The sequence below is a fragment of the Blennius ocellaris genome (assembly GCF_963422515.1).
Source record: "Blennius ocellaris genome assembly, chromosome: 15".
Classification (NCBI taxonomy): domain Eukaryota; kingdom Metazoa; phylum Chordata; class Actinopteri; order Blenniiformes; family Blenniidae; genus Blennius; species Blennius ocellaris.
Window position 1 is genome coordinate 10179969 of NC_137664.1, and position 108590 is coordinate 10288558.

Below are 108590 nucleotides of genomic sequence, written 5' to 3' on the forward strand. Positions count from 1 at the left end.
CCTTATAAACACCTTTCTGAATGAGCAGAACAAATACCTGATTTCATCAGAATTCAGCCAAACCTCGTTTATTTTCAGTGTTTTTGTTTGCGCCCTGGCAGCCTGCCAATTTATTGTGACTCTCACAAGTGTGTGTGCAAGTGTGTGTGTGTGTGTGTGTGTGTGTGTGTGTGTGTGTGTGTGTGTGTGTGTGTGTGTGTGTGTGTGTGTGTGTGTGTGTGTGCGGAGGCAGAGTGCTGCACATGTGTCGAGCATGTGTCTGTGTGGCTCGAGGAAGAGGCAGACAGGTGAAGAGAGAGAGAGAGATGGAGGAAGAGCGAGACGTGTCGCAGCACCCTCAGGACGTCTCCTCTTTCTGAGCAGCTGTTGTCTGAGAGCTGGAGGCAGCACTGCGGCGTCCTGTCAGCTCCTTCCCTCACAGAGGGCCCCGTGCATGCAAAACAGGCTGAGGCTGCCCTCTCTCCTTGGCCACGCTTTTCCGCCCCTTTTTGTCTCCGTGTATAACAGACACCTCCTTATTTTCTACCCCCACCGCCCCCTCCTCCTTGCCCCTCCTTGGTCTTTATTCAAATCAATTTCAAGCCATCAGACGTAGTGCTCTCAGTATTATTTGGAACAGACACAAACACAAAGACACAGCAACTGAGACAATTTTATGGGAAAGAACATTTCAAGGACGGAGACTGATAAAGAAAAGATTTTTTTTTTCTCCGTCAGAGCAGATTGATTATATACTACTATGCATCAATTTCCCATGCAGAGGGAAAATAAATAAACTGATTCTGAATCAGTTGACCGAAAACGTCAGATTTTACTTTACTGTCATTGACAGCCACTTGTGTGTAGAAAATTAAACCATCTTCTATTTACTTGGAAACGATTACTGTTGTTTTACACTTACAGACAAGAACAAGAAGTTATGTAAGAGATGGCTCTTTATTTACCATTTTGCTTTTATGTGCTGGCAACCAACAGAAGAACCAGGAAAATAATGTTGGGTTCAAGATGATGCCTTTCCTGCCAGCATGATTTAATTATTTCCTTTTGACAAACAATCATGGTTTTTAAAAAAGAAGTTTCATTGCAAACCACAAATGTAGCAGTATAATAGTTGCAGATCTGAATGGTCATGACGAAGTTGAAGGTTTGATGATTAATCTCACTATGTCCATAAAGGTCTATATTATAATATCTTATAATGCAAAAAAGAAGAAAAAAAAACTTTAAATGAAAAACAACAAGTGAGAGAAAAGGAGGGCAATATGGTTTGAAGTTTAAAGTGTGTGGGCGGTTTCATATTTCCCCACTGTGAGAGTCCCTGGTATATAGCATTCTCATGACCCTGCCGTACTACAACCTGACAAAGTGGCCAACTGGAGACACAAAAGCTCCTAATGGCTAAAGGTAGAGCTTGAATTGGTTCAGAATAAAGTTGCTGATAAGAGCATTTGACTTCTCAGTGCAGCAAATAGGTGTTTGTCTTCATTTTGAAAGAGTAGGTACCAATGAGGAGACATAAAAAAAAGCAAAATGCTGCCTTGTACAGGATGAACGACAAATAATATTTCAACCAGGGGAAAGAAAGTCTCTTTAAAGTCTGTAAAGCAGTAAGAGACCTGATCACACTATAAATCTCTGTGCCGTCAACCACTGAGCCAACCTTGAGTGATTAAAAACTCAGCATGTACTTAAAATTAAATGTCAGAGTCATGAAAGAGACAGCAGTATTTCCTGAGATGGTTTCAGGTTCTGTGCTGATGAGACAGTGGCGTCATACACAAGTTAAAAACACACACAGGAACTTCAGGAAAGTTAACAAGGCTACCTGGTGTCAAGTGACTACTGCAAAGACGTCGACAATTCTTGTCCCTCCCTTGACTTTGCTGTTTATGATACCTGTCTGCATCATTTTGGGAAAAATTCACATAAACACACACGTTGCCAGAAAAATGTGAAACTTCTTACTTTTTCAAAATGTGAGAACAAAGCTTTAATCCTTCGACATTCACCTTAGAACGGAAAATTCAATGAATTAAATCGATCAAATGACACGAGTGTAACAATCTAATCTCAGGATTCAGGGTAACAAAGATCACAGTCTTAACCCCCAGCAGCCGCTTCCATTTTTCACTTTTCTATTGAATCAATATGTAATGACAATGAACATGACAAGACAACTATGCCTTTTGAAGGAAGTTTAAAAGTGCTGAGAGACATGAGGCAAAAGCAGTGATTGACAGGCTTGACAGACATGATGAAAATAAATAAATAAATAAATAAAATCGTCAATAAACCCTCGGATTGAGCAATAAATAACACATGACTCAAAGGACTGCCCTGATGTTCATGGTATTAGTTCTCATGGACGGATTGAGGAGAGTTACATAGTAAAGGAGGAAGCACTATCCAATATATACAATATCTCTGAGAATTTTTTGTATTATCTGGAACATACTAATCAAATGTTACTGCGATGGACTCTACATTTCAAACAATTTTGACATCTGTATTTTTTTTTTTCTTAAATCACACACTTGGTTAAAAGCGACTGCATTGTTAGATCACTGTCCTGAAAGTGAACTGACTCCATCTATCTTGCATCCACAGACAATAACAGTGATTCTAATTGCAGAACATTGGAGTTGTTAGTTGTGGTGTCGCTGTGGCCCCAAGCAAACATTTGTCTGTTTGTGTCGCTTTTATTGATTGGCACAAAATGCTTCAGTCTGCCCATGTTTGACATGTCGTTTGGAAACGAGCGCGCACGCACACGAAAGAGATGTGGTAGAATAACTAACATTCTTCTTTTTCAATACACGTCCGTATTGCCTTTTGAGTGCCTGTTGATAAATGATCACCACTGAAGGACATAACAAGTCCTGGTATGTTCAGAATGAGGTTCAGATCAATGCTAACCCAATATTGAGAGGTTATTGGTCTATTAAGAAGCGGTTGTACAGACAAACAATACACACCAATCGCATGTTTGAAATTATGTGACAAAAACAGTTTTTAGAACAAACTATTTTTTCTGTCACTCACACAGATTTATATATATATATATATATATATTTTTTTTTTTTTTTTAACCCCAAAAAAAGATAAAAGAAGACAAACTTGGAGTCCATGACAGATGATATTCCTTTCCAAAGGTCACAACTGATTTCATTGCTGTTAAAATACGCCACCATGTGGTGTCCGATGGCACTGCATGGCTTTGTTGAATTAGATCAAGTGGCGTTTGTTTGAGTCATGTTGTCACACGAACATTTGATCAAAAGTCAACAAGGGAAGTTATTACCAGACTAATTTGCCACATTTGCAGTTACATACTTTGATCATAAACTGGAATACAAACGAACAAAATCTCACAAAAGTGAGTTTCACGTGAAATCAAAACATTTCATACGTTAAACATTAACTGACTGAGAGCTCTTTAAAGATCACACAGATTATCTGTATGGCTGGAGGGTGGCGATTAATTACACTTCCATGTAATGCATGGAAAGATAATCACCGCCCCCACCCGCTGCGTTGTAGTTTCAAGTGTTTAAGCTGTGTCAGCCCATGCAGAAGCCTGTTGTTGACTGCAGCCTGGTGTGTGGTTAACGCCATTCAAAGAGGCCACACCACAAACAGAGAAGTCGCTGCAGCTTGATGAGCCAGTGAGCTGAAACCGGAGCAGCAGGAATTCCTGCTTCAGGCTTTGATCGGTGATAAAAGCAACCTTGTTTCTTTCGTGCGGGGCGTTGCCTCTATACATGTTAGAGCAGTTTGGACCTATTGGGGGGTGATATTCCCATTTTCTAGAACACAGTTTTCATCTTCTTCAGTATTCAAGAATTGAACAGGATGCAGTGCTCGACCTGTTGTTTACCGACGTTTCAAGTTTTCTCTGGACTGAAATATTGTCGCTGTTTCAGCTTCATTGGACTTCTAGAGTTAATTAATACCAAGCTCAAACAAACGTGAAGGCTTGACTTTTAATCTCACACAGCAACTAAAGTTTTTACATAAGCTTGGCTGAAGAATGGTTTCTAAATAGACTTGAAAAAAAGCCCATTCTTCCTCCATTCCTCTATTCCTCCATTATTTACACCACTTTATCCAAGTAAAGATTACCGGGGGCTCAAGCTGATACCAGCCGAGTAATGGCAGGGGTAGGTAGGGTACATCCCGGAGAGGCTGCTTGCACTTTAGGCCACGCTGAATGCTTTTGGTGCAGGAAAGTAGCTGCGGCTTAGGTGGGACAGCAGGTTGCACCAAATTGCTCCCAATAGATGGATTGATCTCTTTGCCTGACAGTTGTCTCCATTGGAGTTTGTGTGTTTGTATTGGTGAATGTGATTAATAATGGAACACTGTTCTGCTGTTAAAGCACAAAAAGCATTATATAAGTGAAATCCTTTTGGACTCCAGTAGGTATCTTTAGAAAAGGTTGGGCCAGTTTTTTTTATATATATTTAACCCACAACAGTCACACTGTGAGAGCTAACCACTGGTAACTGTTGTGTACTCACATTTATTAAGAATTAAATCACTTTTTTTTTCTATTTTATTTTATTTAGGCTTCAGTACTGCAGTGAAGGGCCACACTACATTCACACTGACAGACAATTTACAGTCGCCAAATAACTCAAAGTTGTGTTTTTGGACAGTCCCGGAGTCCCTATAGAAATCCCACACAAACACAGAGAGAACATGCAAACTCCACAAAGGCCCTGCACTCGTCTGAATTCACAACATTATGGCAACGATGCAAGAGTACTTAAACCCGTTGTGGCTCTTCCATAAATATCCTAATCCATGTTATCTAGTGCAGGGTTGCAGGGAACCAATCTGAAGACACATCAGTCAGTCCATCAAGAGGTTAAAAACACACAAAAACAACAACACACACTCCCATTAATACCTATGGGGAATTTAGGGTCACCACTTATTTTCAGTTGCATGTTTTAACAAGCTGGAGAAGAAAATCCACACAACTGCAAAAACAATCCACCTTGTAACGATGTCAACATTTCAAAACAAAAGAAGCGTATTTTAAATTAATGTACAATTTAAAATGGGTTTTATGTGCGCGTGCAGTCTTCTCTAATGCAACAGGTGAGTGTGCACAGGTGGGGCTACCTGTAGGGCAACATGAGTTCAAATGGATTACAGCAATGAATTCATTGAAAACCTTGTTGTCTCAGCGAGGGAGCGCGACTTGTTTGTGTTATAAGATCCTGCGTTTTGATACCTGAGAGCTCCTTGTGGCACGTGGCTGTTGAGTTTGCGCATGGTCTTCCGGGGCATGCAGGGTGTCAGTCTCAGATCGCAGCCTGAGCACAGACCTGGGATCAATACGTGAATTATTGAGGCTGCAGCCTCGTGTTGAGACTCGTGTCGTCATCAGGACGCTGGGTGCGGAAGTGGCCTGCGCGCTTTGCGGAGGATGAGACCTGCTCAGTGACTGGGGAGAGGAGGTGGAAAGTAACACACAATCTGCACCTCATACACTCAGTAAGACGAGAGCATAACTAGGAAGACGAAGAAGAAGGAAAAAAAAAAAGATCGCATGACATCCACTCTGGGTTGATTTGCGCTCGGATCTTTGGTCCCTCTGGTCAGGACGCAGCAGGAGCGATGGGCGCACTACAGTCCGCACCTGCTCAACCACATTATGTTGATCTTGCGGAGAAGACTGGCTGTGAGTAGTCGTTATTACTATTTGGCAGTTCCTCTCCCGTCAGACATGTCGGATGTGTGTGCCGCTTCCTCGCAGCGCACATGTAATTTAAATTCACCCTCATTTTAATTCAGTCTCTTCTTAAAGGGGAAACCCGGGTGTTGCAGCTTCACCCCTGAAGTGATACGCATAAGAAATGATGAATGCTTCCTATAATGGGTGATTACACATGTCCTGAATGTCTGTGCGTAAATGCGTAAAGTAAACCAGGCTGACTGGTGCAGCAGTTATGAATAATTTAAAGCGCAAGCGAATGTAAGTGAAACTTTACCCAGTTTACCACAGGAGGGGCGCTCAATAATAGATCAAAGTTTTACTAAAGCAATGGCCTTCTGTGTGTGTGTGTGTGTGTGTGTGTGTGTGTGTGTGTGTGTGTGGGTGTGGGTGGGTGGGTGGGGGTGTGTGTGTGTGTGTGTGTGTGTGTGTTGAAAGTGATAAAATCTTCAATTTGAAAGAAAAGTGTGATTAATTAAATTATCTATCTATCTATCTATCTATCTATCTATCTATCTATCTATCTATCTATCTATCTATCTATCTATCTATCTAGCCATTCCAACAGCAGAGCACACAGTCAAAGGGTGCCAGTCTAATACACAGTTAATCCATCAACATAATATGCCACACACACATTGACATTAACAGTTCACAGTTTAAGTCACCATCCATCCATACATCCATCTATCCATACATCATACATATTTTATACCGCTTTATACAACTCGGGGTCATGGGTACATTCTGTAGTGAAGAATGGCATTACAGACAGACAGTTTAACACACTTAAATGTACACATATCGGTGATTCTACAATCAAACATGTAACTTAAATGACACTCAGAGCCTGAGAGTAGTTTAACTACTTTGGTTGAGAACATGCAAACTCCACACAGAATGTCACCCTTTTTTTCTGAAGCACCATCGATAAGCATTGTGTCATCACAGTAGTTATACACATGTAGCATTTAAATATCCAAATGTGCTTTTTCAGTTTTACATTTTTAACAGAGCATGGCAGAGCTTGTTTTTTTCAACAAGAAGCCAAATGTTAGTCCATAAATGAACCGTTTCTTGTTTTTGTTTTTAGTTTCCTTAGAGCAGATTGGAGTCCTACATAAGAGATTCAAGCAGCTGAGCCACGATGAACAAACTCTACGGTATGCTGACCTTCATGACTTTAATGTGCTGCGCTGTGCTGTGAGCATTGTTTAAAGGTGACTGTTTTCTTAGGTCAGGATTATTTTTCCAAGGTAATGGCTTATCTTCAGACAACAGCATGTGTTTCTTGGGAAATATAAAACCTGCTCGACAGGCTGCATGTAACTTAACAACACAAGTCATACGGTACTCACTGGAAACCTTTTTTTTTTTTTTCCCCTTATCCAGGAGAGATCACTTCAACGAAATCCCAGATCTGGCATGCAATCCCATCCGTGCACAGATCATAGCGGCTTTCTTTGACCAAAGGTACACTGATAACACCCGACTGCCATTTTGAACAATTAGAAACAGCCTTTTGAGTTTGAGTTTGGATTTCACACTGATTTGGGGATTCTTTTTCAGTTGGTTTTTCCGTGCTTCTCCTCAGAAACTTTCACCAGGACGTCGATGGAACGGTAGAGGAGATCAGCTTCGAGGAGTTCCTCGTGGTCATGTCTCACTTCAGACCCCCGTCTCTCCACATTACGGACGAGCAGCGCGAGACTGTCAGGAAAGAGAAACTGAGATGTGTGTGTTTTAAATCGGCCTCGTGATCACATGCCTGGCGTTATCTGTGGCTTGACACACAGCCGTTAATTTGATAGCTCTCTCTCTCCCCCTCCCTCTCTCTCTCTCTCTCTCTGTCTCTCTTTCTCTCTCTCTCTCTCTCTCTCTCTCTCTCTCTCTCTCTCTCTCTCTCTCTCTCTCTCTCTCTCTCTCTCTCTCTCTCTCTCTCTCGCTGCAGTTTTATTCAACATGCATGATACTGACAACGATGGGACGATAACCCTCGAGGAATACAGACATGTAAGCCTCCTATCACTTGATCACGTGCAGTTTTCAACAATTTGGTGAATTTATCACAATTTCTCTCATGCATACACACTATTAGTTTATAGCTCGTTTATAATGCTGGACTTCTGGCTTCTGTGTTCGTGTTGAAATAGTGTCATATGGTCACGCTCACATGAATTTCGAGGATGATTAAAGTTGCAGATTGTCTGCACGAGGAGGAAGTTGTGTCACCCCGCAGTTGGTCAGTGTCTGTCTTCACTCCACCATTAGTCTCAGCTGCCTGCCTTCCTGCAACAAACTTAATTGGCAGCTAATGAGGGCAAAGAGGAAGCATATTATTTCCTGAAGCCGTGGAGCCGTCGCAGTAACAATGTTTGATTTCGACTGCTGTACACGTCTGCCCAGGTGGTGGAGGAGCTGCTGTCTCGCAGCGGCGCACTGGAGAAAGAAACCGCCAAAAGCATTGCTGATGCCGCCATGTTGGAGGTGGCCAGTATTTCAATGGGTCACATGGTATGTACGTTACTACAATTGAAAATGCCGGTTTTCTTAGTCACTGGAGTGGACAAGCCTAACAACTCCATCATGTTCAGGAGCCTGATGAATTCTATGAGGGGATCACATTTGAACATTTCCTCAAGGTTGGTTGACGGCTTTTACAAACAACAATGAAAATACACCAAAATATGTCATTATACTTGATATCCGCCATATGAAAAGAGGTGGTGAAGTAAAAGCAAAAACTCTGTTGCAGTTGCTGAATGGCTTCGAGATTGAATCAAGAATGAGCATTCGCTTCTTGAATATGGACGCAACTACCCTGTGCAAGTGAGGTTGGTACATGAAAATATGCAGTGAAAAAACTGAGAATGAAGAATTGTAGTTTCTACTGTAGCATTAACTGGGGATGCACGAGATTGGATATATGCCGATATCCGATATGCAGATATTCTGATGCAATACTTAATACTGACAACATTAAATCACGGTTAAGTTATGGTGCTTTTTAGCTGATGGGACTGCTGCCAGCTCCCAGGCCACAGTGTGAAAACGAATACAACTTATATGAAAACATAATATTTTTTGTCAAGACAAAACTGTAAACTCTTTCATATTCTCAGAACATTTCGTCAATCACTAAGGCATGAAATGCCTTTAATTGTTAACCATTTCTGGTTGGACTGGGCTGCAGGTGATTCACACATTCTCATATTAACTTAATGAAAGTAATTTGTTTCTACAACACGAGCACATGTGGTTCTACAAAGCTTTAAAACATAAATATAGACTCATAAATTGAGCTCAGCCAATTGTTCACACTTATCTGAGCTCGAACCAGTGACAATCATCTTGATGATGCGTAAACAAACTGAACATGGACCAGAACCAGGAAGCAAGCCTGGTTGGATTTCAAGTTCTCAAAAGGAGAAGCGGGTTTTAACTCGTCACACAACTGACATTGAGCGCTCGTTGCAAATGGCGACTTTATCAGTTTCTCAAACTTCACAAAAAATATCTCCACATAGCAGACGTGTTTGATTTCTCCCTTGTCTATGTTCATCAATGGAATGACGAGAAAGAAAAGAGAAAAACATTGGCATACGATCATCTGCATTTCATGCCAATGCCGATGTTTAATTTTTTTTTGCGTGTTTACCGGCAGACACCGATGTTGTCCAGATATCATCGTGCATCCCCGGCATTAACTCTGCTATACCTGTTGCTTCCTGCTTGCACTAAATATATGCCTTACCCATGTTTGACTACTATGCAAATCCAAAGACTTTATGTATATTGCAGTTGTTTTAGAAGTAATTGATCTATTTGTAAGAAATACTGTGAGATTACTAGATGGGAGGACGGGTACTTTATACGCCTATGAAACACTGGACGAAGCAATAATAATCATATATCTGTGACTGGAGAGCAGGTACCACAAACTATGCATGCAAATATAAATGCTTGAAGAGCCTTTAAAGATGTCATTGCTGTAAATCAATAACTTAATTATCAGGGATATAACAGCCTGTCTGTAAATGTGTCTACATGTATTTAATGGTGGCGAGATAATAACTATGAAATGCATTTCATTAATCACAAATGTGGCACCTGGTGCATGTTCTGCACTCTATATTTGCACAATAAAAGACTTCCATGAAACAGATCTGACTTCAGTTCATGATGTGTACTTCTGGTAAATGGGAAACAGGAGTGCTGCCCTGCAAAAATAAATGCTTGAAGGACATTTCTAATACAAGAATAGGTTATGTATATTTTGTTTTTGCTTAATTATACATTTAACCTCCTTTCTGTTCCACCATTCAAATATAAACCTCCCCTTTTTAAAGTTTCACTTGAAAATTAGTTGCAAAATTTAAATTGTAAGCGAAAATTTGTGCAAATCATAATGTTTTCCCAGAAACCGTCAACGTACTGTGACAATAAATGGCTCGTAGGAATAACCTTCATTGCTGGTTCATCGATGTGTATCCTTTCTTTCCCAAAATTCATTGACAACTTCTCAGGACTTCATGTTATAAGATGAATAGGTTTTAGGGAGTTTTGTGAGAGTGAGAGAAACCTGAGCGTTTTCTTCCTGACCACAGATCCAACACAAAAATCGTTTTCCTTCATAACATCAGAAGTGAAAGAATTTTTAAAAATCAGAAGCTCAAGTGTGTTGACAGTTTTCAGCTCTCAGTCTGTTTACGACTTATTATTAGTCATTTCAGTCTGCTTCTGAGACGTGAAGCCATTTACTGTTGGAACATGCCAGTTTCCAACCTCATATCTACTTGACTGATCCTTTTTTAACACAGCAAAACTTGCACCAGAGACAAGCTTTAACCCTGAACTACATGTTTAAAAAAATGGAAGAAAAAACTTAATATGTTTGAAATGTAGAGAACCTAAACAAATGCATGAAAACGATGAATGGGAAGAAAGTGGCTGCAATATACAACAAAAGTAGCAATCAGAATATTTCCAGTTTGTTAGAGGCCTTGGACTCTTTCTTGAGATTTAATGTCACAAATAATACACTTGGTTAGAAGAAAAATACAAAAATCAACTGTCGACCTTAGTGAAAAGTAAAAGCAGAAACTAATTTGCCCGTTTGATCTTCATCATCCTCAGAAAGCAAATCAAATCAAACCAGTGGTTGGTATATACCGCCCTCTTCAGGTTGAAGGTAGTATCACATGTTAAAGGATAAACTTCTGCTTATTATGATAGCATATGAAATGTAAGCTGTATATTTGGGGTAATATTTTCCATGAATTTCAGAGTTTTTGTTTAATTTCTTAGAGAAATTATGTTGTAATCCATTGGGACATGCGCAAGGAATCCGTTTCGATTGTTAATTAAACCTATTTAGCAGTTGTCACATCAAATAATGAAAAGAAGAGTCTTTTAAGAGTTACAAGAGTGCAAACAACCCGACACAAGTTGTATCATATGTCCAAAAATTGGTTGTATTTGCTGTCTCATCTCTAAGTAATCTGATTAACAACTGGAGTGTTATATTGTATTCTCGACGACATTTTGGCAGTTCCTTACAATAAACACAAATAACATAGTGATGAGTCAGGTGTATTGGAGTTTCACGGTGATGATTTGTGAGAAATGAATCTGCTAGAAAGGACTTCATCACTTCTTAAGTCTTGTGAAGTATTAAGGAGGTAGTGAAAATGACTGCATTATGTAGACTGAAGAGTGGCTGTTGCCCTGAGGTACCCTTTGTGTTTGTGCTTTAAATAAGACCAAGTTATAACAGGGAACTTGATTCATGACCCAGAGTGAATCCCCCATCTACTTCCATTTTCCTAAGAACTTGTGACTTGAGGAAAGTTTAGCCAACAATTGCTTCATGTCAATAAAAATATGTATGTTTATGTAGATGACAAGTTCGGATTGGAGGACGTGTTAATGATCTATTAAAAAAAAAAAGCAGTAGGAACAGGGGGGCTGTTCCTACTGGATTTTCCCACCCATCACACACTTGCATCTCCATCAACACAGGAACGCAGGGACGAAGCACGAAAACAAAGCCGTGTGGGCACATACAGTTATCTGACCCCCGCACATCCACACCCACACCTTGTGACTGACCAGACGGCCCGCCAGTTTCATGAAATCTTTCCTATCTGATGCAGCCATGTGTTGAACACATGCGTCATTCTGGGTTGATATCACACAGTCAGCGTCTCAGCAGCTTCCTGATTTTTTATTTAAACTCGTCTTGATGGACTGATTCTAAGCCGAAAACAGCACATGATGCCTCACAACTAACAGTGTTTTTCTAACTTTGACACAATTTTTTTTTTTTTACGACTTATAATGGGAGCACTTTTTTTTTTTAAATGGGTCCCACCAATAAGAAGATCTGTGATGCAAAACCTGTTTACTTTTCAGATGTTTATTAATACACTGACCCTGCTGCATCCAAATGGAAAATCAAAGATGACAAAGAAGTACAGCCGCAGATTATTTTAATAACTACGTGCACAGCAAATTAATTTACATCAGCCAGCAATGCAGAATTTCAGATAACACAATAAAGAAATTAAATATACATGACTTGCATGATGATGTATTTAACATAATTCCACTGCCAATAGATACACGAAAAAATAAATATTAAATACCATAAATATGCTCTATTACAGTGATGTACCGGCCACCTTCATACTCACTTAAATTTTCTAGTCTTTATCAGCCCAGTGAGTAAAAGCGCTGACCATCAAAATCCAGCTTGGGGTCATACTTCAGAAGAGTTTGTTTTTTTGTATCCTTCTTCTGCACACCTTGCTTTTCAGGGTCCTCAGTTCTCGGGAAACATTTGAGAGGAACTCTTTGTAGGTCCTCAGCACCGCGCAGCCGTAGACCTTCTGCTGGAAGACGTTCTGAGATGGAGGTAGTGTCGTCGGCCCCCCCGCTGGGTCCGGCACGGGCAGGTTTGGGAAGAGGCTCTGGTAAAAAGTTTTTATGGAGGCAGCCAGGTACCTGCTGCGTAGCCTGACGCCGGCCAGCTCCGACAGCAGCGGGCTGGCTGGTGACTGTAAGTCCGTCTGCTGCTCGTACACGCGTTTGAAATGTGGGAAGAAGGCTTGGAGCTGAGTGTAGATGCTGGAGATCCTCTCTGAGGGCTCCAGCCCGGAGATGCTGGGGTCGGGGATGTTGTTGACTGTCACCTTGCATAAAAGCTCTGACATTTCTCCTTGAGAAGCTTTCTGCAACAAATAAAGAGTGAACAACACACGGTGATGTTGGTTTACTTGCACGCCGCCAAGTGAATTACTTGAAATCTGTGTGGTCACTGTCCAAGCAGCAATAAGTTAGCAGCCAGCTTTCTATCTATACTCACGTATGTTTTGATGAGGTCCACAGATTCCTTCTGTACAAGCCTTGTGAGCTTTAAAGTCTGCTGCAGAGCATTCCCACACTGCTGGCTTCTGCCTGCCGCCACAATTTTTGTTGAATCAACAGCCATAAGCAGCAGGAGAGAGAGTAATGCTGAGGAGAAAGGAACTGGTCAGTTATGGTTAACCTACATCTCATTGGTGTGGGGAACTTCAATTCCCAAACCACAAGCACACAGCAAGAGAGGTAAAAATACAACATCCTCCTGCGAATCTTCAACCAGAGACAAAAGCTGCTTCTAAAGATTTTGAGCTGCATTGTTGTGATTTCAGTTACAGTACGTTTAAATGTCACCGCACATCATCAGTCACTTTAAATGTTGAACAGATTCGTCAGACAGCTCAAAAATCATTTTACATCTGCAGAAAACAGCAAACTTCAATTACTTTCTCAACAATGCAACGGTGTTTAATCCTCCTGTGGGTATCCAATCAAACAGTGAATACAGTAAAACTTACTGGTTGCTGTTTCCATAAACTGTTGAAAATGCATATTCTTTACATGGCCATTCATTCTCCTCCCAAGAAGCACAGGCGAGCAGTGCGGGCTTGTCATAATCACACTGCTTTAAAACTTTTTAAAAAGTCAGAAACCACACGTTTGTCATAGGAGGAAATGACGTGCTCTTTGTGAGGCAACCAAATTTCCCAGAATTTCCTCCTCTCTCTCTCTCTGTCTCTCTCTCTGTCTCTCTCTCTCTCTCTCTCTCTCTCTCTCTCTCTCTCTCTCTCTCTCTCTCTCTCTCTCTCTCTCTCTCTCTCTCTCTCTCTCTCTCTGATATGCTCTTTTTCATCTTTCCTCCATATTGCACCAGCAGACAACGTCCCTACATGTCTGCTGAGTGGACAGGCATGTATGGACGTTGTCCCCCAACGAGATGATTATCATTAGTAATGTTTCATTGTATTCATTTTTCTTCCTTTTTATCCTGCTTAAAAATAGACCCCTATTATATTTGAATCACTTGAGGAACATTATTCTTCTGAATTTAGAAATGGGCTACATTTAAAGATGAGCTGATGGCTGAGGTCAGCTCCCCTTTGACACAGTTCTCTAACATGCTTTCTATCCCCCTCTAGAGCTCGTCGGTGAGACGGTAAGAAGTGGATGAAGGGGGAAAGTGAGCTCACCTCTCTGCACAAAGCATAATCTCTCTCTCTCTCTCTCTCTCTCTCTCTCTCTCTCTCTCTCTCTCTCTCTCTCTCTCTTTAGATTTTTTTTACTTTTAAAACAGAAAATGTATGAGCCTTACCTCAATTTACACTTTCAATAGATTTTTTTTTTGGGGGGGTGGGGGGGCTTCACTGGCATAAATGTGATCTTATAACTCATTATTCCAACCACACAACTGCACTTATTAGTGTTGAGATGTTTACACAGACATAACCAAAAGTGTTGAGTAAATTCAAGTGAACTGCAATGTGTTAAACCTTATTTTTCTTTTAATGCTGACTGTTAATTCCTTTATCTGATTAACCGGAAATAATTGTCTCTGTGTGACAGTATTATCATGTGGGCATTGCTGGAGGGAACTGGCAGGGTCACAGGAAGTGTTTCTCAATCACAAAGTGCGTAGAGGGCTGGGTCTACTTCACTTTAGCAGGCGATCCGTTGGTGTCTCACTGATGCCGCTCATGTTATCTTGGAAATTATTTTCCTGTGACATGTTGTGATGAGGCATCTTCCAGGGGTTTAGTTGAAGCAGAATTGCAAGGTGGAACCGGGGAGTACGTAAAAATGCGAAAGTGATTTTGCAAATATGTTGTCTAATACGTCACCACCACCGCAAACCTCGAGGATTAATGGTCACTTCTGCTTGGAGTTTTGATGCGTCGGTGGGTTAACTGAAGTTCAAGCTGCAGGATGGAGACGCACTGTGGTTGACAGAGGCAACAGGTGAACGTTGCCCTGAAAGCGAAACAGCTCATCATGAAGCTGGCATAAAAGTTCCAACTTCTTGTCAACCCTGCAGATGCTCGTAAAACCACCGACGACTCGTGGGAAAACAGGGGTAACTCGGCACACCACAATTCTCCCTTATCGGCAACGTGCCTGTGTCTCACAGGCCTCCTTATGTTATGAGAGGATGATTTCATATTATGATGAATAATCCAATGGTTTGTTTGGGTAGTATGGGATGAGGAACCAGCCCAGATTACGTAAAGAAGATGTTTTGCTTGCTTATGTGATGTCTCATCCCAACGTCACCGCCATCACATATTTCTTGGATGAACGTCATATATCTGCATGCGGTCAATCCTACGCAAGTAATTAGAGTTTAGATTGCGAGATATAGAAGCCCATCTACCTTCCATCTTCTACTGTTTTAACCAACAGTTATAGAATTATAGGGGTGTTAAAAGGCAATCCCAGCTGATAATCAATGAGAGACAGCCTACACCTTGCACACCATCCATCGCAGCTCAAGTCACACACTTGTCATTCACATTTACAGTCATTTCAAGTGACGTGTTCTTGGACTGTGGGAGGAAACTCAAGTACCCCAAGCCCTGAATCAAACCTGGGATCTTCAGAAGTGTTGCAGGCAATTCAAGCAGCATGTTAACACAAAGCAACTCATTATGAATTTGATGTGAAATCTCATCTGATTTGGTGGCATTCGCGTTCTGGTTCCAACCCAGCGGATGCTTGTCAAACCACAGACTACTCAAGAAAATACAGGGGGAACTCGGTGCACCACAACCCTGTCAGCGCTTCTTCGGGTGAAGGGTTAACCACTCTTCTGCCACCCTTGGGGCTTTCCAGTGGCCCCAAGGAATAACAGAGGGGTTGTGGTAAGTCTGTAAAAGCAGGTGGTGCTGTAGACTTTGACAGCTTGAAGGAAATTAGTCGAATTCCTGCCAGTACCGACACACTGAGAGAAAAAAAGTCAAAAAGCAACACCTGAATCAAGCAGGTTGAGACTAAAATATATATATATATATTAGATTTATATATACATATATTTTCCACTCAGCAGTGTGGCCTCCTTCTCACCTCATACTTCCGATTCACATTGATGGTTTTTCACAAGTTAACTTTGCCTGTATGCTTGTTAGTGACCTACAGAGATTGACAGTTAACAGCAACTGAAACACGGTAGTTTGCAGGCGGTCGCATCACATCAAAGAAAAGCAAGGTTGAGAAGTCCCACACCACAAAAGAAAGCACAAGAAGCAAATTCAGCCACATACATGAAGAAAAGCGCTGCCATAAAATGCAGGATGTTGCTCGAGACTGCGTTTCTTTGAACAGAATCTCTTTTATTTTGTCTTTGAACTGCACAGGAAATGGTGAATAAAGTTCTTTAGGAAAGTCCCCTTTTAGTTCTAACTAAATACATCTTTCTATTAACGTAAAATCCACACAAATTGTAAGGTTCATATTTGTTCTGAAGCTCTCGGGCAAACTTATTCAAGCACGCCAACAGCACTTTTGTTTTTCAGTGAAACCATTTGTCCACAAGGCTTCAATTTTACGTGACCATAGACAAAAGGCCTTACTGCATGTGAGAAACCCTTTTTTTCCCCCCCTTCATCAAATTTCAGAAAAGTTCGTGTAAATGTAAAAGGCTGAAAAATCTAAGTGGAACCACTCAACTTCAGAACACACTCTAGTTAAATGCAGCAAATCCCAAATTTAGTCTTCGACATGTAAAACAAGAGCATTAAAGTTCTATTGCCATCAGAAACTGAATGTCATTATATTCCTCCATTAAAAATACTTTGTGAATTCAGGGGACGTCTTCCACCTTTCAGCCCTGTGAGGAATATGATCCAACATTAAAACAGGTTGTAGCAAAGAAAAAAGAAAAAACAGGCAAAGAAATACCTGTCATGACATGAAAGGGTTGCATTCAAGACCACCACATTAAACAGTGTTTCAAAATCTGACCCATGATAAAATAGTATTTATTATTTTTTTTTTATACATATACTTCATTTTTAGAGGGTTTCACTGCATGGGGCACTCTACATATGTCATGGAAAACTTAGAAGTGTTTTACATCCGGAAGGGGACGGGAGGGTCTCAAAATGCTTCATGTTTACATTTTTTAAAAAATCAATCGTCTCTCCAAGACAAAAAACTACAAGGCTAAAGGTGGTATTAGAAATTAAGCACCAAACAATTATCTTTCCATTCAGTATAAATGGAATAATTGTGCAACCTGTTCAATGACCATAATGAACATGGTGAAAAATATGTAAATCTTATCATTAGACACTAATTACTGAAATGCAATTGGACCCACACATTGTTTCATTTGCTTTTGCAGAGCCGCCGACCTGTAAAAGATCTCCGTTGTTGATATACTAAGAAGTCTGTGGTTCCATTCACCAGCATTTATACAATCCGAAAGTCTTTGACTGAGCAATATACTGAGCGATTGTATGACCCTTTCTCTATTAGAAAACAAATAAAACAAAGCAAAATCTTTATCATTAACCTCTGTTATCAGTAATAGACCAGTGCCTCTGTATATTCTAGTTATATTCTCATGTACAAATATATCAAAAATTATACAGCACAATTCTCACCATTTTCCTTTACAAGAACTTTGATTAGTGAACATTAAATGATTCACAAGTTTCGATGAACCCCCAAAATAAACAAAAATGGTGCCGGCCTCAGTAAGTAAAATATAGATACAGCAAACACACAACTAAAATCTGCTTCAGGCACAACTTAAATAAAGGCATTTGTGAAATTATCATATCAAATATGGCGCTTATGTTCAGTATCCATAGGCCTAAGATGAACTGAAGAAAAATTAAATAAATAAAACGCTATGAGCACTTTTATTTACAAACAGCTAAAAATCTCTGACAGATTCATGCTTCACTTCACAACCTGAATTTGTCCTTAAAGTGCATGCAATAATAAGCAGTTTTACCAAGTGGGATCTTGATTTGTGATAAGATGAACGGGTTGATCAAGCTAATGCCAATTGATTCTACATATTTGAGAAAAGAAACGATAAGAGCTGTTGTCTAGAAAAGTGAGGGACCACAGTATACTGTATGCATAAGCACAATATGGAAGAATGACCAAATTGAAAAAAAAAAAACCTTCAAAAAAGAATAAACTCTGACTATCCAGTGACCCCATACAGTAATATTAACATTCAGAGATTCAAATTGACTGAAATAAGATCGAAAACCAATGAAATAAAAAGACAAAGCAGCTTAACACCACGGGGGAGTCCGCAGCTCACATTCCACAATGTCCCTCCATGTAAAACACACACACACACGCATACACGCACACACACACGCATACACGCACACACACACACACACACACACACACACACACACACACACACACACACACACACACACACACACACACACACACACACACACACACACGAAGCATCATATGAACATGATGGGTTTCTACTTAAACATATCAAAGTGCCCATTTTACTAAAATTTCCTGATTTATTCAATTCATACCAAAAGGAGGAAATGGCATGGAGGAAAGAGTCTGTTATTCTGCACATAGGTTTTGAGTTACACTGACTAGGTTTGACTTTTATTGACATGTTGTTGTAGATTATGTTGTTTTACTTTCCCCCCTCCAAGATTGACAAAAGAAGCTCTCATTCCACGTGACACCTCGATTCAAAGATGCAATATCTAAGAGAGAAGAAAAAGTAAATAGAGAAAGTCATCGAGTTTCGTCACAGTGGACGTGACAAACGGTCAAGCGGACGTGAAAAGGGCACGGATATGTTGTCCTCAAGAGATAAATCCACTTTCATCTGTTGTCTTCTTTGGGGAAGTCCATAGATCCCAGGCTTCCAAAGCCCAGGCTTCTACTTTCTGTGTCGAAAGTGTTCATTTCTCTGTCCTGGCGCTCCAACAGGTGCTTGATCCGTTCGGTACGTTCCTTCTGAAGTGCGGCCAGTTCCTCTTCAATCTGGAAAAACATCCAGCTTGTTATTTTGTTTCAGGGACGCTTGATTTCAGCTTGTGTTGGACCTGGTCGCGGTCTGTGTTCCTGAGTTAGTCGCATCAACATTATTGCTCAATCTTTGCCGACAGTCAGAACTCTGCCACACTTCAAGCTGGACGACCATTAAGAGTCAACATAAAATGTTCATTCAGCTTTTTTTTTATTATTACTAATTCAAGGTGATTTTAGAATACATTTGCCAGATGTGAAAAAAAAAAATTCTTATCTAAAGTGAAGATGTGTTTGTTTTCTGAACTCCTGTTAAGCAGTCATGAGTTTATGCTTGAAAAATGAGTCCAATGACTGAATACATTGAGCTCCCAAGCAAAGGTACCATTTCCCCTTTCTCTTCTCCTTGTACACGCGATACATGGTGCTTTCATTTCAAATAGTTTTTCAACTGAACAAAAGTTATTGTGTATATGTGAATGTGTTTTTTTCCTATGCTGTCTCCATACAATATCCTTCGATACTTGTTCTATCCAGGCCGGGGCCACATTGAGCTGGAGGCTAATCCACCAGACAAACTGCAAGACGCATCATGGACTCGCAGCCTCGTATCAGACCTGCTGGATTTAGACCGACACACACCCATTATATAGTGAAAATGGCTTCAAAATATCAATCCCACTTAAACTTGGAACAACAGAGATACAAAAGCACATTTAATGTTAGGAAGCTGAAGCCTTAGAACCAGCTTACTCTTTGAATAATGGGGATAATATTGAGCTGTACACAGATACAGGACAAAATGTACTAAATATTTTGAGTGTTGTTCTTATTTATTGATTTTCCTTCCACACAAATTGTGTTAGTTGTTTGGAGGATAAGTTTCGGGGGGGGGGGGGGGTTACAACCCACACAAAGGGGGATGTAAACTCCACACAATAAGGCCCAGAGTGCAGAATCGAGTGCTTGTCATAAATTAAGAGAACCGAGCACTTCAGCACTGTGCTGCCCCCGTGTGACACATGAGGCGATGAGTACATCCTTGACAAGTAAAATGTTTACATTCTATTTGTTGTAGAATAACTATTAAAAACTCCTAATAATTGTGTTTACATGATGAAAAAGAAAATAAATGCTGTATGTCGGCCAAGCGGTTCGGTTCGTAGCATGATGGCGTTTCAGTTGGGTTGTTGCAGGTTTGACTCCTTATCTCACCTCTGCCCTGGAGCATGCTCACATCATCAACCTCACACTGCTGTGGTGATCGGCAGGTCAAATGTTCCACGCCTTAGCTGAGCACCTGCTCATACTTATTAATTGGCACTAAAGTGAAACTCAGTCCCCGATGAGGGCCTCAAAATTCCAAAGAGTGAATAAATGCCCATATTCCTATTCTGCAAAGTCAAATTTTAATTTTGCAGTGGACTCTTTGGGAGGTGAAGAACCCCAGTTTTCTGTATGACCCACCAACAGAAGTGATACAATAATAATGTGACCAATACACAAATTTCACCTCTATCTCCTTATCTGTTTGAGGTTATTTCTTTTATATAGTTTCATGCTTCACACTTAATTCCAGTATTTAAAAATGGCTTTGATCTTAAACTTACACCTACCTTCTGTTCAAGGTGCGCTCTCCGTATGGAGACCTTCTGCTCAAGTTTCTGCTGCTCTCGCTCATGTTGGGTCTCCATCTGTGACTTGGTTTTTCTCTGGTAGGCGTCCAGAAGCTCCATCTCCTGCTTCAGCTGCTGCTTCAGAGCCTGGCACTCAGTCTCCTGCTCTGCTTCTAATCGCATCTACAAACCCAGGAACACCGAGTGAGAAGCGTTGACGAGGGTGCGGGAGATTAGAGGCCTTTAAGGTTTAACCCACACAAGTTTTTAAACAACTTTCTGTCATTCAGTAGTATAAGGAAACCAATGTAGTTGTGAATGCAATTGTAAACTCTTGATCCTTGATGAACAACATTTCACATAAAAGGAAAAGACAAAAAAAAAAAAATAAAGTCATACCGCCTGTGACGCCATCATCTCATTGATGCTCTGTTCGTACTGCTCAGCCAGTATGGCCAGCTTGCGTGTCTGCTCCTCTTTCAGGCCCTTCAGGATGGTCTTGTGGTCACCTTTGGGAGACACTTCCAGCTGATGGTTTCTGAGCGCTTTGTACTGTTTGTTCTGCACCTTGCAAGTATCCTGGAACTGCTTTTTGATCTGCATCTCCAGCATCTACAGGGGGTCAGAAGTAGATGCAGGTGAGTATGAGTATTGATGAAAGCTGGTCCGGTCATGTTTGGTTTAAATTCTTAAAAATGAATCGTTTCATTTTCAGTCTACCTTTATATCCAGTAAATCATTGTACTTTGCAGACATACATATTATACATTTCATTTATTTGCAATGGCTTTGAACATCTGAGCTCACATCACATCGAACCCTAACCCTAACACTATCATTAAAAAAAGAAAAAAAGTAAAGCTTTAAATTTGCAAAGACTGCAACACACATGTTTTGGAAGAAGTGGTTCTCATGGCAACATGATTATTACTTTTTTACAAGTTTCTATTGAGCCATCTGGCATTAAAATACAAGGTGAAATCCAGTCAATTCAAGCATTTGTCTCTTTTACGAAAAAGAAACTGATGTGCATTACCGGCAGAGCTTAAACTAAAATCTGCAGATAATCTTCACACCATGAAACCTGTAATGGTCCTTTTAATAAGAAACTTCCTAAACTTTTCCAGCTTTTGGCAAACTGAGACATTTTTTTTTCTGGCACCTTGAGGTTTCGTGGCTGCTGCCGGCACTCTAGAGTGTGTTTCCTGTGCAGTTCTCTTTGTCGCCGGCCGTTGTACTCCTCCTGGTTTTCGAGCTCTGTTTGATGCTGCAGCCGCATGAGCTCAACGCGCAGCTTCTGCAGCATTTGCAGCTGCCTGCGCTCCAAGTCCTGGGTGGACTCGTCCTGCCGGATCATCAGGGCGTGCTCCATCTCTTTCTGCGTCCGCTTCTTGTTGAGTTCCTGAAACGTGAGCATCGTATGGATGTCATTTTTGGAGAAGTTTGAAAAGTCTGTTTTATCTTCGTTCATCCGTTTGCTGCACTGCATGTGACTAGAAAGTCATATAACTTGACAGGTTCCGTTATGTAATTTGAATGTCACACAGTATTTATTCCTCCTGTTTTTTTTTTTTTTTACTTCACGTGCTTCTTTTTTGCTGAAATACATAGGTCAGCTTTTTGGCCTTTTTAATGCACATTCAGAGATGAAACAAAAAGTCCCCTAGATTATTTTGCATAGTCCTCTTCAAACCCTTTCAACTTCTAATGATAAAGTGGGACATATTCTGATTTCAGGGTTAAAGGGTTCAATCCTGCTTTTTGAAATGTCAATGTGCCATTGGAGAGACACTGAATCCCAGGTTTCCCCCAGTGGTCTGGGAACACTTTGCATGGTGGAATTTGCTGAGTGTGTGTGTGTATGTGAGCGTTTCAGTGAAGGGGGGGACATGTGACTAATCCTGTAAAGCACATTGATACTGCTGAAGCGGTATAATTGTCTATGTAAGTTAAAAAAAAGTCCAGTGGAAAGTTTGTGTCTCGTCAATAGTATAGTGTATAATGCTGATGACCATTACTCATTTCCTGGGCTTGACAACCATATTTTCATTGACTTTTGAAGCAAATCATCATCAAATATTTTGCAAACGGCTAATCTGTTACGCAATATTAGAAATCCACATTACCTCTCTCAGTTGCTCCTGTTCAAACTCATGTCTTTTGACCAGACTCCGACGTTTGAGGGCCCTGCAGCTCCGATCGTAGACCATCCTCTGCTGGGCCAGCAGGTGAGCTTCCTCCTCAGCTTGAGAGCGCTGTATTGTTTCTTTGTGCCTGGACAGACGCTCCTGCTTCTCCTCCTTGGGTGTACAAGGGTCTTCACCCATCTCCTAAAATATAAAACATAGAGGAACTGGAGCCTTTATGATGCAATGAAATATGTAATATCTGCTTCATGCTCAATGAATTTATCGTATAATTTCATAAAGGTAATTACTTCCTTGATCTTTTCTTTGCAATGCCTGTATTCCTTTTTCTGGTTGTCTAAAAAAGAGGTCAACTCTCTCTTTTGCTGAGCAACAATCTGGTGCTGGATCCTTCTCTCTTCTGCTGCAACTGACTTCATCTGTGAAGAAATGCATAGAAGCGACCTTTAATGATTGGCTGCCCTATAAAACAAGCACTGGCGTGTCATAAAGCGAACTTAATAAAACTTCAGTTTCAAACTCATGCGTGAATAAGACCTGTTGTCAAGGCTTTACCTCTTTGTCTGTTTGAGCTGCATGGCGTTTTGCCAATCTTTCCAGTTCAATGTAAGTGTTATTTGCATGTGTCTCTAATTCCTTCTGCAGCCGGAGCCTATGCTCATCCATCTCGGCCTTTAGCCTGTTCTCCAGGGCGATCAGCTGCTTCTGGTGCTGTCGCCGCATGCGCTTATACCCAGACATCTGCTCCCGCAGCTCAAAGTCCTGCTCATGCTCCTGGATCTACCTGATGCCCTACCCAAAAGAATGAAGGAAGCAGGAAGTGAGAAAGAACAGCAGGCTACACAGCGAGGAGAAAAAAAGTCAGAATTAGTTCAAAGTCAAAATATTGCCCAAGTGCTGTATAATTGAAGGCTGGCCTGATGCACCACCAGAAAACAGCATATCAACACCAAAACATCTCTTCTGCTCTATGCTGGTTGGATACTGGTCTTATATTGGTCAGCTGGTGCACCATCAACACATCATCATTGCAGTAACACAAACAAACGCTTGCTGATCGTATGAAGATCTTCAATTTGCTGGTCCGACGCTGGTCCTGTCCTGACCTTATGCTATTCTGATTGTGATATGATACTAGTTTCGCCAGTGTGCCACCAACAAAACAACACATCAGCACCAAAGATCAGCACGGACTCATTCTATTTCTTCCTATGCGGGTCTGTTGTCGATCTGACGCTGATTTAGATGGTGTACCATCAACACACCACCATGCCAGCACCACAACACAATACCTGCTGGCCTTACCACCATACTTGTGTCCAGGGTGGTCCTATTTTGGTCTATGCTGGTCTGACACTGGTGTAGCTCACATACCCTAAGCATATCGCCATACCAGCACCAAAACCAACATATGCTACTGACATGCTTATCTGGTGTTGGTCTGCGGACATTTTAGCAGGTGAACCGTCTTCTTTAGGTTTAGGTAGTGTGCTCTCACCAAACCACCACAAAAGCACCAAAACACAACATACACTGGTCGTATAGGACCAGACCTTGTCTTATACTGGCCTGATGCCGGTTTGATGCTAGTTTAGCTGGTGTGCCACCCGCATAACAACTCAACAGCATCACAACACAATATATGCTGGTCTTCTGTTGGTCTGGCGCTGGCTGATTCTAGTTTATCGAGCGTGCTATAAGCATACATCCATACCAACACTAGAATACTACAGTTGATGCTGGTCTGATTCTGGTTTAGCTGGTGCATCAGCAGCATGCAGCCATACAAGCCCCAAAATACAACACATGCTGGTCCAATCCTGATCTCAGGCTAGTTTGATGACAGTTTGATACTGGTTTAATGCTCGGTAAGCTGATGTACCACCAGCATATCACCATACAACCAAAACACAACACAGGGTCTTATTTTGGTGTAATCTGGTCTAATTCTTTTTTACTGGTATATCCTCAGCATACCAAAACCCCAAATATACTGGCCATTTGCTGGTCTGATGCTTCTTTAGCTGGTGCACCATCAGGAAAACGCCATACCAGCACAAGACCACAATGTTTTCTGGCTCTTTGCTGATCAAATGCTGGTTTATCTGGTCAATCATGTTGTGGAACAGTACAGACACAGATAAAGAAGCATAGATCAGCATGGAGAAGGACGATACCAACATTAGACCAGCATGGACAGACATAGATGAGCATTAAACAAGACAGCAGTATGGACCAGTCAGGAAACTATGTGTTAATGCAGGATTTGAGGTTCTTCATGAGGTTACTGGAGATGTATTAATTTGGTAATAATCAGAGGACTTATAGCCAAAGTGCTCTGAGATCTATCCATTTGGTTATAATAATTAATCAATAACACAAGGCAAAAGTAATGAATGAATGCATCAATGAATCAATAAATCACCCAGCAGCATTTCAATGAAAAACTATTTGATAATGCCACTAGTCATCCGGACGCAAACACTTTGGGATGCCCACTGGTGGGGTGAAAGACGTGTAAATGCGGCTTTTTAACAAATCCGGGATAACAGTTTTCACAGGTAAAACAAAAAAACGCCAGGCGGAGATTTTACATAGAATAAAGATAAATGCATCGCGCGCACACATACACATAAAAGCAGAGGCAGAGAGGGGAGCTGAGAATGGAAAAAATGACATCCATTAACAGGATCCCGTTGCCATGACTACAGATGTACAGCTGAGAACACAGACACCCCTCTCCTCCCTCCTCATCCCCGCGCCGCAAGCACGCGCGTACACACAAACGCACGCGCACACACGCACTGCCCCCCCCCTCTCTCTCTCACGCGCGCACACACGTATCTTTTATGCAAACTGTGGAGAGAGAGAGAGAGAGAGAGAGAGAGGGAGGGAGGGGGGGGGGGGTGCGTACCAAAGATGCTGATTTGATGGTGGCAATGTGTTCACGGATCTTGCAGTCGAGAGACCGGCTCTTGTGAGAAGTAGGCCGCAGCTCTGGCCTGGTGTCCCTGTGCACAGCCTCATCCCTCACGCAAGCATGGTCCTGCAGGGGGGGAGGAAAAGGAGGAGATAGTGGGGCTGGGTGCTTCCCAGGCCCTCCGCACTCGCTGGTTCTGCTCGAGCCGCTGTTTCTGCCGAATCTCCCTGAACGCAGCACACATCCAGCGTTAAATGCATCCTTCCCCCGCTGGTCCCCCCCCGCTACTGTCTACAAGTCCTTCCTGACAGAGAAAAGGGCATAGCCAAACAATTGCAGACAGCTGGATGTACTCAGGTTTTTTTGTTTTTTTTTAAATTATTATTATGATGATTTTTTTTTTTTTTTTTTTTTTTAATCTTCTTTTTCTTCTGGCGTCCCCCTCTTCCCAAAGAGGAGGAACCGAGCGGCTCCGCTGGATACGGCTGAATTACGCAATGCCTACCATTGATAATTGCAGAAAGGTGCCACAGGGACGTATTTTCCTGCCACTCGTCTTTTCCGTTTCAGAATGCACGAAATATTTGGGAGGAAAAATAGTTTTCCAGCGCTCCCGTGATCGCGTGCGGTGCCATATTCAAAATGATTGGAATCAGGTAAGGCACATCCAAACATGGTTTCCCCCCCGAAAATGTCGCTCGACGGTCCGTTTGTATTCCACTCGAATTTCTGTCCTACATTTACAGCGCACTTGGTCATGGTAGGTGGTTCTGGTGCCTTCTATTCATCTCTTTCCTCTCTGTCCCTCTTCTACACTCCCCCTTCCTTTAAAGAGACACCACATTACTACAGGCACATCTCGACAAGGCTGAAGTAATTCAACTACGGATCACATCTTTAAAAAAAAAAAAAAAATGACATCATTGATAAGAGGATAAGAATCGTGTGCACTTGTAGAGAGAAAGAAAAACTGTATAGGTGCATTTATCTTCCAAACTTTAGTGAAAGTCACCTTTTTGGGACAACCAGCGTTAACAAAAGAAAATGGAGCAACATTATGATAAAATGTGTTATTTTTGACTAATAATCATTATTATTTTTTTGTATTATTAAATAGAAATGAGCGGCACAGTAGTGTAGTGGATAGCACACTCACCTTACAGCGAGGTAATCCCCTGCTTGAATTGACTTGAACATGCATGTTCTCCTTATGCATGCACATGTTTATTTCTCTGAACATGCTTTATTTGCCCTGCAATGGACCAGTGACCTGTCCAGTCAGCTGAGATTGACCCGTGGGCCCCTCAACCCTATTATGGCTAAAGTGGAATAGAAAATGGAAACAAATTTTGATAATAACATCAAACCTTTTACATGTCTGTATACACCGCTGCATTAATCCCACAAAGAAAAGATTAAAGTGAAACATTTTGATTGCTTTATTAAGACACAGTGCATCATAACACTAGGAAAATGTCTCAGGGCAGCACACATGATGAAAACATGAGAATGTCAATATTGCATCTCACATTGTCATTAACACTAACACTAATGTTAATGCTAATTCCACCGCAGAACCTACTAGACATCTTTGCCACAGTAAATCATTGTAACTTGAGTTGGAAAGTTTTTTGTTGTTGTTTTTTTTACACACGATGCCCTTACTGCTGCAACTGGGATTCAAACCAGGGTCCCCTAAACCACGCCAATGCACCAGCCAGGGGGTTTACATTGATTATAAAGTCAATATTGTTATAAAGGTTTGCTGTGGGATTACTGAGTCTTTTGGCTAACTATGAATCCAAGGCTGATGAAAACTGGTTCTTTTCACTTTAGTTGTAATATGTCTGTTTATGAAACAGTGCATTATAGATGAATACTATTTCTCATGATTAAAATCCTAAATTCAGGACTGACATCACATCAGTTTCTCACATCAGATCTGAAACTATGGAAAGTTTCCAATTTAGCCAAGTTCTGATGTATGTGTCCCATTTCGAAGCGGGAGCTCCCATTACACATGAGCGCTATATCTGCTCTTTTGAGACCCTTAAGCAATTTTCTGTTTTAAAAACAACTGAAGGAGCTGATTTGATGTATTTCCTTTGATTGATGTCAGTTGGAGGAAGTTTAGGTACCTGAACATCAGTAACACAGAAAGAGTTGACTCAATACAGCGGGACTGCAGACTCCACTTACTTTATTTTGAAAAAATCCAACTTTATTTTCTGATAGTTTCTGATTTTAAGATAGTTACAGTAATTCTCTCTTTCTCTTTTAATCTGATTTATCATTAATTGAGGACATTGTATTGGGTCCTGAAAGGAAGGATAAAATAAATATGAAAGGATAATAATGAATACAAAAAAGAAAGATGCGTTGGTTTTTGTCCCCCCGAAAATGATGGCTGTTCAACAGGCAAGCTTAAATCTTTAATAATGGAAAAGCGTAATAAATTAAATGTTGTTTTGAAGTGTGTTAGTGTACTGGAAACAATCTCAAGCCATTGCTAGTTTTCAATCTCATACGAAATGAATTAAAATGGAAAGAAAATTGTTTTATAAGAGCGTCATTGATCAATCAAATAGCAATGATACTTTTGTCGCTGCTTCAGATTTTTTGAGGAAGTCGATGTGGAGTTTATCTTTGGACTTAGGTTTTGATTGACTTCAATCTCTCCATGTAATTTCATGAGGAGGAGATTAGTATGAAACCCTATAACATATTCGGAGCCATAACAAACCTATCTTCAGTCACAAATACAAAAGTGAGACCGGATCTCTTCCTCATGAATTAAATGTGCTTTAAAAAGTAATGTATACTTTTATTCGTTTTGGGGGGTTTTGTGTTTGTTTTTTTAAGAAGCATTTTGTTCACCTGTGTGAAATATCAGAATACACAGGTCGTTCTTCAAACAAACACGAAATTCAACACAATTGAGTCAGTGATAAACAAATGTACTGTTAAAGCAGGAATTTTCTTTGTTGAAATGAAAAACATTTCGGCAGCAAAAATACAAACAAAAGGTTTTAACTCTATTTGAAATTGTGGCTTGTGATTTTATTAGTGACATAGATTACGCGGTGTGAATTTTTTTGGTAAAAAAAAATACTAATAAAATAAGTAGGAAAAAAGGCTTCTCTATAAAACTCAAATGTAGCGTGCATTTGTTCCCCTGGTGGTGTATCTGGTCAAGTCTTGAACCTGATTGTCGGCGACGTGGGTTCGAATCCCAGGTGCATCTGGAAGGGAAACGAACACACAACCAAGCCGTGACTTTATTTACAAAGATATATAGATATATATAAAAAATCAATAAAAAGGTGACACTTTGGGAGCAGCCGAATAGAGACAACGATTACAGTGTATGTGAGTATTTGTAATATTATTTCGGGGGGGTGGGGTTGCAGTGTTTTACCGACAGTCTGTTAACAGTAGTTTTTCAAACGTACTACTTCTCTTTCAACACTAGATGTCTCTATTGACCTTCTTAGTAAAGCGGTCTTCTTGTTTCTCCTTATGCTCAACTTTTCTTAACCCTCTGCCTTCCTCCACGTGTTGTGGCTGCTTCATATTTATAAATAATCAGCATACATGTCATTTCTCTCCTTCCACTTACCTGATTGCATTTTTATGCTTTTTTGCGGAATTTATGTTTTCATATGGTTTGCAGTAGGTACTGCAGAGACCGTTTGAAGTTGACTGTTTATAGCAATATTTTGTATGCTACTCATAACATGTGATGATATATAACTTTTGCTGTGTAACCTCAAGTCATAAACCGCCTGTAATTATCCGGCCTGGATGGTAGTTTAAGACAGTCGATCCCAACCTGTGACTTTCTGCTCTCAAGTTATCGTAATTAGAGTTGCACATGTAATCCAGAACAAGGCCACTTTTCAAACCTGAAACCTAGGAACTACTAATCTAAGATCATTTTAAATGATCCCCCTAGAACCTTTAACATACATATACAGCACGTTTTATAAACCAAGGAAATTTTGAAATGGAATAACGGATAATCTAATAATCTGAAATCTAGTTGCATATAATAGAGTGAGTAATAGTGATGTTGTTTTAATGACACCTCCCAGGCTGCTGGATACATTTGCTGGTGTCAGCACAACTTCATTATTGCTACTTAAGTTAAAAAATATATATGATAAAGAAAGGTTCTATGCAACATTCATAAATCTACTTTGCAAAAACAGGTGCATTCCAGGATTGTTAATAAATGGTCTCTTGATGTAATAGTTTCTGATGAACTCCTCATGCGTCAGTGTTACAAATGTCGTTACACAACTCAGGTTATGTCTGACTGTAGTTTTCTGGCAGCTGGCTTCACTGTTCCTCTTCCTGTTTCTGTCTGATCTGAACTGGGATGACTATCTCCCTGCCCGGGTTGCTGAGGGTCGTCCCTGGAACAGGGGCCTCCACGGACAAGACGCCTTCACCAGACAAGGATGAGCTGATGTGCTGTAAGTCCACACCCTGGGGCAACCTAAAAAAAAAAAATTTTAAAAGAAGAAGAAGAAAAGAACTCACATAGAAATATTTTTAAGGTGTTATACTCCCAGTGGGTTGTATGTGAGCACAGTCAGTTTTATATAATTGGAACAAAATGCACCGATACTTTAAATACCAAACAAATCAAAAAGGATATTTCATATTTTGTCCGACCTACTTGTATTTACGAGTGAAGCACCTTGAAACCATTCCGTGCTCATCCTGCCTCTCCTTGTGATTTCCTTCAAAAAGAAAATATCGCAAACAAGTAAAATGGATCAAATCTGAAGGTTCATTTCCAGCTTTTCATTCTTCAACCGTCTGATATAATACGCTCCAACGAAGAAGAAAAGTTCACTACCTGATATTTGCAGATAGCCCTCCTTGGTTGTGATGGTGATCTCCTCAGGTGAGAAGTGATTGACGTCCAGGTTAATTTTCCAGCTGTCCTGCCCCGTGCGGATTTCCGACACTCCACTCGTCAGTCGTTTCAGATCCTTCTGGCTCTGCGCCGCAGGGCGCTGACCGGCGAATGGAGGCAAATAAGGGGTTTGCGTGAACTCCGGCCAGGAGAAAGTCGCCAGCCTCCTCTTCGCCCAGTCGAGCCAGTCGAGATCGCCGGGCTCCAGGAAAGGGGGGAGGCCAAAATCCTGTGCAAAGATACGGCTTGGCTGTGTCCAGTTTGGGAAAGGTTCCCAGTTGACGTCTCGTCGGAAGATGGGACGAGATATTATGTTGTTTTTTTCACCCATATTTCTAGAAAATCAGCTCGGAGTGAAGAGAAGGAGATGTTGAAGCTGCAAAGTCCGTTGCTCCACCCTGACAAACAAGTCCAGATTGATGACCAGCACATGAAACAACAGCAGAGTCGCAGAGCTGTGTTTTTATTTGCAAGCTGTAACAAAGTGCGCCGGAGGTCCAGGTTAGAGGCTGCTTTTGGCAACTGCTCTGCTCCACAGACACACACACACTTTTTATACCCAGCTGATCATGTCAACACTTGCGCATGCACTAAGCGTGAGCTATGGAATGAGAGCGACTTGATATTTGATGAGCTAGCGTTGTCATTCCTCTGTTGCCCCGGGGACTTGGAAAGGATAAAGCTAATTATTTGTATTTATATCTCTGGAGTGTCTGTGTCAAGTTGTTGGCCAATGACTCCTGGAGCAGCAACAGCAGACACTTTATTCAGCTGTGGCCTTTGCAGTCTTGTCACATACTGGTGCTCTTTGTCCACAGAAATCACAGGTCTGTGCTATGCCAGGGAACGGCACGTACATCCAGAGTCACGCGGTAAACAACAGTGTTACTTCCAGTTTCTGAACCTGGGATCAAAAACAAGAAAGGAGCAAATGCACAAGGTGAGTGTGGTGGACAAACAACTCTTTATCAAAAAGGAAAAGGCATCCCGGATGAAGTGATGCTGGAGAAAGACTGACGCTGTCGGACGGTGGTGAGGAATTTTACAGGGGCAACCATACTGTCATGGTTGATATGTTGGACAAATAATGAACTTGCAATGGAGGGGAACAAATAATCAATGATTCATCACAGGGACCTGTATTTCATTTTTCATAAATCATTTGCTTTATTATTTTCCTCTTGGTATTTAGTATTTAATTTTTCTAGAGAACACAAATGGTCTGGGAGTTATGTTTATAGGAGGTACGAATGCCAGATCCGGTCAGCGAAGATAGGATGAGAGTAAAAGTGTTCAATAATGGGAGATGCATGATGGATGCAGTCACTACACAACGATGTCAGTCAATAGTGACGACACCAAGGGGCAACCATGTGGATTAGGCCATTACCAAAACAAGGAATTACATCATATTGCAATTTTGAAGTTTATTTTTACATTATTGGAAACTTTTCTTCCTTTTCTTTTCACATTATTGGTTAACATCACAACTGGTCATTCATCGGTTCATTTTGATCACAGCAGACAAAATAATTACAAAATACAGACAACAGTATCATCCATAGTAAACCCTAATTGCACACCAACCCCCACCCCCTTTTTTTTAATCGTTACATTTTAAGTAAACTCTAAAGTGCAGGTAATGTTCGTGGTACTTAGTTTGGTTGATGCAAACAGATGAACACATTTGGAAGTCACAGAATATGCTGTATATCTTTATTGTTCAAAGACATTTGTTCAAATAAGCAGCGTGTATCTGGTCACATTCAAGCAATACATCAACAACATTCACTGTACATTCGATTCAGCCCATTTCATTTTATGGACTTCTATGTAATTGGAGTGTTTGCACAAAACAAAAAGGTTTTCACTGCTCATTAAGCACAGAGTTCATACTGTCATTCCATAGACATAAGTGCATTGATAATGTTTATCGTTGGTGCTGTTTTGTTGTTGTTGTTTTTTTATCTCCTCAGGTAGTTTCAAACCTCTTCATCCAAACAGATTGTTACTGCACGTGTGTGGGTTCTGGTAACTGAAAAACTAAATTGCGGGTGTAAAATGATTTCAGTTTGGTTTTCGCTCCTTGTTTGAGGTAAGTTGGTTATTTATCGACGTGTTTATTTTCTGACCAATCGTAATCTGTACATGGAGGATATATTGAATAATAAACTCTTAAGTATGACAACAGGAGTCATGGTTAAAGGGATTCAGCTCTGTACACATTGTCTTGACGTGCAGCTTTTCTGAAACAGAAATAGAACAAAAAAATATTTTATTTGTTGGAAACTACAGGTCACTTTTATTCATTTGTTATAAGGAGTTCATATCATATTGATATAATATTATCATTTCATCTTAAACAGTCAATGAACTGATATCAACATAAGGTCTTGTACTTTACCTTTTTTTCTTTCTGAAGTAGAGCGCGAGTGTTGTGATGATCACAATCAGTGCCAGCGCTCCGATGACTGAACCGGCCACAATTCCTGCAATATTATCTGAAGTATTATCACCTGAAATAAAGCAGAAAAGACTTGTAAGCACAATTTATGGAGCGACACCTTAAAATCAAGATTCAAAGTTGTGTGAAATAATCAATCTGTGTATGTTTTCTTGCTAATCAGAAAAAAAATTAAATAGTGGCAAATAGTTGGACCAACTTAAGTAAATTGCTTCAATTGGTAAAATCTGAATGAATCACGTTCTTTGAACTTAAGTTAAAGGTATACAGGAGGATTTTCAGGAATTTTAGGAAAGAACCGCCCTCTCCACCGTTTGAAAAAAATGCGCATGCGCAACGCTGTACCTGCTCCCGAGACGGAACGCCTACTAAAACGCGTGCGAGGGACATGCACGAGCCCAGTTCTCCTCGTGCACGCTCTGTTTACAAGTCACAAGTCGGCATCGCTCACATAAGCTCACTTTACAAGAAGATTTGCACCAGAGGGGGTGAAACTGTGTAAAAATGTCCGAGAATAATGCGTCGGGTCGGCCAACGGCTTGATGAGGACCGTGTGGAGTGAGCTGCGCGCAAGGACGAGCACGTACGACGGGCTTACGTCATATATCACCAGAATGATTGACAATTGGGAGGACCAGTTATTTTGATGATCCACCCGGAAGAAGAAAATCCTCTACTATACCTTTAAATGAATTTTCGAGGAACTTGATTCATTTAGTAATTGAGGCAATTGTTGGTCCAACTATTTTCTTTTTCCAGTGTGAATGAAAATCAAAGATAACTCTTGAAAATCACCCCGAATAAACAACAACCTTTCAAAATGGAAAGCAATGCTCAAAAAGGACTTTGAGCAGCATCTGCTGTGAACTGAAAAAAGTGTCAGTGTGTCCAAACACTACATCAAAACATGCCTCACTACTGTTGCATCAACCTTCCCTTTCACTCTTTCTGCTCCCAACTGTCCTCCATCATGACAATCATCAACTTCTTCCTCCCTGCACCCTCTTCTTCACCTCTTTTGTGCACTGTCCATTGCTCCGGAGCATTGCTCTCATTGATGCCGGGTCCTTGAACTCGTCCTCCTTCATTTCCTCTACTCCTTGCATCCTTACGTGTCTTCTCTCTACTGACCTTCGTTGGTTTTCTCTCAAGTGCAGATCTCCATCTCTCAAGGTTATTTTCCACCTGCTCTCCACTCTCACCACCGATTACAATGTCACTTGCAAATATCATGTTCCATGGAGCCTCCTGCCGCACCTCATCTGTCATCCTGTCCATCACTACTGGATACAAGAATGGGGCTCAAAGCTTGCAGCTTGTCACTCCGACTGCACGCAAGCATTCACTCACGCACACACACACACACACATACACACACACACACACACACACAGGCACACACGTACACACACTGTCCTCATACATGGTCTGCATCCTCCTCACATGCTTTTCTTCAACATCTGACATCCACAGGTATAGAAGCCAGTGCCTCTTTTCCTTTGTTTGGCTTTCTCCAGATCCGCAGACACAGTGCGGCTCCTTCTGACTTTCTATGTGCAATGTCAAAGCAAAATTTCCATCTGTAGTGAACTCCACCCTGCTAAATCTTCTTAGTTTTGACATTGAAAAGTGCTCCACCTTTACTCAGTGAACTGAAAATACAAAGTGTATAACAATAATGTTTGCTTCCACATAGATACAAATGAATGGATTTTAAAGTCAAAAACATTGACACATAAAATCCAAAGGAGGCAATGATTTCTGTGGAAGAGGGATGATTGACCTGCGGTTGAGGCCACTAGTCCCTCTTCCACAATTTCATGTTTTTTGGGGGTTTTTCGTAGAAATATGGTCATGCACAGATCTCTGTGTGGTTGAAGGCACTCTCTTCATGGTAATTACTGGTCAGTAGAGTTGTTACTATGAATTGAGCGCTCACAAACCTCGAATAACACAAATATTAGTCTGAAGCACCGTATTTGTTGGTTGCATTTGCATTCCGGGACTGCAGTACTGATTTCAGTGGTCGTACAAGACACGCGCACATACACATTTGCCATCGCTGATTTGTTGATTCGTGAAAATTCAAGATTTGGGCTTTATTGATTGCAGCATTTACTCAAACTTGGATCCACGCAGCGTGTCTCCTCTCCAGACCACAGTCCAGTTGCATTGCATATCCGCTCTGCCGATCCTTTCAGGGTGAAGCCCTCGTCACAGGAAAACCGCACCGTGGCTCCTTCTAAATAGGAGGTCCCCTCTTTTTTCCCATTAGTTGGCGGTGAAAGCCATCCACAAGATATCACTGCAAATTATGACAACAGCAAACAATGTAATAGAAAGTTCTACATTATAATCACTAGAAATACATGGATGTTTGCATGTTCCTTTTTCACCTGGCTTTAGATCCTCCACAAGTGAGATGTGACTCTGGTAAGATGCTCTGGTGAGATTTCCCAGTGTTGGATTGCGACCTACTAGAATGTCGAACCTATGTGCAGGAGTGAAGAAAAAAAAAGGAGATGGGTAAACATACTCAGAACATGAGGTTTCATAAGTTTTTGTCACCTTATGAGGTACGTTTGGTTTGAGTCCTTGTATTTCTTCTTTTTTTGGGTTGTTGTTTGACTGTCACGTTTCAACCATCCACCTTTATCAACACAGTGATTCCTAACATTATTGTCAGTACAGTCCGAGCAGATTGGAGCTAATAAATGCTGCGGACCCCCTCTCCTGTCTGATTGGCAAAAATATTTCAGTGAAGCCTGAATGACACGTCTAATATCAAAATGAAGAACCTTTAAAATCCACATGAACACGGATTTCATTTGGCCTGCTCTATGTTGTATTCAGCGTCAGATTATGGTTTTCTTCAACATGTGCAAACCTATTTTTTAAAACGTTAGAGACGGCAAAGCTTATGCTCCCCGACCCCCACCTGTGCAGTCTTGTGCTTCTCCATAATGCTGATTAACATAATTTCCTTGGCTAAGTATGTTGTCCGAGTCTGTCCCAGTGTCTGTTTTTCCATCTCTTTTAATACCTGTTTTTCCCTTCTGTTGTGTTGTTTTGGATACCTTTCCCCCCATTATAAAACTTGTTCTTTCTTGTGAATGTCTGTTTGCCTTTGTGAGAACCTCCCTGCTTCACTTTCTTACTTTGATCACTGATAAAGTCTTTTGTCATACAAATGTTTTCCTCCTCACAATCTCAATTTGACTTTTGCTTGTGCTTGAATCCTCCCTTTTTCACTATTAGCCCATGTCTGACAATCATTTGTCCCCTTTTTATTAGTGTCACCTCAACTATATCTGATATCATCAACATTTATAGGCTAGAAAATAAAAATAGAATGAATTTATAATAATCAAAACAAAGTTGTTGTTTCTCTCACACCTGCAGAATTGAGAACCCTCTCCTGTGCAGATCTCAGCTGTTTGATTGTAGAGTGGATCATCTGGATTCTCAGGGACTGAAAACACTGGAATGAAGCTGACGTCATGTCTGGGTGCAAAGTAGTATGTGTCCAGAAGGTATTGGGAATCGTAAGTAAACAAGGTAGATTCGTTGGGAAAAATCCCTGCAGGACAGAAACACATTTAGCATTAGACATTTCTTTTTTTTTTTAACTGAAAGTATGTGCTCTTTACATAAAAAACAAAAACAAAAAAACATCTGTTTTGGACTAAATCATTCATATTCAAAAATACCCTGCAGGTCAGAGGATGTTTGTTTCCTCAGTGACTTACATTGTATTGTTGATGTTGGGAGCTTGTTTTATTTGCTTCTTTAGTCACAACTTATTTCTTAAAGCAAAATGGTGAATGTTTGTTTTGTTGAGGAAGTTACGAATCACGAAAAGCATGTGCTCTGTACTTTCTTACAGTTTATTCCAAAGCTGAACACCTCCTCTGGATTGCTGACGTTGCGTACGAATTGACCGTTGTTGAACTTGAGGTCGTCTGTGGGGTCCCCGTTCATGAATCCAAACAGTCCGGTAGTGAATGTTTCAAACTCCTGTGGCAGCAGCACCGTGGTTGTCATGCTTCCCTCTTGCAGTCTGACCTCCACCCCGGCTCCCGAGGGGAACATCACCGTCACAGCCGAAGAGGTCGGAGAAAACACAAACACACCTACAACAAAGTTGGTTGGTGGAGAGATAATTGTAGGAGCTTGTATGTCGGTATAAATGTGAAATGTATTTAAAGACATTTGTGAGGAATAACAATAATAAGAGACATTAGAAGCGTCGTACCAGGCAAGTCCATCCAGCTCTGCTCCTCAAAGGACAGACTTGTTTGATTTTGCAGCACTTCAAGCCAATGGTTGCCGCTGGCCAACCGCACCTCGATGATATCAGAATACGCTTCTCTCATGGCCACAGACGTCAGCATTGTTGCATTGATTGTATCTGAAAGGGACACAATTGAATATCCGATTTGTGCACACTACCATATGTCATAGCTCCTGTAAAGAAAGAAAAAACCTGGTCAGGTTTTCCTCACCATTGACAGGCTGTGTTCTTCCCTGGATGTTCAGCTTTTGCTTATGTGCTTCCACCAGCGTGTACTCCCCTTTGCCATTGAAGGAGTAGCTGACGCCATCAAATGTTATGAAGTGAGGATCGCCAAAGACCACAGCTGGTGGGACACAGAATTCAGACATATACTCAACAATAATCATAAATAACACACAGTGTACAATCAGTGTTGACAAACCTGAGCTGGGTGACTGGTAATGCCTGCAGTCACTGGAGGGCCGATGTTTGAAGTAGTAGTGGCAGTTGTCAGACCAAAGGCAGCAGTAGTAGAAGCTGAGGACGTCGTAGACCCAGTGAGACAGCCCAGGGATTCGAGGGGGCTTTTTATAAGGAGGTGAACCCCAGTCGTGAGCCCGATCTGGTGTGCTTCCGCCAATGGAGTCTTTTGTCAGGACCTGAGCGCCAGTGCTGTCGTAACAACACTGTTGTCCTGCTCCGTACATAGGACTGACCCCAGGAGGAGTCATAAATCATGAACACACCCAAACTATTGTGATTTTATGCATCATTTGTTGATTATTGGGTGAGTGCTGTCACCCACAATTTGCTCACAATCAACTCATCGCAGCAGCTTACTGTTTGTACTTACCTGGCTTGTATAGCCCTCACACAATGAACACTGCCGGGATGGTAGGTGCACACACTTCCTTTCTCTATATCACAGCCATAGTCAGTCTGGAGAGAGGAAGAGAGGTGCAGTGATGGTAATCAGGTGGAGGAATGTGAATTTAACTGGGTTCATGTGTTCACTGCAAATCCAGAGTGACATACATCAGCTGTTACCTTCATGTCAGTTAAGTGATTAATACAAAAAATTATTTACATACAGTTATGTTTCTAAATATCATTTAGCAGTAAAGATACAAGATACAAAAAAGCTGGTACTCACTCATTTCACAAATGATGAAGTCCAAACTCAATGATAAAAGATAGTGACGTGTTTAAAGCATTTAGGAAGATCTTAGATAAAGAATACCCACCCAATTTCAGTGTTGTATTCCACAAGGCCAGACAGCTTTAAACCTTATCAACTTTAGTGGCTCAACCAGGAATAGATAACAGCCATAAACGGAATAACACACAATATAAAACGCCAATCTATGATGACCTTTCTGTACAGTTCGTTTCAGATGTAAATTTTTTTTTTTTTGCTGATTGTTCTTTTGTTGTCTTTGCTGATCTATGAAGTATCAGTCAATGTCAGGCGCTGTGCCAATACTTAACTAATGATTATGAACATCATATGGGACAGTTTCTCATGATGCTTTAGTCATTAGCAAGTCTATTACGTAATGACGATGTTTTGAGCCATTTAGAATATCCCCAGTAAAAAAAAATGGCATTGGTAAATACATAAAGTTAAATAACTCTTTTCTACGTTGTTGTACAAAACGACCACAGCCAGATTGATTATGTTCATCTGTCATACGTACATGAAACCTCCCTGTGTCTGCTCTCGCCTGAGCCAGAGTGCAAGGACAGTCTATGATTTCATTTAGGAAGTTGGGCAGCTGATTTTCCAGCTTGTCCCAGGCAACACATTTATCCAGGGCCCAAGCTGCTGAGTCCTCTCTGAACTTCTGCTCCAGATGCCAGGCCAGAGCATGATCCTCAGTCCACACAGCTTGGACATCCCTTGATGGACAAAAAAAAACAAAAAACCATGAAGATACAGGAGCTTGTGGTCGTACACTGCCAATAGAGTCAAATACTAGCACATAGGTTTTGTATTTATTTATATATTTTTTTTAATGTTAGGTAATGAAATCCCTTTCTTATGGACATCTTTGGACGTGTTCACAACGCTAAGATATGTCATGTATGTACCTCGTGCCATCGGAGTAGTTGCTGGCACTGATACGCACAGAGCCGAGCTCCCAGCTTGAAAAACCGTCCTCTGCTGGTTTGGGCAAAAAGCTAAAGGAGCCATTGTTGGGTTGACCCTTTGCCAGTGAGTACAGATACTGCCAGTCACCACTCCATTGCTCTGAATAGGGTGCTCCTACAGGGAAACATTGTTGTTGTTTTTTTTTTTAAACGTCATCTTTTCCAATTAAAAGAGTTATGAGACCTGAAATGTGTATATTGTTACCTGTCTCCCTGTATCCCCACAGCTCAATGTTGACCCAGTCCGCACTGACTAACGAGGAGTTCCATGTCATCTCAAGGTTCCCGTCAACACCCGGTGTGCCATAATACTGCCATTTAGTGGAGTTGACCAGAACTGCCTTGAACTTTGCATCTAACTTGCCGGTATGAACTGCAGCACCAGAGCAGAATCAAGCAAAATGTGGATTAGTGTTAACATGTCAAGTTGAAATGAAAACCTGTGAACTCAAGCAATATATGGTGCTATACTGCCACGCAGTCACTGTACCTGACAGCCAGGAGCCATCTCGGTTGAATGTAGTGCCATTGTCTGAGGAGATTTTGAAGGAAATCCATCCTATTTCATATAACAGTGGCGAGATGCAATGACCTCGGCCGTCGTTGTCCACATATCCCAGAGTCTCGGTTCTATTGTCGAACCTACCATTGTAAAACATATATGCACATGAACTGACTGATATTGCCACATAACTCAACGTAAAAGTCATAGCTTCAGACACAGGATTTCAATTACAAAAATATAATTATAGTCACAAGCAAGTTAAAATGTCTTACTTGCATATGATCTCAGATGTTTCGTTAAATGTTGCATCGAGGACGAGAAAATCTGTCCCACCCAGCATGGACCCAGAATATGGAAATATGTCCACACAGTACTCTTTGTAATCTGGACAACAGGTCGCCAGAGATGTGCATGTTGTGTGGCATGAACACAAGGGGAGTTTGGTCCCACAGTTTCCTTCACATGTCTGTCCTGTCGTAAACATAGAGACAGGGTTGTTTAAGTTAACCATTTTAAAGCTGTTTTTTTATTACATTCAAAGTTCACTGTTTATTTATGTATGGAAACATTTAGTTGATTTTCACTTCAGATCAACCACGTCATAGTTCAAATTTTTTTTCTTTATATACTAAAATGGATTCACACATGTGATTTCAACGGTGGTGGTAGCCCAAAGGTTACAGAAACAGACTTGAGATCGGAGGTTTTCAGGTTCATATTGTCGACACCGCAAACAACCCTTGACCCTCCTCAGGTACTGCAAAGTGGTGTCCTACTATACCTACAATACATTGGTAATGTTAACTAAGATTAATATAAGGTAATTCTCCTAAGATGTATCAATAAAGTGTGCTTTCCTTACAAGATCAATATAGTTGTGTATCCTTATATATTGTTTCCCATTGAGATTCAGCAATTTAGATTTAGTTAAACAATACTGTCCATACCCTAACAACTACGTTTCCTGATATAGTGAATTCCTGTTATTACAGAGTATAATCAGAAATGCAGGAGCTTACTTACCTAATGTGTTGCATATGCATGAAGCCAGAAGGACCAGGACAAATATCACTCCCGTCTCTGTTTTCATCTTGACAACCATCTGAGACTGATGTGACTCTATTTTTACTACGACTACTATTTTAACCACATGCATACGCACATTTTCCTAAACCTTGGACCTTCGATTTACAAACATCTGTTTAATCATCAGCCAGGTGCTCTCCTGATAACATTTTCAGGTGTACCGTCATGTTGCTGCCTTCTCTTAGATAACTCTCATCATTTATAAAGGTTTATGATCTATTTATTATATTATTGGAGCAGCAGAAAGAAGATTAGGTCCATTTATCTGCTGAAATAAATGAAATTACAACAAATATAGGCGGGACCTCCTATGCCTCAAGCCATTAACCCTCTGTAGTCTGTAGCAGTGTTAAAAGCTATGACTCTCCCCTCCTCTGTGTGATTCTATTCATTTCTCCTAAAAAGGACATCCTGGGCTGTACTTGAATCATGGTCCCTGAAGGAGAAAAAAAATCTCTTTAATGAGAGAAATTGAATTTCACCTTTGTGCAAGGAGGATAGAGATAAGTCAAATATGCTCGTAGCAAATTATACACAGATGGTATTATTCTCATTTCACAGAGCAGTCTGTTTTCAAACAAAGCAAATGTTTTGACATTGCTTGTTCTCTATTAGTAGAGTAACTACTGTAATATAAAAGCAGTTGTATGTGTAGAATAGTAATCCAGGGTCATGCAGTGGTGAGCATTCTCACCTCAGAGCGACAGAATCACTGGTTGGAGTTCGGGCTTGGGGGTTTTTCCTCTCTGGAATTTTTGCATTTTTGTGTTTTTCTCTGAGCAGCCTCATTTCCCACAGTTCAAAAAACATGCGTTTGAGGTCTAAATTGTTGTAAGTGTGTATGGGCGTGTACGTGTGTGTGTGTGTGTGTGTGTGTGTGTGTGTGTGTGTGTGTGTGTGTGTGTGTGTGTGTGTGTGTGTGTGTGTGTGTGTGTGTGTGTGTGTGTGTGTGTGTGTGTGTGTGTGTGTCACTGTTTGACTTGTGATTCACCTTACTGTAAACAGCTTCAGCCAGCCCACGTAGGAAGCAGTTTAGAGGTTTAGACAGATGAATAAAAATGCAATGAATCAATGGCCAAGGGGAAGAGAGAGTTATTTTGATTTACGACAAGAATAGAAAAAAATAATAACATTTGTTTCATATATGTGTAAAATGTTCATTCTCAATGATTCTTTATTAACTCCTTTCATAGATAGATAGATAGATAGATAGATAGATAGATAGATAGATAGATAGATAGATAGATAGATAGATAGATAGATAGATAGATAGATAGATAGGTAGATAGATAGATAGATAGATAGATAGATAGATAGATAGATAGATAGATAGATAGTTTCAGGGTTCACCACATCGTTCTTTTAATATAAAGGTACAGCATTGTTGAGGTATAAATTCCACATTCATTTCTCTCCACACATATTTTCTATTCTTTACTTATTTTATCTATTAGGCATCCAATACGAAGAACAAAAACATGTTTTTTTTCTTCCCTATGCTTAATCAATGTGCTGACATGGAGATGATTTCATCGACAAACATTTAGAAGAAGCAGAACTGCTGATACTCTGGCTCGGCTCTGCTCTCAGTCAGTCTGTGTCACATTGTCTACAACTAATGAATTGGCAGTGCTTCTGGGATAATAGCATATAGTCACAAAGTAGGAATTGTCTGACATTAGATATATTGGAGACAGCAACGGAGAAGGATTACAAAGTAAGCGGTTGGCTATTAGTTTGCGGTCTGCGACTCTTGACGAGCATCGTTGTACTACATCAGTGGAGTCTTCATCTTGACTTTGTCCTCGTTGATTCCTACAAAACGCAAATACCCTGTTGACTCGCCTGTAATGTGAACTTCGGTTTATTGTTTGAAAGTCAGACTCACCACCGTCAAGTGGCCATTCTTGGCCCTGTAAACCGTGGACTCCTGGCCACTCTTGAAGTCAACAAACCCCTCTCTGCCAGGCTGGATATCAAACCGCACACTAAAAGCACACACACACACACACACACACACATAACAGAAACCATTATATCAAACTGTGACTCCTACCAGTTCTTTAGCAAATTAAACATGTGAGCTCCAGACTGTCTGTACCTGCCCTGGACCACATTGATGGAGTTTTGCTTGTTTGCAATGACGCTCAGCTTGGTCAAGGCTTCAAACAGGTACTCACACTGCAGCACCAGGTCCCCCTGAATGAGTAGATATTATCAGGCTTTCAATTCCCTGATATTGTACAATACCTTAGAGATGCATAGAGGCATGGGGCAATATCTGTGTCATGAACCATCATCAATTACACCTGGGAGTATACAATAGCTGGCATATAAAGTGCTTTGAATAAGTCCCTCACCTAACACTGTTGTTTAATGGACACAAGAGACTTAGAAATTAAACAGACAATGGCAGTATTGTCATATTTCTATATGAACAGACACCTATTTCTTAGCATATCTACCTTTTGCTTGATGTCATCGCACAGAACGTGAAAGATCAGAAAGTTGTCACTTAGGTTGCTGACAGATATGCCTAAAAAAAAAAAGCAAGAGTAATCATTGCAACAAATGCGATAAAATATGTCAAAACAACTTAATTTTAAATGTGACGCTACCTTTCAGTGAGCTATAATCTATCCGCTGCTTGATTTTGGCTTCTTCAATCAGGTAGGCGGCTTTCTGGGTGAAGACGAGCTGCCGGACACGCGGCCTGAAACCATTCCGGTCGTACTTCACCACCGGCACACTGTACTGTGGAGGATGGATACAAAGATCACGTGTCAGAAAAATAGATTGAAATTATTTAAAGTAACTTTTTTTTTTTTTTTTAATGGCGATGAGAGTTAACCTTAATGTGCTCATGTTGAAGGATCTGCAGGATCTTGATGTTGATGTCCCCAGGACCTTTATAAAAAGCCAGAAATGTGAACAAGCATGACCACTCTCCCATATGAGGATTATTATAGCTGCTTGTAGATGCAAAATGAAACATACTTTAAACAATTAGGATTTAGGCGCAGATTAATTATTAAATGTTGCTATAATAAGGAAAATAAAATCACCCCCCAAAAAAGTTATATCACCTATTACATAAGCATCAGTACACAAAGGGTCAAGGAAATAATGCTGTCGTCTTACTGATCCTTGTGTCCACAAAAGGTCTGCACACGCTGAAGGGATAGTTCTCTTTTTTTCCTTTAAACATCGAGCTCGTCTGTACTTTGAGCAGGAGCTGGAAACACAAAAATATTATGGAACAAAAAGTGAAATGAAAACAATAGATTTCCTGAATTGCAGTACACAAAAATACCCCGAAGCCAGTGCGAACTTAAAATGTGTTCATTCTCCACGTAGACATTTTACCTGTGCTTTCTTTTGGGGAGTGATTCCTCTGACGTACTTCCGCACCATGTGGCGAATGTAGATCTTCTTTAAGATCTGGGATACCTACAAAAAAAAATCCATAAGTTTTGCCTGTTGCTGGCCTGCGCCCTGCTGCAACCAAGCCTTCAGGAACAAGTTTGAAGAACGAGTTCATCACAGACCTCGCGCATTATAGGAGGCGGCGTGAGCCAACGATCTTTCTCCAAGACCGTTTTGGGAAGGTTGTCCTTCAGCCGTGTCAGGTAGTTTTGCCTCACATAGGCCAGATACTCGCTGTTATCGACACAGGCAGGCTCATGTCGAGTCATGAAACCTTTGATGAACCTGGGGGGAAAAAAAAAAAAAAAAAGAGCAGTTCATCACGTACATCTCATTCAAACGATGAAGCGTTGTCTCTTTGCTTTAACTTACTTCTTGATGACCTTGACAGCCCATGCCCTCCTCTCACGCTCCTTCCTTGCCATCAAACCTCTCCAGCAGTTCTCAATCTTTGTGGCTAATAAAAACAACAGTGAAAAAAATGCAATAATGAATGCATTTAGGCAGACGATTTACACAGAGGATTCAAAAAGATGTCACCATGTCATCACTCACCGGCCTCTCTCTGCTTCAGGTAGTCTTCTTTCACTCTGTAGCCTTTATACTTGGCCTGAATCCTTGTTGCTACAACAAAGTAGAAAAAAAAAAAGGAAAAAAAAAAAGTGGAAAAATTACTCAAAATACTAAAAATTACTCACTTCAAATTACTATCATGATCAGCAGCCATTTTTTTTCTACTAAATTCTGGATTTATTTTACTTGCATTATTAACATTTATTCAAAGTCAAAGATCTGACCGAAGTCAACATAAACTGACAAAAACTGACTGAAATATATATAGCTGACAGAAACCAACTGAAGAAATGTCAGATTTTACACACAAAAAAAAAAAAACCCACCAAGAGCATTTAAATGTACCAAAAAGATGTTTGTCTATTAGAAAGGCTGTGTAGCTGTTTCAAAACAAGTATTTCACCTTCATATTTCAAGATTTATTTTTAAAAGATGATACTAAATTTGATGGTTGCATCACAAGCTGAAAGTTTCTCCTCATATATGTAGCTATCTTTTGTGAAGTCAACATACTTGTCAAAGTTTATCCAAACACTGTAAGATAATTTTCTGCCATAACTCACCAAGCTGATGTTTGCAGACCTGCAATGTATCTTCTGTTGCAAACAAAGTTCTGGGGTGACGGATGAAAATTTTGGTTCTGGAATTTTTTTTTTTTTAAGGACGAAAAACAAATGAATGGATAAATGGAATTTCCATCCATGAGAACATCACTCCAGAAACATCTGTTCACATCGGACTTACCTGCCCATCTTGTACTCGTCAGATTTATAGCCCAGGTGTTTGACCAGGCATCGAACGCCTTCTGCTGCGGTGCCCTTCCAGTTGGGCCAGGTGTCCGGACACAGAGGTTTATACCTGAACCCGGGAAAAAGTCCAATCAAAGCTCTGCTAAATTTAGCATCGTGAAATAGAACAAAGGGTGAAAGGTAGCAGTGCACAGCCACCTCTGGAGGAAGATCTCATATTTGCGGCGGTAAGCAAAACCGGCACGTCGGACCCTCAGGTGCTCCATGAGTCCCAGGTACTTCACCTGATGTCTCACCAGCACGTCGTCAAAGTGGGCTGTAGGAGGCACCGTGAGGTCAGGGCTCAGACCGTGATGTAATGAATAAACATAAGAGGATACAGCACGAACTCTGAAACTGGCAGCCTTCGGGGGGGGGTCTTACCGGAATGTTTGGCTTCATTGGGTTTAATGCAGCGGACGTACCACGGCTCTTTGGACATCAGGATCTCTGTCAAACCCACCAGGCTGCTCTTAAACTGAGTGACCACCTGACAATCAGGGAAATGGCAGTTATAGATGTAGTGTATGGTGGGTAATCTGGGATTAATATGACTTTTTAACTGTTTCTTACGGTTTCAGGTCTCTTCTTGGTATCCGGTTCACTGTAAGGGAAACAATGTTTGATGATGGCGTTCTTGGATTGCCGCATGACCTTAAGGAAAGGATAAAGACAATGAGCAACAGACGTGGGAAAATGTAGGATATGCATTCATTCAATTCCTTTCCAAAGAACCTAATTGCATTATTAAGTTGAGTGGACAAATTTACCTCTTTCCCATATCGATACAGGAGATCATTGTTTTTATCCAAAAATCCTAAAAGTGAAAAGGACGATTAAGAAGCTTCAGGGATTAGATTGTAGTCTACTAGAAAACAGCATTTCCCAAGTAATAAAGCACACTCTTGCTCAGGTTAGTTTTAACTATTAAAGTTATATAAAGGGTAATTAGAAAGTGTATGACTTTTTGCATTTGGCTGATGTTCACTTGGCTTAATGACAAAGTAGTGTTTTATGTTACCAACAACGCAGTAGGTGACCTCTCCAGCGTAGTGCAGGAGCCGAAAGTCTCCTCGTTCCAGTGTTTTCCTTGTCTTTTGGTTTGCAAGTTTATGTCTGCAGAAAAAGGCACATTAGCATTAATTATTTTTGCTTGTTACCATCAAAGGATAAGATGCTCCGATTGCTGTAATTCATTCTTTTGAGCAGCTAATATAAATAATAGTTTCCTGTCAAGTCAAAGTGAAAACATACGAGACAAAATGAGGGTGACCACCAATCTTTTCTTCCATCTTTTCCAAGAAAGTGAGGTCTGTGGCCTCTCCAGGACGTAGACATTCTTCATCCTATCCGCAAAGAGAATAAAATATACAGGCATATTTTAGTTTTGCCATCGAGCTGCATCGCAATGGTCCCTCATTTTCATCTTTACCAGGAGAGAGATGATTCCTTTGAATTTCACCTCCACAAGGTCACAGATTATCTTGTTGTTGAAATATGGCACGGGTTCCCACTGTGTAAAAAATATGTCAACAAATTCCATAGGGGTTTTTTTTGCACACTTTAAATCCATGTTGTTGTTTTTTCATTAATTTCTATGCAAGCTCCAGGTTTCTAGATATGTTGACGACTCGTATTCTTACTTCGATTCCTTCCACCTCGTACTCCTCCTGCTCTGATTTGAGGGTCAGCTGGATGAAAAGCTGCTGCAGTTTCTCATTGCAGTAGTTGATACAAAACTGTTCAAAGCTTTAAAAGAAAAAGGTTTCGTTATATAACTCTTGATTTCAAACTTTTACTGCTGTTTATTCAGTCCATCTGTGCACACTCACCTGTTCACATTGAAAACCTCAAACCCGTAGATGTCCAAAAGACCAATCACTGTTTTCCTTGAGGAATCCTACACATGACACGCACAGTTCTAAGTCATTTCTATTGTGTACTAATTTCTTGGAGAAATTTGCAGTAAGCGTTAACCCCGAGCACCATTTAGAAAATGACATTGCTGAGCTGCTTACCTTTTTCTCTAACGACTCGTTGACCTTGTTGACAAGCCAGTCGAAGGTTCGGCCATAGATGGCTTTGGCAAGGGCATCCCTGGCGTATACTGCATGGTCCACAGAGAAGGGACTGAAAACCTTTGACGTGAGAGCGATAGCAAAATTCTCATTGCAAATCATGATTACGAACAACTTAAGCTGATTTTCAAACTTTGAAAATGAAATCACCTCCTCCGTTTTGGCTTCAATCTTCCTGTGGGTTAAGCCATGTTGTAGCACCTGATTGGGAATTCCCAACAACTGCAATGTGAAGGCAAAGGAACAGATGTGACATGAATAAAAGGTAGCCTGCCGAGAGACAAAAGGTTTGTATTTGCGTATTTACCTTTGACACCCAATGCATCTCCTGGTTATGGTTGAGAGTGGCGTATCCTCGAGCATCTGCATCAAACTTGATATTTCCCATGTGGACGACACTGGCAATAATTCCAAACAGGTGCTGCAGAGAGAAAAAAAAGATAATAAATTACCAGAAAAGACATGCACAATTCTAAGTAAATTATGTTTGTAGAGATGTACAGTGCGACTTCACCTCAATATCACTCTCACTGAACTCTATGACAGAAAGGGCTCTCCGCACAGTCTTCCAGTCACTTTTATCATTGATGGAGCTAACTTTGGCACAATCTCCCTGCAAAAACATCCCCAAACACATCAAATCTGAGATTTGGAAGGTTTTTTCATACACCAGATAAATGGGATATCTTTTCCACCTGACCTGCACCAGGTAACTGTAGTGCTTGCAGTTTCTCTCTAAGCCGAGCCACCGGAGCAGATCCTCCTCTCCTCCTTCCACCAGCTGGTAGAAAATATGAAAGTTTCTCTCCCCGTGGTTCTGGTGGACCACTCGGGATTTTTCCAGCAAGTAACTGAGAATGTGGCCACCGACAGCACCGCCCTGGAATAAAAAGGTGGTTCTTTACATTCTACATATGCCATGTTTTCTTTTCCACTTCCCTGTGAAGTGAAAAGGTAATTCTACTGTGATAGTCTACCTGGTGGTCAAACTGGATATCCATGTATTTCCCAAACCGGCTGGAGTTGTCATTCCTCAGGGTTTTGGCATTTCCAAACGCCTGGAAAGTATAAAGGGCAGAAACATGCCTGATTGTCAATAGATTGTCTTTCGTGCTTTACACCGCAGAAACGTTGAAAAAACGTGTTTGTGTCACTGACTTCAAGCACTGGGTTAGAGAGAAGCAATCTGTCTCGAACGTTGTTCAGGAGTTTTGTACTTGGACAGCTGACGGCATAAAACTGGAGGATTTTCTTGGAAGCTTCCGTCTTTCCAGACCCGCTCTCGCCTGAGATCAGGATGAAGTGGTTGTTGAACTCAGACTGCATGGTTCGAAAGACATTGTCAGCCAACGCATAACTGAAAGTAGAGTGACAGAATAAAATAAGATCAATATTTGTGGTGTTTTTTAATGTGATGAGGTTTCATTTCATTCAAACTTGAATATCGCCACAAAATCTACCCATTATTAGCTAAATGCAACAAGTTATTACGTCATTGAAAAGGAAAGTGTCTTTTGCAGGTTTTGTGCAGTTTGCTTATCATAAATAGATATAGTGGCTGAGATAGTCATCATATTAATTTTTTCCAATCATGGTTGTAAAATATGCATTCCATTATTAGCAAGTTGTTTAGTTATTGGTCATTAATGATCTGTTTTATTCAACAACTGACACAGTGGGTTTGCTTTAATAAAAATGACTGTCTGCACACACGCTTTCAAAACTACAGAAAGAAAATCTTACATGTGAGGTGGCAGCTCAAAGAAGTTAACGCCCATGTAGGTATCCATTTGCTTCTTACTGTAGATGTCTAAGTCTTTATATGGGTTGACTGACACCAAGAGAGTCCCAATGTAGGTCTGTGGAAAAAGACAAGCAAAGAAACAAATAGTCTTCAACTCTTGCACATTCAATAATGCTAATGTCATTCTGATATCCAGCAATGTGCTTTCCCTGTGTTATTGTACTGATGAATTATTGTGTTCCATATCAAAAGTGATAAGTTGAGATAATGACCTGTCATAACCGGATGAACAGCAGGGACTTTTAAAGTGCTCCCTCTGCAAATAATAAGTCTCGTAGTTGCTGGTTCAGCAACACAAGGTGCCAGATTCAGCAGAAGGCCGTGCAGTGTTGGGACAGTATCGAGGTGAAGGTTGAGGACATAGCGTTTAATTAGAGCAAGCGAAAGAGTTAGGCTATCCAAAATGACACCACTCAGGAAAGACTCACATAAATGAGATTCTCGTGGAAGCGTTTCCTAAGGTTGTCCAGGAAGGCGCTCTCGCTTGTGTAGGCGTCCAGGAGAACAAAGTCCTGGATGCCCACGCGGTCCCTCGCTGTCAGTGAGGCCTCCATGTTCCTCAGGATCCGGTTACACCTCTCCTCCAGACTCTGTGTCCAAGCAGGAACACATGAGCGATATTACACAAAAACAACAGACCTTATCTGCAGATAACACGTTATTTTAAGCTCAGGTTTTATTCATTGTGTCACTTGTTGTTTCCTTTGCGTTTCCACAAAAAAAAAAAAAAGTTATCTTTTTGTGCAGGCTGTCAATATCACTGTAAACACATACATGGAGCTGCACACAATCCGGAGCAACCTCGGGTGTATTCTATATTTCAATGTACATTTCCTCCCTCATTATCATTTTATCTGTGACTTCCAGTCAGAGCTGTTTGTGACCTTGGCTTCATCCTCACCAGTATCTAAAATTTCTGACATTCGTCAAAAAAGCATCAGCATTGTTCAGGACAAAATGAAATACTTTTTTGCCCCCCCAAAAAGTCGTTCACAACTCACTCAATCAGTTTGAAAAATACCCGGTACAAACATAAACTTCAGAGGTAGCCGTATACAGTTAATGAATATGCCTTAAATGTTATCACGCTTTATTCTAATTTGCCTTAAAATCTGCATTTTATCCATTACATTTTGTCTATTGAAATTTGCACAATCTCGCTTTAACTATTGTATTCTTAAGTAACTTAAGTTAATCGTGTCAAACCATTTTTTTTATGTTTTAAATCTAATGATGTGATGTGTGCTGCAGACCTCTTGCCCAGCTCACCTTTGTAAAAAAAAAAAAAAGCTCATGATCTCAATAGGTTTTATTTTCGTGGTTAAATAAAGGAGAGGGGGAAAAAATGATATGCATAACCAAAGCACATGTTGTGAAATTTGACACACAACTAAACGTGTGCAGGTAAAATATTCAGCAATGCCATGCACTTTAATTATAGCACCATGAAAGAGCCATGCCATATTACACTTCAGTAGTTTGGCTCTCGTCACTGCCAAGCTGACCTGTCAGCAAGTCACAGTAAATGACACTGACAGCTCATTCTCCAGCGAAACAGGCAGTTGATCTACTGACCCAGAGAAAGTCCACAGCAGAGTGAAAGTAATAATATTTACAGTAACACAAATTGTGGAAATCAAATCCGGACAAATAAAGATATATACACCGAGTAGAATCTATAAGAAGTCACATACCCCCGAAAAGTCCTTGGCGTGTGAGTGTGTCCCAGTATCTTTTCTGCAGGGAACTGAACATCTGGTTTTATTGAAGGGAACAGAGGAAACGCTGATGGATTACAGCCTCTGTTTCCTTCAATAGGAAACCATTAATAATGTAGTGAGTGTGCAACAAAAGAAACAAATCTGTTTCTAAATATGTATCTGTGTGTGCTTGCATGCATGCGCGCACGTGTTTGAGGAGTGATTTTATTTCCAATGATCGGATCTGTAAAGTAAGTGTTTGACACAAGCAAAGCCAAACAGTTGTTGGAACTGTCGCGTCTCTTATTGAATCCTCTAAATGCTCTTAAGCTCATTTGATTGACTTTGCATCTTCAGCAGTCACAGTGGCAAACACTCGGGGGTCTGAAACCGGGTTTGTAGCTTCTCCCTGTTTTTGCGTGAAAAAGAAACAACAGAGGAGGTCAGGAGCTCCACCGGTGCGACGGACACCTGTTGAAGGTCGGGTTTCTCTAGACACCTGGAGGCCCTTAAATGTGTGTTGCCCTGGGTGATGTGTGGTGTCAGTCAGTGGCCCACGAGGAGTGCTATCTCTTTCAGGAGCCTAACTGCCACTTTGTGGCTGCGTAACAAGATCCTGCACCGTACTGGAAAGCCAGGTACAATGAAGCGCCCTCTCAGGTGATGGTCTCCAGCTCAAATGAACTTTCCTGTTTAAATTTGGAGTTTACTGTACTGGCTCATTCATATTCATACGCATCTGTGTTTTTGGTAACACTGGTGCAGAGGATTGTTTTACGATTTTGAAACAGATAAACCTCTCCCATTACCTTGTGTTTCTTTTGATTTCACACAATAGTTGTTCCTGTTTTTTTGTGATGTAATTGTTTGGTAGAGGCAAACTTCTTTTTTGATTGCACAAAATGTCTTTGTTGTGCATCAGACTAAATATCAAAGCAAATTCCTTGCAGGTAAATGTATGTTGTTTAAAACTTTTGTGAGGTGACCTTGAGTGATGTGAAATAAAATGTATTATTATTATGATTATTCAATTAAAAATCATCAGCATTTACCACACCAGGAGGTTTTATTGAAAGCTTTTGATGACATTTTATTTTTCAGATCATGTCCCTGCTCAAAACATTTAAAGTAATACATATTTATTCATAATTTAGTTTATGAAAGGAACTGTTGTTCGAGAGCCGAGACAGTTGTTTGAGGAGTAGAAAGACATTTCTTTTTTACGTCTTCTCTGCTTATTAAGTTTAATCATAACATATGATCAGAAAATAAACTTTATTGGCGGAATTTTCTATGACACAGTCACACAGTACAGAAAGTAATAATGTTATGGTTAACAGGGATATGTTGTGTAATATACAGCCTTTAATCAATTTTCCATTTTCGCCAGCCATTTAACCAACACATGAGTCATCTGTAACCATAAAAACACTCCTGTGAACTCTAACTTAGAGTTCACCGGAGTAAGGATTTCCACACGTAATGCATTCCCTAATTATCACAGTTAACTTTTTAACTCTGACCCTGACTTTGTACCCAATCATTACCTAAACCCATGCATACATGTGTTGCTTTTATGCCTTACTGGGACTATCCGTTAGCTCTATTCATTCAAGGAGACTTACTCTAAACCAAATCCTTAACACAGTCTGAGCCCAAATCATGATTTCTCATAAACATGTATTGATTTCCTCATGGGACCTTCATTTTGTCACCACTGTTACGTTAGTCCTCTTGGTGTGTTGAAGTGCAGTCAAGTGTAGATAGAGGGAAATGCATGCAGCCATGTGTGCACACTGATATCTTCCACTTCCTTGGCCCTGACCTTAGCCTAAACACTAGTCATCTTGAATGCCTGTTACTAACCCTAACCTTTGCCACATCTAGAGTTGACAAGTGTGCTGTTTTCAACGCTCGTTTTGAAGTGTGATAAAGAGGAAAATACAAGACCTCTCACAGTCTCACACACACACACACAGTGTCATTTCAGTGTCACTTGTCTTACTGTGGCACTTTTTGGAGATTTGCCCTAACCACTTCCACTTCTTGTCTAAACAAGGGCTACACTAACCTCAAAGATGCTCCTCACCCTTCAAGGTAATAATTTATGTTCTCACAACATGAATAATACAGAAACAACACTCACTCTCCCAAGACAACGTTAATGAGAGGTGATAGATTGAAACAAAATGGAATACAGTGATGGACTTTTGTGGTTCCATCACAATAAACAGCATTGTGACAACACAGTTGTAAGATACACATATTGTAGCTGTTGATCACTGATGCTTTAGAAGTCCTGCTTTACAAGCAATGTTACATAAGTGTGCAATACTTTACACCAAACCACTTTCTTGTAGTGAAACTGACAGCAAATTTTACTAAAATATTGATGAAGATGCTACAAAATGTATTGTAGCTGAAGCAAAGCTGCTGATGAGTCCACATTCAGCCTCTTTGTTCATGGGATTTACCTCCTTCACCTCCAAGACCATGTGTGTCATGGTTGAGTCCGTCTTTTGTGATGGACCTGATGAATCCGAGTCAGTCTGAACTTCAGTCCACAGACGCCAAAACTCTGGCAGACGCAGCCTCGAGACAGTAGCTTTAGTAACCGAGGAGTTTTTCCATTGTGGATCCTTTTCAAGTCAACATTAATGTATTTGCCCCTCTGATGCCCATCGGTCCTGGATTCAGATATTGGCTTTGAACAGGTTTCGGAGCTACAGTGTGGGACGGTGAGGCTTAAGAGAAGGAGGAGGAGGAGGAGGAGGAGGAGGAGGACGGAGGAGGGTGGTGGTGGCACAGCCGCTTCCTGTCGGGCAGGCGTTCTTGCATCGTAGGTAATGAGGCAGATACCTGGCCATGGAAGCAGCAAGCTGCTTAAACATTCATGGAGCCCCGAGTGTTGAACGGCAACACTGTGTGTTTAAGGAAGTATGTGTGTGTGTGTGTGTGTGTGTGTGTGTGTGTGTGTGTGTGTGTGTGTGTGTGTGTGTGTGTGTGTGTGTGTGTGTGTCTGTGTGTGTGTGTGTGTGTGTGTGTGTGTGTGTGTGTGTGTGTGTGTGTGTGTGTGTGTGTGTGTGTGTGTGTAATACAAGGATGTGGTAACTCTATCTATGCAGAGACCTCCTTGTCACCCTCCTCCCCACAAAATTACAGCACAGGTATTCGATTACTGATCTTTGATTAGGCAGATGCATTTCAAACTAATTACCTGCTGCTTATGAGGCCCACAAATGATCAGACCAGTTTGGTATTGAACTGTTGAAGCGTCTGTCACATACAGCTGTCAAATTTGTGAATGATTTTTACAGCTTGAAGCCATATTCATGACAGAGAAGATTTTTTTTTTAGATCCAAATGTAAAAGTGTGGATGAGATTCAAAATTACTTCTCTGAGACTCTGTGTGGCAAATCCAGCATGTAAGTCCATGAATGTTTTTCATTCATGGGATTACATTCAAATCATGTTATAACACAGCAGGGTTTATTTAACAGTTATTGTCATTTCTAGCAGCTGCTAATTGATTATGTTAACTGCCCCAACTTTTATAGATTATGATCTTACGTAGTTTAATTGCAAGTCAATGTGACAGAAACAAATGATGGGATTAACTGATGAAAAAAAAAAAAAAAATCTGATAACAGTGTCCAGTGTCACTGAAATAGACTGTGTCAATCACTCCATTTGCTTTGTCTTTGAGTTGGTTGAGTTGTGACAGGCCTGCAGGAAACGAAATGTTGCCCTCTCATTCCATCTGTTTAAAGTTTAACATTGCTTCCTGTCAGCATCAACAAGGGCATCTTACATTACTTCCTTGAGACTGGCCAAAACAAGGACTGACACAAGAGAGCATGTTGGAAAAATGGTCATTAACATAATGTAATCCATTATGCAGATCAGGAAGGATTCCCAGAATCCAAATTGGAATTTGAAGAGATGCATTAACTCAGAATAAGCATCCAATAAACACACAAACATACAATGCCAGCTTGTCCACTGGATTTGGCTGATGGCATATTTAAAGAATTTCCTCAATAGATGGATGATGTTGTATCTCTTCCAACTTTCACATATATTTGGATAACCTGTTGTACTCTGATGACTAATGCATGATGTTCTGGAAAATTTAAAGATTAAACCTGCTCAATATATGATAGGACACAATAAACTCCTAATTCTAACAATAGCAGAGGAGTTTACAGTTTGAATTTTGTTTTGTCCATATCTATATCCATACATCTATCATGGACATAATATAAACACAAACATGCAAACTCACCACTCCAGGCTTAAAAGCACAGATTCCACACAAAAGATATTCTCACAGTAAAGTAAGAACGCAAACCAGTACAGCACTATGTCCACATATCTCTATCAACCACCAAAAATGTTTTTCACTCAGACGTCTATCACTTCTCAAATGCAAAAGGCTTTGAAATAAATTACAAAGTAATATTGCTTGTAAATAATGATCATTTCATTTAATATAGAGCGATGAGTTGAATTCACAGTACATAACGATAACAAATAACAACATCGCAAACTGTCTCATTTCAATTTTGCATTCATTTTATGTACCTCTCCAACAATAAGGGTTGAGATTCGTGTCTCAAGTACATTATTGCATCTAAACCCTGATGAATAGACTATGTCACCCGATGTCCTCGATCCACTGTTTGTTCAAATAAATATTCACAAGCTCAATTAGTCCCAAACAACTAAACCTTCAACTAATTCCTTATTCATGTGAGCAAACAGATTGCTGTCAGCAGCAGAAGACTCTGAAGGATAAAATGAACTGTGAGGATTGGAAAGTACACAGTAACTGAAATAACAGCACCAGGAGCTGTTTTAGAGATTTTAACAAGCAATCAATCCAGTATACAAGTTGTATCTTACCGCTTTCACTGAAAGCACGGCAGCAGGATTAAACAAACCTCCTCCAAATTGCAATATTTTCTCACACAGATATCAAATCTTACCTTTGAGTCCATGTTGGGTTTGTTTATGCTAAAGCTCTGCTGACGGTCTGTTCTGAAGGAGCCTGTCCAAGCAATGAATGCCGGGACAGGGGGATGCACTATATATTCTAAGTTCATTATATTTATGACTGTCTCACAATGCAGCAGCCTCAGCATGTCCTCACAACGTCCTACTTCTATGCACCTATAATTTATTATTTTTTTAATCATACTTTATTAATTTCTTCACACTGACCCAACCTATTTCTGGGATGCAGAGGTGAGGCCTGATGGGGGTCAAGGGTGTTTGCTTAGAGAACAATAGAGGTGTCGACCTCCAGGCCACCACTGCCCCAAACCAGGTTTCAGGTTGGCCTTTTTCACTTTGAGGGCCAGAGACAACCGAATGAGTCAAACACTCCCAGCAAATTAATGTGAGAATACGTCCTTACTCTCAACTGAATCATTATTCAAGTGTAGTCAATGTAATTCTTCTGGTGTAAAGTCTCATAAACTCACTATGAACTTGAACGATAGAGCACTTTGTGGAGTAAATGCATTTTTTTTTTTTTTTTAGATTGTTCATTCTTAGGGCTTTATTCATGATTTTAAAAAAAACACTACTTTTAGGTCATTAATACAAAGAATGTATGAAATCACCAACATCATTTCCCCCTTTTGACTGAGTGGCACCAGAAATAGCAAGAGGATGAGAGCACAACCTGCTGTCAGCCACAGGTTATGACAGATACTTCTTCTGCTAATTGTAGGTCCAGAATCATCGTATAACATTTAACAAAATATTTTTTTTAAATGAAAGGGGGGGAACACAAACAACATATGTTTTACATACGCAATCTGTACAAGAATAGTTATCAAAGTTATCAGAATCTGTTTATATCTGAATAGCTTATTTGTAAACAATGATTAAAAAGTGTCCTTTAAAAAAAAAACAATGTTTCTTCATGTTCACTCCTCAAACGTTGTGACTTTGAAGATGACATGACTGAGTTACTATTTTTCTGAAATATTATCTATATATTTGTAGATGTGACATAATCTACCGAGGACTCAGTGAATAAAACCAGCAGACAATAAATGAAATGCTTTCAGTTGTTACTGAAGTTAAACACTAATAATATGTTTATAATATAATAAACAACTAGGCACATTTGTCATTGTAAATAAGTAACTCTTTAGAGCTAATATACTCAAATCAGCAGCATCAATGAAGGTAAAGTTCAACATGTTGAGTGGGAGGATGAGACCAGAAGCCAAACAACTATTTTTTGTGATGTAGTTGATTCTCAAAGACTTGTAGTGGAAAAGAAATTGTATTGCGAGGATCATCCGATTTCTCCAGCTTGTCGTTGACAATTGTTTGACACACGCTAGGGGAGACCCGACTGTTAGAAATGAGTAATAATCACTCCACAACTGTGTGACTCTCATCCTAATTGTGATAAATACTGACTTGTACTGTGCATCTCAGCCAGAGCTCTCAGAGTGTATGTACATTAGCAAATTTGAAAAGGAAAAGAACATGATGAGAAAGAACAAGGAGGAGAACAAAAGCAAACACACACAAAGTCAAACACTTTTTGAACCTCGGGGCCCATATATTGTGATTTTTTTTTTTTTTTACAGGTGTTTGACCTTGGTGTGTCACAATTCTCCTAAAAGCATGCTGCTGGCCCATAATGGTTGCTTACCTTAGAAAAATAAAATGACACAACCACCTCCTCCCATCGTTAGCTTTAGCCCTCCCCTCCCATCAAAACAGGTATGTTCACTTCCTGATTTACAGTTACCGTCAAACCTGTGAATGTGGCTATGACCGCACTCTATCTATGAAATGTACAAGTGGGTTGGATCGGCTAAAGCCTCCTTCAGGCGATGGAAGAGCGCTGAAAAATGGTAAGACAACAAGTCTACTACTTTTCACATTGACCAGACCTCATATGAAATGCTATAAGAGAGCCACATTGAATCAGCGGTGGATGCATGTCTGTGTTCTGTATGTTGGCATTCAGGAGCGAGCAAGAATTTGTGAGTCATGCTGATGAAGATCAGCATACCGACTACGAGATCTGTGCAGTAACTGCAGCCAGAGTGGAGTCAGGTGGTGTCCAGGCTTCACTCAGCTCTGGATCTGATAAGGCTGAAGGTTTGTTCACATGTTTAACCGATCACTTCATGTACATTATTCAACAGGTTTTTCTTAGTCTGCCTTATTAGGATGAAGATACAGGTGGGGGAAAAAAGAGCCAGCCTGAGCTTTATATCAATGTCAGCATCTGTTGATTTCTTGTGATTTGAGGGCCTGTCCTTGAGAGGTTTGCATGTTCTACCTGTGCATCTGTGCTTTCTTACTCCAAAGCATGAATGTGAGCATGTGTGACTCTGTCTCTCTGACCTGTTCAGAATGTATTCCTATGCTGTGCCTACCAATGATGTCATACTGGTCAATGATTTTATCATTTTAAATGGAATGAAGCCAATAACATGATAACCTGTCCAAAATGTTATAAAATCGTATCCATTAGTCCATAGTATACAGCCGTGATGTTCAATCAAGTGTCTGGATTTTTACTAGAAATACAGAAAGGATAAATATCTACTGGCAGGACATTTTGTCAACAATTACTAAATCTTCAAGTGGATTAAAAAGCTACTTTCATAATGTAATAATGTGTTAAATGATTGTGTGCCAAGTATTGAGAGCATGGAAATAAATTGTTTTCAGAAGCCTGACATTTGTGCTTAAAATATCCCTTTTTAATTGGTCTTATGTGGTATTCTGATGTTCTGAGACACTGACTTTCATAACATAGCCTACAATAAATCATATCTGATTCACTTTTTCAACGTAATCAATATTACATTTTAAAGTACGGCCATTCAAGTCAGTCCCATTATTACCTGATAAGTGACGTTGATGTTTCGCTGACGTGTTTTATAGAAACCTTCACCGTGGATGATGCCGTGGAAGCCTTTGGTTTTGGAAAGTTCCAGTTCAAAATGTATTTTTTCACTGGTCTCTCATTGGTAAGGATCCTAACACAAAGAGAAACAGTGTCTCTGCAATACTCTGATGCTGACCATCTGGCCCATCTCAGACTGCAGATTCCATGGTATTGATGATGCTCAGCATCCTTGGCCCTCAGCTGCACTGTGAATGGAAACTCAACGGCTCTCAGGTGGCACTCATTGCAACGGTAAATAAACTTATGGTTTGTTTGGGGTTTTTTGGCCTATATATTTTATGAGGTGCACTATTTCATCTGCTTTGAGACTTAACTTTTTTTTTCTTTGCCCATCAGGTGGCCTTCATTGGGATGATGATCGGTGCACCAGCATGGGGGTATATTTCTGACAAGTATGGCAGACGAGTGGTGAGTGCCTGACCTAGGTTCTTTAATAATAATAATAATTATTATTATTATTATTATTATTATTATTATTTTATTTTATTTTTATTCTTTTTTAAGGTGCCTTTCAAGACATTCAAGGACACCGTAAAATCATCTTTTAATGTATAATTTCATGATTGTATTTCATTACACTTCATGCTCTTTTTGTAAATGTTTCCATGGTGAATAGGGGCTGGTCATGTCTATGTTTTGGAGTTTCTACTTTAGCCTGCTGACTGCCTTCGCTCCAGTTTACCACTGGGTCTTATTGCTACTGGGCAATATTGGTTTTGGGCTGGGAGGAATTCATCTGTCGTAAGTTAAGTGCTTCTTTCAAGTTCAAGAAGCGACTGTAAATGACTTGCTGAGTGATATCAACAATGTTTTCCAATGCACATCCAACATTACGTCTCTGTTTAGGGTGGGTCTGTTATCGGAGTTCCTCCCATTGAAGTCGAGAGGCATCTGCTTGATGCTGAATGGGGTATTGCAATGACGTTGTCATTATGAAAGACTTTTACCTTTCACAGTTAAATCATCAACTGATTGAGTGCAACCAACACACACTCCTTGTATTTTTGTCCATCAGTTATTCTGGGCTGCTGGTGCTGTGTTGGAAGTCCTCCTGGCCATGTGGATTATGCCCACTCTGGGATGGAGGTGGCTGGTCGCTCTGTCCACAATGACAATGGCAATTTTTCTCATCCTCTGCTTTGTGAGTATGTTTTCATGTAACAAGAGTCCATGTAATGGAAAACAACAGCAGTTGAACTCAACTTGTCTCAACTGTGTGTTACGCAGTGGCTGCCCGAGAGTCCTCGGTTTGACGTGGTCATTGGAAAAAGACAAAGGGCCATTGCCACTTTGACGCGCGTCGCTGAAAACAATAGCAAAACTTTGCCTATGGGGAAACTCCTTGTTCACGATCAGGTGAGCTTGAAAATTAAGTAGAGGGGAAACCATACAAGTGTTTAAAGTATGCTTAAAAACAAACACACCCTTTGTTTTTCTGTTGGCTTGTTTTCACAGTGTACTCATGGACAATTCAAAGACCTTTTCACCCCTCACTACTGGAAGACAACTCTTTTGCTGTGGCTCATAATGTGAGCTGAGAAACACGTTTGACCTTGATCTTGTTTATCTCCTTTTCCTAATTATTCTGGGTTTTAACACAACTTAAGGATCACAGGGTGTCACTTACTTTCAGGTCAAATAAGCAATTGTAAATGTGTTTTTGAAGAACAATCACTCTTATTATATGACTTGTTGATTGACCACTAACTGACCAATTTATTGACTTAAGTTAGTGACTTATTTGTACCAGGTTATGGTCTTGTTTTCTCTAATATGTATATCACATGCAGGCAAACACACCTACATGCACACACGCACTGTGAGTAATTTGTGTTCAATTTGTTATCCAACATTTATATCAGTGTATTGTTATCAGGTATACAAAAAACTTCTGTTATTATGGGCTAATACTGATGACCATGGACCTATTCAAAGCTAGAGACTCATGTGGAGGTATGTATCTGCTTTCTTTAAATGAATCAGACTTTAATAATCAAATCTGTCATAAATTTGATCATTTATTTTAAATACTTTATATCTTACAGCTCACCAAGAGGCGGATGTCAAATTGCATTGTAGTCTTGAGTGTAAATATTTAACATCAGCTGATTATGAAAACCTCTTATGGACGACAATTGCTGAAGTTCCAGGTGAAAAAACATTATAACATTGTGGGTGTGGTGTATAATTGTATATATATGACACATTCACCAAACAATAGATTTAGGAGACTTAATAGAAACACACACACACACACATTCATTATCTATATGTATTTGTTAAGCAGAATATTTCCACCTGATATCAAGAAAAATGCAGTTTTTGATTATCTTAAGATTTTCTCTGAAACTATTTATTGATATAAATCTTTCATACGAATGTGTTAAACCTTTTATATGAGTACCTCAAATGTCATAAAAATGTGTGAAAACAGGTATAAATTACCTGCTGCAAATCTCAGGACCTCCTCGCCTATGCCTGTATTTTTGAAATATATTTGCAAATTCATATTTATTGATCTTCTTTAGAAGAACTACTGGTGCAGGAAAACCATTGGTGAAAATACACTTTTATTGTCGATATCATGCATTTATCTAAAGTCCACATAACAATATACAGTATATCAGTCTATAATAGGTTGCGATTTAAATTCAGTACTTTTATAGCTGTTGAATGCAACTGTTTGCTTTTTTTTTTTTTGTATTTCAGGAATTCTAGGTCTCATTGTGACAATTGACTATATTGGCAGGAAGAAAACCATGGCACTGTGTTTTGTCATGTTTTCATTATGCATTGTGCCGTTATGGACCTGTATTGGGAAGTAAGCCTGTTTTCCATTATTTACATTTGTAAAAAATACCAGTTTCGACAGGCTTGATTTTTACTTTTCTTTCTTTGTCACTCTGTTTGTTTAGGACGGCTGTAACCATCTGTCTCTTCTTTGCCAGAGCCTTCATCACCGGAGGATTTCAAGCTTATTATGTTTACATAGCAGAAGTATGTATGAAATTTCAATGAAATCTTTAAAATCCTCATGTGTCTGACAGAATACGTCCTGCATTTGTATTCAGGCATATCCTACAGAAAATAGATCTCTTGCAATGGGAGCAGCTAATGCAGCCGGGAAGGTGGGTGGCCTTACCACACCCTTTATCGCACAGGTATGCAGATTACTTTTACTCAAGAATATTAATGTTTAAACAAAAATATTTAAAGATAAATTAATGAATTGTAACAAGTTGCAATGTCTAATTCTTTTAATCTGAGACAATAACTGCTACGAAATACAACAAGTACTTGTTTGCATCACATAGTTATAACTTGTCATGATGCAATATAGTGTCTCCACATTAGTTTTCTTGATCCTCGGGTGTTGTTTTGCTTTTAGGTGCTCTTCGGGACTTCAATAAATCTGACCCTGGCAGTGTACTTTGGCTGTTCTCTTCTGGCTGCCCTTGCAAGCTTGATTCTTCCCATTGAGACTTCAGGCAAGCGTCTAGGGGAGACTAAACTCCACTAGGAGGCTGGAAGATGGACGTTCACCAGAACCATTAACTCAGATGTTACAACACGTTCAACCAGGGAGAGATTAACCAAGAATCTTTGAGGGAAAGTGAAGATAATCGACTACTTCCTGGATTATAGTTGCTGTGGCTGTATAAAGACAGATTTACACAGAAAGGAGAGAAACCACGTGGAGTCCGTTTATTACAGGCAGCATCTGTTAGTGGCCTATTTTGTTCAGCATGTTACAGCTGAAATCAGGGAAACTCACAAATGATGAGAAATGTTAAACCACAAAATGAATCAACTGAATACAAAAATAATTACTTTGAACATCATTTTTTGTGACAAAATTGGATTAGCTTAATATGCAAGTATTTTAGTGTATCTCTATCATAGTTCAATAGAATTAATATACTTTGTTTTGTTTGTGTTTCTTGGGAGGGTGTTTGCCCAACAAACCAAAAAGCAAATATTGAAAAATGTAAAGTTAACTTTTTTTCTTGAACAAATTTCTTAAGAATAGCAGAGACAACACGACACTGAAACCTGAGCTGAGATCTTGGTGATGCTGACATGAAAGCAATCAAACTAGCATTAGCTTTAAAACCATACTGTCAGGGTGAATTTGTAAAAACATGCATAATGCCATAGCTGTGGGTGAATAATTTGGGAGGGACATATATTTTGCACCAGAAATGTCGAGATTGTAGTTATTTTTGGCGGTAGTTGTTTGATTTTGTCAATTTTGCCAGTCAACTCAAGATGAAATTAGATTGCATGTGACTCCTGAAGTAAAATCTGTTTGACATCCCTGCATTATAGACTGAAAGCTGGAGAGAGGACTAATACACGTCCCATAAAAAATAAATAAAAACGACTGTTGAGATTGAAGTCTGAAATGGTTTATTATGAGAGTGATTTGTGTCAGTTTTGCGTTTCACGGCATGAACAGTGGACGATCCGATCAACATTTGGATTTGGGAGTTCCTAGTCTGGCCTGTCACCTTGACAACATTGGCCCAATGACAGCGCGCACACGAACTAGGCCAGCCAATCAGAGGCCGCCGCTCGGGCTGCATGTCATTCCTGCTCCGCGCTCAACCTGCGCCGGGGTTTGTTTGTCTGCGCTCCGGCTCCCGAAGCCTCCCGTTTCCGACTCCGCGGTCCGCTCGGCACTAACGGAGGAGCTCTGTCGCCACTTCCCGCTCATGAGGACTCCGGTAGCCGCAGAGGACGCACGGAGCAGGACCGAGAGGGAGCACGGCCGCGGCGGTGGAGTCAGGTGCTGCTGCTGGATGAGAGTCTGACTAGGCATTTTCTCCCCGGTGACAGCGGCAATCTCAGCGGCGCATCTCTCCCCCGGATAGGCGCGCCTCCTCTCCTCTCCTCTCCTCTCCTCCCCTCCCTTCTCCTCCTCCTCCTCTCCTGCCCCTCCGCGGCTGCAGCCCACCGACCATGGCCTTGGTGACACTGCAGCGCTCGCCCACCCCCAGTGCAGCATCCTCGGCGAGCACCACCAACAGCAGTGCGGGGGAGGTGAGTGGGGAAGCCGGGGCTGGGTCTTTGTGTGCACCGTGTGCGGAAACTGCACCTGCAGGAGAATCCTCTCCCCGGGCTGGGAGGTAGTGGTAGTGGTGGTGGTGGTGGAAACCCCACAAGGGTCAGAAATAATAACACTTCCCACGAAGCTGCGTGTCTTTTCAACCGGATCTGGGTGTTTTGGTCGACACTTGATTTGTTGTTGGCTTGTTGCAGCAGGGCGCTGTTTGTGGCTCCCGTGGCTTGAGGATTTGTAAACAAAATCCTGCAGAGGGGGGAGGGGGGCTGCTGGCTTTAAGCTGTCAAGACAAAGTGTTCATTCTGCTGCTGCACAAACATTTGCTGCGTTGCACTCAGGTCGATCTCCCTCTTTGTTATTCAGGTTGTATTAGCAGTCATGCAGCCAGAGTTTGTAAAGACTTCAAATAGGACTGCAGTGCTGTTTTGTTTTTGTTTTGTTTGTTTGTTTTTTTTACTCTATGAAGTCCAGTGTGTTATCCCAAACATGTTTATGAACTTCAATAAGTCCGGGGAGATAGCTTAAACAATAATCCATCACAAATACTCACAGTTTCTATAAGTAATGATGAATAAAATAGAAGCCATGTGACTATTTCTATGTCCTTTATGTATACGGAAGTAAGATTTTGAGCATGTCATCTTCTTTGATACTTTTAAAATCATTAGTGTACAACTGAGAATTATTCAAACTTCCAATCTACATCTGGTAAGCAGATAACTTTTATTCTTTTAAAAGACAAATGTTTTGCCTACAAATTACACTAGTGGCTGTCATTAACACAGTATTGTTTGCCTTAGAAATGTGTTTTGATGCTGACAATACAACCAAAAGCAGTTTAAAAACACTTTTACTATACTTTTACTTGTAATCAAGCACAATATAGGTAATGTTACACTATTTGCACTCAGGTACATTTTTGCTATAGTCCTTCCATCCCAGGTTTTGGAGAACCAGCTGCACATGGATGTCGTAGTTCGTCCTCATGCCTCACAGGGAGAATATCCCCGGGTCAAATTGTTAACCTGTCTTTGCAGAATTTGCATCTTCTCTCTGTGGGTTTTCTCTGGTTATTTACGTTTCCTCACACAGTACAAACACTGGGTTTTGGCGGCTAATCGGTGTGACTAAATTACCCATAGATGTAAATGTGTCTTTCTGGGATTGCTCCATCATGGACTGTCCCAGGCATAACCCACGTTCGCTCACAGTCATCTCCAGCTTTCCACCACCCTGAGTTGGATGAAGCAGTATGGAAGGATGGATTGATTGTTTGCAGGAATAAAGTTTGGCTCTTTGCCATAATATTAATCCCATTTATGCCACCACAAAGGAAAATCACTGTTCACTGTCTGTGCTGAAGTCTAATATTTTACAGGCTGGAAGAACTGAGACAAACTTTGAAGCTGAGAAGCAAAGTTAAATCCCACCTGCAATCGCAAATCTTAGCACACAGGAGCCATTCAGATAAGGAACAGTGTGATTTTACATCTTACATAAGTAATAACATAGGGGTTAGTGCTTCAGCTTGTTGTTTTAGGAAAGCGGATTATGTTGCTCTGAAGTGGGGTGAATGAACTGAGAAGCAAAAATAAGCAGAAGCTTTCTTCTTCGGAGGACGAGAGGGTTCCTCAGATCAGTTTCCTGCAAGAATTCTCAGAAACGGAGGGTGTGTGAGGCTCGGGTGTGTCTCTGCTGAAGGATGGAAGTGTTGGCTGTCAGCAGACGAGAGCGCAACATTGAACAGGGAGGACCAGCAGGGGGCGCTGGCATGTTTCCCAACTGGGATGAAACTAATTTCATGGACAGGCTATTCTCTTTTCTTCCAAGCTTGAATACACATCATCTACTTTTTGGTTGGGAACTGCGTCTCTGTCTCAGCTTTTATGGAAAGAACTCTCATGGACTCTATTCACACTACTGACTATTGTGATTTCAGATCATGCAGTTAGATCTCTATTTCGGTATAAATAGGGGGGGGGGGGGGGGGGAGCAGCCCCTGTGGAATTTTGGTGCACCACCTGTCTCTGACAAGAAGTTCTGTGCTAAATTATCTCAATCAATTCTACTCAATAATAAATCAAACTTTACTTCTTAAAAGTGGTCCTACACTGTCATATTATTTAATTAACTTTGTACAAAAACAACTATAACCTCACAGACTGTTTAAAAAATTGACGAGGAATATGCTGCTGACTCTGCCCCTCTTGACTTATCCCCCAAATTAAGAGTAATTCCAATGGATTTGTTTCTGACCCTCAAGTCATTAATAAAGTATTCTTTTACAAGTCTGAACCAACCTCTCACCCAAAACCTACGTATAATTAACTCAAGGGAGTTGGACAGACCTCTGTCACTGGACAAAATCAAAGAAGCCATACAATCCTTGTACAGTGGTAAGGCCCCAGGCGTGGATGGCTATAAGGCAGAATTTTTTTTCTTCATCTAAAGGCTCCTAGATATTATCTATACATCTGATCCAGGTCTACCTCCAGAGGTTGTTGTCTCTTTAGACGCCTCTCGCGGATCAGACTGCTCGGTTCACTCCTCATGTTATATCAATTAAACTCCATTCATTGACCCTTAAGTCCTCTCTCCTCAATTTCAAGACATGATTAGGTATATTGTGGAGCATAGAGTGTCTCTTTATGCAGATGACCTTTTTCTTTACAGAACACCGTTCAGTTGAAGCTCCTCATTCCATTTTCAGAATGTGATTTACCTGCAGCCAATCCTTTTGAATATAAATATTTTCTCCTCTGTTTTGTTTTTCCAGGATTTTGGAAGTGACGATGACAAGAAAAATAATCAAAGGTAAGAGCCTTCAAGTTTACTGAAGTTGCTTTCAAGTAAAAGAGCAAGGAGACAGAGAAAGTATTCCATTTTTATTGATAAATGTGTGTTTGCCCAGAGGAAGAGAAAATACGGAGATATTTTCTATTGGTGATAACAGTCAAAGTACAAGGATATTAAGCATGTACTCAGCCTGTAACATTGTTTACATGCTTTTAGTTTGCATAGTTTTAACAGCTAAAATTGCATCTTCTGTTGTAATGGCGTTTTTCTTTTTCACTTTTACTCTTTGTTTTGGAGATCTCGGCTTTAAAGTGCACTTGATGCTCTGAAACGCCTCTCTAACTCAGAGGTCATGGCACGCCTTCATTTCACCCTGTCAGGGCGACACACACTGCCCACAGTTGAACTCCACCCAGAGCGTGCAGAGTCCCACCGCGGCTATCACATTGGCTCGTCCATTCTCTGACGGTCGGTTAGAGTTAGTGATCAGTAATCTAAGACCGCTAACGGCGTATTAATTTGTCGATTTAAATGAATGTGGAGCTGCATTTACTCCTTTGTGTTCTCACAGCTTTGGATGGATTGTATAGAAACCATTTGCCTGTTCAAGAGCAGTTAGTTTTGATTTCTGTTTTAAAAGCTTGGCAGCTGATATTAATAAGTGCAATTCATTTCTCTATTGCTTTGTAATTGTTTTTTTTTTTTATATATACTGCTGATCAGGTCAAAAACATTCATAGTCAATGGTTGCTTTAACATGACTGCTCTCGAAATGTGTTTTGTTACATAATGGAGTACACACACACACACTGTTGTCTCTGTTCGGGGACAAAGCTTTTCTTTAGTCATCTTGATGTCACAAAAAAAAAAATCAAGATTTATGTCAGCAATAGCTTTGGCACAGACTATGTCTTTGTGCAGTGTGTGTGCGTGTGTGTGTTGAAACAGTCGCGTCATGCTTTTTGTCTCAGAGATTCATCAGAGCTGAGTCTTAATTTAGAAATTTGCTTGTCAAACTTGAGACTGACGCCAAGTAACATTTCCACCGCCCGCGCGCACCCTCGCATGAATGTTGGTATTGTAGCCGAGCGTCGCATAGGGAGAGCTGATGGCCGGATCACGTGCCGCGCTGGAGTGGAGATAGGGAGCCTGCGGCGCAGACATGGAGGCTTCGGGGCTGGGGAAGGAACAAAAAGCTGTGGGAGGAGGAGGAGGAGGAGGGGAAGGACCTTGATGGGACGGGTTCAAGCGCAGCAGGCTTCAGTGGGACGCAGCGTCCAGGTGTCGAGGAGGATGAGAATTTGAAAAGGGGGCTCTGCGACGAGGTAGCGTTTCGTTTCAAAGTGGCCGTAGATATAAAAACAAGAAGGATGCATCTGGTTGTGAAATCTTCCCATGGAGCCATGTTGACAGTTGTGCCTCACTTGGTGGAGAAAGCGGCTCTGACTGGGACGGAGATCTGTCGCATGTAAGTCCTCGCAGCCTCAGGAACACCGAGACTTTGTTGTCGGTTTGACATCGGCTGTTTGGCATGTGACGCGCAAGTGTCCGTTGTTACATCTGAAGGTTTTAATTTATATCTGAGCCTGGACTCAGTGACATTGTGAATTTGCTTGGAACAGTGCAGTTTACTCGTTACTGTACCCGATTTTGCTCAATAATCGCCATTTCATCTGTCTTCTACATACATTTCTAAAGAAACAATGAGACCCGCACAGCAGAGGAGCTGAAACAAAAGGGCTTGTGATGATCCCACTCAGTCATACCGGGCTCTCTGTGTTTTTTGGTGGAGGGAGAAATGAGACTGCAGCTAAACAAAGCAGCACTCTGTTCTGTGTGAGAGAAGACAGTGAAACTCTCCTACTTTTCACTGTGGCCTCCTTCGAAGCAGAAGTCAGGACCCGGGAGGGCGTCACAGGTGGGCCAGGAGAGAAAGAGCTTCATTCCCACCAGATGTAGTCACTTGTGTGACTCGTAAAAGGGTGAACAAATGCACTCAGGTGGAGTCTGTTCAACGCACAGTCAAATCTTAGAGCTGTGGAATGTGCTTGATCAGGACTCGGCTGACTTTCTAATACAGTTCACTTCTCCTGTCCTGCTCAGTGATCCAATGAAGGCTCAATAAGTATACAACCAGTAGCATCCTGACTGCAGCCTGGTTTTACAGTATTCAACAATATACATATAATTCTGTTAAGTTTCTTTATGACTTTTCATCACTTTTGTCTTCTATATCGGAGGGCAGGGGCACAATAAACTAAAGGACACAGCGTAGATCATATAACATGTGGAGATCTGGTCTGAATTGCTTGGGTGTGTTTTGAAGTGACTGGATATTCACTTGAATAGCATTGTGATTGTGCTCAAGGTGGTGAAACCTTCATCAGAAATATACCAACTTCCCGGGGGTTCAGGAGTTTACAGCTTCTTCATTATTTTAATTTGTCCCAAAGAAATTATTTTCATAGTTTCCTGCTTCACTTGGACTCTCAGATAAGTCCTGAGACGCTCCATCACTCTGTCTCCTCCTCCAGGGTGGCTCTCCTAATTTTCCTTTAAAAACAAACAAACAAAAAAAAACAAAGGTGATAGAGTAGTTTACTTGGTAAAACAAGTCTTAAACTCCAGGAGCGCTAAACTTCATATGGCTCTTCTGCTTTTTTTCTCCAGCCTCAGTGAGAGTTTCTTCATGGTCAAAGGAGCCGCCCTCTTCCTCCAGCAGGGCGGTAGCGCACAAGGACCAAAGACGCCGACACACCACAAGCATGCAGGTAGAATAAACATGGAGCTTCTTTCTTTCCTGTCCTTCAGCCCGGATTGTCTGCACAGTTGAGCCTTAGATATAAGAGGGAACATTTCTGTGGCTTTTTTCTTTTTGGGAGTTCTTGTATGTTTATTTTAAACTGTGTTAGGAAGCCAGTTTGGGTCTGACCTGCAGTGGAACACCAGCAACACATACAATCATTTTAAACAGTCAAGTCTCATGACATTTTCTTAGGGCTTTAGAAAAAAAAAAAAAAGTTAATGGAACTATTGTTGTTCCTGCGTTATAATCACAGTTAGTAAATATGCCAGTGGCAGCGACTGCGGGACCTGCGACTGATATGAATACTGCAGTCATGGCAATCTCTATAATTTGTTGGGGTTTTTTTTTTTTGATGACTCATCACAAGTAGATAAGAGCAGGGTTGTTTTTTTGACAGTCAAACTATGGCCTAACTCATTCTTTGACCAAAAGGTTTTTGTATGTTTGTTTTTTTGTTTGTTTTTTTCCCTGAGTCAGCTCTTGATGATGCTGTCACACGCTGATAAAATAGTCCACATACTGTAAAAGATGATGTATCCTTACCTCCACAGTGGAGCAGCTCTCAGGTCACTTTTACTCAGGTTAAATCGCCACACAATGATCATTTCAAACATTCGATATTCCAGACGTGATTTATTTTGTCTGTATTTTATTTATTTATTTCAAACCATTAGACTTAGCTGATGAGATCAAAATTTGGCCTTTTTTCTTGTGAAATAGCTTTAGCATGGAATTTAAGGACTCCCCTGTTATAACATGCATGCTAAAAGCTGCACAAAGCTTTCTATAAACATATACATACAGTAAATCTGTGCAAAAACAAAAAATTTATGTATATATTTCAGGACTTTTTTTGCAGTCACACATGACAATTTGGAGTCGTCGCTTTCCTGCTCTGACTCGAATAAAATCAAACATACGTCCTCTTAACTAAAATGAGGCAGACTAAATTAGTTTCTTTGTATTTGGTTCCCGTACATTGATTCTGCTTGTAATCAATCATTTTTGGTCTTAACCTTTCATTTCCAGGTGATTTACCTCAACACCTGCAGGTCATGTTTAAGATCCTCCGGTCTGAAGATCGCATTAAGCTGGTTAGTGACTCTTACCTTTTGTCCTACAGCATGAAGTTGGTGTGATTTTCATGTTACTTTCATGTATTTATTTCATCACAAAGAAGATCTAAATCCTCAATCCTGTAAACCACACTGGACATAAAATGATGCACCCTATTTTTGTGTCGGGAACTGTAATTTAAAGCCAAAGTAATTGAAGGAGTCGTCCCCTGTGGCCGAGTCTGTTTCATCTCTGCATGCAGGAGAAGCCACGGTTTCTACATGACATGACTTCAGGAAACTGTGACCTCACGGCAACATTAAATACGTGCAAACCTCTCCTTCTGCCGTGCAGGCCGTGCGTTTAGAGAGCAGCTGGTCAGATCGAGTGCGCTACATGGTCGTCATCTACACCAGCGGCCATCAAGACACAGAGGAAAATATCGTGTTAGGAATGGACTTTAATGACAAGGACAGGTAGAGAATCTCAAAGTGTTTCAATTGTTATTATTTTACTGAGATCGTCGCATTGTCTGCATTGACGTTCTTCTAATCCACAGTAAAAACTGCTCAATCGGGATGGTGCTCCCACTGTGGAGTGACACCAACATACATTTGGATGGAGACGGGTGAGTTTTCATTCTTTCTTATTGCAAAAATGAAATAATTACCACTTAAATGAGTTCAGATACAAAAACTGTTACTGGATAATTTCAAAAAATGCATCTATTAATTGGGTCTTTCTACATTGTAGGAAACTCTGCCTCCTAGTGGCAGAGGAGTGAATTATTCCCACTGTGTGAGCACAGTTCTTGCTGAGCTGTCAACATTGTTGCTGCCTGTGTATTGTATTCTGGTGGAATGTTCCACTGCTTGTTGCCCTGAACAGTCCCGTGAACGAGGCCCGTCCAGTCTGTGTTTACATTCTCCTCCGTCACTTCACTCTTGGCCGCTTCATCCCGACATCAACTGATCTCACGTCTCCCTCTCCATCTCTTCCTCCTCCCCAGAGGTTTCAGCGTGAACACAGCGGGGCGGTCACATGTCTTCAAGCCTGTATCTGTGCAGGCCATGTGGTGAGTCGTCATCTCTATTTGCCTGCACAATGGATGCCTTTAAAAAAATAATTATTCCAATGATTTATACATAATTTGAACTCAGCAAAATGCTACAACTACTTTATGTAATCATTTTTTTTCTGTTCTGTTTAAGCTGTCTGATCTTTAAGATGTCAGAGAATGTAGAAATGTCTAATTCACTCTCCGGTATCCAACTAAAATATCTTAGATACTCTCAACTAATCCAACATATCTGAGAAGTATTCCATTTATCATCATAGATGACTAATCACCTCGAACATACTGACAATTAAGGGACTGGAATCAGGATTTTTATCTAAAACTATTGTTTGAAGAGAATTCTATGCCCATAGTTGTCAGATGTGGACAACTTTTGAGTGTTGGATATCCACTTGATGACTTTATATATATTCTAGTATATATTGTGATTTGTTCTAAGAGTCGCAAACAATCTTTGCTATCAAACTTACTGAAGTGATTCAAACTGCATTTACACACACACAGACATGAAAAAGACATCAATACACATAACCCTAAAACTGTACCAAATACTACATGCCTCAAAGTATAGAAATAACATCGAAATTATAATTGAATGTCTTTAAACAAGGTTATAATAAAAAATAATCATTTAGAATGTTCAAAAACAAAGTAGGTAAAAGTGAATCTTATGTGTCATTACCTGGTTTTCACTTTACTACCATTCCACAGTTATCATAATAATATTAATATCCTTATTATTATAATTATTACCAATGTGATTGTTCTCCTAGTGATACTAACATTATTTGTGGAGTGAGACTGTGAGGAGAGCTACAGCCACCTTGCATTGTTTTTGTTTTTAAAAGGTTTATATTTCCCCTTCCCTGGTCCCTAACCTGCCCCTCAGATCCAATGCAATGAAATAAACAAACTTTTCTACAAATTTGAAATAACAAATATTCGATCATTAATGACGGTTGAGGTCTAAACGCTGCATTCTACCCCCACCCGGTGGTCAGTTTTAGGAATCATCTCACAAACAAACGTGTGTCAATAAAACAAACAATCCCGTGTCTTTGTGATGCAGGTCTGCCCTGCAGGTCCTCCAAAAGGCGTGCGAGGTGTCGCGCCGATTCAACTACTTTCCAGGAGGCATCGCCCTCACGTGGATGGCCTTCTACGAGAGCTGCATCACCTCCGAGCAAAGCTGCATCAACGAGTGGAACACCATGACCGACCTGGAGACCACCCGGCCCGACTCCCCCACCATGTTCGTCGACCGGTGAGAGACTGTTGGCTTCATGCCACGATCGCGTCAAAGACAAGAATACAGTCCCACAGAACTTAGAAGACAAACGGTCTCACGTGAACTCGCGATCGCATTTCCCAGCAACAGCCACTAATGTCATACGGCCATTTTCAGTGTAAGAAAAGATCATATTGATAATGCCATAGGATAGAAAACAACCTTCACATTAACTGGAGCTGAATCTGTGTGTGAGCTGATTTACTTGAGAAAATAATTCACAAACTGGCCGTGGAATTTTTTCAACTATGTAAAGAAAATCAATAACAAACATTCCCAGAACTTTGCTGTCAGTACTGTTGATTTCATATGAACAAAAATCCCGATATCCAACATTTGGAGGCATTCAACGCGTTTTATTATCTCATCTCATTTGTCTTTCCTCTGTTTTATTTAGTAATTACTGCGTTGTGGCTGTGCGAGACGTTCCATAAAGCCCTCCTGGGTTTCTCTGTCGTCCAGGCACAGCGCGTTTAATTGAAACGTCGAAATATGAAACTATGAAAATTAAAAGACAGAAGACACGTCACCCTGTTGTTTTTGCTCACACACGAGTTTGAATCCTGGCATCGCTTGCCGGTCATCCAGACCGGCTGAGTCGTGTCGTTGAATAGCAGCTGGTCTTTTGTCTCTGCTCTTTGTATTCCTCGCCGTTGTTTTTTTGTTGGTTTTTTTTTTCACTCACACGGCGTCACCGACGTTTTGACTCACTGTGCGCAGGCCGACCGAGCGAGAGAGGACAGAGTGTCTCATCAAAGCCAAACTACGCAACATCATGACGTTTCAAGACCTGGAGAACATCACCTCGAAGGAGGTTTGTGTCCGTCCGGCTTCCGTGAATCATCGCTGCAGATCTGTATTGAATGATCGGTTATAAATAAAGGCACAAGATGATGGCTGTAAAGGAAATGTGTCACGAGTGCGACAATACCAGAGGGAGTCACGTTTCCTGACTAAGGGGTGGGTGTAAAACGTTTCCCCAACGTGCTTTAGAGCTTTGACTTTTTTTTTTTTTTAGATGAAATTATGGATGAGAAGGAAGAACTGCAGTTTAAATGTGATAGTCGATTTATTAATGCACACATTTTACAGCTAAGTATAATGTAAACGTAAGGGAAGGACAAGTTAATTAATTATAGAATTAAACTCTCGGACAAAACCAGAAGTAGAACGGGTCAATCACAGTCAAATTGTTTTAGACTTCTCAGGATCCCCTGTTACCTCCTCTGCTCCATCCTGCCCTCTCCTCTCCATCTCTCACCGGACTGTGCGATATAAACCCTCCACAGGACGTCGGGTCTTTCTCTTTTTGTTTGTTTATTTAAGCTTTCTTTTCTATAAGTTTATCTCAGCCTATCAAACTTGTTAATGCTGCCATTTGGACTGGGATTCATTTAATCTAAAGCAACAGCCTGAAAACGTAAAGGTCAAATAAAAATAGATTATGTTAGATAAAAAAAAAAAGAGCTTTACTCACCATTGGGTTAGGGTTAGAGGTATATATTTGATCATTTTCTTTATTAAAATGATTTCACAGTTTAGTAATATTGTTGTCTGATAATTCCTGTTCACATCTGAAAAAGAAAATTCTATTAAAATATGCCTTTCAGTATAAAAGAGAAGCTGTCCTCTTTGATTGTTTAAAAGCACCGTGAACAAAGTTGGTATTTTCATGTTATTTCCTCAGATCCGTAACGAGCTGGAGCAACATATGAGCTGTAACCTCAAAGAGTACAAGGAGTTCATAGACAACGAGATGCTCCTGATCCTGGGTCAGATGGACAAGGCCACACTCATCTTTGACCACATTTATTTGGTGAGGTTTATTCAACACGCTGATATTTTCAAATTGACGTCGGCGTCGGCTTGCGCTTAGATCAAACTAGCCTTCCTGTTTCCCTGTTTCCGTCTGCAGGGCTCTGAATGGAACGCGTCCAACCTGGAAGAACTTCGGGACTGTGGGTGAGCCAACATCTAACACTCACTTATAACTCATGTCTCATTCTTATACATCGTCAGATAATCCCTTGAAATAGAATATATTTATGTTCCCAATGGGTGAACTGACAGCTTTATTAATTTGCTAATGAGATGTCGTCACACCGTTCAGGAAAACTAATCATGACTGAAGCCATTCTGCTTTGTTTCACATGTGTTAATAGTTAATAGTAAAACATTTCCACGTTGTTGTCTTGGTTGCAGAGTGGGTTACATCCTGAACGTCACCAGAGAGATTGACAACTTCTTCCCCGGGATGTTCTCTTATCACAACGTTCGCGTGTACGACGAGGACGCCACCGACCTTCTGGCGCACTGGAACGATACCTACAACTTCATCGTCAAAGCCAAGTGAGATTCTTTCGCATAAGCACACACTGGCGATTGGTTGGAGGTGGAGAAGGAATAGCGGCAGCACAGTCATCATGTTTGGATCGGCCAACTAAACTGGACTGTTTGTCACTGTGTGCATTTGTCATTGAAATCATATTTTTAGACACGCTATGACTTAAGTTAAATATTCAGCCCTCTTGATTTTAAGAGTTGCAAGATTTTTTTTTTAATGCGTTAAAAATAGGTGAGTCAGCATTTCATTAGTTTATGTCACAAAACTGCTCAGTTCAAGCATTTACATTAAGAGTGTAAGCAGCTTGAGAAAAGATGGCGGCGTGTCAGATTAAAGAGAAAGATGATTGGTTGAAAAGACCAAAAGACTGAGAAAGTTCGATAGAATATGGCTTCATGGAAGCTCTGGACACGATAGCACAACAAGATGATGGAGCTGTAGTCGGTTGTTGCACTATTTATGTATTCATCTATTTATTAAGTTGCGCTTGCCTCATTAATTAAATTTCCTAATTTTTAGGAAACACTGACCCCTGGTGGCAGAAGAGTGAATTACACTCATCGTTCAACGGAGTTGTGCTGTGCTGTGCTGTGAATATTGTTGCTGCCTCTGTTGCCCCCCAATAGATAGAGTCTATGATTGATTGATTGATTGATTGATTGGTTGATTGATTGATTGAAGCTCAGCGCTGGTGGTTTTGTGTTGAAAAACTGACGAATGAAAGTTTGAAGCTGAGCAAGCTGAAGCAGCTCCAGTCCACTAAACACCCCAAGAGTGTGTACAAACTCAAAGGGTTTATCCTGTGAGAAAAGGAATTTTGACTTTCCAGAATATAACAAAGAAACTGTAATTCACATACAGTGTGTTATGAGGTAATTGTACAGGTTGTGATGGTGGGGGATTTACAACAAGCTGATAGTTGCATTATATTGTCTGTCACCTCACACAGACAAGGTTCCTGGATTCAACCTGCATGCAGATGGAGTCTTTTAAAGCGTGCATATGTAATTACTGCACTGTCGGACTGACGTCACACTGAGATGAGATTGAATGAAGAGTTTAGGAGATTGTTGATTGAATAAATACAAACATAATACAAGAAGTCCTCAATAAGAGGTTGCACAGCAAGAGTATTGTGACAAAAGCTCGGGTAATGACTAATGAATTAAAAGTGGTTCACAAAGGCAAAATGATCACATGTGTTTATTCTCCTCCGACAGGAAGAATAATTCCAAGTGCCTGGTGCACTGCAAGATGGGGGTGAGCCGGTCTGCCTCTACCGTGATCGCCTATGCAATGAAGGAGTACGGCTGGTCCCTGGAGAAGGCGTACAACTTTGTCAAGCAGAAGCGGAGCATAGCTCAGCCAAACGCTGGCTTCATGAGGCAGCTGGCCGAATACGAGGGGATCCTGGACGCCAGGTGAGAAGCGCCACGCCTCCGCCGGGGTGTGCAGCCGCCACGGGTTCCGACGCACAGCGGCTTCGCAAAACCCGACGACACAAACACAAGGCTTGTGCGGCTCTCCTGCAAGTTGTTTTCTCGATTCTCTTTGGTCCGCAGTAAACAGCGTCACAACAAGCTTTGGAGGCCCGGGGCCAACGAGGAGGGATCCGACGATTTGCAGGCCTCCAGCCACTGCAGCGGGGGCGGGGAGACGCCGGTGCTCCGAGGGGAGGAGGCCTGGGGAGGCTGCGGGGCGTCTCCCTGCAGGGGCATGGGTCTGGAGATGGAGCCGCTGGACTCGCTCAACTACAATTACTACTTCAGACGTCTGTCCGACTCGGCGCTGGACAGCGAGCCCTCCACGCCGGTGCGGGGTCCCCCTCTGCTCGGCATGGAGAGGGTTTTCATTGAGATCGAGGACGTGGAGAGAGACGCCCTGCTCGAGGACGAGGGTTTCCCCATGGCGCACTTAGCCCTGCCCGGCGAGGGCACGGCGGCGCAGACCTGCGGGCGCCTCGATCCCCTGGAGGACATGAGGCTGAGGCTGGAGTTCAGCACGTTGGAGGAAGAGGACGAAGAAGAAGCCAAGAAGGAGGAAGCCGAAATGGCGGCCTTGGCTCAAGCGCCTGGGAATTCAGATGGGAAGAAGGTGGACGAGGAGCCGGCGAGGAGCGAAGAGAGCCGCTTGGGCCTCGCCAACCTGAACACCAACAACAGCAACCGCCTGGCTGCCAAACGCAGCTGCCCTGCAGCTTTCGATGTGAGTGAGAAACACCGATGTCCACGATGTACAGCTGTATTGTCGAGATGAATGTTCTTATCAAATGCCGCTCACACCACACTGTGTTTTCTCTTCTCCCCCATCCAGGACAGCGCGAGCACCGGGAACCCTTTAAAGGTGAAGCCCTCCTACCAGTCCTGCAAAGACTGCATGCGTCTACCGCAAGGGCGGCGCTGCGACCGTCCAGCAGGAGGCCGCTCCCACCGCCTTAATCCCTCCCGCCACTGCACCGTCCCCTCCATATGCATCGACCCGCCGGGGACACATTTTGCCTCCGCGCCGATCCTGCAGTCCCTTCCCAACCCGACAGTGAGCCTGGTGCAGCCCTGCACGCAGCTCTACCGCTGCGCCACCTGCACCCCGGGGGTCACCTGCGGGCCTCTGAGCAGCCACCCGAAACTGGTCTCGCCCATGAACTGCGAGGAGGAGACGGAGGGCACGGATGGACACGGGGCTCGGGTATTGAGGGGGACCGGCGCGATGAACCCTGGAGGTTTAAAGCTGCAGGCCGACGGCACGGTGGAGCTCCCGCCGCTGCAGATGCCGGCACTGGGGATAGACTTTGGACTGGAGCTGATGCGACAGAGGGTGGAGCAGCTGGAGAAGATGCCAAGTATCAGCATGGAGGGCCAGCTCCCGGTGGGGCCTCTGCCTTAACACAGCAAAGGAGGACGTGGCTTCTTCCCAGCTGAGCGAACCGCTACGAAGGACCGTGAGATGTCGGACGACCACTGCGGCGGCGCCAGAGACAAAAGCTCAAACGCCGACCCTCTACTGGAAGCATTCCTCTGCATTTTGCTCTGGCACTAATATCCAGTGAAGGCTGCTGGTTTGACTGATAAAGACCTTCCGGTCAAGTCGGGACAGAAACGAAACGAAAACAAAATACAAACAAACAAACAAAAAAAACTAAAAAAAACTCCCTCTCGTGTCCTTCACCTGTCCCTCAGATGTGACTTTTTAAAGACATGCAGGATCATCACACCTCCCCACACCCCAGTGGAGATGAGCCTTATGTTGCCATTTTTGCCCACAGGAGGCAGGTTTGGGGTTGCCGGACTGTGAGATCCAGTCGTTCCCTGCAGAACTCCAGAGAACGCTCAAGTCATGACAAGTGATGTGCTTCTGTCAACGTCTGCCGTTTTACCAAACCGTTCACAGTCTGAGCCGCTGCGTCGTCGCTTTTCTCCTCACCTGACTTTGCTTCAAGATTTCCTGCTTTCTGCTGCTTTTTGCAACACAAGAGGGCATTTGACCACAAGAGGAGGATTGCTTTTCTTTCTTTCTTTCTTTCTTTTTTTTTTACATGCGCACCTTTTTATGCGTTTTTGTAAAGCGCCGTACCTCGGAGCGTCTCAGACTGTCGCTGTTCCACTGAACTTAATGTAATCGTGTACTTAAAGCACTCAGTTTAGCCCATGCATGCATTTTTGACAGTAATGCGACACAAATCGTCTTTATTCTTCAGAAACGTCTCGGCATCAAATGATTTATTGTTTCCACTCAACAGTGATAAATGGATGCAGCTTCACCTTAACTTTTTTTTTTTTTTTTAAACACCTTGAAAGAAGGACAGAGGTAATACTTGGTCAGATCATTTCTGACACCAGTAGAGGTACATCTCAAAACACTATTGAAAAGTTGATTGTTTCATCAATTAGTTTCACAAATTTCAAAGCTTTTTTCAATTTTTATATATATATATATATATATATATATATATATATATATATATATATATATATATATATATATATATATATATATATATATATATATATATATATATATATATATATATATATATATATATGTATATATTTTTTTTAATTGTGCTAATTGTGACCCGGTAGAGATAAAACTGAGGAAATCTGATCTTCTGAAATATTTTGAGCGACTGTATTTGTGATGCTTTTAATGCCTTACTTGAGAAAAAACATGAAAAAGAGGCTTGAAATGATCGAAATATTTGCTCATTTTGACTTGATTTCAACTTTTCCGTTGTATCCTAATTTTTTGGGGGGAGATGGACTTGTAAAGCCATATCATGCCATCAGCATGCTTTTGTACTCGGATCTGTGTCCAGGTAGTGAATTATCTCAGAGGCTCCAGTGCAGTGATAAACACGGCTTACTACTTTTTTTAGTTATCAACTCACCTACAGGAAAATTAAAACACAAGCTACCTTTCTTTAAATGCACACAAATTATGTTTAGAACAAGCACATGAGCACAACTGTCGTACCTTTTCACTCGATGCACGCCACAGTTCAAAGTTCAAGGTCCCCGCATTGTCGTCTGCATGTCAACCGAGCAAATTAATCCATTAATCTTGGATTTCATGTGTATTTATTTGATGTACACATTTGCAGGGGGAAAACAAAAAAAGAAATCTGTTATTTTATTTAAAGTGCAGAAAGAGTCAAGACAAAATGTGCATCCAACAATCTGCAATATCAAAGCTTCACCTCATTTCTTATTCTGCCTTTTCATGTTATGTTTGTGCAGATGTGCAAATCGTGTTCCTCTTTGAAGGTTTTGAGTCTGACGGTTGTGCCGCCGATCCAAAGTTTGTTACTCTGGATGTTTGATTTAGTTTGTTTTTTTTGTTTTGGGAGTTTTTTTTTACTTGTTTTGGCACGCTGGATGTGCTGGACTGGTCCCGAACGACGCCTGTTTGTACGCAGGAAACCACATGCAAGTTAAGTAACTGTTTGGAAAGTCTGCAGGAGGAATGAAAACTGTGCAAAAGAACGAATGCGAATGATTCAGTAACCTTCCACTACAGGGTCATTGTGTATGTGTGTGTGTGTGTGTGTGTGTTGTTGGTTTTTTTGGGGGTTTTTTTGTGGATTTCAATTTCCGTTTGATTAGATCAGTAGAAACAACAAAACATCTTCTGTTCAGTCTCCTTCAACTCAACCCAAGGGAGCTGCAGGTTCGCTCCGCTCATTCGATCAGATGTTTTTGGTTTTCTCTTTAACCAGATCCCTCCTTCACACGGTCAGCTGAGCGTTATATGTAACACGTGGCACATACATTACACATTACAGTTACCACAGACATTGGAAACAGAACCAGTTCAAGGATGTAAATCAAAAAAAAAAATTGGGGGGGGGGGGGGGGGGGGACGTGGTGGCAGCTTTGCTGAGGTTGTGACATGAAGACTGGACAAATGGTTTTATGCATTCTGGGACTTTTTTTTTTTTTTTAAGAGTTTTTATTCATTTAAATGTTTATTTATTTTGCATTCTCGCCAAGTATAATTTGGGAAAATTTTAATTCATGCGTTATACATGCAGGTATGACATGTAACCGGTCAGCTTCACTTGAAGAGTGAATATAGCGCTCCTGTTTAACATGCATACATACACAGCTCATCGCTTGAATCCACACAAAATAGTTTCACCTTGAACTCCCAGAATAGCTATTCTTCTATTATATTTCAAAGTTTTGAGGGTTTGACAGGCTGCGTGACTTTCATGAGACCGATCCTCTCCAGGACAGAGCACCACGTTTGGTTGTTTGCATCACAATTTTGAATTGATTTTTGTATTAAAAGTGCCTTAACCTCAGCCTTAGCTCTGTCACGAAAGCATCGCAGGCTCCACAGAGGGTCCATGCGAGTGTGTGAAAGGTCCGGCTTTTTGTACATTACGCCCCCTCGCTCCCAATAATAACTGCGCTCCCTGCAATGTATACTTTAGCACATATTATAGTGTATGCAAAGACACACGAGCTCATCGACGGCCGCTTCCTCTCCCGCAGTACACTCATACTTGATGGACTTCCATTTATTAATAGCCTCTGATAATATAGTACTTGTTTGATATTGTAGAAATTTGTGGTACGTCGTATTGGTTCAATAGCTGGCTGAGGAACCTTAACTGCTGGAATGAGAAGAATTATTTCTATTGCGATATTGGATCAGATGGATTTCAGTTTGGAGAGTTTACCAGTCTGTACATATTGTTTTCTGTACAATTTGCTATTTGAGTACATCAGCTTGCAGACATGGTCAGTATTCAGAAACGTACCGATAAAGCTACTGTGTGTTGAGTGACACTCATAATTAAGTTCTGTTGTGTTTGTACCACGGCAAAACGTAACCAAAACATACCACTGAGGATCATCCACAATTTTGAGGAATAATTTTACAGGCTTTGATTACGAAACTGTATTAGAACCAAGCAGCAGGCATCAAAATGACAATCCTCCTCACGAGTCGGGGGACACTGGTGGACAGTAAGACATGCTGTAACTTAAAATGAAGGGTGGGGGGGGGGGGCTGTCCAGGTATTTATTGAGTGTATTTATAGAGCACAAGTCTGCCCCAAAGCATGTGAGCTTGGGAGGAGTGGAAAAACATGGAAACTGTAAAACCTCCCCGGGAGTCATTTTTAGTTCTCTTCTTTGTTTTTGTTTTTGTTTTTTTGTTTTTTTTTACCTCTTGTGTACCGTACTGTACATTGCCAATGTTCATGTGTTTGCACTTTTGTTTTTAAATATATTTTGTTAAAATGGTGTCCAGTTTCAAGTTTATAATGGAAATAAATAATTTCCTGTATGAACTCTACCTCGATTCACTTCAGTTTATTTTCACTCGTATATACCCACACAAAATACAACAAATACAGTTTGAAAAGGTTTCAAACGTTGTAGGGGGTAATTAATCTAATGGGTCTTAAAATTGTAGCTCTTTAAAGGGTTCTGTATTGAAATGTGCTGCATGTTGTCTTTGGCTTTTTTTTTGTTGAGTCAAATTGAAGCTGCATGAGTCGAATGAAGTCATTCTGACATCATGAGGCAGTTGACAGCCGACAAAGAAATCGCCCAGAAAGACCAAAGTCCTACTGGACGGACAGGCAAGCGAAACGTCAGCCTCAGTAAGTATCTACCTACACTTAAATATCTGCTTTGACATCAGAGGTTCTGTGCATTGGGGAAACTGCCTGTCGTTTGATTTGTTTTAGGGAAGTTCCTCTTTTTAACATCATTTTTAAATGCTATATAAACAGATCAGGAGGACTGCCTAAATGTCACGAGATAGATTAGGATTGTAGACACGTGTGGTTCTGCAGAGCTAGTTTTAACTTTAATGCATTTATCTGCTGCCAGTGAATTTTGCCAATTTTACAGATAGGAATTAAACATCCTGTCAAATCCAGGTAAAAAGCAAGAACCACATAAATGCTGTAAATAAACATTTAAAAAATTGATGTAGAATGTTTGAATGTAGGCTTCTTTTTAATTTTTTAATTTTTTAACTTTATGGCTAAAGAGGATATAAATAGTATTTTGTTGGAAGAAAAAATAATCATGTGGCCATGTGCTGATCATTTGGGTACTTTAAGTCACAAGTCTCTTATAAACTGCTTGCTTTACTATTGGAAGCATGAGAGAGAGAGAGAGCGAGAGAGGGAGGGGGGAGAGAACAGGGGAGGGGGTTTCACAGGCCAGTGTCACAGATGCCTCCCACTGCTGCCATTATAACACATCCATCCAAAAATAACACTCCAGATACACTAAAGTTGTAAGAGTACACGTCTGTCAAATGAATTGATTTTTCCCGGCTCCGTATCAGAAAACCAGAGAAATGTGACAGAGAAACTCCAAATAGCAAAAGAAATGAGGCAGTGCTGACATCAGATGAGCACAATTACCCCTCACAAGCTCATTTATGTAATCCAATGTTATGAGTAATTTAACTTTTTTGTTTTATCATCGTCTGTATAAAGATTCTGTTTTGAATTCGTCAAAACTCCTCCGTTGTTCAGAGATGTACAATTCTGGTCCCTCGGTGCTCGATTTAATGTCTCTTTCTTTTAACTTACCTGAATCTATTTCATGATGAACGTTTACAGAAAGTCTAATAATCAGCTACTCTTTACAACCACATTTTGAGGCAGTGACAAGTCACAGACAAAATGTTTTATCTCTCCAAGATCAAGACACAACATCTATGCAGTTTACTACCCCCATAAAATAAAGAAACTGAATTGAAAGATTAAATAACAGTATCTATAGGAGAGCATTCAAAGAAGGACTCTTTATATATATATATATACGTATCGGTTGTGTAAATCAGTTCGAAATGATTCAAGAGCTTGAGAAATCTGATTATTACAAACACAGGATCAGTCACTTTTCTGTCCATCCTAACTTTTCAACCAACACAGTCAGTAGTATCTTTTAGTCATATTTAAAAAAAACAACAACAAAAAACAGTTGGGGCTGGAATTAAGTAAATGTTATGTCCTGGACCAACATGTGCTCAGATACAAATTTAGAATTAAAATTCTAATAAATTAGCAAAAGCTTTACATCTTATGTAAGTTATATATACATGCATTAACACATTGGTACATATAGATTTGTATACATACATATATAAATAAACACATACATAACAAATGTCATGTATATGTGGATAATATTTGCAAAACTCAAACATTAAATCTGTATAAAACAGAGAGGTGAGTCTATTATTTTTGCAAAACAAACATCCAAGTGACACAATACTTTGGCACTGTGGTTGTTGGTCATCGGCCAGGAATGACCCGTCCACATGTCACCTGCAGCCAAAGCCTTGTTGAGCTCTTTGTAATCTTCACGCCATCAATCACAGACATTGTTAAACTCTGCCATCATTGAACACAGCAGCGAACAATTCAGTTCAGAAGTCCGAGCATCTGTGACTTAACTCACGTACTCCAGGTGACCTTTCCACAGCCGCCGTCACCAAAACAACCGTAAACATTTAGGCAGTCGGAGGGGAGGCGCGTGAAGCACAAATCCGCCCCGTCTCCAGAGCAGTAATTGACAGTACGTGGCGTCTCACAAAGGGACCCGCTTGTCCAAGGTGATGGCCTCACAAATCACACGAGGCAGTTTAGTCTCATGTCTGAAGATCATCCAAATGTTGTCGCCTGATTTACAGTTTATGTGTTTGTCAGCAGATATTAGGACATATTCGCCCTGACTCTTTTGTCTGACCTTGGCACCTGACAGCTGACCTCTTATCTAACTTGTCTTGTTTCTTTTTTGGCCTCCTGACTCACTGGCAGCAGTTGAACCTGCTTTAATTATAGCCACCACAGCATTCCTATCTGACAGAATAGGGAGAGACAGATAGAGGGGCCACGGGAGGACGAGTGTGAACCGTACAGAAGAATATACAAAAATAGAGGAAGATTTAAGATCGTGAAAGCGTGAGAGAGCGAAGCCTGTTGTGTGACTTCACTTAACTGGGATGAGGATGCAAGTCATCTTCTTATTACGTAACTGTAACTTGCTTATAAATTCCCTGCCGTGTGTTGACATTTGTGTCTCTCTTCTCCTAAGGCTAAGACGGAAAACAGCCATGGGTCAGAAGCTGGACAAAGCCTCAGAAAAAGACAAGGAGTCCATCGATGTTTCCGAGAGAACAGAACAGACTGAGGACATCCAGCGGTCAGAGGTATCAAATCAAGATGGGAGCAAAGATCAGGATGAAGGCAGCTTAATCTGCCAGAGAAACGATGGAATTAGTGGGATTGGCGTCAGAAGCCCGGCCACTGAGCACACTGGGGAGCTCACTGTCACTTCTGCACGTACAGACCCCCAAACTGGGCGACCAATCAGGCCTCAGCGTCAGCACGAGCACCCTGTGAACGCCAGGGTCGGGTGTGTGGGTGGAGACACAACGGCTGCCACTCCGACTGTGGAGGAGTCAAAAAGTGTCCAGAGTTCAAAGGAGTCAAGACAAATTTCAGACTTAAAACAAGGCTCTGAAAACAAGGCTGTGGCCTGCGCTGGGACTACAGCCATGGAGGACTGGGCAAATGAGACGATATCAGGAAATGGTCACAGAAAGTTCGGTCATGAGACTCAAAACAAGGATCATACAGCCTCATGGAATCCCACAAACGAGGAGGACTTTGTAGTACTGGAAAAGGATGAGGCTTGGATGTCACCTGACATGGAAAATAATGTTGATTTAAGTCCAGAGAGACCAAAGAAAAAACCTCAAGTATCCATTAGAAGAGTTGCTGGAGATTCAGGTGATTGCAATGATGACGATCAGTCAGAAAACTCAGGGAGTAGTCCTCATGAGACAGGCAACGCGGAGCGTGGCAGACAGTCTGACACATTTTCAGCCGACGCACGTGTTAAGAGTTCACTCGCAGCCAATATTGGGAGGGAAATGGCTCAAGTGACAGGCAGCAGGTGTCAGCTAAAAGGAGGTCGTCCCAAAGAAGCTGCCCACAGAGAGACAACTGGTCCAGGAAATGGAGAGCGGGAGCAACGCTTCAGTGACCAAAGCACCGGGCACGTCAAACGGGAGCAGCAGTCGGGATTAAACAAAACTAGAAGTCAGGATAAGGAAAGCCACCGGTCAGGGATCACGACACAGGAGACTCAAGGAGCGGATCAGCTTCGACAGAACAAGCTCCCCACTGCTATCTCTAAGAGGGTTAGAGCGGAGGTCAAAGACACTACCGAGAGAGATGACAGCCAAGTGTTCGCTGACGCTGCCAACCCTGACCCACTCGAGGGCCTAACCACCCGATCTGTGATAGCACAGCTGCAAGACAATCCCTCGTTTTCATTGGAACAATGTGATTTGATCCCTTGCCCTCCATTGCCAGAGAACGAAGACTGTCGCAGAAAGAAACAGATTGCAAGCTTGAAGAGGGAAAGTGAGCTCGTGTGCTTTTCTGCCGTCATCACGGCTCCACCTTTAACACACCTGTTATCTCGAAAAGACGAAACAATGGCTACACAAGTGGACTCAAATGTGGTGGACTCAAAAATGAGACCGGACGCCACACCTGGTTCCCGCAGTTCTCCAGGCGAGTCCGTGCCAACAGAGAAGCCCAGAGTCAAAGGCCCACCTCCACCTGTGCCCAAAAAACCTAAAAACCCTTTTATAAAGCTCAAAACCACACAGCTGATGTCTACTGATGTGCAGAGAAGAAGCAAAAATCATGCACGTTCGGAGGAAAAGGCCAAGAGGAGACACACCTTTCATTTTAACAAAGACGTTCTGGGGAACAGTCCCATTAACCAGGACATGTGCCAGCTGTGGGACGAGAGAGGTACCTACTTCCTGCCGACTAAAGACCGCCGGCTGTCAATGGAGCTTTGCCCTTGGGACCATCGTTCAGCTGAGTACCTGGACGACCAGTATGGAAATATGATTGACTATGATTATTGTATGCGGATGGAGAAACTGTCCCCGGATGAAGACCCAGAACACTTGGACATGTTACAGAGACGAGTATTCCTGGAGAGACGATCTAGATTTAAATGTTCACCTCCTCCCGCTGCAACAAAGCCCCCGAATTCTGTTTCCTCCGCAGAGCCTCCTCACAAACCGGAATTCACATCAGACAATGAAATCCAACAACAAGCTTGTTCCGAGAGAAGAGAAGAGAGAGTCTGTACGCAAGTCTGCAACGACAGATCTAAAAACTATAAAGACACATCTAATCTAAGCAGCTCCGAGGTGGACTCATATAAGCCGGTGGCTTTGATTATCAAAGAAGCGAACCAAAAGCAGACACATAAGAGCCGCGTCAACCCTGAAGGGCCCAAAGCGCCGGCCCGAGTGGCCGAGCAGAGTCCAAGTGTGAAAGTGTCCCAAATGAAAGACACTTTTGACGTTGCAAAGAAACCCAAAGAGAGACCGGCAGAAGTACAACAGCCTCCAAAAAAAGGTGAGTGTTTTGTGCTTAAAGATATCAATTTAGAATTTATTTACATTTTTTTTTTTTTTTTACACTTTTCAGAACAGGCATGCATGGGGAATGTGTGTATTGCATGAGGGTGAGTTTGCTTTTATTAAAATGTAGAAATCACGATATTTATATATTTGCTTACTCAACAAACTAGAAATAGAATTCAAAGCCTTTAAAATGTGTTTAGCTGAAATACAGAAAAGATTTTATATGATGAGTTGTGACTAAGCATAACAATATAAATCCATGGGGGTCACTTGTCATGACAAACCGTTTAAAGAGTATCTTAGCCATGTCAGTTCAGGTGGCTGAACAAGTTCAATTGTTAGAATAACCCAAATTCTACCTACAAAGAACCATTCATCCATTTCCTATGCTGCTTTGTTCAACTTAACGCCATGTGGAATTGGAACAGTTCCCAGCATGCATTAGGCGGCAGGGCACCAGTACAGCAGACACACACACGCACACACACACACACACACACACACACACACACACACACACACACACACACACCTTGTCATTCACACATATGGTACAAGTTTGAGACGTCAATATAACCTTATTCAGATGTCATTGAAAATCTATGCACACACAGGGAGAACATGCAAACACCGACGATTTCCCAAGCCTTGAACTGAATACGTGCTCACTGAGTTGGAGGCACTGTATTTATCAAGTGTTTCTGAAGAGGTGTAGTGTAGTTTTCCTTATATTGACACTAAGAACAACAAAACAAAAAGCTATTTTCACACCAAAATGCAAATGGGAACCAAACAACTGTCACAGTAGCTATAAAACATAGTCTTAGCTTTTTTTTTTTTTTTTTAATCCAGCTCGACTACAAGTCTTGAATTGGATGCTAATTGACTCTAATTGAGTGATAATGTGAGTGTGATTTGTTACCTTTATAATCCTTACGTATTGTTGGAAAGTGTCTATGGTGGGAATGGCATTGGGGCAGGAATAACCACACAACACTGAGAGCTGTGCCAGAGAGATGGTGAACAATGGAAATTCTAGTGAAGTATTGTTAACAAAGCCACACTCTGAGGTTACGTTTGTTACGACACGGATGCTGAAAGCTAAAGAAATCGTGCATCCTTAAAAGAATCAGGCACTGGTAACGTCAGTCTCCAGACAAAGCAGTTTAGCACAAACCTAAGAAACCAAACCAAACCCATTGACTTGTTTTTCAACAGGAGGTATTAATAAATAGCAGGGGTTTTTTTCTTCACTTGTTGAGGTTTTATTTAAAAATAATAGATCAAATTAAATAAATTGGTCCATAATTTCATTGTAAGTCTTTGCACTAAGATAAGAGGAAACTTTTGGAGTTCTTGCTACTTATGAATAATTGTGCCTTCATTTTATTTTTTATTTTGCTCTCCAGATCAAATTGAGTTGGGAGTGGGCCCCGGGAGTGGAAATGATTCAATACAAATACTGCTGTTGCAGTAATTAAGTAGTATTTTTGGTAGGTGTACTCTCACGAGTATGGAAATCACGTATAGAATATTTGCATTGTTGAGCATTATGAAGTCCAAATTACACAGTGTCATCTTTTTCACCACTATAAAAGTTAAAATGCATTGCTTAGTATGCCCACAATATGAAAAATATTAAAACTTTAAACTCTTCAAAAAGATTTTGGCATGTTGCGTTATTATTTTCATTGAGAAAATCTATGACATAGTTTATAACTACACTGGTTCATATCTCTTTTGTTTTTAACTTTTGTTTTTCCTAACAAATATTATTTGATGATCGACGTTATAATGAGTGACTGTGTCACTGTATTTGCTGTTCGGGCTGGAACGCGGAACCCTTGCGCTGTTGTGTGTGTTGCACCCCGAAACTGTTATGTGGGGAGCAGATACAAGTGAACTGCTGTGCGCTGAGCTGAATTAAAGTATGAATGTTACTAAACGTTATCCCCAACGTTACCGAGTGTGAGTTCATCCTTGCTCCGATGTTATAACAATCGATGATGCACCTAAAATTTGTCAAATATCTGTTTTAACATCATAACTGGTAGCTTCAAAGTAACCAGTACTTTTTGAGTTGAGAAACTTTGTATTAACTATAATGGAAATAGTTTACTAATCCAAGGTGGAAATTGCTCATAGCTTTGTTGAACACATAGTGGGGCTGTTCATTGTTTTTTGACTGGGCAGATTGGGATGGGAGAGAAGGGGGAGGGACCCTCACACAAAAATATGGTATTTGCTTCCAAATGCACTTTTATTTTGTCATCTGAATAATCTGAACTAATCTTTATATAGCATAAATAAGGGAAGATAAGGAGCAGGAAAAAAAGCGAGATGCCCTGTTTGCCCCCCCCCCTTCTCCATTCACAGCTTTTGGTGTTGAGAAAGAAAAAAGAAAAACAAACGCGGTTTCTGCGTATTGCGCATGCGCCGCGGTCGCCAGTCAACGTTAACGCGATGAGGAGGACAGGACGAGACCGCTGCTAAAAAAAAAAAAGTCCGGCGCAGGTGAGGAGCGGTGAAGAGGGTGGGGAGATGCTCTGCATGTCCGTCCTGGAACACCAGCACGCCTTTAAACCCTGCCAGTGAAGAAAGAGGGGCGAACAAGCACACCGCGGCGGGGTTTTTCTCTGGAGGAGACCGGGGGAGAGACTCGAGCACCGTCCTGCAGGATAAGGGCGCGCCTGAACCACCACATTCATGTGTTGTGATTGATCCCCCCTCTCCCTCCCTCCCTCCTCTGAGCTCGTGCAAACCAAAATCTTGCATAGATTTAGGAGGTAAGAACGAACTGGAGAGAGTCTCGTGCGTTTTACGGGGATGTGCAGCATCCGTTCGGATGGATGGATGGATGGTTGCATGGATGGATGGATGGAGGAGGTTTTTTTGAGAATGAGAGCAGCCCAAATAAAATGGGTGGAAATATCTGCACTTGCGTCAGCTGGCGGTTGGCTAATGGTTAGCTGCTAGTTTTGAGACTGATGCAAAACACGTTAGAACCAATCCGTGATGATAACGTTTTTTTTTGTTTTTTTTAATTCAGCAGCTCGCGTCTCCGGTGGAGACTGGATCAGCCCCCGGCCGGCTGCACACACACATACACACACAGCTGCCCTTGCTCTCTAACCTCCTCCAACATCTGATTATGTTGGGTTTTTTTTACCCTTCCATGAATCGTCTTGAACAAACTTAGATATAAGGATTTATTTTATTTTTTTATATATATATATATATATATTTTAGCATGGTTCACATCTGGCTACTCCGCACAACACCTCCTCTCCTCCAGTAACCGTTAGCACGCAGGGCTAACCCCCCCCCCCCCCCAAAAAAAAAAGCTTTCCCACCCAGCCGTGATTTTTTATTTTTTTTTTAAATCCCTGTTGGTGGGGTGGTAACACGTGATTTTTTTTTTTTCAAGTGGGCTTTTGTATTTTCCCGGTTCGGTGTGCGGATGTTTGACGAAGAGGAGGAGATCGACTCGGGCTTTGTGTTAAATGCTAACGTTAGCCTTGAACTATTGTTTCCCGTTAGCAGCCCCGGTCCAATGGAGTCTGATGCTTTTTACCCCCCCCCCCCGTTAGAATCTGCACCGGCCGGGTAAAATAACAGACTGGGACCGAGCACGGGTGGCTGTGGCTGCATGCTTGGTGGCATTGCACACACCCTTTTTTTTTTTTTAGTCCCACACTCCTGCAGAGCTGCATTGTGTTGACATGACAGATGAGATGCTCTCCCAGCATCAGTGTGTGTACCTGCTCCCATCATGCTGATGAAGATGAGGAGGGTGATGATGATGATGCTGATGCTGATGATGCTCAGCACTATGTCTGTTATGGCATCAGTGAGAGGATGCAGGGTTTTGATGAAGCAGCTCCTCCTCATCACTATGAATATGTGGAGGTAGTTTTTGCTGGTGGATGGAGCACCGGCATTGGCTGAGGGAACACGCTGTTCTGTGCTCGGTTTACGCTGTTCACTGTCCTCCTGCAGCCCTGCAGCAACGTATTCTGTGTTTACAGCTCTGGCGAATTGTCTCGGGCAAGAATTTGACTTAAGAAGGGTCATGTCTGGTAGACCATCTTGGGAAGGTTTATTCTTCTCATGGTATCGCGTGATCAAATTAAAGAGATTTTTCAGGTTAGTCTCTATCTACAATATTTTATTGTGGACTGTCATCTTAAACCAAGTAGGCTTTTCTTTTCTTTTTTTTGTTACATCCATTCATTTAAAAATAGGGTCTTATGTTCCAACCCCAACATTCAAACTTCCATGCTTCATTTCTAAGTTGTATTTTCAGTTTTAAATCTTAACCTTATCCAGTAGACAATTATCACAGTTATATTTTTGGTATGATGTTCATTTGATCATTTTAGTAATTTTTTTTGCCTAATTTTATATTTAAAATGTATTTGAATGAAAACAGTTTGAAAACTGGTGTTTTTGTATTTCATCTCAAACAATAAAAGCAAGAAATCACCCTGGGAAAAGGCATTCCCTTAACTTTTTTAGTGCTTTCTCTCAATTTACACTTGCGTAATATCTCATAATGTGAGTTACATAGTTAGCATGAGCGATAGCATGCGTGGAGTTAAAACTACCCGAAAAAAGCAACCACAAAACATGTTTTTTGGGGGGGGGGATTTAAATGATCATTGATTAAGAACATGATTTTTAATCAAAATTATGTCTTGACTGTGCTACAGCTGCAGGCTTTGTTCCATTTCTGTACAAAACAGTAAAATCAAGGTTTCTGAGGTAATATTTTAGAAAGTTCCTGTGTTACATCCAAAGAGGTCAGTGATTCAGCTTTTCCAGTTTTTTTAGTTTTTTTTTCTTAACATCCGTGCCTGGATGTGTAGAAGCAGGTGGCTTGGTGTGAAGATAGTCGTGTGGATAATTGGAGAGAAAACTGCAGCTTGTGTAACGGCTCAGTGTGTCGCTTCAGACTGGCAGCTTAATGATTGCTCCGAGGCATTATATTTTCCAGATAATTACCCCAAAACTGCTTGTCACTAAAATAGTGGCAAAAAAAAAAAAGTGCTGAAGACAGTTTGTTGGGGGAAAAGCAGTAGATGGAGTCAAGAGGAGACACATTTTCATTGATTTTCTTATTTTACCTCCAAAGTGAAAATGACCCAAGTTGCCAAAAATGGTCTTGAAACAGGAACTTTATTCTGTCAGATCCTCTGAGCTATTTATTGTTATGGATCGACAAGCGAAAGCTTTTCCCAAGTCTCAGAGTAGCAACGGGCCATCTGTGGTGTGCTCACAGGAAGTGATGCAGCAGTAAAAATACATCCCGGGCGATGACAGCTCTGACACTACAGGCCTGCATCCTAATCGATAGATCCGAAAATACAGCGCTATTTTCACAAGCTGGATTGTTTGAATACATCTTAAAAATAACCCATGCATGCTTTGCCCCATGTTCATTCTTGCAGCCATTTTTTAAACACTTTAAATCGTACCTAAAGGAGGCAAAAAGTGTTTATCTAAGTACCTCCTTCACATCAAATAGTTAAAAAAAAAAAAATAAATGATAGAAACTGCACAGAGATAAGGAGGTAAGTTTCTCTGCAGTTCACGTTTGCCAGCAGGTAGAGCTGACGTCTTCGCCGTGCGGCTCTGAGTCAGGCACAGTTAATAAACATAATGTCAAATGAGGCGGACTGCGCTGGCAGAGGAAGTCAAATTTATCTCAGTCTTTCCTCTCCACGCTTCAGAGAGGCTTTTCCTGCACAGTTCTTTGAACCGAGGAGCCACTTTTTGCCCCAATTTTTTATTTTTTTTTTCCCATTCAGTTAAGCGTCTGACCTGCTTCGTTCTCGTTTCTTTCTCCTCAGATATGTTGCGGCGAGTTGTGCGACAGAGCAAGTTCCGCCACGTGTTCGGCCAAGCCGTGAGGAACGACCAGTGTTACGATGACATCCGCGTGTCGAGGGTCACGTGGGACAGCTCCTTCTGCGCTGTCAACCCAAAGTTCGTTGCCATCATCATCGAGGCGAGCGGCGGAGGAGCCTTCCTCGTGCTTCCTCTACAAAAGGTGAGGCGTTTGAATGACGGCCTTCCTGGAGATTTTTAGCGCCGCTACGTTAAAAATAAGATTTACACGTACTTTTTTTTAATTATTAATATTATCCTCCTACGATGTGTGACTTAGTCAGAACTCATCATATCATATTCAACTAATAGATTCACAGTTCATAATAATATCCAAATGCTAATTACCAATTGGAAGAGGACGTACTGTTAAGCTTCCAATGCTGGGGCGGTGTGTCGCTACTGAACAAAACAAAGGTGTGAAAGCTCGACTCAACTTTCATGACTATGTTTCATAGTTTACAACACAGACCAGCCACATGAGTCACAACATTTATTTATACTTTTTCAAAGGGCTGAATAAATAAAGTGGGACGGTTCTGAGAGACTGGGATTTCAATCAAACCCAGCGCTGTCAAAATCAATGATAAAAAGTCCCATGTTTATCCTACACAAGGTAAGTTTAAGTGCTTTCACGGCCACATCTTTTTAACAACTCCACATTAGCCATCGGTCGTTTTCTCTTTTGTTTTTTGAGCCGACAGTTTCGAGCGCTAAAGTAAGGTTCGAGTGAAAATGAGGTAAAAGTGTGCTCATAAGCTCAAACTACATACATTGAAGAAATGAAAGATGCCACCTTCAAAATAAAACCCAAGCAGTTGGATTGCATGCATCATGTCAATGCATTTTTTTTTGGAGATTCATAATTTTGACCTGAGGAGGCAGTAGGACATCTATACTGTATCTCCCATTAACGCTAATGTGGTCATCTGAGGTATAAATGTTAAAGTACGTCCTTCAATTCGATTTGATATGAAATGTTAACGATTGGAACAATTTGTAGTGAAGGTTTTCTGAATCTGAATGTGTTTTAGTGCCTTTCTTCACCGTCTTGCCTCTCGAGCAAGGGAGTGCGGACAGGGGAATAGCGGATTCCTAGTAAACCTTTCTATCTGAGGATGTAAATCGTATCCGGAGGCACATGAGTCGTAACCGAAGTCTGTTGTCGTTTCATAGCATCCTGAACATGCGGAGAATCGATTGTGTCGGTCCGCTCTCCAGCGCGCCCGCCGTGGTGACCCTGTCCTTCTGCTCCCCCGAGGCTCACATCTGCAGCAGAATCCATAGCGAATCAATACCAAATCTGCCCCGCAGTAAAGGCACCCACTGTGCAGGCGATCACGTTACGGCGGCCTCGTCCAACCAAAAGATGATCCTGACGTTTTTCTGAGGTCGTTCGTTTGCTCTCACTGCGCGACGTCCCCGTTTTGGAGAAAATCCAAAAACGAGAGCAGGCTGCTGGGATTGTTAGGTGGTGGCCACACGTGTAAAATGTGCTCACCGACGCGACAATGCGAATGCTTGGACGCCGAACAAATCTGCGTGCGTCTTGTCTCAGATCTGTGAATTCCAGAACTGTGGCACATTCAGGAAGTCTCACATATTCTGGAACTCACAAATGTGTGTCTCAGTGTTGAGGCAAACTTGTTTCCTCTTCCAGTCTGTGTGACTGTCCCTAACACATCAGTGTGTGCCTTTGGGGGGGGGGGGGGAACGTGGGATAAGACAATACCAAATATGGTCATTGCCCGATAAAGAGGTTAAAATAAAGCTTAAGATCTATGAAAGTTTGCATGAACTACTGTTACTTCTCTACATCAGTCAAGCTTTTTTTATTTGTGTGTTTTGTTCAATCATTGTGAGCTAGATTGTATGATATTATTATACATCAAACGCGTTCACGAGTGAGTGGGGGGGGGGGGGGGGGGGGGGGTGATAATTCTTGTGTTTTGAGGGTGGAACTCGATCAGGGACAATGGGCTGGTCGACTTAAAACCTTTCCGTTTGAAATGTGTGACCATATCTCATCATAGTTTTGGTTTCAAGCTCTAAAGGAGAAATTATTTTTGAATAAACAGGACGTCACTGATCACTCTCTTTACCCTCTTTGTCCTGCAGACTGGACGTATAGACAAGGTGTATCCTACAGTATGTGGCCACACTGGCCCCGTGTTGGACATTGACTGGTGTCCCCATAATGACCAAGTCATCGCGAGCGGCTCCGAGGATTGCACAGTCATGGTAAGGACACGGTTCTTCTTTACGGTATCACATTAACGTTGAGCTTGTTTTACTATTGTTTACTGTGGCTTGTGATTGATCCACCTCATGTGACGTGACGGTCAAAAAGTGGACAGCTCATACCAGATGTATTATATTTTCTGTTACGCAATAAGAATAATATGTAGGATTCATTGAATTTGATTCATTTGATCATACTCGTACATCTTGAGGGGAATGGTGACTGTAATGGTCGACAAAATGGAATTCTCTTTCGTTCCAAGAAATGATTGAATGTAATTAAATGTGATGGACTGACTATTAGTCTCCGGCTGTAGTTGTCAAGCTTCGGCTCCAGAACAAGGCAACCCTGTACAACATGAAGCAGTAGAGAAGATGAATGCATACATTTAACATGCGCAGGTGAATCGATTATTGTATGAAATAATAATATATATTGTATCATCTTGTTCAGAAACCTTCTATTAAATTTTCCTTATCCACTTCATGAATGACAAAATGTCTTTCAACGCATAAGATCAACTCCAGTCGATCTGATTCCATTTGCTTTACGCTCCCTCCCACCTGGACAAATGAGAATATGCAGATGTGTTTCGGACAGTTTTGGGATGAACATCCTCAAACTTTTGTGAAAACTTGTGAAAAGCGGCTCTGAAAATTGCAGATCTCCCAAAATGTGTTATTTACTCCTGGGATTAGGGAAACCGCCTGCGCTCTGCTGTGAAAAGCCACAGACTGGATGAGATCTTGGGTAAAGTAGAGCACAAGGCTCTGGATAGGAAAGATCCTCACACCGCAGACCAATATTTATTTACGCTCTCGACTGTCACTACCCGTTGGAACACTAACTGGGTGGTAACGGAACACTGCAGCACAGAGCTGAGCACATACTCACCAGCGCTCGGGCACAAAGAAAGAAGTGCAAACCTCTTCAATATTTCAATAACAAATTCAATAATCCGGCTTTAGAAAAAATCCATGTCCAATTCAACTTTATTCATATAGCATCACATACAGCACAGTCATTTCGTGGTGCTTTTAACAGAGAGAAACAAACGTTAAAACATAAAAAAATTCATATCCCTCTGTCATATGAACATTTCGGTGACGCGTCCAAACTTCACTTCTTCACTATTTAGTTGGACTTTACAGACCAAGTTAAGGGAGCAGCCTGGACTGATGTGGCCCCACAGATGAGCGGTCAATTTAAACGTTCGCGCTCTCTCCACCCCATCTATCCCAGGTCTGGCAGATCCCGGAGAACGGACTGGAAACGGCGCTGTCGGAGCCCGTGGTGGTGTTAGAGGGCCACTCTAAAAGGGTCGGCATCGTGTCTTGGCACCCCACCGCTCGCAACGTTCTTCTCAGTGCAGGTAACCTTTTGGCCTGAGTCCTCTGCTCCCGCCCTTCAACGGCAATAAGCCGGCGGCCAGCCGCTTTGTCCGCTGCGCACGGCGGCACGCCATAGCTGAGCGCTTAGCTCAACGCCCTCGCCGTGGTGTGATGTGAGCCGCTCAAAATAAACCGAGACAAAAGAGGCGTGTGCACTCGAACTGTTGCGTGTCCATTTTAGGGTGCGACAACCAGATCGTCATCTGGAATGTGGGCACGGGGCAGGCCATGATCAACCTGGAGGACATGCACCCTGATGTTATCTTTAGTGTCAGCTGGAGCCGCAATGGCAGCCTGCTCTGCACCGCCTGCAAGGACAAGAAGGTCCGCGTCATTGACCCCCGTAAAAAGAAGATCGTGACGGTATGTGGAAGCCCCCCCACCCAACCCCACCCCCAGCTGATCTCCATCGCGATCTATCTGACGAGCTGTGTCTGTTTATAGGAGAAGGACAAAGCACACGAGGGAGCTCGGCCGATGAGGGCGATCTTTTTAGCAGATGGAAACATTTTCACCACAGGATTCAGCCGCATGAGCGAGCGCCAGCTCGCTCTATGGAAATCTGTAAGTGTCTGCCGTCGAGTCAGCTCCGCTCTTCTCCACAAGACACTGACGCGACGCACGCGGTTCTAATCATTGTGATCACGAAGAGCACGGTTCACATTTTCCGCACGCAAGGAGTTTCTTCTGTCTGCTCACACTGCCGCTGCAACATGTGCACTCCCGCTAAATCAAAGTTGATCGTTAACACAGACTTCACTTTCCCAGATCTGTTGGAAGGCAAGAGATTCAAACTTGCACAGCTCACCTCTGACCCATAACTTGACTTCATATTAATTTGCTGACTTTTAATTAAGTTTGTCCCATCAAAACCATTAAAATTAAACAAAATGGCAATTGACATCATAAAAAAAAAAACAGTTTTATAAAAGGCCTGTTATATCTAAAAAGAAAAAGTAGTGTTTTTTTTTTGTCATAGAAGAACATAGATGTTACTTAATACTGAAATAAAGGTGTTTTTTTCTGTACGACACGTCGCCCTCCAGTAAAATAACGCAGCCAGCAGTGGGCTCCAGCTCATTTGAGTTCTTTCTTGCTCATTGTGATGCCAGATCTTAGAGGGTTTTTTTTTTCTTGAATTAAAAACGATTTCAAATGAATGTTTCGTTTGTTTCCAGAACAACATGGACGAGCCAATTTGTGTGCAAGAGATGGACAGCAGCAACGGTGTCCTGCTGCCCTTCTACGACCCAGACACCAATATAGTCTACCTGTGTGGAAAAGTAAGCGATCTTACAGTGTTGGCAGTGGGAGGAGCTGGCATGTGTACAATCCTCAGAACTGTTTATGAGATCTAGAAATATTGAAAATCACCGCAAAGTAGAGATCTTAAGCTCTTGAGCACTGAACACACACACAAAAAAAACGTTGAAAGTTCACCATGATGTGATTTTTGGCTTCCGACCTGCAGGGTGACAGCAGCATTCGGTACTTTGAGATCACTGACGAGGCCCCGTTTGTTCACTACCTCAACACCTTTTCCACCAAGGAGCCCCAGAGGGGCATGGGATACATGCCCAAACGAGGTCTGGATGTCAACAAATGTGAAATCGCAAGGTATTCTGCCATTCTTTTTTTTTTTTCTTCTTCTTCTTCTTCTTCTAAATCATTTCACTGAGTTCTTCGGCGTAGCTAAATATATACCACTTCCACTGCACCGAAGAAAGCGGCAAAAGATTTTTCATTCATGATTCATCAGTGAATCATGGGACCAGTTCAGTTTCGAGACATCGTTTTAGGTTTGAAAACATCTAAAAATCCAATAATATAACTGGTCATGAAAAAGTTTTTAAAGACTAATAAACTAATAAACAAGGCAAACTATTATATTTAAATGTACGCTTTATTTTGATTCACAATTTGGACGGATTTTCCCATGTTTAATGAATTAATGTTAGAAACATTTTTCACAAATGTTCAGGAAAGTTGGTGCAGTACAAATCAATTTAATGCTGGTGACATTTTCAGGTAATGGGATTTGTTTGGAATATGACGATTAAAAAAAACTTTACAATTCTGAGTTGAAGGCTTGTTTTAAAGGGGTACGTGTTTGATCGCAGTGTTGAGTTACTTCAGTGGCAGTTTGTTTTCGTTTCAGCTCCTTTTCTCCCTCGGTTTGGTTGGATTAAATATGAATTTCACATGTTTTATTTTTTTTTTCATTCTAAGTTTTGCACTCGTTTCATAGTTTTATAGACTTTCAAATGACTTGCCCCCACATACCACTAGAGGGAGCAGTAACACAGTTTGCGATTCATGGATGTAAACTATATTATATTATTCTTAAGCAGCCAAGATCTTCAAATAACTCAGTGCACCATCTTGTGGCACAAACCTGTACTACAAGATGAAACAGGCTTGAACGCTTGGAAGATGTAAGAAGATTTGCGTATGATGGTAATCTGATGTGACGGTCATGCTTGTTTGTTATTCTCATTATTCATATAATTTATCATCCCTGTAGGTTTTACAAATTACATGAGAGAAAATGTGAACCAATCATCATGACAGTCCCCCGCAAGGTAAGGCCAATCCGATCACCAGCATGCCGCTTTGTCGCCGCCGTCCCGTTTTCTCACTGACCCCCTCCCCCTCGGTGCTCCGCCCCAGTCGGATCTGTTCCAGGACGACCTGTACCCCGACACAGCCGGGCCCGATCCCGCCCTGGAGGCGGAGGAATGGTTCGCCGGCAAGAACGGCGGCCCCATCCTGATCTCGCTCAAAGACGGATACGTCTCCGCGAAGAGCCGCGACCTGAAGGTGGTCAAGACGAACGTCCTGGAGAACAAGCCTGTCACAAAAGCAGAGAACATCCCCACTGTCCAGAAGCACGCTCCTCCACAGCCTTCAGTTGTGAGTAATTTTCGCCTAAATGCCGAATGGAAACAAAAGTTCACTTTTCATAACCCGAACGCTATTTTTCTAACATTTGGACGCCGCTCACCGTAATTATTATGGCTGGAACAATTTAGAAAAGTCATGAATCCACACATAGTTGCTTATTTCGGGGTCACAATACAGTTCATAGCAACAGAGCGCTGCCGCGTATACAACCAGGACGAACGGCAAAAGTTTGCTTACAGGCCGTCTTGTCTTTGTTTTGGAGCAGAAAATAGAGGACAAACTGGAGGAGGTGCTGCGAGAGTTCAAGTCACTCAGGGACCGCGTCATCCTTCAGGACCGTCGCATTGCCAGACTGGAAGAGCAGGTCGCCAAGGTCGCCATGTGAGACGCGGACCGGCTCGCCGTTTTCAGGAGAGGCTATCGACTGGGAACGGGGATCGGCCACGGCCGAATGTCTCGAGATCCGGCTTCACGGAGAGCTTGGCGTCGTCCCCGCGACGAGGCCAAGCCAACATTCCAACATGAACTTTTATTTTTTTTTCCTCATCAAGCCTCCATTTTCACACTTCGCCCCGGCACACACAAGAGAAAAGGAAAAACTCTCAGCCCATGTTCACCTTTGAAGAAAAGACATTTTTTTGTTGGAGGGGGGGGAAAAAAAGTCTTAAATCTGTTTTATTTTTTGTTTGTTTTGCTTTCAGATTGTGGTAAAAAAAAAAAAAATTCTTATGTGAAGTTTGTACTTACTACTCAAAAACTGTATGTAGCATCAGTATTTCCATTGTTCTTTTTTTTTTTTTTTTTGTGTTGCCAAATATGACTCGTGTGCGGTTTCATGCACTGCTTTTACATTTACAATTTGTTTTTGTTTTCTCCTGTTGTACATTCCAGTTACAACCTGGTAGAACAATATATATAGTCAAAGCTGGATTTTATTTTAATTTTTTTTAATAATAGCTGTTGGAACTTTTAGCCCTGCCACCTGTTTTCTCATCGATATCCATCAGATTTATGAATGTGGAAGAATTCCTTTGGAAACATTTCGTTCCTCTTCTTCTGGGCTCGAGATTTAACGGTGGGTTTTAATTGGGAGGGGGAGGGGGGTGGAGGGTTGCATCTCTCTGGTGTAAATGTTGTGCAAAATGTAGTGGTGCCTCTTGTCACTGTTCGGGGTGGAACTGAGGCGCCGCCCTCTCCAGTGCATATTGGTGTTGGGAAGGGATCACTCACCCAGCTTGTGTTTCACTGAACCCCTGGCAACCAGTTCTGTGCACATAATAAAGATTTTCCACATGAAAACCCACCACTTTTCCTCATTTTTCTTGATTCTTTTGACACAAAAATATAGATTTTAAATCCTCCTATTAATTGTGTTTCTATTTTTTTTTTTAAACTAAAGTTGCGATTACTGTGAGTGATGCAACACGGCTGTGAGGAAAATCAGGCGTCAGCCTTGGCCAGAAACCAGTTTCATTGGACAGAAGTAGGTTTTTTTGGGGTTTTTTTTAATAAACCCCCTCCAACTAACAGACACTTCTTCCTTCATGCTATGAATACAGTCTCATCACTTCACCCATCATGGAGCTCTACAGACGGTTCTGTTCTCTCGCCCTTTCTAATGTCACCACAACTCCTGGCTTCTCGTAAATTCTACCTCCATTTATAGACAACAGTCCAACACAATATAAAATGTCAACAACAACAAAAAAAACAAAAGGCAGGATGTGAACCTTCAATTAGACTTGGAGCATTTTAGTTCTTCATCTTTTGTATTTTACAACCAAACCTCTGGAGTGAAAAAAAAACTATTCCCATTGATGAATCTACTCATTGTATCTGTTGTTGTCAGAGAATTTCTATGTTTTTGCCAAAACCACAAAACTATATTATAATGCAAATTGGCATTTGATATACAGAAGATGAGAATTCATAGTGGTTACCCGGAAACGATTTAGATTTTTGCCTCCAGAATAATGTCGAAACCAAATCTAGGATGTTTCATTAACAAATTATATATTGAGGTTATTTTTAAGTGCCGATGGACATTTTGTAAGATTTGGTAATTGCAATTCACAATAATAAAAAAATATATTCTTCTTTAATAGAGTATAACTGCCAGAATGTAGAGATGAATGCATTTTATATTAGTTTTATGCAAAGTCTTAGCTGTGCAGAATGAACATGTCCCCTATTAACTTGGTGGACGAGTTACAAGAAAGTTGAAATAGTTAATAAGCTCCCTGAAAGGATCTTGTCTATTGAGGAGTTGGATTTAAGATTTGGTGGACTACTGACGAATGTAGAAATGTACATCTTTTGTTTATATTTTCTTTAATGAAAACTCGGGATCCGTTTGTTTCGCTACGATGCGAGAAACCTGAAGTGTTGCTCAATTAAAGCAAGTTGTATCAGCGCAAGTTTAAAGCCACCGCAGGCTCACGTCTGAACGCGGAAGAGGACTTGTGTTCAATTGGTTGCAGTGTGCAAATGCCACCACAAGATGCCACCAAGTAGGAAACCAAGTGCTCCTTCAATCTGAGCAGTAATAGCTTTACCACATGTGAGGCCTTTCACTCCTGCACTGTTTTCCAGTTTCAGCAAAGCAACACTTGCCACTACAAACAAACTTCATATCATTGCATCGCTATGGTCTTCTCTCAACCTCGGTTTTGTTTGTTTGTTTGTTCTGACCACATCTCAGAGTGACTCAACGCTACAGGAAGTGACAGTTAAGATTTCCACAGGCGTCTCTCTTTCCTTAATGGTTACAAGCTTCGTTTGTCACTGTTGTTCTGTATCACGATTCAACGCTTGGAGCGGCATATCAGGGACATCCCCCGCCACGAGGCCTTTAGGACTGATTTACACATTTGACGTGCCGCCTTTGCATAACTGTGGCATCACGAGCGGTTGAATTGGGGCGTTTCTATCTCCATATGACATTTAGCCTCAAGTCTCAGACAGAAGTGTGGACAAGGTTCGTCATGAGAGGAAAATTGGAGTCGATGTCACAACTGACGCCTTCCCTGCACTGATGTGCAGAGAAAGCATGCAAACACACCTGAGGAGCCCTCAGCTTTCCATGAACGAGGTAAGAAAAAAAATTATAAAGCGACTAAAGTTGTAAATGTTCTCAATGTTGCATTTTAATTTGAAAACAAAACAAACAAAAAAAACCTTTAGATAAGAGTGACGCAGCCATATGGTGAGGCTCTCTGTTTCAGAGGGAAGTGTGTCCGACTTATCTGAAAATGTTGAGGTAAAGGCAGTTTTTTTTTGTTTTGGGTTTTGTTTTTTTTCAAGAGGGTGAACATTTCCTGTTTCTTCTGTCAGGCTGTGCTACAGTCAGCATGTCAGTGCTGTGAAGATGTTCTTCCAGGCAGCCTGAAATCTGCTGAATTCTACTTTTATTTTTGTTTTAGTCATCACATCTATTGGCTTCACCAGCAGCGAGGTAAGAACACAGCAAATGTTTCTGAGGGTGGTTGAACGACTGTGACTTCAGGATTCAGTCTCATAAAATGCTGCGGTGTGAAATCTTGTAATGATTTATCAAGACTGGAAAGATTTCATCTCCAGTTGTTTTCCTTGTTTGACTCAAGCTCCTGCATTATCTACAAAGGTTTTTCAATGTTTATTGCGAAATTTTTGTCTAAATGACCAAAAAAAAAAACGTAACATTTCTTGTAAAGCATCTGTGTTTTGTTTTTTTCTGCAGAAATGAGGCAAAGGGTGTGGTGAAAGACACATGATTGTTTCGCAGACACATGACACACACTTTTTTTTTCCCCGCCGTGTGTTATTGGTATGACTCTTTTGTCCTTATCTAAAGTGTCTCAATGGAACTTTTGCTGTAATTTCAGATTTTCTTATTCAACAATGATGCTCATCCAGACGTGTCCCGCTCTTCTCTGGGGACTGTGTGTTCTGTTCGCGGCGGTGTCCGCGAGTGTTTCCACACCAGAAAACGATACCGATAATCCAACCACTCCGTGGACCACTGCAGGCAATGAGAACGAGACCCGGGCTCCAACCTGGACTCCATCTCACCAATCTGCAGAGGTTGGTGCCGCCACAGCAGCAGTGAGCCGGATGTCACCCACAGAGGAAGCTGAAAAAAACCACGTAGCAACGAGCGGCTCAAGTATCAACACAGTCGTTTTGACTGCTGTGAGTCACAGCTCGACAGAAGCGATCACAACTGAGCGGCCGGCGCCGTCATCTCAAGGCGCGACAATCACCGAGGGAGTGAAACAGACTGAGGGTCAACGTCAACAATCAACCACCACTGTGACCAGTGTGGCGACTCCGGCCGCGACATCCGCTGCACTTTCGCCGGTCGTGTTTCCCGCGCGACCCACAGCCGTCACAGCGCCTGAAAACAGCTCCGAGTTCTCCTCCACCACCTCTTCCAACAGTGGGCCTCCCATCGTCTTTCACAGTCACAGCACTCCGTCAGTCCCCGGGGCGTCCACGGGGGCAATAATCACGTCCGGGGGATCAGCGGCGACGTTTAAAACGACGCCGTCGTCCAGCGATGTGACTGAGACCCACATCAGCACTGAGCGTTCACGTGTCTCTCAGCCCTCTTCGGCAACAAGCAGCCCGATCTCCTCCTCAAGCTCTGCTGCTGCAGCCTTCATCTCAACTGAGGCCCGAAGCTCCACCGCCGATTCCTCCACGAGCCCCACGGCGGCGATCCTCATCCCTCGCGCCACCAAGAAGTCACCAAACCCACGAACCGAGCCTCCCCCAGCGAGCACAGCAGCACCTGGGGACAATTCAAAGAGCACAGCCGGCACCGAGGTCCAAACCTGCTCCAGCCGCAGCGTGGTGAAGCACTGCCTCGTCGTCATCGCCTGTCTGGCTCTGCTGGCCACCATCTTCATCGTGTCCACCATCGTCCTCTGCACCAAGCTGTCGGCAAAGAGTTACAGGGTCAAGAGGTCCCAGGAGGGGACAGAGATGATGTGCATTTCTGCTCTTCTTCCCGAGAGGAACTACAGCTACAGGAGACAGCACAATCCGGTCACTAACGGAGTCCTGGTCATTCCCAGGGCGGGAGACAGCGACGAGGACGGGGGAGATAACTTAACGCTGAGCAGCTTTTTACCAGATAACGACCGTTATGTTTAGACTCTGGACTGAGCAGTTTGACACCAGTGACGTAAAGACAGTTGCATTTTGCGTTTACGCATACTTCCTCTTTAATGTCAGTGGCGCACATCCCATTTGTGGAAGCCAGAAAACACAAGCGGAGAACTTAACCGGCTCACATTTGGTGAAGTCAGGTCAGGAAATGTGTATTTTGGACCAAAGTTCAAAAGTTTTTTTGCATAATTTTACATTCAGTCTCCGCTTGGGAATTCGTGTCAGGATGAAGAGAGTGATCAAAGTGTGCGTTGGTTTTTTTTTTAAACATCCGGAGCAGAGCCCTGATGGTATTTCACTTTGAGACGGGACACAGGAAGGCTTGCTTAGTCAAGGGATTACTGTTCTGCACCCAAACTGTTCACTTTACAAGAGCTGCTCTGGTAGCTGGACTCTTAACAGTATTGTGATAATTTATTGAACAAATGTTTTATTTAACTTCATGGTAGCGCTTTGTTATGAGTCTTGTTATTGCACCCGAAGGCTTCTGACAACAGAATGTGAAGAAAACTGATGTTAAGGCACCCTTTTTTTTTTCGAAAATAACAAAACAAAATGGAACATAAGTAAGTGGGAGTACAAACACTGCCATTGACTTAATTGTGCTTTAAATCCATCTGTCGTTGCATTTTTAACTTTTAAAAGCAATTCAGGAATACATCCCTAACATCACACATCTATCTCTCCAGTGGAAGTTGTATATACTATATATTTCTCTCACCATCTCGCTGAAATATTTGTATTTCTTTTGTAAATTCTGGACTTTTGAAAAGTAGAAAATCCTACAAAAAATATGGAGGATAAACATTACAGATGTTTCTATTAAACAGCAGGCACTGAAGAAAAAAATGACATTTCACCGTGACGAAGTTCTTTGACAATAATAAGTGAATAATGTATTCAAAGAGGAAACAGGCAGCATCCACTTAGCATTTTTTTAGAGCTTATTTCTCTTTTCACATTCATTCCAGGAGGATATTGATGTAGGTCACTGAAACTTGATTAGTTTACTGACTCGTTTTTTTTCTTTGCATACAATGATAGTTGCTCAATCAATAGATTGAAATATTTGTCAATGACTTGGTTTAATTTTACGTAGAATGCAGTATTTTTGTACATGTTTCTGTGTTTCTCTGAATGGTAAACAGTCCTAATAAAGCTGAAGTTCTGTGAATTCAGTCAGTTCCTTATTGATGAAACTGGCTTGAAAAAAAGGCTTCTTCTTCTTCTTCTTCCTCCGCTGGACTGGATTTCATATTCACCTTCCTTCCCGTACAAAGAAAATGCTTCTCTGAATACTTATCAGGGTGCTGTGTTGTCTCTCTTCCTTTCTTTCACATTCAGAAAATGTGCAGCTGAAACAGACATTGGGGACTATCAACAGATCTGAGACGAATGTAAACCTGCAGGATGCCGCGCTTCATCTCATGCTCCTGATGACCATATAAAGCTCCCCTTGTCTCTGGACGATCGTAGACATTGCAGACTTGCTTACAAAAATGCATTCACTCATACCCCTTCGCATTCGCTCCCCCTAAAAAGTGGTCCCTCACACACACACACACACACACACACACACACACACACACTGTGTGAGTTTAATGGCTCGACTCTGGATGAAACATAACTGCATTGTTTCTGGGGGTCTCCACCCCCTCTTCTTCTTCGCCAGTTAGTCCACACAGGAAACGTTAACCTCTTCCTGCATCAGGAGGTTACTCGCACAAGCTGCCCTTTGGCTTTTTTAACCCCCACAGATTTGCTTTTAGGTGTCAGTATAAGTGACTGAGGAGTTCAAAACGATTGCTGTCAAACAATCCAAGACCCCCCTTTTTTGATTCAAACCGGATAATTGAATTGGTATATAATGCTTTTACTGTCATCAGGTGTTTATTTTTGTATTTTCTTTGTGTGGTATTGCCTCAAAACATCCAGTCAGCCACACAGGAGAGTGGAGGAGAGGCCCCTGCCCCCACAGCACTTCATTAAACTCCTACCTAACAAGAACAATCTGTGTGGAGGCCGGAGAGCTCAGACACTCTGGGAAACTGAAGGGGGAGGAGAACAGTGGAGGGGAGAAGGAGGGATTTGTCCTCATGCTTAACAACATCTTTTTTTACATCGTCCAGACAAACCTCCCAGCTGAAATCTGAAACTGCAGTAGTGGTGTGGCTGCCTCTCTCTCTCTCCCTCTCTCTCTCTCTCTCTCTCTCTCTCTCTCTCTCTCTCTCTTAGTTCACTTTTTCAGACCTCATTCTCCATCGGTGGGGCTTTTCAACTGACAAACTTCTGCTAAAGTGGATGGTGAGTAAATACTTTTACATTATTCCTCAGCTTGTTTCCCCGATGCCTCCTAAAATCATGGAGAACTGAAGCAGGGCGACATTACAGCATCATGAAACATTCATAGCAACATCCAGGCGCAGGAAGTAGAAAGGTGAAGAGGCATTTTGGGTGCATGCCCCTTTTCCTTCTATTAATATGTGTGCATTTATGATGCAGTATCTACTGACTTGTGCACAACACGGACACGTCTTGCCTTGTATATTAGGTCTGGTGTGAGCGGGTGATTAATTTGAAAGAAAAGAGAGACTCCCAGCCCCCTTTTCCAGAGGAGATGAGGTTCACGCAGCCCAGCTTGCGCACAGATGGAGCACACGATGGATAAAAGTGTATGCTGGTGCTGCCAGTTGAGCGGCGAGCAGAGTGTGAGCCATATACAGTCATGGGCAAACGTCTCAGGAAAGACTGACAAATGTTGCCCCCAAAAATAGACGTGCTGATAGGAAATTTTTTAATGGAAAGTGGATGAACGGAAAACAAATTGATATTTAGTGCGACGTCCCTTTTCGCCACGAACAGCATCAATGTCCTTTGGTAAAGTTACTGAACGTTTTTGAAAGATTTCTGCAAGAATTCAAAAATCACATTTCTACAGTTAATGCAGGCTGTCTCTGTTATGTCTTCATGTAATGCAAACAGACACCGAGATGTTGAGGTCAGAACTCTGTTGAAGCCATATTGTTACTTCTTTTATTTCCAAAGATAGTTACTTTTTTTTATTGTATTGGCTATATGGTTGGAACTTTGTACTGAGCACAACAGGATCCAACCAGATTCATTTTTGTTGGCACTGCATGATGGAATCGTAGAGTTTCATTTGGACATGCATG

At 41.5% G+C, this 108590-nt stretch overlaps 9 protein-coding genes across 12 annotated transcripts; 4 read left to right on the top strand and 5 right to left on the bottom strand.

Moving 5' to 3' along the window:
* Window positions 1–5477: 5477 nt before the first annotated feature.
* tescb (tescalcin b) lies at window positions 5478–9831 on the top strand. 2 transcript variants are annotated; one of them, XM_080510331.1, is made up of 8 exons: window positions 5478–5692; window positions 6819–6888; window positions 7118–7198; window positions 7320–7459; window positions 7677–7738; window positions 8132–8239; window positions 8320–8367; window positions 8481–9831. In XM_080510331.1, exons 1-8 carry the CDS (start codon window positions 5629–5631, stop codon window positions 8556–8558), a joined length of 651 nt encoding a protein of 216 aa, XP_080366457.1. In that variant the 5' UTR covers window positions 5478–5628; the 3' UTR covers window positions 8559–9831. The 2 variants fall into 2 exon arrangements, with proteins under 2 accessions (XP_080366457.1, XP_080366458.1); XM_080510332.1 differs by having other exon boundaries at window positions 8132–8243; window positions 8481–8551.
* Window positions 9832–12492: 2661 nt separating this feature from the next.
* On the bottom strand, window positions 12493–13217 carry m17 (IL-6 subfamily cytokine M17; the record flags this gene model as incomplete). The annotated part of the gene is made up of 2 exons (XM_080509899.1): window positions 12493–12957; window positions 13092–13217. 2 exons carry the CDS (start codon window positions 13215–13217, stop codon window positions 12493–12495), a joined length of 591 nt encoding a protein of 196 aa, XP_080366025.1.
* Window positions 13218–18910: 5693 nt separating this feature from the next.
* On the bottom strand, window positions 18911–23588 carry taok3b (TAO kinase 3b; the record flags this gene model as incomplete). The annotated part of the gene is made up of 7 exons (XM_080509796.1): window positions 23376–23588; window positions 23111–23239; window positions 22800–23003; window positions 21836–22075; window positions 21073–21285; window positions 20674–20856; window positions 18911–19072 (listed from the first exon to the last, which is right to left on the bottom strand). The coding sequence occupies exons 1-7, from the start codon at window positions 23559–23561 to the stop codon at window positions 18911–18913; spliced, it is 1317 nt and encodes a 438-aa protein (XP_080365922.1). The 5' UTR covers window positions 23562–23588.
* Window positions 23589–29687: 6099 nt separating this feature from the next.
* Window positions 29688–31031, bottom strand: LOC308140091 (heat shock protein beta-1-like). Its single transcript, XM_080509759.1, has 3 exons — window positions 30608–31031; window positions 30425–30488; window positions 29688–30241 (listed from the first exon to the last, which is right to left on the bottom strand). Exons 1-3 carry the CDS (start codon window positions 30996–30998, stop codon window positions 30082–30084), a joined length of 615 nt encoding a protein of 204 aa, XP_080365885.1. The 5' UTR covers window positions 30999–31031; the 3' UTR covers window positions 29688–30081.
* A 521-nt stretch (window positions 31032–31552) lies between these two features.
* Window positions 31553–40547, bottom strand: LOC308140215 (sushi domain-containing protein 2-like; the record flags this gene model as incomplete). Its single annotated transcript, XM_080509900.1, is given in 16 exon segments — window positions 31553–31571; window positions 33072–33168; window positions 35257–35436; window positions 35528–35622; window positions 36528–36711; window positions 37016–37264; window positions 37387–37542; window positions 37584–37622; window positions 37625–37771; window positions 37826–38118; window positions 38261–38346; window positions 39105–39306; window positions 39499–39673; window positions 39764–39931; window positions 40049–40200; window positions 40336–40547. Coding segments are annotated over 16 exon segments (2454 nt in total).
* Window positions 40548–42937: 2390 nt separating this feature from the next.
* myo1hb (myosin IHb) lies at window positions 42938–54022 on the bottom strand (the record flags this gene model as incomplete). Its single annotated transcript, XM_080509725.1, has 32 exons — window positions 42938–42964; window positions 43038–43137; window positions 43251–43348; window positions 43615–43685; window positions 43768–43903; window positions 44001–44056; window positions 44291–44384; window positions 44516–44599; window positions 44698–44860; window positions 44948–45032; window positions 45131–45199; window positions 45712–45788; window positions 45893–46006; window positions 46096–46213; window positions 46321–46426; window positions 46510–46590; window positions 46707–46753; window positions 46958–47052; window positions 47191–47282; window positions 47369–47449; window positions 47580–47685; window positions 47769–47836; window positions 47955–48074; window positions 48165–48236; window positions 48322–48435; window positions 48529–48627; window positions 48715–48894; window positions 48992–49072; window positions 49173–49371; window positions 49758–49873; window positions 50247–50408; window positions 53993–54022. The coding sequence occupies 32 exons, from the start codon at window positions 54020–54022 to the stop codon at window positions 42938–42940; spliced, it is 3141 nt and encodes a 1046-aa protein (XP_080365851.1).
* Window positions 54023–58341: 4319 nt separating this feature from the next.
* svopb (SV2 related protein b) lies at window positions 58342–62993 on the top strand (the record flags this gene model as incomplete). The annotated part of the gene is made up of 8 exons (XM_080509901.1): window positions 58342–58403; window positions 58520–58653; window positions 59449–59534; window positions 59606–59704; window positions 59810–59881; window positions 60489–60614; window positions 60701–60829; window positions 62862–62993. The coding sequence occupies 8 exons, from the start codon at window positions 58342–58344 to the stop codon at window positions 62991–62993; spliced, it is 840 nt and encodes a 279-aa protein (XP_080366027.1).
* A 1439-nt stretch (window positions 62994–64432) lies between these two features.
* ssh1b (slingshot protein phosphatase 1b) lies at window positions 64433–78913 on the top strand. The gene is made up of 15 exons (XM_080509682.1): window positions 64433–64516; window positions 67315–67352; window positions 70005–70105; window positions 71170–71234; window positions 71551–71672; window positions 71756–71824; window positions 72206–72271; window positions 73344–73538; window positions 74283–74376; window positions 75250–75378; window positions 75478–75524; window positions 75765–75911; window positions 77127–77327; window positions 77469–78111; window positions 78220–78913. The coding sequence occupies exons 1-15, from the start codon at window positions 64436–64438 to the stop codon at window positions 78787–78789; spliced, it is 2568 nt and encodes an 855-aa protein (XP_080365808.1). The 5' UTR covers window positions 64433–64435; the 3' UTR covers window positions 78790–78913.
* A 5262-nt stretch (window positions 78914–84175) lies between these two features.
* On the top strand, window positions 84176–101490 carry coro1cb (coronin, actin binding protein, 1Cb). 3 transcript variants are annotated; one of them, XM_080509665.1, is made up of 11 exons: window positions 84176–87832; window positions 93693–93892; window positions 95848–95970; window positions 97214–97343; window positions 97544–97725; window positions 97807–97926; window positions 98541–98645; window positions 98834–98979; window positions 99887–99944; window positions 100033–100275; window positions 100532–101490. In XM_080509665.1, exons 1-11 carry the CDS (start codon window positions 85384–85386, stop codon window positions 100649–100651), a joined length of 3876 nt encoding a protein of 1291 aa, XP_080365791.1. In that variant the 5' UTR covers window positions 84176–85383; the 3' UTR covers window positions 100652–101490. The 3 variants fall into 3 exon arrangements, with proteins under 3 accessions (XP_080365791.1, XP_080365793.1, XP_080365792.1); XM_080509667.1 differs by lacking the exon at window positions 84176–87832 and adding an exon at window positions 90271–90354; XM_080509666.1 differs by lacking the exon at window positions 84176–87832 and adding an exon at window positions 90505–90626.
* Window positions 101491–108590: the final 7100 nt, after the last annotated feature.

Coding starts and splice junctions, on each gene's coding strand:
- tescb (XM_080510331.1), top strand. CDS start 5,629: ATGGGCGCACTACAGTCCGCACCTGCTCAACCACATTATGTTGATCTT. Junction 7,739..8,131: donor CCCTCGAGGAATACAGACAT/GTAAGCCTCCTA, acceptor ACGTCTGCCCAG/GTGGTGGAGGAGCTGCTGTC. Junction 8,368..8,480: donor CATTTGAACATTTCCTCAAG/GTTGGTTGACGG, acceptor ACTCTGTTGCAG/TTGCTGAATGGCTTCGAGAT.
- LOC308140091 (XM_080509759.1), bottom strand. CDS start 30,998: ATGGGTGAAAAAAACAACATAATATCTCGTCCCATCTTCCGACGAGAC. Junction 30,489..30,607: donor GGGCTATCTGCAAATATCAG/GTAGTGAACTTT, acceptor TTCTTTTTGAAG/GAAATCACAAGGAGAGGCAG. Junction 30,242..30,424: donor TGCTTCACTCGTAAATACAA/GTAGGTCGGACA, acceptor TTTTTTTTTTAG/GTTGCCCCAGGGTGTGGACT.
- ssh1b (XM_080509682.1), top strand. CDS start 64,436: ATGGCCTTGGTGACACTGCAGCGCTCGCCCACCCCCAGTGCAGCATCC. Junction 71,673..71,755: donor GACTTTAATGACAAGGACAG/GTAGAGAATCTC, acceptor TCTAATCCACAG/TAAAAACTGCTCAATCGGGA. Junction 77,328..77,468: donor GAGGGGATCCTGGACGCCAG/GTGAGAAGCGCC, acceptor TTTGGTCCGCAG/TAAACAGCGTCACAACAAGC.
- coro1cb (XM_080509665.1), top strand. CDS start 85,384: ATGAGGATGCAAGTCATCTTCTTATTACGTAACTGTAACTTGCTTATA. Junction 97,726..97,806: donor GTAAAAAGAAGATCGTGACG/GTATGTGGAAGC, acceptor GTCTGTTTATAG/GAGAAGGACAAAGCACACGA. Junction 97,927..98,540: donor AGCTCGCTCTATGGAAATCT/GTAAGTGTCTGC, acceptor GTTTGTTTCCAG/AACAACATGGACGAGCCAAT.